Below are 144,179 nucleotides of genomic sequence, written 5' to 3' on the forward strand. Positions count from 1 at the left end.
TTCGAATGATGAGAAGTCAAAAACTATATTAGTGTAATGTCTAAGGGAAAAACAAAACAACGGAGCAATTAGACACTTCAATAAGAAATGGGATAAGTTAAGTTGTATCATGTAATAGTTTTGTGCAAGATCCAAGAAGTCAAATTTGTTGTCAATACCTAAGCTATCCTCATGTTCTACCCCTAAGCTACCTACTTAATTACTTACAACTAATTATCTAGTTGAACTAAATTGAACTAGACTAGGTTATATTATAATGAATAATAGTAAATAATAATATACATGCAAGAGGGTAATGAGAAATTTGGCAACTACAAAGCCAAATGTTACTCCAGTTTTGGTTAGTTTTCATTAAATGTGCATGACAATTTTGAGGAGTTGGGATGTCACATTATTACCATGTATTATGTAGGTGATAACTAGGCCACTAACAAAGCAGTGTAAGCATGTATGGTTGATGACCAAGTTATCAACTCTTAAATGTTCCCAATTCCTCTTGGATCACAACTAAAATTTTGATTGGATGTGATTAATCCTATCGTGGAGAAACTAGAATCAAATCAAAGAATTTAAGATAATGATTAAATGAAAAAAAGGTAGATATGTAAATGTAAGATCTAATAACTAAGATAATGTGCTCATATTTTAAAATTTTGTGGAATAATTATAATGAATAATAGTAAATAATAATATACATACAAGAGCGTGCTGAGAAATTGGGCAATTACAAAGCCAAATGTTATTCCACTAAGTTTTAGTTAGTTTTCATCAAATGTGTGACAATTTTGAGTTGGGATGTCGCATTATTACCAAGTATTGTGTAGGTGATCACTAGGCAACTAACAAAGCAATGTAAGCATGTATGGTTGATGATCAACTCTTAAATGTTCCCAAATCCTCTCTCAAAAACTTAGCCAAAGAAGCAGAGATTTTGATTGGATGTGATTAATCCTACTGTGGAGAAGCTAGAATCAAACCATAAGAATAAGATAAAGATTAAATGAAAAAGATATGAATATGTAAGCTCTTATGTACTCATATTTTAAAAATTTTTGTGAATGTCTTGTGTGGAGAATCTAGAATCAAACCATAAGAATAAGATAAAGATTAAATGAAAAAGATATGAATATGTAAGCTCTTATGTACTCATATTTTAAAAATTTGTGAATGTCTTTGTGCTTGGTTACTATTAGAAGCATTGAGAACATGAGCTACCAAACATTGCTAATAATTGGCTTGAGCATATAGCATGGTAAAGTAAAGATGTCTGTAAAGAGACAAAAATTCATCTTACAAAAAGAATTGAAGAGGTGATTGTAAGAACATAGATACTCAAGGATAATGTCAAGTTTCCAAAAAGCATTGATGAGGTGACCACGAGCTCGAAGATTGTTAAGGATAAAGTTGAGGTTAAAACCAAAAATTGAAAATATCATCATAGGTGAGAAACCAACCCCATTACAACTATTGAACTTAGATTCATTCTAATAACATAAAAATTATGTCACTAATGTTATTATTGTAGACGTTTTGATTCTATTAAACATTGCTTAAATTTGCATTAAGTAATCTAGAGAGCTAAAATATATTGTTGCTACAAGATTGCATTTTGCATTTTTATTAGTACTTTGAAATGGTGATTATTATAAATCTTATCACTTAATTTTGTTACTGGTCTAAACTTAATGTTGTATAGAATTAAAAAACATAAAATTAAACAATGTAACTAGAATAAAATATACATATACATATCAGATTTTTTAATCTTACATCTATATAACTTTTCAAATATTTTTGAATTGAGGGTAACATTAGAAGTTATTTAGCTAATTTCCTCTTCAATTTTCCAAATAGTGTGATTCTAGGAGAGAAAATTATTGAAATCATGTTATACTTCCCCCACTATTATTCGTTTTATTTATATTTTAGAATTATAAAAGTGCAAATTACTTCTTTTTACAAATATCCTTTATGATATCCGATCCATAGAGGCGAACAAGTTATAGGCACATGGCATGTCTTCAAAGAAAGGAAAAGAAATTTAGAATGGAGGGTCTGGATTTGGCTCTGAACATTCAAACAAAGAACTGCGACCATAAAATTCTAAACATTAAAGTTGTACTCTTTCAGGTGCTGTTATTTGTTTTTACAGCTCCAAGTTTTAAGTTTTATGTAACATGGAAAAGGAAAATTATGGATCAGCTTCAACAAATTAAAGAACATTTACAATCTGATAACAATGTTTGTCAATGTAAAGTTGCTCAATATATAAAATGAATTTTTCTCTCCCGCTTTGTACTCATGATCAGACAATGTTTAATTTCCTATAACTACCAAACATCCATTCTTTATAATCTGCTTTGATTCAATATAAAAAAAAATACCTTATTCTTCACAGAATTCCAGGGAACCTTTCTTTTATTTTAATTGATTAGTATGCAATGCATATTACACAATTGGATAGAGATGAGAAATTCTTATCGTACAAGCTCTACAGCCATTCGAACTGGAGAGACATAAAAGATTTGAACAAAAAAGCTAAAATAGTGAATTGTAAGTGGAGACAGTTGCATAAAGCGAAAGAACTCCAACGATCAGTGTAGGAAGTAGTGTTACGTTGAGAAGTAGACCCCGCCCTAGATATCCTGCCAATGTAATCGTGACATCTGCCACCACGCGAGCCAATGTTCCAGCTTCTGTCGATAGCAATCCACCATTATATGTTCCCCGCGCAAGCCTTGAAGACATGACCTTAGATAACAATGAGAGGTTTACACCTGGAAATATCCAAACATTATAGGAGTTTAGGCATTATTTAAAATACCACTGAGAAATCCATAGAAATAATGAAAACCCCAAACATTCTACCAGAAATTATTAAGTATCCAAATTTGACAGAGAAAAATAATATTCTTTCCGAAAAGAACACATTTGGGCATGAACAACAGAGTAAATCAATTGACATGTAATTCAGTGACGGGTGGATTTCCCCACAAACAAGTGACTGAGACCCCAAAACAAGGAAAAGTTTATAATCACAACTAAAGAACAGTGACTGTTTCTACTAGCACGTTAGTCCTGCGCCACTCAACTCTTGCTACAGGAAAGGTGGATATTTAACAAATATTTAGAACAAACCAAATTAACTAATCCAAAAAATTGCAGTGTATTAATTATTAACAACATTCGTTGAGGCCAAGCCATGACGGGTTTATCCTTTTTAGAAACAACCACGCACATGACCTAGGAAACAAGATGAAAGAGTAATATTCAATACTCTTCAAGCCGTAAAAGGGCATACTAGTATAAGAGAGGTCATTCTGATTACAAAAGACAAATTGTATAACAATGCCAGATTCAATTGCATGTTCATTTTTGTAGCATCGTAAATGTGTCCAATTTCATAGCACCTATTTTAGTATTCCATCTTTATTGTAATTAATTAATATTTAATTCAATATTATGGGTCTTATTCCACTTTATTACATCATCACTCTTATTTAGGCTCTTAATTTTAGGTGTACATTTTATCATTTTATCTTGATTTGTCCTTAATCCTACCTCAATTTCAACTCTCACAGCAGATTTCACATATTTACACATCTTGGTTTGAGCCACCAAGCTGGATTTAACATTAGTATCACAATAGCTCGCATCCCTAGAAAATCGATAAAAATTGATAAGACTAGGTCGTTGGGTTACCTAGTCTCGAACTTTTTTCCCCAAATTTTGGGAGGATAATTGGGCAGTCTTATCCTATTCATATCTAGCTCTATGGGAAAATATATCAATTCTAAGTTGGCCTAAAGGTGATTTCAATTATAAAAATCCTATATAAGACATCTTTCTCAACACATTTTCACCCAAAGCAATCAATTATCTATCCCCATCATTTGTGCATCTGTAAAGCATTCATTATCAAGCACTTTCAGAGATCTTCAAGGCTACATATTCATCATCAAGCATTGTGGAGCAAAGTCATGTCAATTCTCATGCAAGCATTTGTGTGTGATTAGGGTTTTGTCATGTTCATGCCATTTCATACAACATTTTGTCATTACATTCAAAGAGAAAAGCATCATGCAAATCTGAGGTGCATCTATCTAGCATTTTATTTTAGTATTTGCATTATTTCATTCAAGCTTAATTCTTAAACTTGGGTTTGACTTAGACAAACCCCTATCCCCAACAATTAGTTGTGTTTGGGAGGGTTGATAGGATTCACAGAGATGAATTGGTTCACCTTTTGACGACGAGAAATTCGGAGGACCAAGGCAAAGAGCAACACGGTCCCAAAAAATCAAGTCAAACTTTTGGGAACCGATCTGAATCATCTTCTTCTACTTAGATCTAGGTTGGTGTCTCCATACGACGACTATACCTCGTTGTTTATGCTCGACTTCTTCAATAGTCACCTATTTTACCCTAATTTCAGCATTTTCACAATTCAACTTGGAAAGAGGGAACCAAACCCTAACTAGTGAATCTAATAAAAAATCTCAACCCTTTCCTTAGTTGGATTGAGGCTGGATATATTGGATTCACCCCTCTTTCAATGTATTAGCTAATTTGGTTAATTGGTGGTCTTATCCTACTTGGTGAAACCCTAGTTCCAAATTACACCTTACATTTTGGTGAACCCGACTTCTTTCATGCATAAAAACCTTAATTTAGTTTCCTAAGATTGACTTGTGGGTTGCATAATTGTTCAATTGTGTTTTTAAATCTAGTTCATTCTTCCATTGCATCTTCTAATTTGCATGTTTCAAAATAGTAAAAATACAAAAAAAAGTATAGTTCTTTCATGCATTGTTGCATGAGTTTAGATTAGTCCTTTTATGCTTTATTTCATTACATTTGCTTCTTTCATTGCAAGTTTCCTTTTTCTTAAATTAGAAAACTGTCAAATTTGTTTTTGCACGAGGATGCTCTTAAGTCAAGCAAGGATTTAAGATATATGAAAATCCCCTTTATGAGCCTTTCAATGATTCCTATCCCAAGTTTTCTCTCCCTAAAGAGGACATATTGATGCAAGACCATTGGAGAATGGTGTGGATTATTCTCTTAATATGTTCCTCCTCCATGAGGGAGGATGATATTATGGTAAAAGAAGGTGATATGAGTGAGAATTCCTTTAATAGCACCTCACCTTGTATTCATTTCAATAATCTTTCCCTTATATAAGCATAAATGAGACATGATTGTCCCTGTCCTAAGGTTTGTCATGAAGATACTTTAGAACAAGAGGATAATGCCATTTCCCATCATGTTTTCAATGCTCTCTCTCCTAAAGATGAAGAACCTAACCAAGATCAAATCAATACCATTCATGTTGTTGAGAAGCCTAAGGGTGGAGTGAATCATCAATCTGATTATCATGCAGTTTCTTACACATAATAATGAAGTACAATATACTTTGTTAGTTCCTACAATCATTTCTCCAATTTGGACAAATACACAATCTCCTACTAAAGATGTTCCTAAAGAAGAACTCATGGAGGATGATTGGGGGTCATTAGATTTTACACCTTTTTGTTGAAAATCTAAGATGCCTAAATTTGATACTCAAAATCTTTATCCTAACACATGTCTAGAAATTGATCGGACCTCTTTAAACTTCAATCCTCCAATTCCACCTAAGAGAAAACCCTCTCTTGATCCTACACATGGATACAATGGACAAGTTTTAGGATGTGTGCAACAAAGTCTTGAAAGTAATGAGAAATCACACTTTTCTAATGAAAAGCAAGATTTCCAACCTCTTCCTTTGTCAACATCCCCTCCATTGTCTGGTGAATTTACATCTTCTCATTTCCATATGGCATTACAACAAGATAGTGTTTTGTCCCACCCTCTTTATGTCAACTTGATTTCTCTTCTCTACCCTAAACAAAGACATAAACTTCAACTCAGTACCCAGGGACTAGGGCGTCCAACGCCCCTGTCCCAAGACCAAGGCACCCAACACCCTAGTCCTACTCTTCTCTACCCTAAACAAAGACATAAACTTCAGCCTGGTACCCAGGAACCAAGGCACCCAGTGCCCCTGTCCTAGGACCAAAGTGCCCCTGTCCTAGGACCAAGGTGCCCAAGGCCCTGGTTCTCCCAATGTAGATCCAAATTTTAAGGTTCCTGTCTAGACTATTTCAAAGTCCATATTTCCAATTTGCAGCTCCAAAGACCATAAAAATAACATAAAATAATAGTTAACGATAGATGGCATATTTTTCATAAACATTTCAAATAACATTCAAGCTCCTATTATGTTGCTCCTCACCCTATGGCACTATTTCCTTTTTGGGTTGCATTCTTCATAACTTGATGTCCTTTCTTGCATGAAATGGTGCGTCTCTTATTAATAACCTCTCCTTAAGGGGGATGTGATCCTTCATCTTAATATTTCCTTCTTTGAAGATTACCTCTTCTTTAGAGTTGCATTTAGCATATCTTGATGTATTTTCTTGCATTGAATATTATTTCATTTGAGTCATTGTGCATTTGCTTACGACTAATCTCTCCTTAGAGGTTGTGTGTGTAATTCTTCTCATTGTCCCTACGCTTGGGGGGCATTGATCTTTCTTATCCTTTCTAAGGATCTACTTTTCCTTTGTTGAGTGGTGTTTGCTTATGATTTGATGTCATTCCTTGTGTGAAGTTGTTTTCTCAAGGATTCTCTCTCATGCAAGAGGTGTGTATCCTTGACTACATCTTTTACACTTGGCAATGTATAACTATTATAAAGAAATCCCTCACTTTAGGTCAAAAGTGTGTCATCCTTCATCAAGAATCCCCTTTACCTAGTAATAGGTGGAAGGTAGGCATTCTTGTTCCCCTTCCTTTTCTTTTGGTAGAAAATGTTATGTTTGTTCAAGAAACTCCTCTTTGAGGTAGATGTCTTTTGAGAAAAGATCTCTTCTCCTCCAAGGATTCCCTTTACACTTGTCTTATCCTTGCTTATAAGAGTATTGCTTCTTTAGCTTCGATTTATGAACATTGTTGCCTAAAAGGATATCTCCTTGGTGTTGAAGGTGGGTATCCTTGTTTCTAGCTTCCTTAAGACACTATATTGTAACAATTTTTCAATTTCTTAAATGGGGTGTTCATTCTCGAAACCAAAGCAAACAAACTCTTACACAAGATTCTTCATGCTTGAAACTAGACACAACATTTATGTTTTAAACGACGTTACACATTCTCAAAATCAGAGAAAACAAACTCTTACATGAGATGTTCCCAATACTAGACACACATTTGCATTTTCATTTCATGTCTTACATGGATTGTTGCATGCTCAAAACCAGAGAAAACAAACTCTTATATGATATACTTAACACCTGAAACAAAATAGTTGCATACACAACCAGATGAGTGGAACTAGCAAAACACAGCTAGACTATTCCTACTCTCCTCCCCAACATGGATCACCTAGAAAAACACAACTAGAATGTGTATCCATGCCTCACTCTTTTCTTTTCATCATGAGCTCATAGCTTTGCTATTTATAGTTCATGGTTGATGCGTGCTCTTTCTCTTTTTATGTGATCACGTGCATTCTTATTAGTGGTTCAAACATTTTGATTATCGAGGTCTTTACGACTAGTTGACTTGAGGTCCGTTTTTGTGGTTTTTAGCTTTTGTGTTGTGTGTCCTTGCATGTGATTGTGTGAGTTAAGATCCTAAGATTGGGAGCTTGGTTCCTCGAAATTAGTGATGTCTTATACTCCATGTGATCTCACTCCTAATTGCTCCTCTCTCTCATCTTTTTACTTTACTGAGAGTATGACCATAAGTTCATACTCTGCTAAAGTGGAGGCTAAATGTAGCGTCGTAAATTGTACGCTTTTATTAGTGTGTCCAGTTTCACACTCTCCTAGCACTTATTTTAGTATTTCCTTTTCCTCTATGCATTATAAGACCTTTATTGTAATTAATTAATATTTAATTCAATATTATGGATCATATTCCACATTATTACATCATCACACTCTCATTTGGGCCCTTAATAATTTTATCTTCATTTATCCTTAATCCTACCTTAATTTTAACTCTCAAAGCATATTTTGTATATCTACACATATTGGTTTGAGACATCGAGCTAGATTTAGCATTAGAGTTAAGATAGCTCGCATAACTAGAAAATAAGAAAAAGTTGATAGGACTAGCTCACTATGCTACTTGGGCCTAAAAAAATTTCCCCCAATTTTGGGAGGATAATTGGACAATCTTATCCTATTCAAATCTAGCTCTGTGCGAAAATATATCAATTCTAAGTTGGCCTAGAGGTGATTTTGATTATAAAAATCCTATATAAGGCATCATTCTCAACTCATTTTCACCTATAGCAATCAATTATCTGTCCCTATCATTTGTACATTCGTGAAGCATTCATTATTAAGCATTTTCAAAGATCTTCAAGGTTGCATATTCTTGTGGAGCAAATTTATGTCAATTCTCATGCAAGGATGTGTGTGTGATTAGGGTTTTGTCATGTTCATGCCATTTCATACAACATTTGTCATTACATTCAAAGAGCAAAGCATCATCGTCATCAACAAGTGTAGATTTGAGGTATATCTATCTAGCATTTATTCTAGTATTTGCATTATTTCATTCAAGGTCAATTCCTAAACCGGGGTTTGACTTAGGCAAACCCCTATTCCCAACAATTTCACCCTTCTCTGTGTGTGCAGGAAACAGGTATAGAGCTACGTTTGGGAGGGTTGACAAGATTCGTAAAGACGAGTTGGTTCACCTTTTGATGACAAGAAATCGGAGGACTAGGGCGAGGAGCAGCACAATCCCGAAAAATCAAGTCAAACTTCTAGGAATAGATCAAAATCTTCTACTCAAAACCAGGTTGGTGTCTTCGTACGACTGTAGCTCACTGTTTATGCTCGACCTCTTCAATAATCACCTATTTTACCCTAAGTTTAGCATTCTCACAATTCAATTTGGAAAGAGGGAACCAAACCCTAACCAGTGAATCTAATAAAAAATCTCAACCCTTTCCTTAGTTGGATTTAATACAAGAGTATTTGGTGAAAAATTGATTCAATTAATGAATGATCAAAAGATCATTATATAGATTACAAAGGGATCAATGTTTCTATTAAGAAACAACCGATAATAAACACTAAATTAGAAACTCCTAATATTTACAGTATATTACAAAATTGACCATTAAATAACTAAATAGAGATATTATTCTAATACCCTCCCTTAATGGTCAATGTGTCTACGACACCAAGTTGCCGCCTGAACTTTAACAAACTTTTTCAGATGTAGGGGACTTGGTGAAGATATCTACAGTCTTGTCCTTAATAGGAACATACTTCAAATCCACGGATCCATCTTCAACCAACTTGCAGATGAAGTGAAAATGAAACTCAACATGCTTGGTCCGCTCATGGAAGACTATATTTTTGACGAGTTTCAACATCCCTTGATTGTCACAGAAGAGAGGTGTAGGACTGGCTTGAGACAACTGGACGTTTGAAAGCATCCATTGAAGCCAGACTGCCTCACAAGCTGCTTTGACTGTTCCTCAATATTCAGCTTCCGTCGAGAAAAGAGTTGCGGCTTGTTGCTTCAAACTGGTCCAAGTGACAACACTTGTGCCCAAACTGAAGACATACCCAAATGTGGACTTTATGTTATCAATAAAGCCTGCCCAATCCGAATTTGTAAAACTGACGAATCTGGGATCTTTGGTCCATCCATAAAGGATACCAAAGTCCAAAGTGCCCTTGACATAGCGCAGGATCTACCTTGCTGCAACCCAATGTTCTAATGTAGGAGTTGTCATGAAGCGAGATATGTAACTCACTGCATGGCTCAGATTGGGTCTAGTGGAGGTGAGATAGATTAGACTACCCACTAGTTGCTTGGAATCAGATTCATTCTCAACTGGAGAACCAGATTTGGCCGACATCTTCAAGCCTCTCTCTATAGGTGTAGATGCGGGTTTTCTATCCTGCATTCGGAACTTGTCTACCATAGACCTGGCATATGTGGATAGAGAGATGAAGATGCCATGAGACTATTGCCAAACCTCAACACCTAGGCAGTAGTGCAGAAGCCCAAGGTCGGTCGTGTCAAAAGACTAGCTTAAATTCTACTTTATTCTGTGAATGAAAGATGTTGAGTTGCCAATGATGATCTGATCAACATAAATAACCAAAATGATGATATCACTGCCAGTAGTCTTGACATACAAATTTGAGTCAGAAGGACTCCTCTAGAAACCCTGATCTATGAGGTACTTATCAAATTTTATGTACCATGCCTGAGGAGCCTATTTGAGGCCATAGAGTGCTTTCACCAGTTTGAGTACTTGGTGTTCTTTTTCGGCAACCTTGAATCGAGAAGGTTGCATCATGTGGACCTCTTCCTGTAACTCACCATTCAGGAAGGAACTCTTGACATCCATCTGATGAACCTTCCAGCCACAATGGGTTGCCATGGCTAGGACTAATCTAATGGTGCTCATCTTTGCTATCGGAGCAAAGGTCTCCTCGTAATCAATTCCTTCACGTTGAGAGAAGCCTTTGGCAATGACACAAACCTTGTACTTATCCAAAGTACCATCAACCTTGTATTTTACCTTATAGACCCATTTGCATCCAATGGGTTTCTTCCCTCGAGGAAGATTGGTCAGAACCCAAGTGTTATTTTTCAGCAAGCTCTGGAGCTCAGTTGCCATAGCCTTTTCGCACTCAGGTATCCATTTCGCCTCTATGTATGTTTGTGGTTCATACACATTGTGAATGTTAGCCATGAGAGAAAAATTGACATAATCACGATGCTTGCTCTTCTTCCAAGCAGTTCTACCCTCGATGAGCTCATCATCATGAAGATCAACAATTGCCTTAGCCTACCGTTTAGGCCAAAGAGAAGTGCCAAAATTAGATGCAGGAGGTGCAACAAGACTAGGTTCATCAAAGAGAAGATTAGAGGAATCCTAAGGAAAGTCAAGTGGAGCAGCTGCGTGTCTAGGTGATCCTGAAAGAGAAGGAACCAGTGTAGGTGCGGGAGTTGGAGCAACTGGAACCCTCCCATCAGGTGGACCTAATGGAAGACAGACACCCAAGTCTGAAGCCTTCAAAGGCTAATCCTCTGAATCCACAATTGGACGAGAGAGTTGAAATGGCCCTCGTTCCTCATCAAAAACCACATCACGACTGAAGATGATACAATTTGTCTCAATGTCAACCAATCGGTAGGCTTTGTGCGTATCATTGTAGCCCGTTAGGATGAGTTTTTGGCTCTTGGCATCCAACTTGGTGCGTTTGGCATCAAGCATCCAGACAAAAGCAATGGAGCCAAAAACCTTCAGGTGACTAATTCTGGGCTTGCAACCTGACTAGGCCTCTTCCGAAGTCTTCTTCTTCACAACCATAGTAGGAGATCGATTCAGAAGAGAGACTAACCCAAAATTTCTTTGGAACACTCATGTTCAAGCATAAACCGAGCCATTTCGGTAATCGTGTGGTTACCCTACTCAACGACACTGTTTTGCTGAGTGTAAGGTGTAGTAAGTTGGCACTTGATGCCATGTTGTTCACAAAAATGGGAGAAGGCAGAAGAGTAACAATTGGTTGACCAGACTCTTTTTCAACTAATGCTTTGAACTTTTGAAACACCGCAAACATCTATGATTTCTCATTAAGAAAATACACCCACATTTTTCTATTAAAATCATCAACAAAAAGTAGAAGATATTCTAATACCCTCCCTTAATGGTCAATATGTCTCCGACACCAAGTTGCCCTCTGAACTTAATAAACTTTTCCAGATGTAAGGATTTGGTGAGGTTTTTACTGTTTTTTTCCAAAAAAACGATGTTTTGTAAACTTCAATTTCAGGGTTTGTTGATTTTTCCTCAAAATCGTGGTTTCATTTTCATCTTCATCTCGATGTCTCTAGCTACATGGAGTGATACCTTTGTTACCCAACATCAAGTTGGATGATTTGTGGTGATATCCAGAAGTTCTGCAAATTCTGGTAAGGTCAGTGGCAAGGTCTTGTCGCGGAGCCTTCTAAGAAGAAGGGGGCAGCCTTCTCTATTTTTCTCTTGGTAGTTAGCATGATGACCATTAAGGGAAGGTGTTAGAATAATGTATTGTTTCTTTAATGGTCATCTAGTTATCTAGATTGCTTAGATAGTTTCTATTTCTAGTTTCAATTCATGATTGTTTCTTTTAAAAACATCGTTTGTGTAAATCTAATTAAGGATTCATCGTCTCCATTGTTTAATACATCATTGAATATTGTAATAGGATTGAGGCTAGATCTATTGGATTCACCCCTCTTTCAATTTATTGGCTAATTTCGTTAATTGGTGGTCTTATCCTACTTTGGCAAAACCCTAGTTCCAAATTACACCTCTACATCTTTAAATTCTGCTTCAATTTTTTTTGTTGTAAAACCAACGAGCATTTATTATGTTCGCTTTGATTTCTCTCGAGCTTGGAAAATGTTTCCATAAGAACAGACACTGATTGTGGTATTCCATTGTAGCTAAGTTGTTGGTGCTGGTATGGGAATGGGATTTGTGTGATATTTACTAAGTCTCAAAATGTCATTACACAATAAAAATTCAAATTACAATCAGCATTTAATATTCATATTCTTCTTCATCAAAAGGATCATACATTGTCCTAGGAACTTCATATTTTGCTTCTAAATATTTAAAGGCTTCATATTGAGATTCGCTTGGTATATTCATATAGACATTTGATGAAAAAATTATTTTATATTTATTTCATATGCATGCACATATTTTGGCATTTTCGCTTGGGTACACCCTGTTGTGTTAAAACACACATGTCCCATTGCAAATGGGAACCCCGACATTTTTCTCTTGTTAGGTTAGTCGTTTCGCTTAGTTTTAGTTAGCTTGGCAGTAGTTTTAGTCCTTGTTTGTGAAAGGTATCAATGTCTTGTCAGTTTGAAAAAGTGTATTGATCAATCCTTGAGAGGGTGTGATCAAGTCAGGAATTCAAGGTCCAGGTCCAGAATCCATGAATGAGCTTTGATGTTGTCTCAGTTATAAAATGTTGTCACAGTTATAAAATGTTGTCAAAGTTGTCAAAAATGCAAAAATATTGCAAAATGTCGTCAAGACAAGTTGTCAAGAAAATTGAAATTTTAAAAATATTGTGTAAAAAATGAAAAAAAAAACCCAAGAATGTGAATTCCTTGTCAAGGTCGGATTCTCTAACCTTGACAAAAAAGGAAAATTGAGAAAATTTGTCCTTGACATGTGAAGGGATTGAAAATGAAAAGATGAAGAGTTTGAGCAAGGGGGTAAGGTTAAATTCCAAGATAAAGTTGTTCAAAACTGTGAGAGGTGGTTGATAGCTGTAAGTAATTTCCACCCCAAAGTTCTTTCACAATCCATTTTTCCACCAAGGGTAGGGTTCTTAAGTTCTTACATAAGTGAAAAATTCGCTCAACCAATGGGTGTGTTGTTCCTTCACAACCTAATTTTCCGCCAAGGGGAAGGGTCCCTGAGTTCTTTCACAATCCATTTTTCCACCAAGGATTCGGCTCTTAAGTTCCTTCACAAGTTCAAATTCCCTCCTAGAGTTCATTCACACTCCCAATTTCTGATGAAGAATGCTTGATGGCTTGGGTGTTGAGTTCACTCAAAACATAAAATTCTGCTTGGGAAAGTTCTTGACTACCTAAAATTTTGATTCAAAGTCCCTCAATGCCTTCAATTTCTGATAAGAAACTGCTTAATTTGAAATTCTTATGCAAAATGAATGAACTCAAAGTTTTGATGCAAAAAATGAAGAAAATTCAGTTCCTAACTACTCAAACATTCTGAAAATTAATGACTAAATGAAGGACAAAATGTAAAAGTTTTGTTCCAAACCACCCAAAATCTCCGAAATGGAATGTGAAAGTGCAATTTATGACAAGGTAAAATCTCTAAAAGTTCTCGTATATATAGAATCCCTGCCCAAGGAAAGGAGGAAGCCGACTTGGGGCAAAAATAAAATCACAACAATCCAAAATTCAAATGCAAAACTATGGAGCAAGCAACCAACTTGAAAGGTAGATTGAAATTGGAAATAAAAAACAAGGTGAAAACAATATAGAACATGAACAAGCCGACCTCCTTGCTAGATGAGGAAATGAAGTGCATACATAAGCAAGATCCAAGGAGTCATTATCACATCATTCCAAGCGAAATTCAAGAGAAGAAGTCAACAACCAAGGAGCATATTGCAGCGAATTATAAGAAACTTCTTGGACCCCATGCACACACTAAGACTCAGATATGCAAAAATTGGAAACTCATATTTGAGGTGAAATTCACAATTACAAACATTTGATTTTTCAGACCTAAAGAGGCAAAGAGTAAGGTTTATTCTTCATTCCATGTCTAATATGTAAGCCAATTATAGCGAAAGCTTTCAGATTTACATTTTGAAAATTCTTTAACTATTGAAAGGTTTCTAGAAGGGTTTTATGACAGGTTTGCATACATGATTAGAGAATTCCAAGTGATATATCAAATAGAACAGACCATGGTCTTCACTTATTTCATAAAGTGCTTAAGAGTAAATTGTATTTCAAGTGAATTCCTTAAATTTTCGCATGCATTTGGGAGTCCTAATTTAATCTAGGGTTTCATTCGCTATTATGATTCAAGTTGTTTACTTATTCAGGAATGATTTCATGGAAAGGAACTCAACAAGAGGAAGGACATCACAACCTCAACAATGCAAGAGAGAGGAATTCAAGAAGATAACATGGAAGTGGATGGAAAGAACTCAATAGTGTGAGGAAGGATCAAGAGGATGACAAAGAGGGAGCTTTTAAAGAACATTACTTTATGAATAAAGATTCTACACCAGCCTTGGATTTTCCTTGGAAATCCAAGATCAAGGTGAAGGACTCAAAAAGATCAATGCAGGACGACATCAAGATGCACAAGCACATGACATTACAAGATGAAGAGCATTACAATGTGGAGGATTGCTCAACTATGACAAGAAGATCAAGGCAAAATTTACACTTCAAGATGACATTCAAAGAGATCATGGTCAAGGGTATCAATGAAGAAGAACTTGAGATGAAGATGAAGAGGAAGTGCACAATGAAGCCCAAGGACAAGGAAATTGGAGGGAAGATAGTTCTAGAAGAGTCAATCAAAGTTAGAAACTCATCCAAAGAAGATGATGCAATTTGAGAACATGAACCATCACAATCAGTCAAAACACCAGATGATGTTGAGTATCAAAAGATATTGCTACAAAAGGGTAAGGAGATAAAAGTTTACAATAAATGCAAGTTGAGGTGGCATCTACTTACCAACAACCAATCAAATAAATCAAGTCAACATGTCTGGATTCATTGAACCTGACTCATCAACAAGTGGACATGTGGATGCATTGAATGAAGTGTCATTATCCACTCCTTGAAAATTGTGCCATTGAGGAAATGTTGATTTTCATTAGTCCTTTTCCTCAAAAGGACTTGCACAAAAGAGATTGTAATTTTCTCATTGGTAGATATTAAATGTAAGGAGGTGTTAGTTATAACTCCTCACTTCACGGTTTCCTTGAATTATCTTGGCCATTGATTTAGAATCGATTTGGGCCCCTTCATTTGTAATTGTGAAGTCTATAAAGGCTTGGCCTTTTCATTTGGAAGGGTTAATAATTAGAAGTATCAGTAGGAGGAGCAGATCTGAGATTGTTTCCAACACTACTGGAATTAATACATGATTTTCATTGAAGATATGGTGGATCTATGTGTGTTGTTTCAACATTTTTCATGGTTTCTACTTCTCAAGTTTTAGTTGAATTTCATTTATTGTAATGGAGAAATGTGATGATATTCAATGGAATTCTGGTTTATACCATTTGTAGTATGTTGATTACAGATTGCAGTGTATAGTTAATCTGAACCTAATTTAGCACTAGTTCAATTGTGGATATTCATTTGGATTGCACCGATATTGGGTATTTGGATGAATGTTTACAATACAAAAATCCTTTGTTACCTTTGGAGATTGCATTAGTTTTGTGTAGTTGTTTCCTCATGGCAAAGCAAAGTTTGATTTGTGGGATCCATCTATCTAACCACTGTCTATTATCATCATTGTCCTTAGGCTCTTAGATTAGATTTCTCTAACCTTATCCCTTTTTGTCTTTTATTTTGAAGTTCAAGTTAGTTTAGTATTCAAATTCCAGCTCCAGCAAAGTGTAAATCCCTTTGTGATATTAGCAATCACATCATTCACTGAGCCTATCAATCATAAAGTCGCATTGTTTGCATTGTAAACCTTGGAGTTGCCTTATTTGATCACATTGTTTAGCATTTGAGGTTTCCTTGTTCAAGAGAGGATCGAATACTTGGTGTTTTATTATGTTGGCGAGTGTCACTAAACACACATCAACACAGCCCTAGAGTACTTCCTGGGTATCTGGGTTCGTTGTGGATCCTTCACAGCGAACCTGAATTCCCAGGAAATACCCAAGCCATACTTGAAAAATTGATTGCTCAAAATAATCAGATTAATTATTCAACGATATACAACCATATATAAAGAGTTTACAAGACGACGTTCTAAATTAAGAACTAGTCGTCTAAGTGAACTCTTCATTCTTTGCATTCGGTTTCTCTCTTCATTCCCAGCTTTTAGAGAATGACCCCTCACATTAATATTTGATGGATGTTCGTACCTTGTTTTGATTCCCATTTTGCCATGAGTAGGCAAGATGCTCCTACATCACCTACTTATTTGAAGAGCTTTCTCATCTAAATTTCTTAGTTATGAACAAATTATCATGTGCTTATTCCTATTTCTACATATATTTATGTTTCTTCCCTCATTTTTGACATAGAATTTGGGCTAGTATTGTCAATCACCCTTGATGTTTGATTTATTAGGAACTCAGAGAAGATATAATCTTGAGCATGATCTAGGAGACTTTGACAAGCAAAGAATCCAAAGCATCTCAGACAAACTAATAAAGAGAAGATTTGTTGATCAACTTATAGAACTCCTTTAGAAATTGTTCTAGTGAGATTTTATATTGATTAAAAAATCCCAAGAAACCCAGGTTCCTCCAACCAAATTGAGGATCATGTTGCATCATACAAGCATGTGGACAAATTATTCACTAAATTTCCTAGATTCTTATTCTGTCATTACTTGTTGAGGACATCACTCTTATAATGGCCTAGGAAGACAACTTGATGTTCTTTCTAAGTTTTGTGATCTTTTTCAACTTGTGGTCAACTTTAGTAAAACTAAGGATATTGTCTTCAACACCACCAAGGATCCTCTTCCTAGGATCGATTTCTTTTATAAGGGGGACCTAGTGGAGATCACCACTTCTTATAATTAGTTAAGGGTTCAATTCATTAGCCCTTTTCTCTCTTTGCATATTGGCCTCTTAGTATTATTTTTGCAAGGGATACACCTCACTCTCTATTCTAGAGCACTAACTTTCAGGTAAATTTCCAAGATATCCCTTCAAAGATGTATCTCTTTAGCACAATGATTAAGCCCACAATGCTATATGATACATTTCCAAGATATCCCTTCAAAGATGTACTCTCTATTCTAGAGCACTAAATTTTAGGTACATTTCCAAGATATCCCTTCAATGGTGTACCTCTTCAACACAATGGTTAAGCCAACAATGCTGTATGGTTCAAATTTTTGGCGCCCTAGCTCAAGGTCTAGCAATTGGGCTTGAGTTGAGAGGGTTCAAATAATTATGCCTAATGTATGATATAGTGCTAACAAGAAATCCTCAGTGTATTGTCCTTGTTGATTTCACCCCAAGAGTATCTTCACACACTCGGTTTATACACAGGCTTGATCCATGGATGATTCAACTTCATACTTTGGAAGGTATCCATTTTTGGCACTTTATTCCTTAGAGAGGATTTCTTATGTGAACAATCAAACCCATTTGAAACATTATTAATTGAGGGTGGAAAAATCAACTCCACCTCCTCATTAGTTCTAAAATATACTACCTCAACCCCAATTTTTTCTACATATGCAACTTTAGGGCTGATGGAGAGGTTATGGATGGCCTAATAAAATGCATTGAGAGGATGACACTTAAGGAATAGGTCAATGATCTAATTGTTAGAGATTTGCTAAGATACAAACATTCAAAGCATTGTTAGCAATCTGAGTAAGTCACTAGAAACTTGCCAAAAATATTTGACAAGTTTTTCTAGAGCTATCTCACTGAGTTTTTTAGCAATTAAATGACGATTTTTTGTGGATTTTTCAGCGAGTACTCAATGAGTTTGAGCCCTTGACTCACATTGTGTGTCAAGAATGTCGATATAACACTCCAAAAACATCATTTCGGCTTTATAAGCATTGTGTTTTGCCTTTTAAAAAATTATGAAAAAAAGTGTACCCCTTAACCTTGCTAGGGGCACTACCCCTTGACCCTACTAGGGCCACTGCCACCAGACCCCCTCGCCCCCCTAAACTCATTTGATACATTTTGTAACTGCATTTTACATGTAATTTGTGTTTTTCAACGGAAACAAAAATTAAAAAATTTAAGTGTTTTTTAATTTGTCAAGTTATCACAGAGTCCAAGTTTGTGAACTATGATTCAAAGAGTATGCTCCCTTCACCACTAGCTATCTAAGAGAGAACCAACCAAGCATCTAGAAACAAAAATCTCAGTCTTCATTTCACTTCAAATCTTTAATTTGTATAATTATTGCTTGCATACAAAATTGTGAACCATAGTTGCAAAACTCTATGATATCTCACCAAACTCACAAGCGTTTCTTTGGCTAGTGAGTTACTCACATAGGACTCTAGGGTTGAGTCCTAGAGGATAACTTGCAAGTTTTTCATTAAAGGAAAACTACAAAAGGGATTTTAATTTTTTTTTTCATTTTTCATCTTTAAATTATGAGAAATTATAATCAAATGGACTTAATGTATTCTCTAAATTCATTCTCTATGCTTCTCATAAATTAATTTCTTTTTTGTGTGTGTAATTATGTTATTTGTGCTAAGGATTTGTTGAGTACCAAGTCCAAATGACTATTGAATCTCATTTTCAGCATGTTGTGAATGTCTTCATTGCAACTGCTTGAGATGGGAAAATTGGAGTACATAAACCCCAAATCCTCAAAAGCTAGCCGTCCAAATTTTGCCCCAACCTTATAGGACCTCTAGATGTGAGAATAATTTGAGTCTATTCAATGCCATTAACATGAACAAGTGCAAAAAATTGACACAAAATAATCTCTGTCTCCATGAATACAACTTTGGCCTTCAGTCAAAAATGGTGGAGGGCTCAAATAGTCACGAGGCAATTGACTTGGATAAAATTGATCTATATAGAGAATAAATAGTCTCGGATGAGAACCCCATGTTCACAAGAGATGAAATTCCTAATTTTTAGAGAAAAACAAAAGAGGAGGCATTGGATTGGATGACATCGTAGTTGAGGATGATGGCCATCCTAAGGAAGAGTCATTGTCTTCTACTTTCAACATGGAGTTGCAATCAATTGCGAAGTGCAAGACCCCCAAATTTCAAACAGGATGTATACAATAAAGAGGAAATTATAAATTGTAATAACTTGCATTTTTCATGAGATTAGTATCATGTTGTTGGTTTTTGTAATCACATGTTCCATTATTGTCTCCTTTTTTATTCAAATCTATCATGAGATTAGTGGTCATATTATTGGTTTTTGTATTCAAATGTTATAATATTGTCTCCATTTTTATTCAAATCTAATGGAAGACACTTCCCCAATGTTCTATAGACTCATTTCATATGTTTGTTTTGTGACTCTATTTTGCAAGAAATTTATGCTTTTTAATTAATTCAAGTTTGTTTTTTATTTGTCAAATCTTGCAAGTCACAAATTTTATATCTATGCACGCTTGTATTATTTCTTGTAAGGATATAATAAAATGTAGCAGGTTTCTCAAAAGGGTTTCTATGGGGAAAACAGGGTGGGAACAAGAGGCTGCCCTTGTAACCTGGGAAATTTGCACCTGCCAAAAGAAAAGAAGGGACCTCAAATAAATAATTAATTACAGCTCAAGGAAAGGTTCCATGGAAGACATTGGTAAGGCATCGGATTCAAATTTCTGGTATTGCTTGAGATTGCTAGCATCAAACGTCCAATTTAACTGAGTAATACCATCAAGGAAGGCCTCTCTATTACAGACTCAGAATTCTTCAATTCTTGAAAAAAATTGGCATGCATGAGAGATTATCTAAGAAGAATCATACTGGAAGATTGCAAGACTCCATTTTGGTGGGATTTGGCTTCTATTGATATGATCCTTAATAGTGAAACTGTGTGCAAAGTGCATGGCAACATCTTTTTCTTCAGCAGCATAGCTGAAGAGTAGTCTCTCAGAGTGATATTTCTATTATTTAAAATGGACGTAGCTCACTAAATGTTCTCAAAATGGACTTATTTATGAAAGGGCTCTAATTGCATGTATGTTGGAGTCAAAGTAAATGTTAGCTACATGTATCCATCGGAATCCTCTCAGAGTGATATTTCTATTATTTAAATTGGACGTAGCTCACTAAATGTTCTCAGAATGGACTTATTTATGAAAGGGCTCTAATTGCATGTATGTTGGAGTCAAAGTAAATGTTAGCTACATGTATCCATCGGTATCCACACACCACTGCCTTTACTGTTTAATGATGTGATTGATATAAGATGATTGCTTTGAGGGAAAGAAATAAAGGAAACATACCTTCAAGAACTTCTGCAGATACAAAGGTGATAAATGCTCCACAAACATACTGTGCAACTGAGTAGGGGAAAATCACATTAAAGCTTATAAATACACCCAAGCATGTAAATATCTCAGCTACAAATAAAATTTGCCTGCAGGAGGAATAGAATGTCAAAGATGGGAACAAAACACAAGTAAATAAATAAATCCATATTATGTTTGAAATTACACCACTAGTATGCAACTACCTAAGAAATTTTTTAAAAAAACACATACGTTGCCCAAAAACTATTCCTTCTAATGCAATTGGGAATATAAATCTAGGCCACGAATGTTATTAAAAGTAATTCACGCTGGAATGGTATAACAGAGAAAAAAACATTAAATAATATTTTTTTATATAGTGAATCTTCAGAATATAGAAAGCAACTTTACTAACGAAGCTCACTACTAGTTTGCAACAATTTCCCAAAGACTAATTTAAGGTATTTTAATTGAATTCTCAAAAAATTCATATGTGACGAAACACTCTGCATATGGTTCTGCTTAACTTAATCATAAACTGAAAAACTTCAATATCTGACATTGAACAAACAAAGAACTCTATTATGAGAAAAAACTAAATGAGATTAACAGACAATCCATATTACAGTTTAGAGTCTTGGACTATCTTTGTTAGATTTTTAATGTTTCAACATGCATCAATTAAGTTGAGATATAGTATTTGCCTTTAGGACTAGCAATAAACATCAAATATTGATAAGTTAATGAAAATAAATTGTCATACTTTTGTAAGACTTGGCAATTGCGAAGCTCCTTAACTTCCAATCAATGGACCTTTGAAAAATATATGAATATAAAGAAAGATACAAACCTGTCCTCAAACATGTTGCTGATATAGTTGCCAACAACAACATTCACTGGTAGAACTGTTAATCCAAGCAGGGCAAGAAAAATTGCAACAGAGCTAGTACCCCAATTAAAGTAATATGCAGTAACAACACTTGATTCAGAAAGCAGTATCTCCATTGCATATTTTAGCATAAAATAAATCAAAAGCTGCACCTGCACAAGCACATAAAGAATACATTAAGATACTTTCCTTTCTCCTATACTAAATTCAGTCTTGAATACTAGAAACTGCATGAAAACTAGAGTTATTCGAAAAGATTTTTTCTTCACTTTTATTCGATCCAAAATTGTCATAAGCGTCTACTCTATCATGTATTAATTTAATCTCATATTTACATATAGAAACTCACAAAACATGCTCCATTTCATTTATGATCAATTCTTTAAAGACAGTATGTGCAGAACAAATAAGCAATAAAAAAGGTAACCAATATTTTCAAAAAAAATTAAAAAAAAATTAGAGATTTCGGTGTTCATAACAATAATCCAGCCAAAGTACTTGATGTAATCACTAGTATCAAAGTTTCTTTACAATGAGTTGGAAGAAAATCTCTACTGAGAGGGAGTCGGCAAATTATCATTAATGTTGTGAAACTGGTATAATTAATGCTTGGAGGTCAAATGAGTTAGATTATGGGGCTAGGTGGCTTGCAAAATAATTTGAAAAGTTAGTTTTTCCTACATTCATAGAGGCTACCAATCTCAATGTTGGCTACAAAGTAGCCTTCGAAAGATTTCACAATCTTCAAAAGAGAACTTTCACAATAATATTCAGAAACTACTCATCTGGAATGCCTCTAGCATTGCATAATTTTTCTTAAAAAACTATTGTAATGAATGAAAGATGTGTATTGAGTGTTTACACATGTTTTGCATCCTTACAAAAACCATATTGAAAAAAAAGGTTCTGAAAAGAGGGATTTAAGGGGAAAAGTTACAATTGAAGGGATTTCAGAGCATGATTTTATGTATTGGAAGCAAAGTAATATCGCATTTTGAGTCACAATCTCATGCCACTCTTGGCCAGCTATCATCCCTGTGCACTTCCCTTGATCACTATCACATTCTTATCAGTATGTAAGACTGTTTGTTAGATAAACCTTTCACTGGCAAGCTCTTCAATGCATCTTCTGAAATATACCCCTCAATTTTTTTCAATTTTTTTCCAATTACATGCACCAAAAGCACCCTTTAGGATTAGAAAATGATAATCAAAAACACCGCTGAAAGCAGCCCTTCCACTTTCTGATGACCAAGAGCCCAATGTGGGAAGGTGAGAGCATACGGTGATAAGGGGATCGTTAGCTCAATGATCTGCTGGAAAATTCAATGCAAAGTACAATACCGGGCGGCAAGCCAGCCCCTTCCGCTTATCCAACGGGTGATAGAACTTCCACAATACTTTGGCGGTGCAACCAACCAATTACAAGATTACAAGGAACTGAAAATAGCAACAATCACTCAACCACTTATCCAGTGGGGGGACTGAAAATAGAATTGCAATCTACTCAACCGCTTATTCAGTAGGAGGACAGTGTCACAATAATAAAGAAAGACGGTAAGCCAGCCTCTTCCTCTTATTCAGTGGGTCAGATTAGATAGTTCTTAGTACTACTAATCAGCTTTACAATGCATAATATAGATTTTCTGATTATGAGATATCCTTGTCCAAAGATAGGCGAAAAAGCTAGCCTCTTCCACTTATGAAGTAGGACTAAGAGTAATCAAGAAACTTGTTGTTAGTACTACTAACCAGCATTACAAAATGAATAAGAATGGCAAATCAAGTGTTGATAACAAGTCCAATAGCTGCAAATAATAAGATATTCACTCCCAAAACCAACATAGACCAACCACACCAAGAATGCACTCCACACTAACAACTTCACACTCTGAAAAAGCAAACCACACTAGAAAAACGCAGACCAACAACCTAAAAACTCACCAAAAAACTCATAACTTTGCCCACACTCAACGGAATGACCCAAAAATAGTTGCAACTGAAAGATATGAGACAAGCGATTAAGCTAGACCCAACAAACTGCATCAAATACCCCCAAATGAATTCTTGCACGCATTCTTAGGCAGCCCAACATGGTACAGCTAGGGCAGAAGTACGACTTGCATTTAAAAAATGAATACACCAAATTAAGCTCTATCAACTTACAAGAATGATCGCCTAGGACATAGGAAGAGAATGAGCCACTATCGAGAATGAGCTAACACCCGAACACATGCTATGGCCACACCAAAACCAGCAACTTGAAAATCCACACACAGCACTCCAGAGTCAGAAAACTCAAACACACACTAGCAATGAATCCATCCATTCTTCTGAGTGAAGAACAGTCCCCAAACTCAACTAGTCGCTATCTTTCAAGTGAGAAGCTAAGCAAATAGTCTAGGAGGTAAGCATTCCTCCAAGCATTCCAACACCATTTCGACAGCACTTCGTTATAAAATTCTTGGATACCCAAAATGAGAACCCAAGGCCTTTACTTATAATCTTCTCTCCAAATCGAACCTCCTTTCCCTCCAATAAGGGATTAAACACTAACACTCAAATTTCTTTTAATTTGCCTTTCATTTCATTTCATTCCATCTCCTTCCCTCATCACCCAAGTGCATAGATGAGTCACTTTATTAAAACTACCAATAATATAATAAGTGAGCACTCAACATAAACTTAGGGAAATGACTTTTAAATATTTTATTTAGCAACAAGGTATTTCTCCCTTAAACAAATATCAAATATATTGTAAAGTCATAATCCATTTTAATGAAAAATACCTTCATGGGCGTCCAGACTTAGGCTATAAGTTGATAAATTAAATATCAAATTGACCCCCTTTATGTCATACACCATTTACGCCTAGGCCAAGGGGATAAAAATAAAGTATTAAAAAATACTTTAATTGTCATATACCGAATACTGCTCAAAATAATCTGAAGGCTAGAATCCTGAAAAACTACAATGTATGCCATAACTTCTGAACTGGACCACAACAACCTACCAAAAATAGTACTTACTATAAATAGCACATTGCTAAAAATAGAGAGTGTTTCCAAAGTGATTTTTACCACATTCTGAGTAGTCGTCGCAACTTACTAAAAATAGTAAGTCCAGAAAAGTCTTCAGATTCATTTGCATGTTACACCATCGCGAAGTTCTCTGAAAACCTAGAGAAATAAACTGCTCTCGCCTCCACTTACTAAAAATAGTAAGTTTGTCAAACTTTGTTGCTTTCTATGCATGTACCATGATTGCAAAGCTTTCCAAAACTCAAAAGGAATCCAAAACCCAAACTGACAAACTCCAACATGCAGGCCACCAAAATGTCGAAACATCCTCCTAGAAAATAGGAAACTCTAATTTTGCCAACTGACCAACGAGTCTCAGAATTGGCCAACAAACCCAAAAACAAACTAGAGCGGAAAAGGGGACATTACATCTTCAAAATTCATGGCTTCCTCTCTGCACAAGGGCAAGGAATCCAATTCAGGTCGTAACCTGGAAGCTTGGGTTAGCAATGACAAGAATAGAAGGGTGTCTCCTTAGATGCAGATAGTGAGGAAGTGAATTTCATCTCCTTCATTGATGTGGAAATCAAGAACCCTTACGTATGTAGCTTCAAAGGGTAATTGGTATGGCCAAGAGTTCAGATGATTTGAAACAGGAAAATATTCAAAAGGCTCTCAAGGATCTCACGCTCAACCCAAGCCCCTCAATGGGAAGAAATGTTTTTTATGCTTCACAAAGTCTCAATTGTGCATCCATGCTCTCCATTGCTGCCAGCTGTTATCTCATTCATGAAAACATTGGAGATGTTGGTTTGATTCAAGCTTTTGCCTCAGTGGACTTCTCTTGCATCTGCACTGCTAAAGACGATAAATGGGAGTGGGGGATGATCAAGTTATCATCTGAGAGAAGGGAGAAAAAGGGAAAGTGAAAAAACACTTTAATTATCATCTGGTATTTCTTTTTTTCTAAGCAAAATCTTGGAAATGTATATATTTTGGCTTGGATTGGAAAGGCTTCAATAATTTGTGCTCCCTTTGCCCATAAAGTCCTCATTTGATTAAATGTATCCTACAAGAAAAATCTATAAAGCTTGATGGAATCAATCATCTACCTATAGCTTTGTTCTCTTATGGGTTTTCTCTTTTTTGCTTTCATGAAAGGCATCTTAGGAGATTTATTCTATAGTATTGTTGACGTGTTTTTTAGGCACCTCGAACACAGAATAAAATACCAAAGTATTTTTACCCTCTCTTAAACAAAACCACCTCAGATACTAAATATTTGATCAACTAAGACGATTCCAAGGTTTCTAACATCGGTTCTTGACATGTGGGTAACTCAATGGTGAATGTGATTTTGCTATATGCACAAAGGGACTTACGTAATTGTTCTTGAAGACTCAAACTTATCATGAATGGCTTGCCAATGATTTCAAATGACTTGGGATTTTGCAATATGAGCTCTTGATCTATTTCTAACAAAGATTTTCAAATAAAATGCAAAAGAGGAAGGGTTTAGGAGTTTTGTTCTAATCCTATCTTAAACCTAGAATGCAAGAGATAGTGAATGATTCAATGAAATTCAACTAGGCTAGGTATTATCATCAAAGAACAACTCTATGCAAGCTTAGTGCAATCATCTAAGGTTATTAATAGATGTTCAAATTCATACTAACAACACTAACACCATCAATGCGATGCATATCAATGAGAAAGCACAAATTGAAGTTAAGTTCAAATTTGATTCCAGTTGACCAAATAAGACAAACTTACAATCAACAAGAAGGTAGTGGTATGGATAAAATGAATTTCATACGAATGCACTCAACAATTTCTTTCATTAACCTAAAAAAATACTTGAAACAAATTCTAATATAAATTTGGAGGTATGAGAATCACACAATGCTTCAAATCTCAATAAAATCACCAAAATTCAATGATTGAATTCAATTTAGCAGCATATAGGCGACAATTCTCAAAAATCCCTCTCTTACAAATGAGAGGAATGGGGTTTATATATAGTCTCCAACTGAAATGAGTGGCCAAGATTCATTTAGAATCAAGGGCCAAGATCATGACAACATTGCCCTAATTAGGATTTACATAACAAAGTGGAATAAAAAGCATTTGTCCATATGGGACAGGAGGTTTCATCTATCCAATACAGGATAGGCATCTACCCAAACAGGGTAAGCATCTATCCAGCTTGGGATAGGAGGTGCTCTGGTCAAAAACTTAGACTCATCGGGACCATCCAGGACCAAAGTCACTCTCTAAGAACAACACTCCTCTAAAATGAGTGCACCAAGGTCGTCGTCCTTGGGAGTAAATAAAATAACATAATGCAAGCTTGAATTCTGCCTCAGAATTTGGCCTAAAGCCTCGGGAAGTCAAGCGAATCTATACGGGATTCTTTCTGAGTATGCGTTGGATTATCCCTTAAACTTTCAATTAGTAAATGTATCCCCTTTGATTGGGAGTCCGAGAAACTTCGCAATCCATCTACTTGCCTTAACCAAAAGCCTAGACCCCATCCCCGAATGCCTAAGTACTAGGGACAACTTCGTCCCTAGACTGCCTACATACCCGTTTCGACACAGGATCAAGGCGTAAAGTATGTAGTTCTATTTTCTAGTCTATGGTTTAGTGTAAACTGTTTTGGTGGGTCCGCAACCCTTTCTAGGGTCAATGTCCCAGACAGTTTCTTTGAGGTCCAATGGGATGACGCCTAGCCATCAAGTAAGGAATCTTCTAGAAGATTTCGGCCTACATCCCTCCCTCTAGCTACATACTCAACAAATCTAGCCAAGACTGAGTTGTGTTCCTCCATCAAAACATTTGCTAGACCTTTCTGCTGCAAATCGATCACATCCAAGGCATCTGAGAAAGCATCGAAAATACTTTCCCAATCCAACATAAGCTTCTGCAAGTTGTTGATGCAAATCATGAGAGAAACCAAGTCATCTAGCTTATTATTCGTTATGGATTCCAACTATTTGAAGTAAATAAACTTCATCTTTTCCTTCAACTCTTCCAAATTCGAAGTGTAGATATCTTGTCCCAATAACTCTTCAATAGATGTGAGGATCTTAGATTGTATCTCTTGGATTGATCCTTCCATCTCCATGCACTCTTTATTTGCATGGTCAAACACTGACTTCCGTATGGCCAAAGAACAATACCATCCATGGAAATCATACACACATCGCCTTATTGTAAATGGGGACCCCTACTTTTTGCTTTCTGGGGATTGCTTTTCTAGGTCTTTTAGGGTTTTGTCTATTAGCCTTTGCATGTTGAGTGTTGCCAGAGGGATCACTAAGATAGCAGGCTCTGTTTTAGCTAAAGGTGAGTCAGTGGATGCTCTAGGTTAGGGTCATCTTTGAAAGTCTTCCTTAGGACAAAGTTTTGCTCTTATTGCTAATTGTGTCTTGTTTGAGTTTGAGGAGGTCAATGAAGCTTGGTGAGTGAATATCATCTTTGAAGGTCTGAGTTAGGTCAAATTGGTGAGTGAATATCATCTTTGAAGGTCTGAGTTAGGTCAAATTGGTGAGTGATGAAGTTTGGAATGTCATCCTGATCTTCAGTTGTCCTGAAATTTGGCTAAGTCTGAAAAATTGAAGAATCCTCCAAAAACTAGATTTTGCATTATAACTCCTAGAGGTCCAAAACCACTCTCAAATATCCTGATAGTATATATGGAATATAACTTAAAGTATAAGAACTTATACTTAAATGTTATATTCCATATATGAATCCTGACGGAGAGACCAAAATGTTAAATTTCGTTCCTGACCCTTCCAGAGGGTCCAAAGCGAATTTCAATTTCGCTCCTGACCCTTCCAAAGGGTCCAAAGCGAATTCCTCTATAGGACATTCTACTTTGATCCAAACTTAGAACTAACTCATTTCTAGGCATTATTGAGGGCAAAACACTTATTTGGAGTGAAGAAATATGAAAATGAAGTCAGGATTTGAGCATAAGGAGGAATTTCGCTCCTGACCCTTCCAAAGGGTCCAAAGCGAAATTCATATGAGACCTTTTTTCTTCACAAAACCTTGAAGTGAATGCTAACTTGGACTGGAGGATGATCAGGAGACGCCTAATAAGTTATATCCAAGCCAAAGAAGGGAGGAAAAAGGTGAAAATGAGCCTAAAATGAGAATTTCGCTCCTGACCCTTCCAAAGAGTCCAAAGCGAAATTCACTTTTCCTCTATTTTTCTCTTTGATATGGCCAAGTTTTGGATTTTTGAGTCATGGTTGAGGAGGCTTTGATGCATATTTGCCTTTGAGAAGAGGTTTGAGGCGATGAAGTGGTAGAAATCAACCCAAAAGGAGAATTTCGCTTCTAACCCTTCCAAAGGGTCCAGAGCGAAATTCCCTATAGGTCCTGTCCTTGGCCTAGGTCTAGAGCGAAATCCTCAGTTTGACCCCCTATCTTGCCTAAAATGATGAAAACGACCTTGTTTTGAGCTAAAAGGATGGCAGATGGATTTGATTATTGTGAGGAGAAGTGAGTTTGATCAAGCTTGAAGGCAAAGAGAAGCAATGGAGTGTGAAATCAACCTTAGTCAAGAAGTTCGCTCCTGATCCTTCCAAAGGGTCCAGAGTGAAATTCCAAGAACACACCCATTTCTTCCTTGTTTGGACCAAGATCTTAGTTCCTTGGGAGTATTTGGAAGTAAATCAACATGTTTTGCCTTAGGAAGTGAATGAGGGCGAAGGGAATGAAGAATCAAGCCTCAATCTTGAATTTCGCTCCTGGCCCTTCCAAAGGGTCCAGAGCGAAATTTCTAAAATCTACCTTTTCCTCTCAATTTTATGTCTAGCCAAGTGTGGATCAAGATTGAAGATGTCCTTAGGCATGGCTTTGAGTTGCTTATGATCACCAAACGTGAAGGAATTGAGCTGAGACTAGAATTTCGCTCCTGACCCTACCAAAGGGTCCAGAGCGAAATTCTTGAAGGACACCTATTTTCCCTTGGAGATGGTCAAATCCTTGGTTTTTATGGCATGGATAGGTGTGGAGTGACGTGTCCTTGCCTTTTTAAGGTGGGTTGGAGTTGAAAGAATGAATAAATGTGCTCAAAACTAGAATTTCACTCCTGACCCTTCCAAAGGGTCCAGAGCGGAACTCCCAAAATCCCTCTTTTCCTTCCATTTTTGTGTCCAGCTAAGTGTGGATCAAGTAGATTGAGCTTGGAAGGACCCCTAGGCATGCCTTTGAATTGATTGTGGCCACCAATGATCAAGATTTTGAGCTTAAACTAGGATTTCGCTCCTGACCCTTCCAAAGGGTCCAGAGCGAAATCTTAAATAGGTCTTGTCCTTGGCCATGATTTTTAGCGAAATTCTCCTTTCTAGCCATTTTGAGGGTCAAGTGTTGCATGCATGGGAGAGGGATCCAAAGATGAGAGTCCAAGTAGAGAGAGTGAAAAGGATAGACCTTGGTGAAGGAAAACAAGCAAGTCAAGAATTTCGCTCCTGACCCTTCCAAAGGGTCCAGAGAGAAATTCTCAATTTCACCTAATTTGCTCATGATGAAGGTCAAGTGGTGGATTCCTAGGCTTTGGTGGAGAGAAGGCTAGCATATGCTTGTCTTCGAGGCATTTTGGAGTGAAGAAATGATAGAATTTGAGCCTGATTCAGGAATTTCGCTCCTAACCCTTCCAAAGGGTCCAGAGCGAAATCCTTAAAAACTCCATTTTGCTCCAATTTTGCATCAAGCTTGGTATTGGTTGAGATTGAGGGCATCCTTAGACATGCATCTGAATGAGTATGATCACACAATGTGGAGATTTTGTCCTAGAATGTGAATTTCGCTCCTAATCCTTCCAAAGGGTCCAGAGCGAAATTCCCTATAGGTCCTGTCCTTGACCTAGGTCCAGAGCGAAATCCTCTTTTTGGGGGTCAAATCAATGATGTCTTCAGGAGAAAGCGATTCAAAGGTCAAGAGAAGTTCAAGGCAAGGAGATGAATTTGAACCAAGAAGGCAAATTTCGCTCCTGACCCTTCCAAAGGGTCCAGAGCGAAATTCTAATAGAGCTTGTCCCTAGAGAGGATCTTGAATGAATTTCACTCTAATGCCTTCTTGTTGATGACTTAAGGTAGGAAATGCTATGTTGGAATGAATTTATTATGTGTCCTTAATCACCTTGTGGTTTGTTTTGCAAATGGAAGAAGATCAAGACAAGGACGACCTATTCCAGTCCATCATCATGTCCTGACCTATTCCAGTCCATCATCATCAAGGACATTCTGAGGGCATGGAGGAGGACTCAAGGTGATTCTAGAGCATTGGAAGACTTCAAGTGTTCCAGGCTATCCTCAAAAGACTCCATTCTACCACACAAAAGACCCACATAATGGCAGAGAAGAATGACCTTACCAACACTTCAAGGCGAGGTATGCTACCGAAGAAAGAAGAACTTGACAGTAAGGAAGCCTCAGCAAGCACATAGAGAATCAAGGAGTGCATCATTCATCGCATCAAGGACAAAGGAGGATCAACCAAGATACAAACGTCAGACAAGGTGGCATCCCAGTCACTTTTCCTCCAGTCGGATTGGTCCACCTCAGCATGTCCAGATTCAATGTACCTAATTTATCAAGGATGGCACAAACTTCGATGTACCTACCCCTACTTCCTATTGGTCCACACTCATTGAATGTAATTTTCTCATTGGCTAAGGAAGTTTATTATAACAAACCCTAATTAGGGTTTCTATCCTTTAATCCTAGCCATTGATTATAAGTCAATCAAAGCCGTCAATTTGTAAAGGGCTCTCTATATAAAGCCTTGGCTCCTCATTTGTAAGTGTTAATAGTCAAAGAATAGTTAGGAGTTAGCAAAAGAGAGATATTCAATAATTAGTAGCTAAATAGTAGATAGCATTTTAGAGTAAAGTAGAAAGAGAAGGCAAAGATTGTAAACTTCATTGAGGGAATGGTGAATTCTATGTGTCGATTCTACAATTTGCATGGTCTCTATACTTCTCAAACTTAATTTCACGTTATTAGATGAATGGAAGAAATTTGTATGATCAATGGTGAAATTTGTATATCCATACTACTAGCGGTTTGTTGATTGCAAACTTGCCTTGCGTAGTCAAGTGGAATCATTTAGCTTAAGCTTAACTTCAATTATCGCTTCTTCATTGATATGCATCAACTTGATGGTGTTTGTGCTTGTAGCAGTGATCTGAACATCATAAAGCACTAACCTTGTGGAGATGATCCTAGCATGTCAAAGCAAGACTTAGTTAAAGTTTCATCAAAGGTCATCCATTGCTCCTACATTCTTAGTGTTAGAATTAGATCCTTCTCCAACCCATATCCTTTTCCTTTTCTTAAAAATCAAGGATCAGTAAAGACCCACGTTCCAGTGATATCCAAAGCAAATCAAACGCTCAGGTCATCGAGTGTAAGTCCCCTTGTGATTCAAGCAAAATCGCATCATACCGCGAGAAGCTTATCCACACGTAGAGACCCTACATATCAGAACCTTGGAGTTACTCCGATTGATCCTTTGGCAAGATCTTCAGCAGTCGGGAAACTTTGTTCAAGAGAGGATAAGGTACCTTGGTATTTTATTCTGTGTTCGCATGTGCATGAAAAACACATCAACACTTGCACTGGTTGAAAATCTTCCCACACTCCCTCCAAGTATTGCATCTTGAATATGAGCATCGTAGTCTTATCATATGCTTGGATGAACTGAGCTAGAAAAACATCCGCTTGTTTTGAAATAGGTGATCCATGAGCAATAGCAATAGGTGATCCATGAGCAATAGCAATAGCAATAGGTGAGACAAAGGTAGGATCCTCACACCTTAGGGAATTCATGTCTTCAATATACTCCTTGAGCCTCCTGTTCTCAATTTCAAGCATCTCTTTCTTTTCTATAGCCTTGACAGTATCATTTAACTCTTGAAACTCTTGTTTCTTCATAGTCAGTCCAAGGTTAATTGTGGTAACCTGATAATCCATAGGAGTGATCATATCTCTAGTCTTATCACCTATCGGGACAGCCACTTGTGCAATGCGTTCTCCTATATCATCTCTAGTAATCCTAGAGAACATCTTTGCCTTCTTCTTCTCTTTCTCCTTACCAATCTTGGCTAGGAAATCAATATCTTCAGCGGGCTGCACCTCTATCACTTTCTTCTTCTCCATGTTGCTCAACAACCAATCGGGAATTGTAGAGAATTTTATCCCATCTTCGAGTTGTTGATCTTCATCAAGTCCTCTCAAGGCTGAAATAACCTCATCATCTGCTTTCTCCTTAGTCAAATCCACCATGTCATTGACCAAATAAACCTCAAGCTGAATTGTGGGAGATCCTAGCTGCTCTTCATCATCATCATGTTGTTAGCCTTATGTTATATGTTGTCATTGATGTCAACTCCTGTGGTCCGAATTATGTCCGGATGTGGATTATTGAGCAATAGTGGAAGATAAGTATGTATGTAATGTTGATGGTCGTTTGGGGATTTCTCGAAAGACTTGGCTTCTCAGAAGGTGTGTTGTTGATGTTTCTCGATGCTATTTTTGGATCCGGATTGATCCAGAAGTCAAGGATCTTGGTCCGGATGTCGAGGTTGTGTAATGGCAGTTGTATAGCGTATGGATTATGTTTTGAGTCCGGCATTGGTGATGTATGTAACATGTTGTTGTGTTCCATGAAGAGCATTATGATATGGTCCACTTCCCATTCCTTCCAACCACCGAGATGTTTAGTGGTGACCTATTTTAGATCTATGTTTTGGCCGACTTAGAGGATTATGTTTTTCTGGAGACAGTATATGTATGTGTATGAGTTTGTGTGGCAAATGTATGAATGGCTAATTGTGTTGAAGATATGCGAGATTGAAAGAGTCCAATTGATGAGTGAAGTTGTGTTGCGGATTGTTACCAGAAGTAGTTTTGGTTGTGCAAATTGTGTTTCAGTGGTGGATTTTCTTTTCTATCTTTCTTTCTTCGGTAGTGAGCCTTTCTAGGCAATGAGCCCTCCAGCAATGAGCATTCTTGGCAATGAGCCATCCTTGTAAAAAATCACCTTAACCGATGTCACCTTAACCGGTGTTTTCATATTGAGGATCAGTGTTCTCCGTGGTGTTTCCCTTCTTGGGTTTTCCACGTAAATTTTGGTGTCTAATATGTCATGTGAACATGCTTTCATGTTTTATTTGTCTTGATTAATTCTGCTAATTATTCTGGATCTGCGAATTAAGTTTAAAAAGGATTTTAATTGTCAACTGATTCACCCCCCCCTCAGTTGCCCGGATATTCAACACATGTGGTGTCGATTATGTTGATGCATGCACATCCTGATCATTCTCCAGTAGGATTTCCATGTCAGAAACCCCCTGTGCAAACTCATTGTCCTTCTCTTTCATATCATTCTCCTTCACGGAAGAGGAACTCATGGTAGATTGAGGAGTGTTAGACTTATGTTTCTTGTGCCTTGATTCTTGGCTAACAATCTCCTTGCCTTTTGTTTGTGATCCTTCAGGCATGCCTTTTCTCCTTTCAGGAGCCTGACTCTCCTCATCATTATGTGTTCTAACATTGCTTATTGTCCTTTCATCATCATTGATAGAGTACTCCTCATATCTCATCTTCTCATAGGTTAGAGTGACCTTTTGTTTTCTCAACTCATTAATCTGCTTGTCCACCCACTCTAGAGCAATCACATATGTCTCTCATCAAAATACTCAAATCTACCAACTCCAGTTGTGACCAACTAGGCAATGTGATAGGCTTATCTTTCTCCTTTACATATTGCGGATGGATATGATCCCCATCATCTTTCACCTGATCTAGAATAGAGAAGTTACACTTCCTCATGAAGTTCACTGACATCCGAGACCACATTTTCCTTTCAACTATGAGCTCATCCATAAGATTAGAGCAATAATCCTTGATGTCAATCTTGTGTGTAAACTTCCCTCCCTTAGTCATCACAATTCTCTGAAATGGATCAAATCAATACCTAGCTCTATAAATTCCAAGATGAAAGAACTCAAGTTCTTCATTACCTGTCTCTACTACTACTGCGGTGGGGCATACCTCCATCTTCCCAAGTGTGATAGGAAAGGTAACACTTTGCCTATGCTTTGCCTTTTGGATGAAATCAAGCTCTGAGAGCTGCCTCACTACCTCAAGTAACACCATCTTATTTGTCGGATACCTAGGAAACTTGTATGGTTCGGAAGTGAATCCCTGAATCCTTAGGTATGTGAAGGTAGGAAACTAAATATGCCATGATCTGTACTTCTCAATGAGTGTCATTGCCTTCTTGGACAATTGTTTATGTATTCTGCCTTGTAGCAACCCCATGATGTACATGGTGAATGCGTCGTTCACCCGTCTATATTGATCAATCTCATGCAAGTGGAGTTGTGGATAGCACTCATACACCCTGTATTGTTCAAGTCCATTTCCAACGTCACCCTTGCATATCAATCCTTTGTAAACTATTTGCCTTGCTATCATGTAGAAAATCCTCATCCTTTACAAACTCCTCAACTGGATATCTAGGTTGTCACTTATAATTTTTGCCCAATTGATCATCACTGTTCCTTCTGCTATCTCTTCAATAAAATAATACATCCATCTCTCAAATAGCGCCCCTTGAGGTGCTCCCATGATTCGGTTGAGTAGAAATATCAAATCGTTGTACTCCTTGGAGTCTGAACATAAGAGCCTCTTGGGTAACTTAGAGTGGTGATGCCTTGTCTCAAGGACCCACTCGTTATTGATAATTCTCAAACATGACTCTGATCTCTTTTCAAATTTAGCTTGGGTGTCCTCCTTGGTTCTCTCTTGCATGTTTGTATGTCTAGGAATTCCAAATGCCTCCCCAATTGACTCCTCAACTAGGTATGCAAGCACCAACCCCTTAGGTGTTTTGATCATTCGGGTTTGTGGATCATAGTGCCTTGCACACTCAACCATGAGCTCATTACACTGAATAGATGGTGGAAAACCAGCTGCATGGTAAATTCCACTCTTCATGATATTGACCGCCAAAGGAGATGGTAGATGATGTTTCGTTCCAAACATTCTCGGCTTCATCCTCTTCCTATCCAAGTACTCTATGTTTGTATCTCCAATTCTCTTCCATTGGGAAGATATCTACGACTCCGGATAGTAATCTTCTTGCACATTCTTCAATTGAGTAATCTTCTTGCACATTCTTCAATTGAGTCTTTTTCGCAGCTATCCCCACTTTAGACATAGCACCTATATAAAATAACTCTAATAATTCATTTTCAGAATTACCTTAAGCTCTGATTTTTAACAATTTTCATGTTTAAAATCAGAAATTTAGCATTCTATAACACAAATTCTGAAAATAATGGAAACAAAGACCATAATGTGGGCATTTCGCCCTCTAAAAACTTGAGTTTCAGACAAAAATTAAGTCTGATTGCAGTGCTTAAGTCTGAAAACTCCTCTCAATACTCAGAAAATGAGGAATTTTGATGACAAAATGTTGTCTCAGCTTTATTTTTCTAAGTATAATGTCTGAAAACACCTCTACAAATTAACTTTCAATGGCTAGGAACCCTCATGTTTATGGTGCAACTCATACACTTGATGCGATTTTGCCCAATCAGCTGAAAATCACCACGTATTTGTCTAAATGGATGGCTGGAAGTAATGTCTTGGTCTGCAAATGAGAGGCTGGAAACAATACCGTGCAAGTGAATGGTGTCTGGAAATGTGCTTCAGATCTTCAATCAGCCATGCAACCTCCTTTCTCAACCCTAGCGACCTTCAATGGAGAGGCAATGGATGCCTCAAAAAAAATCGCACCCTTCGCTTGACAATGGCGCACTCCAAATCAGCTCTTCCAGCTCTCCAACTATCAAATCAGTCACTTAATAATAATATATTAGTCACTGGACTGTCTCTTATTCACATTTTTACCAGGAAAAGTCACCACACAGCCAATGTGGAATAAAAATTTGCACTTACCAGCACATAGGAAAATCGATATGCATTGGGATGTGAACACTTATCATTAATTTCACCTTGATTATCCACCAAATGCATATGATGGAAAATTGATATCAATTGGGACACACTTATCCCAAAAAAAAAATTCACTTAAATCCGATTTCCAGCCCCTTGGGGAAAATCATGGGTCATTGAGACACATTATTTTCAATTAAATTCATCCCACTTTGATAACTATAACTTGAGGGGAAAATCGACCCCTATCTAGACATTAAAATCTCATCATTTAACTCACTTTCTTCACAAATCCTCTCCAATTGGAAAATCAACTTTCATCTAGACTTTAAAATTTGATCAATTCCATGTAAAATCCCCCTAGGTGGACATTCATCCTTCATCGGGACTTAATTTCCCATCAAAATCTTATCAAATTCCATCATAATTCTCTCCAAGGGAAAATCTAACCCCATTAGGACACATAAATCTTGTCATTCCTTCACATTTTGTCCCTAGTGGAGAATCGACCTCCATTAGGACACACAAATTCATCCTCATTTCACTTCATTTCAATCATTTTCCCTTTAAGTGGAAAATCGAACCTCATCAAGACAAGGGGTTTGCACTTAAACTTCTTCATTTACCCCTAAGTAGAAAAACGTGGGTCATTGGGACACACATCCTTCATGCATTTTGCTCTTGTAGGCCTAGTGAAGAAACAACCTCCATCGAGACACTCTCTTTACCTTGGGTGGAGATTCCTGATTCATCGGGACTTTCCACAAAATAACTTGTAAATTCAATCTAGGAGTGGAAAAACTCACCTCATCGGGACTGAGTCCATTTTCATCATTAAATCAACTCTTGGAAATTCATGCTCCATCGGAACTTTCATCATTTTCAGCTCTATAACTGAGTGCAGAAACGCCTCCCATTGGGACTTTTACCTTTAAGCCTTAATTTCATGGGGGCGGAACGTTTTCCATTAGGACTTTGATGATTCTCACACTTCAAAAGCCCAAACTTATCAGATTTTATCATTTCATGCAATGGAAATTCTATTTCCATCAGGACTTTTAACATTTCGTCAAGATTTGAGGGGTGGAAAATAGGAGTCAATTGGGACTTTGTGCATTTTTACCTTATTTCACCTCCTAAGAGTGGAAAAAACGACTCCTAAAGGGTCTTTTGACACTTGTGCACAAAAATCACACCAATTTGCAACACTTTAGACACTTTCTGCTCACATTTTAAAGCAAGTTGCAACCTCAAAACTTGGAAAAACTTAGGATCACTTTGACATTTTGACATTTTTTAAACAATTTGATCCTATTGACTTCAAAACTTAAAATTTAACATTACTAGCACATTGAAGACCTCTAGGCATGACCATATCAAAAATGGGACTCATGCATTAAAGCTCAAAATTGCCACCTGACTGCCAAAAACCCTAAACTAACGAAAGCGGAAAGCAAGAAAGAGGGGGTCCCGTTGCAATGAGGCGATGTGTAAAAAGGTCACAACAAGTATTTATGTAGTTGAGAAGAAGCAATTTATTTCTTTTCTATTACCTTTTGTGTGACCAAGTGAAAATGAATTGTAGAAAACTTGCCTTGTTCCTACTTCCCTTGCAATTTTGACATTTACTAGTGCCTAAATAATGCGCCTTTTATCCTCACTAAAGTCTCTAACAATTTCCTTTAAAGACTACAACTTCTTTATTAGACGACTTTAGAAGACAAATCAGGAGAAAGAAGTTTTTTTAATATATACATATATATATATAGAGAGAGAGAGAGAAGGGGGAGGGGGGTAGGGGGTAGGGGTTATAATTGAAGAGAGAAAGGCAGTGGACAGAAACAGAGGAGAGGTTTTGTGCCTTATTTTTTCTTTCATGAAAGGCATCTTAGGAAATTTATTCTACAGTATTTCTGTAAGTTGAGAAGAAACAATTTATTTCTTTTCTATTACCTTTTTTGTGACCAAATGAATGAATTGTGGAAAACTTGCTTTGCTCCTTCTTCCATGGCAATTTTGACATTTACTGGCAATTTAATAATTTATGCTCTCTCTGGTTAAAATCTGGGCTGATATGATGCTCACTGAGGATTAAAGAATAAAAGCTCAAACTCTTTTCTGTTTCCTCACCCCCAGACCGTTTTCTAGTGTGATAATACATTTCTCTTGGTTGTGCCAAATACACTTTATGGCTATAGGTGGCTGTGCTTCAGAGAACTTTTTTGTGGATTTATGGTCCTTAACCCTGTGTGTCCTTAAATCTATGCGAACATAGATTTGGTATATGGGTAATCACTTCACAGAATAATTAAGCCTTGAAAATTTGAAATTGAAGATGTTATTTGTCCCATTAAATTCTAGGAGCAAGGATTTTTGCCCATCAATTGCGGGTGTAGGTAATTTTCCTTTTGTTAACAGTGAAGACAGCGCTCAACTCCTAATAAGCACTTTGGTTGAGGATCTTGCTTTTGAGATTTTAGAAGTCCAGGACATCTATGGAGGTTCTTCTGAGAGGGACGCAAGTGCAGGTCGAAAGAGAAACAGCTCACTTTTCTATCTAGAAGCTGTACAATCTAGCATAAATGGAAGAAGCAATTTGCATTTGTGATAAAAAAAATTGGAAAACCTATATATAAACATAAAGAGGATTTAAATAAAAGAGCATCCACATGCAAGTTTCTAGATGCCTATCTATTGGCAAAGACCATAAGGAAAATGATTCTAAAATCCCATAGGCTCATCTCAGTCTCACAACCTCACATGAATGAAAGAAGGAAAGTTAAAGTCAACTATCTTCTGATAACATGGTCAGGATCCTGGGAATTATGGGATTCAGCCTTCAAACACTGAAAGATTAAGACCAAGTTCAAGTTCATAACATTGCATTGCGTTTCCTTCTAGTCCCTACCTGTTTTTAGCACTCCTATTGCCTAAATTTTCATACAAGGAACCTATTAAAATTCATTCAAACATATTCAAGTTTTCTGCTGACTAAACAAAACAAAACAAAACAAAACAAAAATGTTTACTTGATATAAAAATAATATACAATCGCATTAACTATATCATTGTATAGTTGTAATTCAAAAAGCCAAATGTTATTGTTCATAAAAGAGATAAATAAAAAAATTATAATTGCAAAATATTGTAAGGGGGGTAACTTTCGGAGGTTAGTTCTATTGATTAGCACTTAAGGTTCAACAATTAAGGATAGTTCAATAAATTATAACAGAGCCATTAAATATGCATTTTCCATTTTTACAAAATAAGTACACAATGCCAAAAAACTTGCAATGCCAATCATGCAAAAGTAATAGCATCTGACCTTTACAGGTTTAGTTAGTAATTTGTATGCCTCAATAAATGAACTTGCAGGTTTTCGTGAGTCATCTGCAGATTCTTCACTACCATCAATTTCCTGGTCACCTTCCTCATCCAGTTCTTGCTCTATAGGCTGTGAAGTTAACAAAAGAGGCTGGGTCAAGCCATCTTCAATTGTAGACTCTTGTGTTGATCCTGTGCAGATAATAGTAAATGTATGAGTAAGAAACAAATAGGAGCAATAATTTTACAAAGTAAAATAATCATGCTCCACAATGGAATGATTCATCTGTACTATGTAGGCAAAATACATAATAGGATGCAAAATGAAAGAAAACATCAGCACATACTAGCAGAGTATAAATCGACCAAATAGAATATTATCAATAATGTGTTGTCTAATTATCCTTCTGTGTCTACTCTTTAACAATCAGAGTGAATATATTTTGTTTGTGTATATAAATAGCAGTTTGTAATCAATTTAATAGTAACAAGGTACATTTTAATAAGAAAAAAGCTTTGTAATCAGGAAAAAAGAAAGAAAGAAAATCTAAGCTTCGTGTTTTAATCAATTTGACTCAAAGAACTGATGGTAGACCTAGACCAAGAGCATATCCCAAATGTATCTCATCCATATGATCCCATGGTTGTTGGAAGTAAATTATACTAGTAATGCTCCTCCACAGAATGTACCATCTTGTAAACCTCTATATATAAGTTGTATATTCGTAAATATAATCATCCAATTATTTTTCATGGTATCAGAGCATGGAAATTAAAATCTTTGAGATTTTTGTTATTCTAGAAATTTTCAAAAGGATTTTTTTAGTGGAAAACTTTCAAAGGTTTTTTTTAAGTTTTCTTTTCAAGATTTCTGGAGGGCAGTTCGTGGGACAATGATTGACCTAAATCGCGTTGTTTGGCTGGCATTCTTATCTAATCGAGGGTTTAGTAGATTTTTTTTCCAGAAAAATTACCTTTTTTTTAAACACGTTTTACTGTGTCATTTTTTATTCTCTAGTGTCTGTGGATCCTGAGTTTGCGGCAGAGGATTTGTTTCGGCCTGGGTTTTTCCTTCACGATCTTTTCTGGACGGCAATTTTTTTCTGCCTGCGTTTTCGCGATTTTTCAATGTGAAATGTTTATTTCGCACGATGCGATTTTCGGCAACACAAAATATTTCGCATTTTCTCTAGAATTTTTGGCGGGTTAGCAGCGACGACAGATATTTTCTACACACTTCTGCGATTTTTTTTCTGTGGATTTTGTTTTCTCTGTGCAACGCCTGTGTTCTAGCCGCGATTTTGTGTAGCAAATAGCAGCTAGGGCACTTTTTTTCTGCTCATAACCTAGGGTTTCAAAAATCGTTTGATAATTGGTCTACAAATTTATTTTTCTGATTTTTTTCTGAAAAATTATAGGTTTCAAATTTGCAGGAAATTTTATTTTCTGGGTTTTCCAAAAATTTTACACCTTGGGTTCCATGCCCAAATTTATGCTAGCTGTTTTTGTTCTGATTCTTAATCAGATTCTTTTGTCTCATTTTCTGTACCTTCACCAAGTTGACTTGTTCAACCTCGATTATCATGATGGCATTTTTGAACAACATCATGTTGGAGCACAGTTAGAAGTTCAACAGCCGCAACTAAAACACTTGGGAACAGCACATGATGATGATTTTTGAGTATCGTTGCCTTGATCAGATTGTTCTAGGTGCGGCTTCTCGTCTTGCAACAGTAGGTACAGACCAAGACAAACATGACGAGCGAAATCAAGAGGCTTTCATGCTCATCAAGTTATTCATCACAGATTATCAACTCCCTCAGGTGCCTTCAGGTAAAATAGCTAAAGAGATCTGAGAACTCTTGAAGGGCCTACATGAAACATCCAACAAGAGCCGAGCTTTCTTTTTGAAGAATATGCTATTTTCTATCATGATGGATGAGAAGATATCTATCCAAGAACATCTTACGAAGATCAATGACATCCGTGACCAGTTGGAGGCTATTGGCCAAACCATGGAGGAAGAGGATATGGTAGTGATCACGCTAAAAAGCCTACCCCAATCCTATGAGCATTTCATTGATATGCTCAATATCTCTTCTACTAGTATTGATCTAAAGTTTCCTGATCTCTGCAACAGCTTCTACAGCAAGATCGATGGAAGCAACAGTTTGGTAGCAACTCTAGTTCATCCACTAAACAGGGCTTCACAGCCAAAGCTTCAGATGAAAACAAGGGTAAAGCTCAATCCTTCCAACAGAAGGGGCATGGTCAATTTCAACAGTCTTCGAAGAAGAAAAGTGTACAATGTAACTATTGTCACCAGTTTGGCCATATGAAGAAAGATTGCATGAAATTGTTGGCATCCGTGCAATCTAACCAAGGAGGGTCTCAGGAGCAGGAGCAGGCTCATGTTGAAGAACAGTGTTCTAAAGAGGAGTCAACCTTCTATGCTTTTTGATAAGCAAATTTCCTATTTTCTGGGTTTTCACAATTTTTTCATCAAAAATTGTTTGTGGGTTTCACAATTTTTTCCTCAAAAGTTGTCTTGATTTTTTATTTTTTTTTGTCCTCAAAAATCATGTGTAATTCAAAACATTCGCATGGGATTTGGGTTTTACGATTTTCACCTCAAAAATCATGAATTCTCTTTTGGAGGGTTCCAGTTTTGAAGGTTTGATAGTTTTTTCCACAAAAATCGTGGTATGTTGTAGTCAATTTTGGGTCACACCTAGAGTTGTTGGGGCGAACACTTGCAACCATGGTATCTTGTAGTTTGTTTTGGATTTGCTGGAGCAAACCGTGCTTAGTACTCTTCTACAAAAGTCTTTTGCGGTTTTTGCTAAAATCGTGTTTGTTGCTCTTTGGAGGGTTAGCCGATTTTTCCTCAAAATCGTGGTTTCAAGTTTTTTCACTTTGTAATTAGCGTGCGACGGTTACATAAGTTGGGTGGAATCAACTATCTTGGTCATTAACAGTTTGCAGATCCTGGGAGGGTCTCTGCAGCAACAGAGTGTTCTTGTGTTTGTGATCAAAAGACCTATAGTGTCTTCTGTAGGGTAGTTAGTTAATTATTTTTAGTTAGTTACCTTTAGTTGTTCTATTAATGGTCATTTAATTCTTAGTTTGTTTAATTAAGTTTAACTACTAATTTTATTAAAACACAGAGTTAGCTTTTTAGTTATTTTGCTTTTTAGTTTTTAGCTTTTTAGTTATTTTGCTTTTTAGTTTTTAGCTTTTTAATTATTTTGCTTTTTAGTTTTTAGCTTTTTAGTTTCTTAGAACACTGTCTTGTAAACCTCTATATATACGTTGTATATTCATAAATATAATCATCCAATTATTTTTCATAAACTTCAGCCTACTGTCCATTATGTCCACTTAAATTTGAATCCCATCAACACCAAATCACCTTTCTTCGAAATTCCATTTCCATTTATTCCCACGAGTTCATTCCCAAAATCCCAAAAGCCATTGCCAATATCTGTGAGAACTGCCACAGAAAACCTCTATTCTCAGCAGATTTATGTGTGTAAATTGATAAAGCATGGTGTACACATTGTGGGAATTAGAACTCCAAGACCAAGAGATCAAGCTATAAAACACAATAAGGTTCCTTGAAAATGTACAAGTGTTTCAAGAAAAATCTACCAGAAATGTGTCTTTTAAGGTCAGCCCAATGGAAACCAGTTCTCTAAGGACTGATTATATTATGTTGATTGTAATTAGGTAGGAGGGGCGGATTCCAATTGCCTTAGGCAACATTGGAATCCGCCCAAAGGGCTGGCCCCTTTCTCCCATAAGGTAAGGTGTAGGGCTGGGCCCTTTCTCACGTCTAGCACAAGGGTGGCGTGCTCTAGGGCCTGCCCTATAATTCAACACACCACTCACACTATAAGTTTTAAACAATAAAAGGGCACCAATTCAAATTCAAGAAAGCCAACCTAATTAGAGGCTAAAGTGCATATAAATAAAGGTATGAATGAAGCATTCAAATAACAAGAATACATATCAAGAGTGAATTCTGTCTGCAAGTAAGATGTGCGAAATTCATGCAAATATTAAGACGAATATCTTCAGCAAAGCGCGAACTCCATCAGCTTCTCTCCATTGTTATCTCTACTGTTAGGAGAGTGCTCCTCATCATGCAAACTGACAGTTGAAGGACCTGCTGTTCTGAAGTTGGTCACAGTCATCAGCTGAAGACATATATTTCATCCATCTGCTATTCAAGGACAAATCTTTGGTTGCTATGTATACCTACTGGTTGGTGCAATAAAAGGCAGATCTGAAACTTGTTAAGAGGCAGTTCTGAGACCACTGGAAGGTTGAAGATGCTATCAGCCCTAAGGGTGAACTGAGATAAGTATCGTAATCAGAATATTATTCATAATCCATAATCAGATCTGAAGATCTTTTCTGGTTGGGTTTTTCCTCCTAGGAGGTTTTCCCAGGGTAATAAGTGTCTTATTCAACTTTGGTTATGTTTTTGTTTGTTCCTAAATCTGAAACTTCCTAAATCTAACAGCAAACTATCTAAGTTAAAGGTTAATTCTGTTTTCTGAGTTTTCTTTATTAATCTGTAAGTGTAAAATTAACATATTACACCCATAGAAATACGCATTGTATCTATGTGTAATATATCTCATAATGGCAGACATGTTTGTGCACAAATTGGCAAAACTTATCTATGAATATTTTTCTTGCATTAATTTATTTACCTTCATGCAGTTCTGTATGCTAAATTAACATTATGAGAACACCAGTACTTTTATGTTGATTTAGTTATGGTGGTTTATAGATTGTGCTACTAATTCTATGAGATTTTCGTAGTTGATTATTCTTGTGCTTGATCATGGTAGATCATATTCAATTATGATGAATATCATCTTTTTCATTGTACTTGTGCTTGGGGCTGTTTTACCAAATTGTATACATCATATTTCTAAAATGAGTGAATAATGTGTGGCATTTTGTGTGCTGTCTATATGTTTCCAAGAATGTATTATATGTGGGATCAAGTGTGCAATTTTAAGTTTCGATCAATCAAGAAATGAGTGGGTGTTAGCATGTGCCAAACCACACAAATCACAGAACCATATGTTGGCCTTGTAAAATTGGCACCACCTAGTTCTAGCCATGTGAAAAAGGGTTCAGCAGGATAGAAACATACACATCTGGTATACTGTATGGTAGAATTACACTCCAAATACACACAACTAATCCAAGTAATTGTGACCCGTCACATTTGCTGTGCTGTTTCCCAAGTTCTTCAAAAAGTGTTTATGAAATGTTTTTATGTGAACATATCATTTTTTGGGCTCATTTTTCCATTTAGGGGCAGAAAAAGTAAAACATGTGAAGGCTGGAAAATTTTAGTTTAGGCTAAAAGGCTTCAGCATTTAAATTATATTGTTTACTTGTAGATTTGTTCTAAATTTTAAACATTAATGAGGATTTTTCTTTTGATTGTACTCTAGTGTGGGTTTTTTCTTCTAGTGTATACCCAAATGAGGGTTTAGGTAAAAAGCATGAGGCTTCCACCAAAGGCAGTGCTCCATAATGGTACCACTTACTAGTTTAGGACTAGCCTTTTATTTTTTCTTAATAAACCCTCTTAGGAGGAAGTAAAGTATTTGATTTGAAAAACCATACTTTTTTTTATAACTGGAAATTATTTTAATTTACCATCTTTATTTCCAATCTCTACACACTTTATTTTCACATGAAATGACAAAGTCAATACTTTCTCTATTTTTATGAATATATCAATTTTTAGACCTTCACAGTTTTTGCCAAGTTTTTTCCCATTTTCAAACCAAGAAATTGAATCCCATTATAGTTTTACTTATGCTACATCATGTCAATGCCATTAAATGGAATTCTGCTAGTCATATACATTCACAATGCTGAATTTTCCACTACGACCATATTAATGTGTTGCAAACAAAGATTGGTACGCAGCTTTAATAAATGTCTATTTGTAAAATATTCTTTTCCAGAAAAGTTATTATTCTATAGATCAGATTTAGTAACAGATCAGCTAAACACTGAAAAAATAAAATATGAATACAAATATTGGATACGATTGTGTTCAAAATTGAAACCATGCATAACTCCACTCTGCCTTCCCTAGGGTAAGAAGGAAATAGTAAAGTTAAAATTCAAAAAAAAATGCATATCCAAAACCTTTATATCTTAATAAGTGTACAACCGTTGAAAAAACTATCTGGGCTTGAACAAGCACGTACCTTTGTTACTAGCCTCATCAGCTTGGCATTCATCCTCACGTGCTGGTTCTTTAAATGATACCCAGAGCCACAAAAGATAGAAAAACCAGGCAATCACCATGACCCAGCCAGGTAGTGTATTTTGATTAAGAGTGACTCCTAATAAGGTTTTATTCATTTGGAGGAGTCCAGCAAGAGCAGGTCCTGCTGCCATTCCTAGTGCACTGGCACTTACAAATGCTGCAGAAGCCTGTAACCGTATTTTAAGTGGTACACAATCACTAATGTACCGCCGATTGACAGCTCTTGCAGAACCTAGACTGAAGGAGGAAATGTTTTATTACATCATGAAGAGATCAAAACTTACAAATGAAATGCCTTCAAACATTGTAAAGATGAGTGTATGGTGCATAATTTACATTGGCTGCTAATAAAAGATATTGATAACTTTTCTGCTGGATCCTTTAACAATGATATTGTGTGCATGATCTCTTAAAAAGTTCATGAGAAAAACCTAACCATTTCATCTCTCTAAAATTGTCATCATCTCTATTAAAATATCATTCCCTACCTATTCAACAAGACCGTAAGCATAAAACTCTTAAAACCCTGATTTTAGACACCAAACAAAGAAGGAACTTGCCATACAAATTCAACCAGTATAGTTATACCTTATTTAATAACATCGTCACACAAATCCTGTTTAGGTGTCAGAAATATGAGCCAATAATTAAAAAATTCAAGACATACATGTGATAGCTTCAATTTAGTTATTCTACTAAGCATCATACAACAGTTAAAAAGATACTTTACTATCCACTATATGAGCTATTGGATTGTACAGTATTTATAACTGTAGTTGCAAGAAAGGATACCTCAATGCATGGATTTGGATTTCTTGTACTCAAAACTTACCATTTACAGCACAGGCGAAGTTTCCTTTGCAAATAATTTATCATTCTATGAATTTTTCAACTTAATTGCTAATTGCAATCTAAATCATTATTTGGATTGTTGAGACCAATACTACGTTTGATTCTTTGAGCCATTAGCAATGTGCATGTTTCATATCTCTGAAAAAATTGTAAATGTGATGTGTAAATATAGCTTCCTTGATTAGATACTATGACATATGAACAAAAACTAAGATCGGTGGTTCTCTATAATATTTGGCATCCTCTTGTTTATTCTTAGGATGGACAATGATATCTTCATCCTTGAGAAAGATAGCATGAAAGATATGTACTTATATTTTTCTAAACCTATAAAAGGTATCTACCATCCAAGCTAAGCATAGGTGATTCTGCCACCAAAAATGACAGTAAAGGGATGGAAACATTTGAAAACCTCTTGGCAACATTTTTGAATGGATCTATTTTAAAGAAAGAAAAGCCTAAATCTGTGTTCTACGAGTTCCTATTGGTAAGTATGGGGAAACACGGGAACACAAAAACAAGAAACATATAAGTACCCAAAAAATCTCAGAAATGATATTTAAACAAGAAAATAGTATGATAGTGGAAAAGGGCCCATGGAACATAAGCCTACAGGTGCAAGGCAACATAAAAAATCAAAAATATCAAAAAAAGCACATATAACAGACAGAAAGTCTTTGGCCAACTAATATGTAAAACATTTAACTGTGTACTCAAGAAAAGTACATTGAAAAACTGAATATTGACTGGTCATTATGAACAAATAATTAAACGTATGAAATGCATAACCTAGAACAACATAGAAAATTGAGCATCAAGTCACAAAGAGCGCTAAGACAGTTATAAAGTTAGTTTACCTGTTTCATCTGTATGTTCTATAGAGTAAACTTTAAAAAGCAACCTTACATCACTTCACTCATATTAGACCCAGTCAGCCTATTTAAACATGAATATTATTGATTCTTCTTCTAAAATCTGTCTGTTAGTAAGTATTCAGTCACATTTTAAAAACATAGCTACTACAAGAAATTTTGTTCTAAACAGTAAAGTTATTAGAAGTGATTGTGTTGCAGTAACTTCAAATTTTGTTAGTTTTCAGTATATTGTAAGCAACCACTTTAGCCCTTAGTCCAAAGATCCTGATATGGATTATGAAACATACCTTTAAGTTATCTTATCGAAATTAATTGTTTGTATTATTGTAAGAGGAATAACTAATTTTTGAAGATTCTATATGGGAGTTGCATACCCAAGGACTACATATTATTACATTTTGTGGAAAGGGATGTATAATGCTTTGTCCAAGAAAAATGTGAGATTTGCACAAAGAGTACTCTACAAACCTTTCTATGCGTGCATTTTAGCCTCAAAACTAAAAAGATACCAAAGCAAGAAATTCTAGAATTGGATATCGAATGCAATGATAGAAAAAGAAAAACAAGGCAGCTTCTGCATTAAATTTCTAGACTCAATATGATTGATTATTATCCTCCTAATTGTTTGTTCAAGACTACTACTGAATATCACCACCAATAATATGTGATGTTTATACTCCACTGTTAATCCCGCAAATATGATCCATCATTGTAGAGTCAATTTAAGCTGTAGCATCTGAATAATTGGAAATTTATATTAACAATTAAATGGAAGAAAGAAGACGTCCAAATATCCATGTCAAAAGTACTGTTCTACATTTGCATCTTCAAAAAGGTTTGACATGTCATACTACTGACTGTGTATTTAAGCCATAAGAGAAAGGTAGTTAAAATAAACCATTAATTATCTTCCAGATATAGAAACAAGGATGTTATAAAGAAACTAGATTTTTAAGAATGTATACTAACATACAAAAGTATACCATCCATTGGGCAAATTGAATACAAGACAAATAGAATGTACACAACTTACCCACAAAGGATACGGCCAATTATTAGAACATATAGTGAATTTGCATCATATGCAATTGCATACAACAAATTTCCCAGGAGTAGAATGATGCTGCTGAAAATAAGCGGCCTGAAATATGACCTGTTTGACCATGCACTGAAGTAAATTGAAGAAATTAACTGTGCAAAGGCCATTGATCCAATAACAACTCCACAAAGTGTTGCTGCAGCTCCTAGACTAATGGAATAGTCATCTGCTGTTGGGACAATTATATATGTATTTACCATATAAAGGAAAGTGTTCACTAAGTTCAATAGAAGAGAAACAAAATGATATCTCTGATCCTCAATATACTCTTCTGAAGGCCTTGGTAAATCTTCTTGAATAATAAGGGCATGCTGCCCAAGAAACCGCAGAAAGTTTGTTGAGTGTGTAAGCCTTTCGACTGCATTTTTTATCTCATCAATAACAGGATCCTGTAATAATCATAATCAAACAGCTATGCTAAAAATGTATGGAACAGTTCTTTCAAGGTAACAGATAACTGCCGCAAAGTTGCATGCGTACAGAAGAAACAATTGATCCCCTTCAAATGTATTTATAACATTGAGCACACTAACCTGAAGCGCTAGTGCTGATACAGGTTGATCATAAATCGACAAGTAGCTACCCTTGTGATTTTGAAGCTCAGCAAGATTGCGAGACAATGCCCCAACAACAGCTCCTATGCCCTGTTAATTCCAATAGATTCATTTATTGTTTTTTGAAAATACTCGATTATGATCATGCATTTTAGCCTTAGTTTTGTATCCTCTTTTAATATTTTGATTAGTACCCTTGATATGAAAAGTACAAAATCATTTTCATGGTAAATAATAAAATATTATTCCTGTTCTCCCTACAGTCTTTCAAAGCATACATTTTCTAGCAAGAGGCTAAATTTTAGTACATATAACTTCGAAATGATCAGCACTGTCAATATGGATCAGCTCAATTAAAATACTTACCACATGCTTGAAGACTTGCTGAAGTTGTGAGTAAGGATGATTTGAACGGGTTGTTACATAGTAGTCTGTAATCTTGTAACCAGAACGTTTGTCAAATTTTTTTAAAATTTTACGCAATCCAGTGGCATTTATCTCGACAAAGTGTAGAAGCTTCAAAAGATCCTGACCCACAAGCCTGTATGCTTCCCGCAGTGCATGCAATGCAGAAATGTCAGTTAGATGCATTAGCGTTTCCCGTTCTTCTCCTAGAGCTTCTATTCTGCTAGCAAGATGCCCTTGCTCCTCTAGCACAAAGAGGACAGTCTTTTCAATCTGAAATAAAAAGAACTCACTTCAGACAAGGAATAAGCTTCAAACAAAGCATTTGATTCTTTTGTAAAGTTATATCTACATCCTTCATTCAAATAGGTCAGATTCAACCAGTACCAATGCCCACCTCTGGTCATTACCCCTGCACACTCTGCTCAACACTATATCCAGTTTCCTCTTTTAACAGATGCACAATTTGAAAGCCAGAGATTGATATTAATCTATAGAAAGGTTCAAAAACTTATTGGAGTTGGAGATGTACTGGTTGGGAACAAAGCAATAAATTTATTACTTTACTGACAAAGCGAGTAGTATAAATATGGTAGGAAACTAAGAGCTCAAAATATATTAGCTTCTGTATGGCATCCTATGACAATTCCTTCTTGTGATTTACCTCTGAAACAATTGGTACTTTAAAAGATGAGGAACCCTCTTTACAGTCAACATACAAGAGTGCCGCTTTTAGACATCTGCCAACAGGCTCGAAATATATCAGGCAGTGAGAAAACAAAAAATATATTCTCTATCATAAAAACATGAGTTTTAAAAAATATAACAAAGAGAACAGTTTGGGAAGGAATAACCCTGGAAGTGTTTCCCAGAAATCAGCTCTTACAAGCCAATTGAAGCTCAAGAATAATGACACATTTAAGTCCACAAGAGTAAATGATCTAGGGGAAGACAAGAACATAAAAACGTCTCCTAAAACAGTACCAATGATCCAAAAGGAGCATAGGTTTGTGACTGAACAGGAAACTTTTGAGATCGCCAAATTTAGATCAATTCTATCAAAATATGGTTTATAATGTGCAGGCCATGTAAAGATTCAGCAGGGACAGAAATAGGCACAGCTGCAGTGTCTAGCAGGAAAGGGAGTAACAATTCTTCAAAAGGATACAAGGGCACCCTATTCGATGGATCATCTTGCACTTTGGAAGAGGATAATTATTTTGAAATTTAGTACGCTAATCTGTCTAGGTTTGGAAGGAATGATATGCTTCTAACAAAACAAAAAAAAAGTTGGGGATTATTTCTAGCAGGACAGTCATTTCTGCTTTGAGCCTCCCAATTCAGGACAAAAGAAAATAATCTCTCCTTCATCCAACTATTTGTAAATGAAATTTCATTGGTCCTCTGAACTACTAAAATCATTGCACTTGGATAAAAATAATATATTTCAGGTAAAAGATACTGGCAGTGAACTTCAGATTGTTGACTTCCAAGGGAGTTGACAATTTGTTCAGTCACCCCACTCAAAAAATTCTAGATTATCTGCTTCAGCAGGTGAAGTCAGGCGTACATTTGAAGCAATATAGATTGGATCTTCTAGCAAAGAAAGGTCTCAGCTTTTGTCAAGTGATTATGTTCTTTATCAACTGTCTCAGCGACGAGAAATTTGGCATCCTTGACAAAAAAGACAAGTGGGATACCAGAAGATGGTATCAAGATTTCAGAAAGAATAGAAAATATATAGGTAGAGGAACTGCCCAAAGAATTAGGAGATAAATTGAATAATATTCAGACACAAAGATGGTGATACTATTGCAGATAAGGAACAAGCAAATGGGATTGATCTTGATAATACAGATCTTAACTATGAGCCCTCTGCAAATGTAAATTATGACCATGCAACAGTAAAATGATGTTCTGCTACAGCAGGTCATGATGAATATAGGAGTGAAAATTTGTTGATAACAAAGATGGTGATACTATTGCAGATAAGGAATAAGCAAATGGGATTGATCTTAATAATACAGATCTTAACTATGAGCCCTCTGCAAATGTCAATTATGACCGTGCAACAGTAAAATGATGTACTGCTACAGCAGGTCACGATTGAAAAATTAAAAAAAACCTTCAAAAAGCCTTCAAAAAAAGCAAAGTCATTTTTTTATAAAAAAACAATTAAAAAAAATCTGGAAAATATTCCAGAAAGAAGGCCATGAATTTTTATTAAAAAATTTGCCAAACTTTAAAGAATCCCATCGACCTGCTCTGATACCATGAAAAATAAATTGAATGAATGATTCAATAATCGGATGATTACATTGAACGATATACACACGTATATATAGAGGTTACAAGATGATGCTCTATAATTAGAACATAATGTTAAAGTAAAAGATTAAAGAGCTAAAAGCTAAATTAAGCTTAAAAGCTAATTAACTAAAAAGAAAAAGCTAAAAGCTAAATGCTAAATAAAGCTTAAAAGCTAATTAACTAAAAAGCTAAATGACCATTAAACAAGGAACTAAATATAGGTGACTAAAATATAATCAAATATTCTAATAACGATGACTATGGGAGTGAACCCTCATTTGTTGAAGCTTTTGATGATTATAAGTTATAACAGTGAAGGGGTATGCCAGAAAGGACTGACTCATAAGATCAAGTTTTGTATGTAACAGAAAGTACAAATAAAGATTATGCAGATAAGATAGATGTTGATAATCAATAAGATGCATGCCCAAAAATCAGGGTAGCCGGATACTCCTTTGTCCCTCCGTAGACACACGTATCCCCTTATCCGAAATGGATAAGTATCCGATACAGCCCAGGATATATGTTGGATAATATACCCACACGTGCCCAAAAAACCTTGATTTTCCAACCATGCTGAATACTATGTGATTTAATTTTTAAAAAATTTGACGTACATCTTCCTAAATTTAATTTTAAAAAGCTTCATTCATGCAATTTTAAAAAAAAAATAGTATAAACAAAACCTACAACAAATGAGAAAGACATATGAAATGTTTTTCTATTTCAGCAATAAATCAACTTATAATTACTTATGTAGCAATTATGTGTCTATATTGCTTTTGAAGTAATTAAAATCTCCCTAATAACTTAGGAAATTGTATTAAATATATGTGTATGTGTTTTTTATGAATGTCCTATCCAGCCATATCCATATTGGGGGTCTTAAAAAATGGTTGTATCCGTATCCGATACCATATCCATATCTGTGTCCATGCAACTTTGCAAAAAAATTGGAAATAGAGAACAAAGCTAGTAATGCACATTAGTGTACAAAGACGAGCAAGTGCTTTTTGAACAAAATGGCAAGGAATCAAAAACTTTGGATCACACACAAAATTAAGGAAATCATATTTCATTTTTCTTTGTGAAAGGTGGTGATCAACTTAGGGAAATATGAAACTCAGATGCAAATAATACATGTGGCTCAAGTCCAATCAATGGGCTTGTCTGCACAAATATATAGGGTTCCTGATTCAAATGCTTCAATATCTCAATTATGGTACAGCAGCAAGTGAAGTTAGGGTCGACCTCCTTTTAACAATAACTACAATACTTCAAATAGATATCATTTATGACTGTGGAAGAAATTTGAACCTCGGAAAAATTGAAGGTGCTTTTGTACAAGGAGTTGGGCTCTTCATGATGGAGGAAAATGTTGCTAACAAAATGGAAAACTTGTATTGGTCCTAAATGCCATTATTGACAACCAAGAGAAGAGATTGAGGAACAAGACCATTTAAAGCCTAACCACAAAGGCTGCTACTTGGGAGTGACCAAAGATACTTGAACATCCAATATTGCATTTCTTGTGGGCAAGCAATTCCGGGAGGGGCAGACTTTTAATGTCCTTTTTTCATTAAGTCAACATGTGTGGAATAAACCCATTCCTACACTTCCCAATGGGAAAGGGATGTTTCCTAAAGAAGTATATACTAGTGAGGATTGGTTTTGTTCATTTGTCCTTAGTGTTTTTACAAGTTTCGGACCATTTCCTATATTTTAGGGTTGTTTCCTAAATTTTACGAGGTTGGTTGGAGGTAGGACCCTCACCATTAGTCTCCTAATGGGATTAGCCTATGAAGAACTCTTTACTATTGACTTTGTTTGTGGCCTTGGGAGATTTTTATGTGTGCATGTCCATTAGAAATGGCCAAGGGAAAACTTCTTAGGGGCTTTTGGAGAGCTACTGAGGTCAAGGCCATGTCATGCAACTTATCATTAGATTTCGGTATGATTCAATTTTTCATAATGCTAAATCTTAGGTCTTTCTAGTGAGTGATTTTCAAGCTATGGTTGATTTACTGATGAGAGGTCAGAGTTTATTGGCAACTTGGGCAATTTGATGTTATTACATTAGTGCCATGTCAAGTGATACTTCATTAATAAATGATATTAGTATCATATCAAATAAAAAATATTTTTTATTATGACACTAAGGCTAGGCGCATAGGATTTGCCACTCAGATTTCGAGCATTCCTATAAATAAACACAGGCCACCTTGTTGGTGTTTTCCAGATGATTTTCCTAAAACCCTCTAAAGGTTACCCATTTCTTATTTTCAAGGTATTTTAAGTTAGTGGCCAACAAAAAAGGTTTAACCCTAAGGCTAATACCTTCTACACTCTTTGTTCTATAAGACCATGGGGGTTAACCCTACTACAATACCTTCTATTCCTATTACTTGAAATGGTATTGCTTTAGTAGAAATATCCTCTTTGTTTTAACCAAGAATTTGTTATGTAATCCATGATTTGGCTATGTTCTTGGATTATCAACCTTTTAGAATGAGAGAATATTGAAACCCTAACTACATACAAACATAAAGTAAATTTGTTGTTTTTTATTTTAAAAGTTTAAACACTAATCATAAAAATTCATTTTGGACCAATGCCTTATAGAGCAACAAAGTCATATCAATAATCTAACATCCACACTTGCTTAGCAAATACACCTCAAAACCCTTGGGCTAATGAAATCAATACGTTACACCAATCTCCCCATTATAAATTTTGTTATAGGTCTTAAGATCCTTGATATCACATTCAAAATCCCTATTTCCTGGTCAAAGCAATTTAATCTTTCCCCTAGAAAGAAACACAAATCAGAACATACACCATGAAAATTTACAAAGATGAAACATAAGAAACTTGTTCATTACATCCCAAAAGATTTGAACACAATGCCATAGAGACGACTACACAAAACAGATTTGAAACTTCATTATATTATTGGCTTTAGAATTTGCTATACAATTGCAAAATACTACATTTTGTCTTTTTGCTATATGCTCCTAGCTATGACACAATACAAAAATATTCTCCAAAATTCAGAGGCTAAAGAAGAAGGTACAATGGCTCTAATTTCCCTTTTATAAGAACAAGGGAGCGAACAAGCTTCAAGCCAATTGTACAAGTGTCATATTTTCATTTGACAATCATTCCTTGCAAATTATCCCAAAAGATAGGATATCATAAATTAGCAGAGAAATAAAATAGAAGGAAGAGAGAAAAAACAACTGCTGCAAAGCTGAGTAAATCTGACTTGCTCATTTTAGAAAAATGACAAGTTTGTTGCAAAGCCAAAAATGTTGGAATGTTCATCGCTGCAAGGATATTCTCAAAATCTAGTCATCTGCAAGATTAGTGTTTTCTGACTGAAATCCTTTTACCGTTGAAAACAACACACACACTATTTAGTCTTCATCATACCTTGTCTCCCAAGCTTCAAATGTTCTATTATCAGGCCACTAATAATCTCAAATCTTGACAATATTTTCATTGAATTCTGCATTTGAATCCAAAACTATCCTTGAATCCTCTTAATAACATTCACAAATTACTTCAAAAGTATGCATCTCATCAAGCAAATGATTTAACTGACTCATATTCAACTCGCCATCTTTATACACTAGAGTAATAACCTTTGAAATTGAAAAACTGAGTTCTAATTTCCATTGACCAAGTGTTTTTGCTTTACCTTATTCATCTTTGATACTTGGTAGCACTTTACATTCCATCTGATCAATAATATTCAATTTTTGTTCAAGCTACTTATCAAGTTTCATCATGTGAAACAATCTTTTCAATCAATAGAACATTTTCAAACACTGTCTGAAGTTTAGATGGCTTCTCATCATCAAATTTGGCATTTTTTAATCATATCTCTCAAACCTTGAGTCTTAGGGAGCCACCTTTGTCTTATTGGCTTTAAATTCTCTGCATCATGCTCATATTTGATCCTTACTTGTGGCCTGCATTTTGGGTTCCTTCTATTTTTCAAGTTGATCTTTCAAATCCCTTATTTCATTCAACAATGCATCTCTGTCAAATGTGAACTCTGGAGCTGAAGTAGAAGGTGCTGATAAAACAAGAACTAGAGCACTCTTCAAGATCTCAAATTGTGTTTCCAATTCATTGTTCTTTACCACTTGTTGCATATGCTTTTCTTTCAAGGCTTCATGATCTTCTTACAATTTGTCAGCAGTACCCATGCTAAACATTGCAGTGTTCACAACTAAATCTGCAGCTTTTGGTACAGGAGAGTCTGATACTCTTTTAACTAAGGCACTTACTTTCAAATCTTCAATATTTTGTACCATATCTGGTTTATCGGTATTTGGGGCTAAGGATCACATTGCAAAAATTTCATCCTCAAGGCTAAATACTGATCCAGAGAAATCCTTTTCATCCTCCTCCTTTAAAGCATACACTTGCTTTTTTGGCTTTCTAACTGTATTGAAAGCCAAACTAGTGCAAATGTCCCAATGTGGCAACAAGAGAATTCTAGCTTCCTTCACCATTTGCCTACCCTCATCTGGTTTGATATTATCAACTCTAAAATTAAATTCATTCAAGATATATTTTCCAATCTTCTCCCGCTTTGAGGTTAGAGGCTTTATTTCTCTCTTCTACTACCCTCTTCTGATGCTCATCTCTCTTTCTTGATAGAGAAAGATCTTTAAATTCTTTTGACTGCACAAAATTGTCATCATCAAGAAATTGATTACATGCCAATGCCCTAATGTCATCAGTATGATTTTCTGCAATTTTCAAATTCTCCAAATTTCTTCTATGTGGCATTGTGGGAACAATCATCCTTGATGTGGAACAAAGTGGAGAAGAATGAGGTGAAGGAGTATAGGGAATAAGAGGAGACAATGGGGGTTCTTGTACATCAAGTTCAACCACTTGAGCCTCCTCATCTAAATCAATGATTTGAACTCCTTTTCCTTTTTCTTGTTCTGCAATGGCCACTTTCACTTTCTTTTTCAATGGCTCCTCTTGTTTTATTTCTTCTCCACTAGCAATTTCAAGTAGTTTACCTTTCTTAAAAATTTGCCATTTAAGAAATGCTTATGCACTCTCCAATATCTCTTATTCTTGCAAAAGTGTTTTGCTCATCACTGGAAAGTTTGGATCAATTTGTCTTCTTATTTCTTCGGCCTTCATTGCCATATTCCATCTTCTTTTCTCATAAAGCCCTTCTATTGTAGCACAAATTCTAATCACATCTTATTCATAGAACATAACATGAGTAAACTCAATTCTCTCCTTAAGCTCTTATATATGACATAAATCCTTCCAGATTAAAGTCCCTTTCTTTTTCATACCTCATCCTATATGTTTGAAATATAGAATAAATTCTCTCAAGACCATCTTTATTTGCAGTAGTGAAACCTGCAAATTTGATTGAAGTTGGAAACATTGAACCTTTCTTATGGTTCAATGAGATGTATTTTATCCGCCTCATTCAATTGCCATATTATTTCCAAGTATGCAATTCTCCTTGGCACACACTTTGGAAGCACATGGGGCTACACAAATGTACCATAAACTCTAATAGCAATAGTGTTTGTATTGAGATACCACTCTCCCCAATTATGTGAAATCCCAAGATCCTTCCTCCTCCTTTCAGCTGGTCTGAGGAAGTCCATCACTTCCCTAGGAATTCTTACCTCAGGTTCACCAAAATAGCTCAAAACCTTTTGAACAAAGTATTGCTCAAATATGACAAAGTCAACATTTTCACAATTCATGTCCCAAATATATGTCCAACATTGGACTAGGAGCATATTTCCATTATCATCCTTCAATTTGACTTGCAACTTATCATCCCACAACCCCTTTCCTCTCCCAAAAAACATATGACAAAGTAGAGAATGCCACTTGAAATCAAACCTCTTGGGGTGTGCTTTCGCTATTATTACACTTTCATGCATCCTTTCTACCAAGAATGTTACAAAGTCATACTTTGTATTTACCATTGCATCTTGAATATCTGCAGCCATACACATAAAAGGGATTGGCATCCATGGCATAGCATCACGACCTAAGATTTGGCACAAAGTGTAAAAGGTTCTTCACAAAGTAATCTTCAAAGATGTTCAAAGAAAAAGGCTCTTTCTCAAGCTTTGAAATTGGAATTATTGATCTCTTAGGACCCTTAATCCTGAACCTTGGGATTACTACACTTCTATATGGATAAATGTGTATTTTATGAAAAAAAATCAAATTTCTTAAGAATTATAGGTTTTGATGCCGCTTTGCTCAAATAAAAAGCCTCAACAATTACTAACTTTGATAAGTTTATCTTTCTTAGCCAGTAGCTGTTAATAGACTTCTTTTTCCAACAACATACCTTTGTACTACAGCCCTAATAAAATCTGCATCAACAAACACATTTGGAACTGCTAGATTGCCTATATATAAAATCCATGCATTCCTCATGGGGAATTTGCAATTCCTCTTGTGGTAGTAGTGTTCAAACAAACTCCATCCAGTTTCTAGTAACTTAGCATCTCAGACCCCAGCCAAATCGTCCAAAAGCTTGTCCTCTGGTCCCCTTGAGACCACTCAATTGTAATGTTACCCTTTTAACCTTCCAATTGTCTCAACAAATCATCATCAATCCTTCGGGAGGATCCTGAAGAAAATGTCTTCTTACTCATTTTTCCTTTCTCTATGAACTAGGGTTTTGAACTCTGTATCTAGGGTTTCTCTTCAACTAGCTAGAACTCAATTTGACTTAAAACTTACTGCTTGAAATTCTAAACTCAAAACTGAGAGAGATTTGGGAATTGACTTAAATTACAATTTAGGGTAAGTGTTCTTCAATCTTCATCTGCAAACCCTAGTTTCTAATACAATTAGTTCCGGAGCTCAAATTGGCAAATGAAAACATATGCAATGAATTGTGGCATGCATAATGATCTAATCTGTATATTTATTTGCCAACAATGGTCCAAAATTCGACCAACTCCAGTCATTTCGCCATTACTGCATTTCCTATTTGAGCTGCAACAATGACTTAGCAATTTCGCAGGTTTAAATGGCAAACATCCATTTGGAGGATCACGAGCACCTAGCAAATCAGCACTTACTTTTCTACGAAGACCCACGTGTTGCAATATCGCATCCTCATGGAGCTAAGTAGGTCCTAACAAATCTAACACCACATAGTTGTGCAATAGGCTTTTCTCTATGTAAGTGGAGAGTGGGTCTAGCTAAGTGTCACCACCACACAATGACACAAGGTTGACTCAACTTTGATAGTTCTGACACCGCATAGGCATGATCCAATGCGAAACAAGCTAAGTGCTCACCTTTTGAAAAAGTCGACCAAGCCCCATATTCAATCAGACAGACCGCATGACACTGCAAACCTAACATCTCTGAATTTTGCAAGCACGCACTGACTGTTACTCTAGCGGTCAAAAGACAAAAAAAATGGCTAAGGAAACATTAGCTGCTAGACTTAGGAAAATGGAATTAACTGAGGTAGTTGGTTGTTGGGAAGGAAGGGTCTGTAGAACATGATTTCAACCCCCTCAAGTTGTAACTTAAAAAACCAATGATTGGCAACAAGAAGTCAATGTTAAAACATGAGTAGGGTTTAGAGATTTAGAAAGGATAAAGACTCTTAAGGTTTAACACTTAGGAATTTGAAACTTGAAAGGCTCTACCCAGGGACTTAAAAAGGCTTACCAGCTGAAAATTTTGAAGGTTCTACCACACCCAACATTGAGGGATTATTCTATGCTCATTTCACATATTTGCAAACCTAGAGTGAGCAGCTACAAGAAGCAGAGCGTATCTATTGATTCAAGAATAAAACCCTTCAATCCAAAATTAAAGAATGAAACCTTTTAGTTTCTTGTGGGCAATCTCATCTGAGGATTGCGCTGAACCAAGGGCAATTTCTTTCCTATTGTTGAACTGATTTGTGGGGCGGATAGATGTCATGCCCCCTAATCTGACATTGAGTAAACAATAAATCAATAAAATGAAATTATCTTACAAGTTGTAAGACTTCACATTTTCAAGAATCAAACAGTCTGCACAACTGCAACAGGCCATGGAGAATAGAAGTTATTATAAAATGAATTGTTTCCCCCTCTCCAAATGTCAGCGATCTCACACTTATTAACCGGTGACATGTTAAGAATAGGTAATATCATTAAGAGGTGGTTTGGTTTACATATGTAATATTATTAAGGAACAATTCATTAAGAAATAGTGCTACCATTGGAAAGATCATGTCTACCCAGCATCAATCAAAGGGTATAAAGGACCATTCCAACATTCCAGAGCAAGGCATCGAAGGAAGACAGAATTAGATTGAATATTAATAATTAATATACAGAAATTCGAACATACTTATGGTTTGGTATGAGTTCTATATATATGGCATGATGCATCGAAGGAAGACAATTAGATTGGATATTAATAATTAATATATAGCAATTCAAACATACTTATGGTTTGGTATGAGTTCTATATATATGGCACGGTGAATGTTATTTATATTTTCTCATTGATGATTAATAATATGTTGTTGTTTATGACTGATTAAAATGTTTGTGTGTGCATGTGCGTGTGTCGAATACATGCATAATACTAGTTTCCTTATATGTTTTTCTTTAGCATCAAAATCAGCCATGATAGAGGCAATGAGGGATTACAAGTAAGGGAAATAGCGATGGGGTCCTCTTCTAGGTGTGCCACCTCATGGTAGTAGACCAAAGAGTCCCATGAGGCCAAGGGGGTACAAGGGGTACTGCATTTGGGCTTAGAAGGGATGGACTTCCAAGGCACCCTATTGTGAATACACCTCAACCCTCTATCATGGTGGGTTGATACACTACGAAGTCCAATCATTGGAAGTGGGAGATGGATGGCAAGATGAAGGGGAACGGTTATAGGACACCTCACTAGGTATACCACCCCATATGGATGGCACGAGCCACATGGGACTAAGAGGGATGGTATACCCGCTCTTGAGCCTAGGTTAGAGGATCTCTAGAGCACCCACCTATGGTTGAGCTTTCTCAAATAGATTTAAGATTTCTTGTGATTAAATTTATATTTCTAATATATGATTTTGATGATTCCTAACTAAGAGATCTATTATATGGATTATGGTTATAAATGGTTTCTAACCTATTTGCAAGGTCTCAATCAGGTGAAAGATATCTCTAACCCTACTCTTGTTTCACTCAAAATTTGGATTAGGGCAAAATTAGGGCTTTTATAAATGGGGACATTACAATTGGTATCAGAGCATGATCCTACCAGCTTACAGGGTAAAGATGAATTAATGAATGCATTATAGTCAATGAGAAGGGATATAACAATACATGTATTTGTGTGTATGCTTCATGTATGCTTCATGTTTGGTTCATACCTAATGTATTTTCAGCATGTTTGCTCCATGCTTAATAATTTTGAAAAATACCAAATCATTCTAGACTCTATAAGAGCTTTGAACGCTACCCTAAAACTTGATAGATGCCCTTGGACTAATATTTGTGGTCTTTTACAAAAGCCTCCACTTAAGACATCACAATAATGTTCTATGTTTACATCTTGGGAAAAGAGACAAACAAATTGATATCATGGCAAAATCTCTAGTTTGATAGGGTTTGTGGTAGGTTATAATTCGGTCGCCTAAGAATGATTGTACAGATTTTATAGTCTTATATGATGGAATCCAACACAAAGCTTCAAATTTTGATAACAGATAGTGAGGTAACTCGGTTACTGATTGACTAGATAATATCCCTAACCCTGCCAACTATTATTGCAAACTAGTCATCCCTTCACAAGGCCTCCATACATTCTATTTAGGATCAAATTGCTCAATTATTCAGGCCATTTCTATCAAGCTATGACTTAATGTTATTACCCTTAATTCCATAAGAAATCATGGTCCATTATCACTGGATAGAAAATTTAATTCTCCAACCTTGTAGAAATGAATAACATTTGGTTTGCATGAAGAACTAACCCATAACTAACCCCTGAGATTGACTAGGAAAATAATATAAAATATTCCATTTGGGAGATTTTAATCATTCATAATTACAAGAATCAATTTTCCCTTGGTCATAATAATACAATACAACTGTGTAGTGTTGTTATAGAAGACCTGAACAGTTATCTTAGACTAAGAAACCAGCTATGGCATACTACTCGAAGGGATAAGTGTGATTAACTCAATAATTTCCACATTATTCCAATGTTGGAATATTGTGATTGATGTCCAAACAGTGATGTCATTGATGCCAAAGAATACAAGGTGTAAATCCCTTAAATATAGAATTGGAAACTGTCATTAATGTCAAGATCGAATCTTCCTTAATAGCATCTACATTGAAGAAATTTGTTGAAGGATAGAAGCAATGATAGGTTGACCACTTTCTAGAATTAGTTTTAAAGACTTTAAACAAAAGAAGCCAATCTCCATCAAAACCCACTCCTCCATGGGCGATCATATTGAAGTTAAATTAAACTTTTAACTTATTTGTTTAGGCCGACTTACCTTAAATACCAAGAAATTAAGTTAAATAAACAATGGTTTATAAGGCCGACTAATATAGAAAGGATAGAAACGTCTCAATTTAAGAGACATGTATGGAGGCGTGGAAGTTGAAAAAAAAAAAAAGATGTTTCCCTTGGCAAGAGATGCATACTTTCATAAATCACTAAAGATATAAAAAACATTTGACAAGTGAAAAACAACGGTAAGAGAAAAGTATCATATCTATAGATCTGCATATGAAAGTGTTGACGTGTCTGAAATCGCATTGCTGCAAACTCCATACGGCCAACGCAGAATAGAATAAACTCACTGAGTATCCTACCCTCTCTTGGAATAAGGGAATCCCTAATGCTATTTTCTACGTTTTGATCAAAGGGGATAACCTCAAGGTTTCTTTTGTCAGGTCTTGACTGCGGGATCTCTCAGTGGCTTGATGTGTTTATGCTGGAAACACAAGGGGACTTACGTTTAATTGGCAATTCTATGTATAAATTCCCGGGGACCTTTTACGGTTTTCCTTCAGGTGATGTTGGTTAATTTGAAGCTGATTTAGCAGGACTGCAGATTTCTAAAAAAAGATAAAATAGGGAGAAAAGAAAGGAAGGATAGGGAGAGAGATGAACTGAAAATTCTAACTAGGACAGCAGATTCAATCAAGCAGACAGACACCTCCAGGGAACTAAATTAGGCATCAATAGTCATTCAGACGCAATGTTTGCATAAACTTAGTGCAATCTTCAAAGGAGAAACCAGATTTTCACATTACCAAATGCGATATTAGAACTTCTACATTCATGATATATATATTTGATAATCGAACTGAATCATAAAATAGTCCAGATTAACCATGCGGAAAGGAAAAACAATCAGCTATCCTCTAATGGTATGGACTGTGAAGGCTCTATCAGATGCTTGATTAAAAAACTGTTGTGCAAAATGAATAGACATAATTAAAAAAGCTTTCAAAATTAAGTGAAGAAGGAGACCATGCACTCACAAGGAGACTTGAAAATAGTTTTAATCCATTGTATTAATTCCTGCAAATTCCTTCAGAGCTTTCGCAACAATCCAAGAACTTCTTACAAAATGAGGGAAAACTAGTCCCTTAAATAGGCCTCAAAAAAAAGATGAATGGCCTGGATTAAATCTTCATAAGTGGCCCAGATTCATCTATAAAGCAGGGCTGCCCATACCCATAAATGGGAGGCAAATATCAACAACCACCCCCAAAGGGAGTAATAACTACCAAAAAAGGATAATTACAACAATTGGAATAATCCAAAAAAAAGGTGTATAAAAGTTTTACAATTTGTTGACCAGAAGTCAACTGTCACCTTTTTGGGACAAAAGTGCACTTTTAAGATTTGGAGGGAAAAAGGCACTTTTGAGAAACTACTTTCTCTATTTTGGTTTCACATTCTTTCTTTAGAAACTGGTCCTCGTCATGCAGGTATTCCTGCCATAAATCACGACCTGCTGCTCGTTCCTTGCGAACATATTCCTGAAACTTGATACATAACTGGAAGAGGAGGCTAAAAGGTGGCATGGGAGGGTGGCGAATTTTGTACTGCATGCCCTCAAGATACTGGTCCACGTGCCCTAAACCGTCCTTCCAGCTGGAGCGATTACGCTCGAAGCACAATATGTCTGAATGGAACTGACCAGCAAAACTCAAGTCTTCAACGGAATAAGAAACCTTATCTACTCCCAACCTTTCTTCCCAATCCGGCCGGATTACACTGTCGGATAGGTCATTTATCCACCCCGAAACCATTGATCGGAGGATGGTCTTGCCTAGTTCTTGCATGTTCCCCAGAATTGCCTCACATGCGTCATTTTCTTTGTCAATAATTTCCTGGGCGTTGTTCTTCATGGTGACGGTCCAGTACCATTCCTTGAGAACACTGATGCCATGGGGATCTAGGATGTCAGGCAATGTGGGAATCTGTGTATGCGTCCAGAAAAGAGCTCTTATGAGGGGAAGGGTAGAGGCCGCTACCTCGTGCATGTGAAGGGATTCCCTCTTTACCTCCAATAGCCTGACTAGAGTGAGCTCTCGATGGAGAGCCATTTCCTTTACTTCTCTAAGGATTTGTTCTCCCTTTTTCTTGATGTCCTGCATCCATTCCTTGACGGCCTTTGCGGTATCCCGAATTCCTTCAAATTCAGTGGTGGTCCTTTGTGCCAATGCTATTGGGGGAATATGGGATTCAGAGGGGTTGTGTAATGGCCGTAGGAGCTTATCGATGTATCCCTCGGCTTGTTCAGCACGGGCCCAATACATATCCTTTTCAGCAGTGATTTCCTCGAGCTGTCTGAGTATGTTCTGCACTGAGTCCTTAAATTCCTCCTTTTCTTGCTCTTTTGTAGCTCGTCCGATGGGGACAGTTGTAATGCTATAATCTGCCAGTGTTATTTGATCTGCTGGCTTGTCCACGGGCGGGGTGGCAATATGAAGAGTGCGGTTCCTTTGCTCATCCCTGGTTACCTTAGAGTATGCTCTTGGTTTCTTCTTCCCTTTAGCTTTTGCTTGATCCATTCGTGAGAAGATGTCCTCTAGATCGATGGGTGCCTTGGCGGCGGCCCTGCGCTGAGCTCTGGCGATCAGCCACTCTTGAGGCACCGTCTGGGTTGAGGATAGGGTTAAGTTAGCACCCTGTTCTCCTATGCTCTCAACTGGCTGATCACAAATTAGCAGCTGCCCCGCCATCTGAGGGGTGAAAGAAGGAGGAAGCTCCTTGCTTGCATCTGAGTTCTCCCCTATTTCACTGAACAATTGTCTAACATCCTCCTGTGAAGGTTGCTCCTCAGTTCTCTCGAGCTCATGAATCTCGTCTGTTCTTTGTTCCCCTTCGACGGTCGAGTCGTCCTTGGCTGTATTGAGGAGTAGCAATTCGTGACGGCTCTGCTGGGTAGGTTCATGCACTTCGATCCCCTGGGTGGATGGGATTTCTCCTTCCTTTATTTGGTCACCCAGCTTGGCCGACCTGGGGCCCTTTGGCTCGGTGTCCGGTATATCAGGTGCAGGAGGATCATTGGCCTCAAATGCATCGATGTCGCTCTGGGAAGGCGGAGCAGGTACGCAATCCAATTCTATGGCATCGTCGAACGAACTGGGGTCCTTTGAAGATGAAGTGGCCTCTGGCCTCCTTATGGGAATCTTCTCCCTTGTTCTTTTGGACGTCCAAGTCCCTCTACAGGCCTTAGCTTTCTTTCTTTTTTCTGGTTTCTCAACTGATGTCCTTTCGTCTTCGGAAGACTGAGAGTCGAGACTGCCCATCAAATGGTAAGTAAACTGGACCCCCTCATGGACTAGCCTCTCGATCTGGTGATGTAACCATTGATCTGTATATCTCGCTGGGGCGGCCATAACTGCTTCGAAATCCGTGATTGGGTCTTGAGACCAATCAATTCCTGGTAAGAGGTGCCTTACTACCTTGAATTCTCAGACTTGGAGGCAGTTCCCCGAGTCCGTGAGCTGATCTGGGACCTGACGGTATTCAAAGAGTCGCATTTGCTGCACACTCAACCTAGAATATTCCCGTCGCCTGACTTCGTAGTCATCGGAGCAATTTTTCCAATAGTCTTCAATTGACTCCTTTGCTCTGTAGCGCCTTCCGTAGGCTCTCTTCGCCAAATTGTCATGATCAAAACATTTCCTTGGGAAATGTTCCTATAGGCCATAAGAGGCTAGCTCCGTAAGAGACTCCTCTGCTAGGGTGGGGGTTCTCAATTGGACATCATGGCTGCCTATGATCATAGGAAATGTGAATCCAGCCTGCTTGCTCTCCCGTAGTAATATGCCGGCGGGGCGTGATTGCCTTGCCACCTCCATGAGGATTGCTTTATCGGTTGGGTATCGCGGAAGTCGAAGGGGGGCACCATCGAAGCCAGCTATTCGGATGTAGGAGAACCTTGGGAACTGAATGAACCAGGCCCCATACCTCTGCACTAAGGTGGTAGCTTGCTCCAAGAGCCTTATGTGTAACCCTCCCTGCATTAGTCTGACCAGGCACATTGTGAAGGCGTCGTTGACGCGTTCGTACTGACCAACCGCGTACACCGGGCTGTTCTTTTCCCTTTGAGCTATATCCTGGTAATGCAGCTGCGGGTAGCAATCATAGACCTTCACCTGACCAGGCCCATTCCCGATCTCACCTTTCATTATTAACCCTGGCAGTGGCTGGTTCTTTGCGAACATATAGACCAAATAGGAGGTCATGGTGAAGTACTTCTTCGTTTCGAGCTCAATCAGCTGAGCGTGGATGTTATCACTTATGATCTGGGCCCAGTCAAACTTAGACTTTCCGGCAAAGACCTGCTCTGTAAAATAGAACATCCACTCTTCAAAGTAGCTGGACCTAGGAAGTCCCATGACTCGGCTGAGTAAGGTGACCATGTCCCCATGTTCATTATGAAAATCACTTCTGGGGGTCTTTTTCACAATCCTGGTGTTCGGAGGCCTTTTCTCCTTGAACCATTCTTCGTTAATCAATGCCCTGCATCGGGCCGGATTCATATCATATGCCCCTTGTGCTTCGTCCATTGTTGTAGCTATGGGATTATTTGGAAAGGGGATATCAAATGCATCACCGATAGCCTCAGGGGAGAAGTCGGTGATAGTCATATTTTCCAGAAGCACTAATCTGGACTTTGGTTCGTAATGCCGAGCAGCCTCCACTACTAATTCATAGTTCTGGATTGCTGGAGGAAAACCTGCTGCTTGGGCGATGCCACTTTCCACCATTTGCCTAGGCCTGCCATATGCGTTGGGTGAGAAGACCCGATTCCTGAAGTCCTGAATATCAATGTGGCCAAGGTCGGTGTCACCAATGTTGTCCCAGACGCTCTGAACCTTCGACTCTCTTAATCCTCCCCTCTGATATTGATACTTCATTCTTTCAACTTTCCGCGGGATGTCTGATTTGGATGCTCATGAAGTTTCGGCTGCAGCGGGTGTTTTTGATGATTCTGCCGCCGATTTAGGCATTTATCCTGCACAGCCAGACGCGGATTACAAGGTGATACAAGAACGATAATGCGGGTTAGATAACAACAGAAGTGTTTCAGCAGGCCGGGATTAGCTTAAATATCATTTTAGCTAACAACTTGATTAACTTTAACAGCATCATATTCCTGAAGATTTACGACTACGCATTATCACTTTCGGATTTTGGATTAATTTTCAACAGAGGCAAAACATGAGAAATTTGAATTTGAAAAGAGATGCAGTTTCTGGCTAAACCTCGGGAGTGAATTCTAAATTTCGAATGTTTGAATAACGCTTTACAAAAAAGAGATGTAGACCTCAAGAATTCAGGCATTTGCCTATTTGATTTACACATTTCAAATGACCATATGCGTTAAAGCGTACTTACCTGATGGGAGCGGATGGCGAGAGATTACCCGACCTCGTCGCGTGAAGTGAGTGGACGATCCTGCAAAGTTTGAATCCCAACGGTTATCCTTTTGATTTAAATTTTCGCGGCTTGGCGGATGAAAGGGAATTTATCAATTTTACATGGTTCTATCCTTGGCAATCTGAATTTAAATGGTTGACGGGGAGGGTGATGCGGCGTCTTACCTCCTTGTTTTCGGATTTGAGAACTCTTTCAAATTTTGAATTGCATTCTCTCTTCAACTTTGGATTTTGATGAATTTGGAGGCTTCGGAATTTAACCTGGCTTCACTCGGCCTGCACGAAATTCGGAGCTTGGACGCTATTTTCAACCATGGAGATCTCAACCTGCTGGCGAATTTCGGAAGTCTCTGGGGTTTAGGCGGGCTGGAGACACTTTCGAAGCTGGGAACGTCTTTTGAAGCTCTTCAGAAAAACTCAGACCTGAGCGCTCACCTTGCGTGCCTTGGCAACTTTGGAATTTCGGAGCTGGGAGCGCTTTTTGAACCTCGGCAAACCTTGGAGATCCCAGAGCCCGTTCAAGCCTTGGCGAATTTGGAAGACTCGGAGGACTCACCGTCTATGCTGAATGCCCGTCCAAACTTCGGGGTTTTGTTTTTAAAAACTTTTCGCACTTCCTCTTCGCGACTTCGGACCTGGGTTTAACTTTGGCTTCGCGATGCAAACTTTGGCTCTGGGGTTTAAAACTTCGGCTCTTCCGTTATAAACTTCGGCTTCGCGTTTTAAGCTTTTGCTCTCCGTTATAAACTTCGGCTTCGCGTTTTAAGTTCGGACCTGGGGTCCGAAAAGGAGCCTCGCGTTATAAACTTTAGCTTTCCTAAAGGATCCAAAATTCGGACTCCAACGCGTTTTAACTTTGCTTTGCGCTTTAAACTTTTAGTTTGCATTAAAACTTCGGACCTCAACGCGTTTTAACTTACTTCGCAACCTCGGACCTAAGGTCGAAAATGAGCTCCTTGCGTTTTACGAACTTCGGACCTGGGGTCCGAAAGTGAGCGCCTTAAGTGACTTCGGGTGTTTCTAAAAGACGTCGCGCTAACTTCGAACTTGGGGTCCGAGAATTGGGAACTAAACGCTTTTTCGGGCTTTCGGACCCTAAGCACCCCTTTTTGTTTTTCGCCCTCTATTAAAACTTTCTTCGGGGGGGCCGAAAATAAAGGTTTGCTTTTTAAACTTCGGACCTGGGGTCCGTTTTAAACGTTTCGCGATATAAACTTCGGGGTCCAAAAATGGGCTTAAGTGACTTTCGGAGCAAAGCACCATTTTGTTTCAAAATATTGCATGATTTAAACTTCGGACCTGGGGTCCGAAAATGGTTTTATGTGTCTTTCGGACTTTTGGACCTAATGCATCCTTTTCAGAACATTCCGCCTTCATTAAAAACTTCGGACCTGAGGAGGTCCGAAAATCGTTTTTTTTGTGATCTTGGGGGGGGGCGGAATCTGCTCTTTAGAGAATTTTGGAAACTTGCACAGAATGTTGGACCTCCCACCAGCTTCGCCAGACTCCACAAATCTGGCCTTGGGAGGCATCAAAATACCGAGGGACTCGGCCGAGCAATTTGATCCTTTAGGAGGCGAAAATCATCTCTTGCCCAAACCTTGCAAGGGTCGGGTAGCAAACTTTATGCAATCGGCCTTATAGCTCTGGCTTGGCGGGGTTCGTTAGTTCTTACCAACTTACGCCTATCCAAGGCAATCTTCAAAATTTTGGAACAAAGCCCTTGGCATTCACGCCCGAGGGCTGGACCAGTCAGGAGGACTCACTGGTCCATTACTCCAACGTCAATCAGTTTACGGATTGGTCACGAACTCGCTCGAAGAGACACGAGAAACTCTGCTTGGATCCTCAGGACAACGATCGAAAACTCAAAACAGGAAAAGGGGACCCTGTCGGCGACAGGGAGCGTGTGCAACGCACAACAGAAAGGTATAAATATAGAATTAGTAGAAGAGTTTATAGTAGTTAATCAGAAATTGAAGGAGGGTTGTAATATAGGGTTTCAGTCAACTCTTGAAAACAATTACATAAAATAACCAAGCTACTGAAAAACATAAACACAATTAACTATATTCAATAGTATATGAACTAGAGATTAGGCGAACCTTCTAAGCTTGCCTTCAGCATTAAGGATTGCTGAAAACAACAAAAGACAAAACAGCCTCAAGAAAAGCTGAATGGAAATAATTTTTGACAAAGCAGATGTGCCAATCAAATATTCTTCATTCATATTTAATAACAACCCAATTAATAGGTAACAACCCAGTTAAGGTCATAGATGTGTGGCATGCTTCTAATCCTCATCTTAATATATAAAAACCTTGCTTCAAAGAGATATCCATGACATCATGCAAACATAAGGCCAATCAAATCAGTTTCTTGCAAATACCCTCGATGTTATCACAAGATGAGCTTGTTCCCTCTCTTAGAAAGATAGAGAAAACTTGTCTTAAATTTCTTCCAAATTTTCAAATGCCCTGGTTAAATAATTCAAGATTGGCAACTAGTGATAATACCTGAAGAGTGCAACGAAGGTGACTTGTGTGATAGATTTTCATAAAGAGAATGTTAGGAGTCTAAAGAAACTCACAGCCCTCTCGTAATAGGAGTCATCTTAATCACTCCTACGATATAATATTCCTTGAGGACAAGCAATTTTGGGAAAGGCGGACTGCCATGCCCCCTAATCTGACATTAAATGAACAATGAAATATTCCCTGCTTATAAATGACTGAATATGCAAGGAATATCGTCAAACAAATGACTGTCAAACTGCTACTCTAACTTACAGTCTGTATAACCTGCATGTTAGGCAGTTTGGACAGCTAATAACTTCCGTGTTATGCTGATTTGACTGTCAGAAAGTTTTCAGACTTGTTTTAACACCATTAATTTCAGTTTACCAACAAGGATGACTTGCAAGCAGCTACCAATCAATAGGACAACCTTCTAGGATGATAATGCAATCGTTATTTGTGTTTTTCTAATGCAATAGTATGAATCAAGATGCAAGAACATACACCTACAGCAGACTGTAATTTTAACAAACAGTTGGCATGCAACCATACAAACATATGTAAATGAAAAGCAATCTTATCACTCCTTTATTAGAAACCATAGGCTCATTACATTGACCAAACTTGTACCAAAACACTTGACTATTAACAGTGAATTTCAGAATGTCTGAAGACATATGACATCCATTGATACAATGCATATAGCTGAGAAATACTTGGAGATACTGATGCCAAATGAACCTGGTATGAATCGCCTAGGCCTGAGATTGAAGAAGCAAGTAATATTTCAATCTTTGGAGCCTCCTCTGTGCCAAGAAGAACTATCTCCCAAAATCGCTATTAGAATATTTAATTATATTTTAGTCACCTATATTTAGTTCCTTGTTTAATGGTCATTTAGCTTTTTAGTTAATTAGCTTTTAAGTTTTATTTAGCATTTAGCTTTTTCTTTTTAATTAATTAGCTTTTAAGCTTTATTTAGCATTTAGCTTTTTCTTTTTAGTTAATTAGCTTTTACGCTTAATTTAGCTTTTAGCTCTTTAATCTTTTACTATTTAACGTTATGTTCTAATTATAGAACATCGTCTTGTAACCTCTATATATACGTGTATATCGTTCAATGTAATCATCCGATTATTGAATCATTCATTCAATTTATTTTTCATAGTATCAGAGTGGGTCGATGGGATTCTTTAAAGTTTGGCGAATTTTTTAATAAAAATTCATGGCCTTCTTTCTGGAGTATTTTCCAGATTTTTTTTAATTGTTTTTTTATAAAAAAATGATTTTGCTTTTTTGAAGGCTTTTTGAGGGTTTCGAGGGTTTCTGGTACGTGGGCGAATTTCTTTGTGCTAGGCAGCAATTCATGTTTTTTTTAGAGTTCTAGAAATTTTCGGGCCTACAACCTGGAGGTTTTTTTTTTGCAGATTGAAAACTTTCCTAGGGTTTCTGCAATTCTCGACTAGGGTTTTGACCCTTCAGTTCAAATCGAAATTTTATTTTGCTTACAGATTCTTGGTGGGTTTTTCGAGAGCTTTTCTGGGTTGGTCTCAATCTTTTTTTGGGTGCCTCATTTTCCGTGCCTCGATTTTTGTGCCAGCAAATTTGCCTTGGAATTTAAAAACAGTTCACAATTTGTGCTATTTCTGTAGACATTGGGATGCAAAAAATTTTAATTTTGGGGTTTCTTCCAAACCTCGAAATTTGTGCCTTGGAATTTGTGCCAGAATTCTCCTATAGGGTTTCAGTTTTTTCAGCAGCTGTTTCTAATCTGAATTTTTTTTAAATCAAATTCTTCTGTCTCTTGCTTTCACTTAGTTGACCTCGATCAACCTCGATTTCCGTGATGGCATCATTAACCAACATCATGTTGGAACGTAGTCAGAAGTTCAACGGCCACAACTACAACACCTGGAAACAGCGTATGCTTACCATCTTTGAGTATCGTTGCCTTGATCAGCTTGTTTTGGGCAAGGAATCTCGTCCTACAACAACAAGTGATGATCAAGACAAACATGATGTGAACAAAAGAGAGGCTGTCATGCTTATCAAACTCTCTGTCACAGATGATCAACTCCCACAGGTGCTTTCAGGTAAAACAGCAAAAGAGATCTGGGATCTTTTGAAGGATCTTCGTGAAACGTCCGACAAGAGCCGAGCTTTCTTTCTGAAGAATATGTTGTTTTCTATCATGATGGATGAGAAGTCATCTATCCAGGCACATCTTACGAAGATCAAGGACATTCGTGATCAGTTAGAAGCTATAGGTCGAACCATGGTGGAAGAGGATATGGTAGTGATCACACTAAAAAGCCTTCCCAGATCGTACGAGCATTTCATTGATACGCTCAATATCTCCTCTACTAGTGTTGATTTGAAGTTTCCTGATCTTTGCAACAAGCTGCTACAACAAGATCGATGGAAGCATCAGTTTGGAAGCAGCGCTAGTTCATCCACTGAACAGGCTTTCACAGCCTCAGCTTCACATAAGTACAAGGGTAAAGCTCTGTCCTTCCAACAGAAAGGACAAGGTCAAGGTCAACCTCAGCAATCTTCCAAAAAGAAGAGCTTACAGTGTTCCTACTGTCATATATATGGTCATTTGGTGAAAGATTGCCGGAAATTGATAGCATCCCAGCAATCCAAACAAGGAGGGTCCAAGCAGAAAGCCAATTCTGCCATGCATCCTGATCATAAGGAATCTACCTTCTATGCATTCATGGCCCAAACCTCCTCTGATGATGTTCAATCATCAGCCTGGTACATTGACTCTGGAGCCTCTCGACATTTCACACATCATCGGGATTGGTTTACAGAGTACATGCCTTTCACTGATTCAGTGATCTTTGGTGGAGGTGAAGAGTGTACTGTTGTCGGCAAGGGCAACGTTAAAATTTCATCTGGTGGGAGGGATTTAATATTCCTCAATGTATACTTTGTACCTGGTATGAAGCTCAAACTAAAAGTAGCATAGGACTCCGTTTTTAGATGGAGATGCTTGGAGAGCATCCAAGGTCTTGCAACTCGTTCATGTAGACATTTGTGGTCCCATGAACACTCCATCAGTCACTGGATGCAGGTATTTTCTATTATTTGTTGATGATTTCAGCAGACGCATGTGGGTTTATTTTCTTAAGCAGAAATCAGAGGTGTTCACTATGTTTCAAACGTTTAAGGCCTTAGTGGAAAAAGAGTCTAGCTGTCAGATAGTCACTCTTCGGTCCGACAATGGAGGGGAATTTTGTTCTACAGAGTTCACCAACTTTTGTGCATCACATGGCATTAAGCATCAGCTTACCACACCTTACACCCCACAGCAGAACGGTGTTGTTGAGCGCAAGAACCGTATAGTCACTGAGATGGCTCGGTCTATGTTGGAGCATAGAAATGTTCCAAAGCACTTTTGGGCGGAAGCGATCTTCATTGCAATCTACCTTCTGAACCAGTCTCCCATAAAGGCCATTAAGAAGATGACTCCAGAGGAAGCTTGGTCTGGCAAGAAGCCCAAAATCAGTCATTTGAAAGTTTTTGGCTCTACAGCTTATGTTTGGATTCCAGATGCCACACGCACCAAACTGGATCCAAAGAGTCAGAAATTGATGTTCATCGGCTACAGTGACAACCACAAGGCATATCGGTTGGTTGATATAGACACTAATCACCTCATATTCAGTCGAGATGTAGTCTTTGATGAAGAAAGAGGGCCTTTTCAACCTTCCTCTCCTGATTTGAGCACTGAGGATCACCCTCCAAAGGCTGTAAGTATGGGTGTTCGTCTTCCCTTAGCTCCACTTGATGGGAGGGATTTAGTTGACTCTGAAGTTGCGGGGTTTCCCAGGCATGACATTGCACCCCCTGACTTTCCTCGGGATCTTCTCGATCCACATCCAAAGGAGCTTGCTCCAGATATTCCAGGCACTCTTCATCCTGCAGCAAATGTTGGTACTTCTACTCTCCGGCCTAAGTGGTGGGCCAAGACCATTGGTGATCTTCATGATGATGAGCTCATTGAGGGTAGATCAATTCGAGGTAAGAGCAAGCAACAAACAGTTAATTTTGCTCTTATGGCCAACATACACAGTATTTATGAGTCTCAAACATATACAGAGGCTAAAGGTGTACCTGAATGGGAAAAGGCTATGGCAGCAGAGCAACATAGTCTTCTGAAAAACAACACTTGGGTATTGTCCAATCTTCCTCCAAGAAAGAAGCCCATTGGTTGCAAATGGGTGTTTAAAGTCAAGTATAAAGTTGATGGGAGCCTTGATAAGTACAAGACTCGGTTGGTGGCAAAAGGGTTTTCACAGATGGAGGGCATCGACTATGAGGAGACACTTGCTCCCACAACCAAGATGAGTACCATTAGGCTTGTCCTCTCTCTCTCAGCTCAATTTGGATGGAAAGTCCATCAAATGGACGTCAAGAGTGCCTTTCTCAATGGTGATTTGAAGGAAGAAGTCTACATGACGTAGCCTCTAGGTTTCAAGGTTGCCGGTAAGGAACACTAGGTATGTAGACTAGTCAAAGCACTCTATGGCCTCAAACAGGCTCCTTGTGCATGGTACATCAAAATTGATAATTACTTGATTGATCAAGGCTTTCAGAGGAGTCCTTCATATCCCAATTTGTATGTCAAACATACTAGTGATGATATTCTATTTCTAGTAGTCTATGTTGATGATCTAATCATTACTGGCAATGCAGCACATCTGATCATGCAAGTCAAACAAAATTTGTGTCAGCATTTTGATATGGCAGATTTGGGACTTCTCCATTATTGTCTCGGTGTAGAAGTTTGGCAGGCTAATAGCCACATATTCATTTCTCAGTCAAAGTATGCCAAGAGCCTACTAGATAAGTTTTGAATGCAAGATTGTAAACTTGCATCTACACCTATGGAGATAGGGCTCAAATTATCAGCCAAATCAGATTCACCTATAGTGGATGAGTCTTCATTCAAGCAACTAGTGGGCAGCCTCATCTATCTCACCGCCACTAGACCTGACATCAGCTATGTTGTGAGCTATATTTCTCGCTTCATGTCAGCCCCAAAAGTTGAACATTGGGTTCCAGCGAAGCGTGTGCTTAGATATGTGAAGGGCACTCCTGATTTTGGCATTCTGTACAACAGAAGTAAAGATCCTAGGCTGGTAGGTTTTATAGACTCAGATTGGGCAGGTTGTGTTGATGACAGAAAGTCAACTTCTGGGTATGTTTTCAGCTTGGGTACAGGTGCAGTCACATGGACCAGCAAGAAGCAACGGGCAATAGCTCTTTCCTCGACCGAAGCAGAGTATCGGGGAACTGTTAAGGCAGCATGTGAGGCAATTTGGCTATGTAGGATGCTTGCAGACATGCAAATGTCTCAACCAAGACCTACTCCCTTGTTTTGTGATAATCAAGGGGTTCTAAAATTAGCCAAAAATCCAGTCTTCCATGAGCGGACAAAGCATGTGGAGCTTCATTGTCATTTCATCCGCCAGCATGTTGAAGATGGATCAGTGATACTGCAGTACATTCCTACAGAAGATCAGACTGCAGATATCCTCACCAAGTCCTTGAGCTCGACAAAGTTTCTCAAATTTAGAGGGCAGTTTGGTGTGATAGATAGCATGACCATTAAGGGAGGGTATTAGAATATTTAATTATATTTTAGTCACCTATATTTAGTTCCTTGTTTAATGGTCATTTAGCTTTTTAGTTAATTAGCTTTTAAGCTTTATTTAGCATTTAGCTTTTTCTTTTTAATTAATTAGCTTTTAAGCTTTATTTAGCATTTAGCTTTTTCTTTTTAGTTAATTAGATTTTAAGCTTAATTTAGCTTTTAGCTCTTTAATCTTTTACTTTAACGTTATGTTTTAATTATAGAACATCGTCTTGTAACCTCTATATATACGTGTGTATATCGTTCAATGTAATCATCTGATTATTGAATCATTCATTCAATTTATTTTTCAATCGCCCCTGCTGCTGGTCTGCAGATTATGAACAATTAATTAGCAGCAATTCGGTCACCCTTCAATCACTAAACCTCATTGTTGACCTTCCAAAATAATATCGCCCTCCTCCAATGGTGGGTTTGATGCTTGAACAAGGCAATATAAGCAAAAATCGTGGTATGGGTGGCTGTGGGTCGAATTGCTTCAGATCTGGTTTAACCCTTGCAATCTTCACTTATTCACCTCCAATGCATGCTAAAATAAATCACCTTATATCCTCAATGAAAGCGCTGTCCTCAAATGAAGGTTCTAATGCTTAGACAAGATGATGATAACAAAATCGTGGGAATGGAGGTTAGAACTCGATATGTTTCAGACCTGCAACACAACCGGCAACCTTCCACTTTCTCCTTCGATTTGTCTTCTAGGAAAATTCGCCTAACCCTTCCAATAGAAATCGGTGCACAAATATGATGAATATGGATGGTCTGAAAATACCATGAAATATCTACCATGAGATGCACAAGAAACTCATTAAGCACAATGTGAAGGACTGAAGTTATCCTCCACTCTCAGCTGGAACCCCTTGGAGGATCTCTCACCACCTCAGTTATGCAAATCATAGAGAGTTTTCGTTCCCAAATGATTAAGTCTGCAGAAACCCTTGGCATTGCATTGTCTACACAAGAGAAGATATCAAATAAACAATGATGAACAATGAACCAACCCCCTCTATTTATTTGTTTCTCCTCCAATCGATTGGTTCCTTCTAGAAGATTCTTCTCTAACAAACTCATATTCTCTTATTACACTTTATTAGTTTATTATACATTAATTAATTTTATTGCAATTTAAAATATTATTACATTATAATGAAGGTGCACACGTCACAACATACGTGTAATCTTCTTATCTCACCATAAGATCTTGTAGACATAAAATATGAAGCCACAAATATCTGCCAAGTCGACCCCCTAATCACTCCCCTTGGCCTACGAGGGTCAAATGATAGGCCAAACACTTCTGCAGACTGTTGTGACCATTTCACACATCGCCCCATTGCAAATGGGGACCCTTGCTTTTTTTTTGCTTTTTAGGGTTTGTTTTTTTGGTCTTTTAGGGTTTTGTTAGTTAGCCTTTGCATTTTGAGTGCTGTTGGGGAGATCAATAGGATAGCAAATTTGGCTAAGTCTGAATGTCCTGATCCTGAAATTTGGCTAAGTCTGGAATGTCCTGATCCTGAAATTTGACTAAGTCTGGAAACTGAAAAACCTCCAAAAACTAGATTTTGCAATATAACTCCTGGAGGCCTGAAACCACTCTCAAACATCCTGAAAGTATATATGGAATATAACTTAAAGTATAAGAAAGAAGAAACATAGAAGGAAATGTCACTTATATTCCATTAAAATTGTCCTGATAGAGAGTTCGAAAAGTCAAATTTCGCTCCTGACCTTCATTGAGGGTCCAGAGCGAAAAGCGCTCATGTCCCTCACCAAGGGACCAGGGCGAAAATACTTATTTGAGCCATTCCTGGCCTTGTTTGGTTAAATTGAGACATCAAAAGCATGGTGAAGGACGAAATGAGCATGATAGAGCATCCAGACTTGATCAAAAACGATGAAATGATGAAGTTTTTGCCTAGAAGGTCAAATTCGCTCCTGTCCCTCACCAAGGGACCAGAGCGATTTTATTCATATACACATTTTTAGACCTTGTTTGGACTCGAACTTTTATTCATGGCGTGTAAAGAGATGATATTTTCCTCAGCGAAGGAAATTTGAAGTGAAAAGTAAAAAGATTTGGCCCTGAGAGCAAAAATCGCTTCTGTCCCTCACTGAAGGACCGGAGCTTGAATTCCAATTTCGCATTATCCTTGCAAGATTTAAGTGGTTTCGCGATTTGAGGAGGTCAAGGGAAGTATGTTTTGCCCATTGAATATAACTTAAGTACGCCACAATGAAGAAAATCGGCCTAAGTAACAAGTTCGCCCCTGTCCCTCTCCAAGGGACCAAGGTGACTGGCTAGGGCGCTCCTGTCCCTCTCCAAGGGACCAGAGCGATTTTCCCTCAAGACAAGATTCGGGCAAGAGAAAAACAAGTTTTACGTTTGAGGTGGGTGAAGGAAGACGCAATCGATCCGTTGAAGATAATTTTCGAAGCTAGCAAAGGACGAATTGGCTTGTAATTGCAAAAGTGCTCCCGTCCCTCACTGAAGGACCGGAGCTTGAATTTCAAATTTGCACTGTTCTTGCAGGATCAAGACAATTTTATGATTTGAAGAGACCAAGGAAAACATGATTTATCCATTGAATATAATTTGGAAGGCTAACAAAGGACGGATAAGCTTGGATTTGCAAAATAGCTCCTGTCCCTCACCAAGGGACCAGGGCGAAAATGCTTTAAAGTGCACTCATTTCAAAGATCGAATAAATTGAACTCGAAATTCTAAGTAAAAATGCCATCTTGGATGTCAAAAATGAGGTCTTGGACGTAAAAAACAAAAAGTGTGAGGTCTAGAATGAGATCGCTCCTGTCCCTCACCAAGGGACCAGAGCGATCTTGTTAATAGCCATTATTTTTCATGATTGGGCGCCAAATATCCTTCAAATTACATTAAATGCCAGATTCGATAAAACCTTGAAATATTTTTGCATTTAATAAAAGCGCATGGTATTTAATAATTAATTTTGAGCCTAAAAAAATCGAATTTTTTAATTATAAAGGCATTTAAAATTAATTATTATTATTTTTAAAAAATAAAATAAAATTGGAGCGCTTGGGGTATTATTTAATGTTTTTATCAAGTCGGCCTCTTCTTTTATTATTTTTTATTTATCTTTTGGCCTATTTTTCCAAGTCGGCCCATGGAAATAAAATGGTGAGCACTCTATATATTTGAGGCATGTTTTTTATTCAAATCATTCACTCATCATTTCAAGAGCAATTTGAAGGAGTGAATTTCTACCAGGAGTGGAGACTAAGAAGGGCGAAATTCACATTGAAGGCTATGGGAGAGGCGAATTTCTTGCTACATTTGAAGGCGAATTTCCAGATCTTGAAGAAGCTAGCTAATGGAGGCGCAATTTTATCCAAGGGAGAGCTTTGATCTACATTTTGCCTAGCAAAATTCATCTATTTTTACATCATTTTTAGAATTAATTCCCAAGTGGAGGTATGGCGTAATCACCTTGGCACCATTTTTGAAGATTTAAATTTTGCTTTGAAAATCCTAAATTAGGAAATGATAACTCAAGATTTATCATGAAGTTTCCTAATTAAAATCTTGAATCTTCCTTTTAAAGTTTAATTTTTAGATTTCAAGATATATTACTAATTTTGAAATGTTGTGTAGGCATCAAATGGAGATCCCGAAGTTGGAAAATCAAGCCAGATCAAGGACGATCAAGCAAGGACAAGGACGACCTTCTTCGATCCAGCCTAGCACCGACAAGGACGACATTCTTTGGACTAACGTCATCAAGGGCGACTTCTCCAATCCAGTATTCCAAGGCAAGGTACATCAATCGTCCTGCAGATCAAGGACAAAAGGAATTAGAACAAGAGTTAATTAAAGATAGCCTCTCAACGACATCAAATTGAGTATCTAGCAAGCTACAAGTGTCAGATGAGGTGGCATCCCAGTCATCACTCCTCCAGTCAGTGTGGTCCACCTCAGCACGTCCAGATTCAATGTACCTAACTCATGGAAGGTGGCACAAACTCCGATGTACCTACCCCAGCTATCCATTGGTGGAATTTTCTAAAGAGGACATGTGTCCAAGCAATACAATTTTATCATTGGTCAAGCATTAAATGTTATGTAATGGTTGTAACAAACCCTAATTAGGGTTTTCATTGTAAAATCTTGGCCATTGATCTCGAATTGATCTAAGCCATCGAATTGTATTGAGGGCACTATATAAGCCCTGACATTTCATTTTGTAAAGGCAATTAGCAATAATTAGCAATAGTTAGAGAGTTGAAAATAGTTAGAAGATAGAAATAGAATAGTAACTAGAGTAGAGTAGAGAGAGAAGGCAAAGATTGTTGCCAAGATGTTGTTGTAAAGGACTTGTAACTTCATTAAAGAAATGATGAAATTTATGGGTCGATTCGACAATTTGCATGGTCTTTATACTTCTCGTATTTGATTTCATGTTATTAGATGAGTGGAAGAAATGTGCTTGATTGATGGTGGAATTCGTACATCCATACTACTAGCAGTTTGTTGATTGCAGACTTGCCTTGCGTAGTCAACTGGAATCATTCAGCTTAAGCCTAACTTCAATTGTCGCTTCTTCATTGATATGCATCAACCTGATGGTGTCTATGCCTGCAGTGATGATTTGAACATCATAAAGCTTCCCTTCGAAGATCGCACTAGCCTTGTGGAGATGGTCCTGCGATGTCAAAACAAGACCTAGTTAGAGTTTCATCAAAGATCAATCATTGCTCCTACATTCTTAGTATTAGGATTAGATCCTCTCTTCACCCTCATCTTTTTTCCTTTTTTTCAAGTCAAAGCCAGTAAGAGCCTATGTTCCAGCAATATTCAAAGCAAATCAGAAGATCAATCATCAAATGTAAGTCCCCTTGTGATTCCAGCAAATCACATCATACCACAGAGAGCTTATCCACACGTAGAGACCCTACATACAAGAACCTTGGAGTTATCCTGATTGATCCTTTTTCGCGATATCTTCAGCAATCAGAGGCTTTATTCAAGAGAGGATAAGGTACCCTTCGGTATTTTATTCTGTGTTTGATTGTGTACAAAATACATGTCAACATAGACCGATCCTCATGAAAAATGGGGACGTTACAATCAATAAAATGAAATTGTCTTACAAGTTGTAAGACTTCACAATTTCAAGAATCAAAGAGTCTGCACAACTGCAACAGGCCGTGGAGAATGGAAGATGTTATAATGAATCGTAAAACGACTCTCCAAATGTCAGCAATCTCACACTTAGTGACCAGCGACTTGTTAAGCATAAGTAATATAATTAAGAGGTGGTTCGGTTAAGATATGGAATATCATTAAGGAACAATTCATTAAATATAAAGAAAGCAATTAAAAGTTAGTAATTAATTATGGGAAAGGTAGCGAATGAATAAGGAAAAGACACTTATAATGAATTGTAAAACCACTCTCCAAATGTCAGCAATCTCACACTTAGTGACCAGTGACTTGTTAAGCATAAGTAATATCATTAAGAGGTGGTTTGGTTAAGATATGGAATATTATTAAGGAACAATTCATTAAATATAAACAAAGCAATTAAAAGTTAGTAATTAATTATGGGAAAGGTAGCGAATGAATAAGGAAAAGACACTTCTCCTGCAAACAGTGCAACCGTTGGCAAGATCATGACTGCCCAACATCAATCAAATGATATAAAGCAGTGTTTTAGGACTCGTGGACTCGCCAAGAACACGCGAGTCCATGGGAGCCACGAGTTGACTCGCCGAGGCGAGTCCTTGCGAGTCTCGCGAGTCTTTTGCACGGACTCGCGCGAGTCGCAAAAACGTCATGCAAGCTTTAAAAGTGAGTTTTTTTTATTTTTTTGCCCTCATTTGGCATTCTTTCTTGGTTATGACAGGTTTGTTCTAGCTACCACTTACAGCTCAAGGCCTGAAAGCCTGAAAAATTGAGCTATATTAGGAGAAATACAAAGAGGAAGATGTAGTCTTCTCCTTAGTTTGTTCATTGTTGTTTTTCACATTTGGAGTTGGACATATCATTATATGTAATTTTGTAAACATTTATAAACTTATGCTGCTATTATACATTTTAGAGTTGAAACTATCAGTATGAATGATGAAATTTCAAATATTGCATGTTTGTAGATCATATGACATGTGTAATGTTTCAATTATGGCTCTTATGTTCTCTAAATGCATTAATTTCTTTATGTTTTTTTTGTAAAACTACGGTTAGTCCCAGTTTTAAAACTTTGATATAAAGGACCATTCCACATTCCACTTTCCAGAACAAGGTATATATGGCATGATGATTGTTATTAATATTTGCTCATTGATGATTAATAATATGTTGTTCTTTATGACTGATTAATATATATATCATATATGTGTGTGTGTGTAGAATGCATGCATAATACTGGTTTCTTTATATGTTCTGCTTAATTATTAAAATCAGCCATGATAGGGGCAATGAGGGGAAACGGTGATGGGGTCCTCTTCTAGGTATGCCACCTCATGGTAGTAGACCAAGGAGTCCCATGAGGCCAACAAGTACTTACTTTGGGCTTAAAAGGGATGGACTTCCGGGGCACCCTATTGCGAATACACCTCAACCCTCTATCATGGTGGGCTAATACACTAAGAAGTCCAATCATAAGAAGTGGGAGATGGATGGCAAGATGAAGGGGAACGGTTATAGGACACCTCACTAGGTACACCACCCCATATGAATGGCACGGGTCACATGGGACCAAGAGGGATGATATATCCACTCTTGGGCCTAGGGTAGAGGATCTCTAGGGCACCCTATTGAGTCATCTTATCCTAGCTCTCCTATGGTTGAGCTTTCTCAAATAGATTTAAAATACCTTGTGATTAAATTTATATTTCTAATATGTGCTTTTGATGATTCCTAACAAAGAGATCTATTTTATAGATTATGGTTATAATTGGTTTCTACCCTGTTTGCAAGGTCTCAATCAAGTAAAAGATATCTCTAACCCTACTCTTGTTTCAGTCAAAAATTGTGATTAGGGCAAAATTAGGGCTTTTATAAAAGGGGGCATTACAATAAAGCAGCACCAATTCTGATTTGGGGAAGGATATTCCACCAGGTGCTTGATTTCTAATCAGTTCTACAGTATTATTATTTTTTTGATGTATTCAAGCAAATATTAATTATATTACTACTATTCTATTATGTATTCCAAGAGGCTTTATCAATAAAATACAGCTCTAATGTTATTGTTACGATTTACTTTTTTTATGCAATGCATTGTTCTTTTCTTGCTTTGCATCATTTTGATTTTATTTTTTATATTTAGATAGAGGGCATCACAATTAATCTTGTCAAAGCCTTCTAATGGCACATGGCATTGTGAATTATGCACAAAGGATAATGTAAATAAAGTTTCAATAAATAATCCTCTTCGACGACAACATAAAAAAAATAATAGTATAAAACATACATTTGACTAACCTGATAATCTAGCATTCTTGAGAATTCTTTGAGAATACTACGCCGATCCTCTGCTCCTGCCTGTATTCGTTGTGCATATTGCCTCACCTTTTTCTTCATTAATTTGTAGTTGATGTAATATCTGTTACAAATAAAATAGAATCAGTGTCTGGACCATTTCGTTTTACATTGTATTCAATTCACCATCAAAATTTATTATTTCAAGAAAAACTACAATGTGTTGTGACTCATGAGTAGCATGTGAAAAAATATTGCAGTATTTAAGAGTCTTTAGATATTATCTAATTACAATTCAAAAAAAAGGTGTAATATTCTCAAAGAAAAGAATATTTAAAATCACGAGGCCACATTGCTTCTAATTCATTTGACAATAAAAATAAAAATCTGAAAAGCAATAACTACACCTTTTTTTCTCAAGAAATGCAAATTACAAATAAACAAGTATATTCAGGATAATTTGACACTACGTTCCACCACACAAACGTTGAAAAGTCAACAAACTAATAGAATTATAAGGTTGAACTGCAGAGTTCCCAGATACTTTCCCTCCCTTGCCTAGATACATGTATCTCTGTATGAGACACCAAATACAGATATAGAGCTCCTAAACAGGGCATAAAAATCTTATCCAAACAAATCCATATACGAGCCCATATTTGGGCCATATCTAATATGTATGGATATGGTACCAAACCATCCATACCATTTTTAGTTTAGAACTTTAGGGTTATGAAAACATTCAAAATTGTAAAAGAAAAAGCTTAAACACAAATATAAATTGTAAACACACATATAAATTAAGTCACAAATATTAAATAACAAAATAAAATTAAAAGAAAAAATATATGAACTCCAAAATTTATATATAATTATTATTAGTATCATGTTTTATACCTTAAGGTCTATAAATAATTGAATATATGAGTATTTTTATAATTGTCAATCCATCTTTATTCGTATCAAGGGATCTTGAAAAAAATTCATACTTTGTAATGTCCCCTTTTTGAAGTAAGATTTAATAATAGAATAATAATGAAATTAAAATATAAATAATAAAAATAAAATATAATATGATCATAATTTAATTTAGGTTAATGAATGGTCAAAAGGCATGAAATGAAAAGTTGTGGCTCCCTCAAAAATGAGATATAAAAGGGAGAAGAGTTCATTTGGAAGGGGATATGGAGGACGCAAGAAAGAAGAAAGAATGGAGCATGTGAATCAAGGAAGGATTAATGGAAGAAGAAAGGAATGGGAAGAAAATAGGGAAGTGACTCTTTCAAAGGGCAGAAATTATGAAAGGTTGTACTCTTTCAAAGGGTGGTAATTGTTAAAGGTTGTGACTCTTTCAAAGAGTGGTAATTATGAAGGGCTATACTCTTTCAAAGGGTGGTAATTGTGAAAGGTTGTGACTCTAACAAAGGGTAGACATGATGAACAGGTGTTGTTAGGACTAAGGTGCCATCTACCTTGTAAATCCTATGACATGGTTCCAACGTCCTTGGAAATAAGGCACTTAGGATGTATTGGGAAAATAATTTGCAATATTTAACTCACCATTGTTTGTAATACATTCATAAGGTGTGATGGGTTACACTAGCAACTGCATAAAAGAGTTGTGAGCACAATTATTTAATATTGTTTTCCCCACTTATGGACATCTAGAATAAAATATTTAATGACTTAAAAAGTGGCAAAGTGGGAGCATGGAAGAGGCAACAGATGTCTCTTGGTTTCTGGTCATTTATTATATTTAATGTAATGTTTATCTTGCAAGTATAGGTGTCTATGTTGGTGGGAAGGTATTGAAAGCTAAACCAATGTCTTTTCGAGTTTCGAAGAGGCATTCCAAAGGCTATGGTCATTAGAAATGAAGAGTCTCCTTTAGGAACCTTTATTGGTAGTTTTGGAGCTCTTGCCATTCTATATATACAGCCTTTTGGGTGTAGAATTACGCATAGGGAGGTTGTTCAAATGTACATAGGTGTTGCTATGGTGGAAGCAAAAAAAGGAATGGAAGTGATTGTACTATAAGCACTTTTTATTGCTGTTAATACAAGCTTGTCCTCTCTTCTTGGTGGAGCTTTTTCCCACAAGGGTTTCTCCACGTAAATCCTGTGTTATGTGTGGATGTTATATTGTTGATTTATGCCTTATTGCTGCTATCTTATGCTGATGTTAATCATTATTTATTGTTGTTATAAGCTCATATGAGATAGATTTATTAAGCATGATTAACAGACCGATTTTTGGCATCATAAAAAAGGATCTAATCATGGGTTTTTGATGTTGATGTAATATCGGCGGGAGATGTCTTTCCCCACCAATTCTCTAAAACAATAAATAATATTTATATTGCCGACTAGAGATGTGATATCTCATAAATAATAATTTGTTATTTATTGTTAAGCTGACTAAATAAAGGTCACCACCCTTGTGTAAAGTTGTCTCACTTTGTATGAGACAGACTCTTCATGAAGAGTCACTTCGTCATGTATAAATAACAAGTCATCTTATTTGACAAGTAATTGATTTCATCCAAGAAGAGAAGTTCACACATTAAGGAGTACTTTCATCTACAGCAAATTTGATATTCATCAAGAAAAATTTGTGTGACATCAAAGCAAGATTGTGCGACCTCAAGACAAGTTTGTGACTTCAAAGGGATCGATCATCTTCAGAATAGTATCATTTTTCTTCAGATCAATTCATTTCAAGGAGATATTATATCATTTGTGTATTCGCACCTAGGAGAGGTGCCTTCACTCATTCATTAAATTGGCCTTGTGATTGGCCAAGTTGTATAGCAGATTTTCTGCCTTGTTCAATATATATAAGAGATATAATTGTTGTTGGGTTTTTCTCCCTCGAGGGTTTTCCTAGGGTATTGACTATGTCTTATTGTTCATTATTGTTTTATCTCTGCTTAACTGAATTCTGACCGTAAAACAACATTCGACAATTAAGGCAACTTAATTTTCAGATTTGTATGAGTTTTAGATTTTCATGTTGTTGTTATCCAAGCCTGGAATCTCGTCCTTTGATTAATTTATTGGATAGAGATTGATCTTCACAATCTTTGGTATTGAACTTGTTTATTTCCCAACATTTGGTATTAGACCTGAAGGTTACGGGTTCTGGCTATTCCTCTATTTTTGGTTTCTTAGCATGGAAAGCTTGTGGGAATCATTGAAAAAATTAAAAGTTGTTTGAAGGCTTTTGGGGCTGCAATGAATGTTCTATGAGTTGACTCTGTTTTGCAGATTTGTGAGATTGGAAACCATGCATATTATCAATGTGATCTATATTGGGCATTTGAAGCTCATGTTTGTGGATCTTCATGGAGTTGATTATGTATGTATCCTCTTGTTTGTTGGTTTTGTTCCTTTAACTTGTCGTCATGTGCAATGAGAAGGTGTTCATGTTCACATGGAGATACATCAATTGTTTGGACTACGAAATGGAGTGCTTATATTGGGTTCATGGTTTTAGCCCATGGTTACATGAAAGAATTGAAAGATAAGCCACTAACCTCTTTCTGAGTTGTGGCACTGATATGTTTCATATGGTTTAAGCTCCTGGACTACTTTCCTTTCCTTTCTTGGGTTGCAGTGATCTCTTATTTTCAACTGTTGCGTTTTGTGGATTTATCGTTTTTCCATTGTTCAAATGACATGTATAATGTGAATGTTAGATGTTTAAATGGATTTCAAATTTACATAGATGAGATTGCAAGTTTTACATATTAACCAAAATCTATGGTATGTAGATCTTTGGTAAGACTAGATTTAGGGTGTTCTGGATTGACAAAGTATATGTAGTTTCTAATTTGTATTTATTATAAAGATACTAAAACATATATCTAGAACCTTAAGAGTACCACGACTAGTATATAGTTGGGGCAGCTTATACACAAACATGAATATTTGAAATTTTCCTATATTTTTATATATATAGCCATCCCCTTTGTCATCCCCAAAAATGGCCTCAAAAATCTTGCCCTCGAAAAACATCCCCCCATCCTCGCATCCCAGAAACTTGGTGGAACATAGTTTTACTACTTTAGTGCAAATATTGAAATATTATCAACCACCTTAAAAAAAGCTTGCCAACAAAAATGGAAATCAATCATGCTAGAACATAACTAATGCAAAAGGATGATTATTGGGGGGCAAAATGAGCACTAACTATAAATAGCAATATCTCCAAGAACTAAGGAGAACAAACCCATAAACACCCAAAATGACTGGTGCTGAAATGAACACATACAATAAATAGCAATGTTCTCCAAGGAGTAAGGAGAATAAACCCAAAAAACACAAAAAGATTTGCTGCCGAAATAAGAACTTACTATAAATAGAAATGTTCTCCAAGGGCTAAGGAGAACAAACCCAGAAAACCCCATAATGCTACAAAGAGCGTTGTCACCAACTAGAACACCAGCTGAACTCCAAACCATCATTATATGCCACAAAATCTTTGAAACTAAGACAATGCTCACAAAACAAGGCGGCGTAAATATGGGGACATTACATAACCTTTACCCATGTATATGTTAAGGCAAAGTTGTTTATATGATGTAATATGGGTCATGTTGGATTATATCTAGGATAAAATTGGGAAGCTACAACGTGGAATAATTTTTCTTGGCTAGCACATGATAGGATACGAAGATTGTTGTCCAATTTTGCCTCACATCAAACAAAAACATGTTGATACTACAAAGTAAGAGATGCAAGGTTAACCCTTTCAATGGGGAAAGATCTAAACTCACAACGATGGTCAAAGTAAAGTAAAAAGGAAAACTCCTAGGAAGGCCCAATGGAGATGTCCTTGGTAAACTTCAAGGGCACCTTGAGTATTCTTGGGAACGGAGCAGTAATATATTTTGTTTGAAAATGTAAGGAGAGGTTCATGTTCTTATGCCACAGATTTGAAAAAGTTGGCAGTGTTCACAATCTTCATATCACTTCATATGGAAAATAACTCCAAGGTCATCATAAATGTGTGGTGTGCTTGAGAAGGGAATTGAACTGAAAAAGAAGTTCAATCCATAAGCTTCAAATTTTATTACAATGATGGGTATACAGAAACTATCTAGGCTCTATTTAGCCAATTACGGTATTCATTCTATACTTTGGAAAGCCATTTACAATATTGCTCAATATGAGAAAGATTTTGAAGCCTTCCAAAGATTTTAGATTTGATCGTAAAGGACAAGACCCCAAGTCCAAGAGCATTAGCCAAGCCTGATTAATGGGTAGAGATGTCATAAAATCATTATCTTCATCCATGATGGCTCTCATCATTCCATTCTTGATAAGCTTCATGCTGATGCTGAAGGGCATGTCAGTTCGAATGTCTCTAAATTCTATCTGCTTTGTCTATCTGTTCCTCTAACAATTTTCCATCTGTTAACAGCTTCCATAGACAACAGATTCCAAATTGTTTGTCAAAAGGTGGTGGTATATGAGGAGGCGCTGTGCCACTAGGGCACAACCTGCATCAAAGGAAGGTGATGCATCCATCTAACAGTCAAGTCAATTACTGTAAAGGCCTCAAAGATAAAGCAATTTCCAATAATAAAGATCCTGCAAATAGTAAGAAGTCTACAAGTCTGAATCAGACTGATAAAAGTCAGAATGTGAGCCTAAATTGTGACGAGAAGTATGAAATTATGAATAGTACGAGTGTTGCATGAAAGGTGACAAGATAATAGAAAGGCGAGATGAGAAAAGGAAGTCAAGGGAGATGACATCTCTAGACAAATAGTATACAGCAGACTATCCAGTCATAGCCAAATTACACTTCAGTATCTTCAACATGGCATCCTCTATTGTCTTCAGTTTCCACAAATATACTATTGAAATATTTTACAGCACTGAAAAATTGTGCCAACATAACGGATGGTTTGAAGAAGATTATCAAGTGTCAAGACAACATAAGCAGAAGCAATTTGCTTGACTCGGTTACAAACTTACAGAAGCAGTGGTATAAGTATACTTTTTCCATCCTCAAAAATATTTCATAAAGACTCTCACTCTGGTAAGGAAATGGATAAGACCAGTTTTATTTAGAAAGCTCTTAAATTTTATTTCTCTTGGTAAGTTTCTGTTTACTTTCAAGTAACTAATATTTTAATTTTATCTTGAAGGCTATCACTCTGGTAAGGAAATGGATAAGACCAGTTTTATTTAGAACTCTCTTAAATTATATTTCTCTTGATAAGTCTGTTTACTTTCAAGTAACTAATATTTGTTATTTTATCTTGAAGGCTTCTGTTTAAACTCTGTGAGTACTGATTATGCTGGATATTTCTACATGCAAGCTTTTTGGCAAAGTTTTAGAAATTCGGAATATTTCATGGATTTCAATTTTCAGTAGGTTGACAGATATTCAAACAGGCTTGATATTAGGCCTGGATTTTGCAACTTGTTGTGACCATTTCACACATCGCCCCATTAGAATGGGGACCCCCTCTTTTTTGCTTTGTTTTTTGCTTCTCTTTGCTTGTTCTTCTCTCTGTTTTTGGGGTTTTGAGTGAGTGAGTTGTCTGTCTGGACTAGGGCTAAACCTTAGGGGTTCTTTTGGGCATCATTTAGGCTAAGTCCAGTCAAATTTTTGAAGAATTGTTAAGTGTCCTCCCTAAGAATTGAGATGATTGAAATTAGGTAAGTCTTTCAGGAGAGTCAAATAGGTCTCAGGTTAAGTCTAATAAAGGTTTTTTAGGGTAAAATTCAATTTTGACTAAGTGTTAGCATTTTTGAAGGTGAAATTGTGCGTTCTTGCCTAGGTGAGTTTTGATCAAATTTTTGAAGCAAGATGATGCCTGAAACAGACAAATCGCTCCTGACCCTCAGAGAGGGCCCAGGGCGAAATTTATCCTGAGTGCAATTTCTTGTTTTTGATGGACTTGCTAACTGGTTCCTGGCCTTCGAAATGACCTGACTTTGCCTTGTGAAGCAGTTTGAGACTTAAATTTGAAGCAGTTTGGCCAAAAAGGGTAAAATCGCTCCTGACCCTCAATGAAGGTCCAGGGCGAAAATGTTGTTTAAGTCATGTTTGTCACTGACTTTTCTAAATTGCTTTGTGCAGGGTCTCCTGGAAGGATGATTGAACGTGACTTGATGCTTTGGACGGTTTGGAGACGTGAAAGATGGTGAATTTTGGAAACTAAGGGAAAAATTGCTCCTGACCCTCAAAGAGGGCCCACGGCGAGATTTTGATTTCCTTCATTTTGCAATGGAAAGAGACCAAGTTTTGATCATAAATGGAAAATAAAGGACTTTCTCCATCCGCCTAAAGAGGTTTTGACCTGAAATGATGAAGGACCTTGTGGAAATTACAAAAATCGCTCCTGACCCTCAGAGAGGGCCCACAGCGAGAAATCTTATAGGGGTCATTGCTAGCCTTATTTGGTCGACTTAAGATGTCAAAGGCATGGGGATGGATGAAATGAGCACAATGAAGTATCTAGACTTGATCAAAGATGATGAATTGAAGGAGTTTTGCCCAGGAAAGGTAAAATCGCTCCTGACCCTCAAAGAGGGCCCACAGCGATTTTCTTTGTGTGCACATTTTTTTGACCTTTCTTGGACATGAATTTTTATTCATAGCAAAAAACAAGATGACATCTTCCTTGGCAAAGTGATTTTTAGGTGAAAAGTGAAGCATTTTGGTCCAGGTAGCAAAAATCGCTCCTGACCCTCAGTGAAGGTCCAGAGCGAGATTTTCAAATATGCATTATTCTTACAAGATCAAAGTATGTTTTATGATTGGAAGGGATAAAGGAAAGCATGCTCTATCCGTTGAATATAATTTGGAGGATCAACACAAGATGAAATCAACCCAAAATCAAAAAATCGCTCTTGACCCTCAGAGAGGGCCCACAGCGAGAAACCTAATATGGGAACTTTTCATCCAATTTTGAGGAAAGCTAAGGTTAGGCATGGGTTTGAAATGATGTTTGAAAAGCCTTGAAGTGAAAAGAAATCGTTGAGAATCAAAATTTTGAAGGCAATTACAAAAATCGCTCCGGACCCTCAGAGAGGGCCCATAGCGATTTTCTAGGATTCTCTCCTTAGTTTGAAGAATTGAGATAAAATCTTGCTTGGACAGGAGGAGAACGTGATGTGTTATGCCTTGGAGGTGATTTGAAGATTAAAAGATAAAGGAATTTGCCTAAAACCAAAAAGTCGCTCCTGACCCCCACTGAAGGTCCAGAGCGAGATTTTCAAAAAATGCATGTTTTCTTCAAAATGGTGCTAAGGCAAGGTTAGGATAAGGAGAAGAGACCTCCAAAAACATGATGAATATTGTTTTGCCTTTGAAACTTGATGATTTTGGTCAGAAAATGAAAAATCGCTCCTGACCCTCAGAGAGGGCCCACAGCAAAAAATCGCTCCTGACCCTCAGAGAGGGCCCACAGCGAAATTATTGAAAATCCTCATTTTACCTTGCAGAGAGAGTTTGGATGAGATGGATGAAGGAAGAACATTGCCAAGTGATGAATGAAGTTTCAATGAAAAATGGTGGATAATCAAGCTCAAAATCAAAAAGTTGCTCCTGACCCTCAGGGAGGGTCCAGAGCGAAATTGCCTTCAAGGACATTATTTCCTTCAAAATTATTGATGAATTAACTTTATAGTGCAAGGAAATGGATTTTGGAAGTGACATTGTGAGTTTAACAAGCAAGTTGAGGTGGATTCCAGCTAGAAAATGAAAAATCGCTCCTGACCCTTAGTGAAGGTCTAGGGCGAAATTTACATTTTCACCTATCTTTCCTCATAAAAAATGTCAGTTTAGAAGTGCAATGCATTAACTAGATATCAATCTACCCTCCAGGAGATTTTCAAGTCAAAATGTAAAATATTCAAGGCTAAAATTCAAAAATCGCTCCTGACCCTCAGAGAGGGTCCAGGGCGAAATCATCATGGAGTCTAATCAAGCCTTGTTTTAAAAATTAATATTCTCCAAATTTGCATTAGATCGCCAAAATTGCTAATTTTGAGGCATTTGGAAAATTAAGATTAAATTGACATTAAATTAAAACATTTTGGCATTTAATAAATTAATTTTAAGCCTTAAAAAATTGAACTTCTATCTTGGAGGCATTTAAAATTAATTTTTATTAAATTAAAATTACATATAAAGCGCTCAAGGCCTTATTTTGATTTATTTTGCCAAGTTGGCCCCCTTTTTTGGAATTTTATTTATTTTTTAACCTCTTTTTGCCAAGTCGGCCTAGAGGGAGCAAAAGGGTGAGCGCTCTATATATTGGAGGAGTTTTTTTCACATTTCAAATCATGCAATCATTGCCTTAAGTGCGAATCTGGGGAGCTAGAAGAAGGTGCGAAATCTGGTGTACTTGGAGCGAATTTCTTTCAAGTGTTGAAGACTAGAAGGAGGTGGAGTTTTATCTTTTCAAAAGCTAGAAGAGGCACAATTCATTCAAGAGAAGGCTTTGATCTACATTTTGCCTAGCGAAATTCATCTATTTTTGCATCATTTCTTAGAGTTTAATACTCAAGAGGAGGTATGGCGAAATCATCTTGACACCCTTATTGAAGATTTGATTTTTGAACATTTGTTTTGGAAAAATCTAAGTATCGCATGGTTAATTAGGAAATGATAACTCAAGATTTATCATGAAGTTTCCTAATTAAAATCTTATATCTTCCTTTTAAGTTTAATTTCTACACTTCAAGATTTATTGCTAATTGTGAAATGTTGTGTAGGTGTCAAGATGGCGACTCCAAAGGCAGGAGCATCCACTAGTCGTCCAGCTCTCATCAAAGAAGATCAGAAGAACGACAAATTGAAGACCAGGATCATGTCCAAATGGGGCAATATCGGAGATACCAACTTGGGAAACTTTAGTGTGAAGAAGTTTCGAGAGGTCCCCTACATTGGCAAGCCATCACCTGTCGCGAAGAGAATAATTGAAAGTGGCATCATCAAGGCGGCAGGATTCCCTCCAGCAGTCCAATGTCATGAGCTGATGATCGAGTGTGCACTCCATTATGACTCACAATCGAGATCCATTGTATCCAAGGAAGGGAACACCTTAGCTTATCTTTCAGAGGAGGCTATAAGTGAGGCTCTTCATCTTCCAGAGCATAAAGATATGATTTACAAAAGTTTAGAAGGAGCCAGGTCAATGTATGAAGATGATCCCGACACCTGTTTGAACCTCATCAACAAGAATTGGTTGCTCAAAAGTCGTCCTCATCTGAACAAGATTCCTAACACACCACATAGGATTGATTTCCAGGAGGAGTACAGAGATTTGATAACTTTGCTCAATCGAGTTACAGGGGCTCCTCAAGCCTTCTACTTCGAGAAGTGGATGTTCTTCTCCATTCAAGTGATAGTCCAAGGAAAAGGAACGCTTCATTGGGCCAGAATTATTAGCAATAGCCTGGATGTGCAGTTGAGAAGACTAAGGCCCACCAAGTCGTTCCACATGAGCTCATATGTCATATATGCCTTGATCAGGAGTTTCGAGTATGCAGGGCTACCTCACAGAGGTGTGATCGGAAGAGGACCCGAAGAGGTGAGAGTTTGTGACTCTTATGTTCATCTGCATCATCCACCTGGAAGTGACTACAAGTTAGTCAATGATACCTTCACAATGAACATCACTAGGATATTGCAAGGCGGGATTCACAATCAACTATCTCTGGATGCACAAGAGCTTGTGAAGAGGTATGGTGCATGGTTCATCCAGTTTCAAAAGTTTACATACATCAGAGTTCAGGGATGTCCTTCACCTCCCTACATGTTGCCAAGATATCCGACAGACAGAATAGTTTTACTTGAGGTAACCAAACAATTGGTAGCTTGTGCAAAGGTATCCAGACACAAACATGGAAATGGAGTTCCCGTACCTATCATATTGGGGAATTCAGTTGAGGTATGTCCTAATACTCAAGCTTCAGAGGATGCAGAGAAGGAATTAGCCTTGTATTCATTCACCTTCTTTGCCCCACGGGAGAATTTTGATCCTTATGGTTATATGGAGGAGACAGTTGCTAGGAAGTACGGACATGAGTTTCAGGTGGAAGACTTTTGGATGAATCTCTCAAATGATTTAGAAGTTAAAAGGAAGATGCATTCCAGATTGCCTTTAGATTTCATCAGAAAATGTAAGGTTTACAGAGTAGCCGATCAAGCCCAGGACAACGGCAGATACCTCCAGTCATCCTATGACAAAGAAGATAAGAGAGTGAAGATAGATTGGAACGAGCCTGAGATTTTAGACTTGAGAGCTTTGATGGCTCCAGTTTTATCATGTACTCGCAGATGGGTGGATGTACAACATCAGAAGTTAAGAGAGCAGAACGTACCAATGACTTTTACTTTGGAGGAAAGACCAGAAGGAGGAGGAGCAGGCGTAAGTGAAGACACTTCTCATCCTAGAGGCGCAAAGAGGAAAGAAAGACCTGAGAAAAGAGAATCCTCCAAGAAGAAGCAAGAGGCCAATCGAGATCGCCCATCAGGCACATCTTCTCGACATGGAAAGAAGGCAAGTCAAGCTGAAGGTCAAGAGAAGATGGTACCTAAGATTGATGAATCTATGGAATCCATGGTACAGAATGATAAGCCAGAGAAGGGACAAACACCTCAACATTCATCAAGTCAACCTCTACAAATTGATGAGCTACACGAAGATCAAGGAAATGATGATGAAGCGACATCTCCTCTCCGAGAAGATGAACCACTACTCAAGGAAATACAGGTTAGAGAGACTAGATCCGCCATCCCAGATTGGCTGAAGGAGAGACTGACAAGGGTGATTGTGATCGAGGAGGAAGAAAATGTGATTGATTTGGAGAGCCTTATAGGAAATTCTCAAGAAGTAACGGAAAAGAAGGCCACCAAGATGTCCAAGATGATCAGAGATGAGGCAGGATCCAGGAAATTGCAAATAGCTACACCAGTAGTGGACAAGTATGAAGACGAAATTCTTGCAGATGAGTATGATGTGGAAACATTTGAGCTTGGTCCACTCACTACTGAACAGGCAATGGATGAGGCAACCAATTCATTTGAGGCACTTAAGTACAAACTCAAGGAAGAAGTGGAAAAGAATAAGAGGCTTGAGAGAGAGAGAGGTGCTTGGAGAGGCTACTTTAGTCATCTCAATCAGCCCTTGAGACGTCAGGATCCAGCAGTATCTCCTATGCAAGCACTTCCTCTTGAATCAGTTGGAGAAGCAGAAAGGGTCAAAAGCTTGGTTCAGCTTATGAGTTCTTGGATTAATAAATCCCACACGGTAGCCGTCGAGTTTGTGACAAGGATGATGAAGACAATCCATCGAGCTATCCAGGTCCTTGAGATTATTCATAATTTATTGATTACTGTAGCCGCTTTTGCTCATACTAGAGATGTTATCATTCCTGTCCTGCAAGTAATAAGGCAAACACCAAGACGGAACCTGACACAGGAAAAGATAATGGATGGAGGATCTCATAACCTATTACAGTGGTCAGTTCTGCTCCAGATAAAAGAGGTCCTTTTTGAAGACATCGGCTCAAAATGCAGTCAAGTTGAAGGTGTCATCCATCCAATTCAGGATAAAGTGTTTGAAGTATTGTGTACCATCCTTGGCCGACGAATCGAGATTGAGACAGAAGTGGACATCCAAGAGTTGGAGGATAAAATCAAGGTCATCTTTTGCAAAGAGGAAAATGTCATCACAGATGAGCAACGGGACCTTATGTTCGCTACCATGCTCCTGATTGAGAAGATCAAAGAACTCGAACCTGGATGGGAAGTGGCTCTCCTCACTGCCTTCGATCAGGTTATTCACTTGGAGGAACGAATGAAGAATCTTCCTGAGATTCCCATTGCTGAGATTGAAGGAATTGTGTCCAGATTCGTTGGATATGCTAAGAAAGAGCATAGGAAAGGGAACAAGGTTCTAGAAGAAAGGTTGTTATAGGATGATGTGGCATCTTAATTATCATTGGTCTATGTTTCCTCGACTTTTGTGCCAATTAAATATTTGGCTATGCATTTAATAATGTTCATCTAAAAGGGAAACTTTTTGTAATAAACCCTAATTAGGGTTTAGGTGTCAGAATCTCAGCCATTGATCTTCTTTCAATCTGGGCCGTTCATTGTAATTGAGGATGCTATATATACCCTCACTCATTTTCATTTTGTCATTAGATTAGAAGATTAGAAATTAGATGAGATTAGATTTTAGAGAAAGAGATCAGAGATCTTAGAGAGAAAGTTATTGTGTAGCAAGATTGAGTAGTGAAGAAAGAATTTTGAACAATTGTTGTCCATTTGGCTTTGAGATCAATAAAATATTGAAGTTATGGTGTTTTATTGCAATACTTGTGGCTATCTTCATGGTTGTTTATCTTCTTGAATCATTCTCAGTCGAAGTAGTATTTAAGTTTGAAGGACTAAGTGTTATGCTTGATCTTTGGTGAGATTCGTATCCATACCACTAGCTTCTTACTGATTGTAAGGACGCCTTGTGTGGTCAACTGGAAATATTGGAATTGCTTGAACATTCAATTATCATTGAAATATTGGCATGTATCTTTATGATAGTGTCTATAATCCTTGATGATTTGAAAACCACTAATCACCTTAGAAGATCGCACCAATTCCAGTAAGGTTGTAATCCCTTGGCAATACTGAAATTGGTAGAATCTTACCAAGTCTAGCCTACATTGAGTCATTCTTAGGATTAGAGTAGAATTCATCTCTTGAAAACCCTATCTTTTGATCTTTTTTAAGAATTTGTTAGTATTAGGAAAAATCCTGTTCCTGCAGTCGAGTGAGAGCAACACAGACCAGCTTTCAAAGTGCGTAAGACCCCTTGAAGAAACAGCATTCACAACGACCACTGGTGCTTATCCACACGTAGAGATCCTACAGCGAAGAACCTTGAAGTCACCTTGATTGATCCTTTTTGCAATATCTTCAGCATTCAGAGGCTTTACTCAAGAGAGGATAAGGTACCCTTGGGTATTTTATTTTGTGTTTGATAGTGTACAAAATACACGTCAACACAACTATGCCTTTGAAATCTGTGTTTTGATGCCTATGGTTTTGGAATTCTTAGTTGTGTATATGTTTTGGGAATCTCCTTCTTTGATTTAATAGAACATACATTATGCCTTCTCTGGAAAAGGGAAAACCAAGATGTAGCAATAGTTCCACTGGGGTAGAATGAAAAGTTACATCTCTAAAAAGAAGAACAGCTTCATAATGTTCCACTCATAAAGAGGTTGTTTCCTAGACCAAACATGTAAGAGTTCTTATTTAGTGAGTAGAAATTCACATCATCCAAAGTGGTCAAAGTCGTGTGGATTTTCTTTCAGAATCGATGATTATAGAAGAATTCAGTATCTCAGAAATGACATAACAAAAAAACAAAACAACATTACTGTCATTCAAGTCCCATGAAGAAATAACGTCTTGCATTCAGTGAATCACAATATGGCCAGCAGACAATTATTAGTAATAATCGTGATGTTTCATCAGATATACAAAGAGGACAAATAGAGCATTGATCTTAAGGTATTTCAAAAGGCACAATAGGCAGGCATAAACAAAGAGAATGCACAATATTCAAAAACAGTTATGTGTTGGTAAAACAATTAGTGATATTTCGATAAACAACAAGCGTATAGTGATGTTAACATAATGAATATAAATCAAACAATAAGCCTGACAAGCAACCAGCTAAAACATAAAAACAAGCAGTAAACAAAAGCCCAGATTGTTTGATAATTCCGAACTCAAATGTATCAGAAAACCAATACCACTTTAAGGTGTCATTATGGATTAATAAATGGCAAGGAACAAGACAATGAGCAACTGTTTCCATGTCATGTTATAACGTATAAAAGAATTAACTGTTAACAATGGCTAAAGAACTTTGAGAAACATAAAGAACAAAAGAACAGAGAAGAAGTCGCATTGCAAGAAATGGCACTCATTGCTTAAAATAGAACATACCGTTGCCATTCTGGGAACTGTCGCTCCTTCAACTTCTTCCCAAAATTAACCATATTGTCCTGTACAGTGCAACATAAAATGCAAGAAAACAAAATATGGCACCATTAGCTCAACAATTAATTAAAAAAAAATACGAAGGTCGATGAAACATTAAGACCATTAAAAAGTGAAGAAACCACAGATACAAGGGTAAATGAAGCCAGATAATACAACTTTATGTGCTCAAAACAAAGTGAAAACAAGAATCTAATTTAGAGAATAATTGTATATTGCAACATACAAAAATGAAGCAAATACCAGAATTATCTTCGAGAATCATTTCATAATAAATAGACAATCCCTATATCTTTATGGAGTGTCTGGCTATTAGGCTATACTTAAGTATTCCTTTTGGTTCAGCTTCTTAGGTCTACTGGATAAGCCCCAGCTATATGGGTTTGGGTACTGTTTAATTCTACAGTATACTTCTTAATTTTGTTACCAGGTTCAGAAGAACCCTCACTGAACGCAAACCAGTCCAAACCAAGTACAGAATCTGGGCCAGATTCATTCAAGGTCCTGCCCCAGGCCTGTGGATTAGGCTTGATTTCAGCCAAACTGTCATTTTTTTAAAAATAATAGAAATTAAAAACCCTAACAAACAGCTTTCCATAGTCTCATTCAAGCATGAGGGGCATGAAACTCCTGCACAGAAAATGAACCGTACAGCTAGTAGAAGTTGTATGGTGTGGCTTTTGATTCTAAGTTTCTAACTTATAATGTTAAAAAATATTAAAAACCCTAACAAACAGCTTTCCATAGTCTCAATCAAGAATGAGGGGCATGATATTGTTACACAGGAATTGCATGGTACAGCTAGTGAGAGTTGTACTGGCACCGCTTTTGGTTCTAAGTTTCCAACTTCTAATGTTTAAAAAAAAAAACCCTAACAAACAGCTTTTTATAGTCTCAATCAAGAATGAGGAGCATGAAACTGCTATACAGGAATTGCATTAAACAGCTTGTGGAAGTTAAAATAAAGGTGCTTTTGGTTCAAGTTTCTAACTTCTAATGTAACAGACACGACATTGATGCTCTCAAAGTTGAACAGTATGACGATTTGTATAAATTTTCCATATGCAGCTACTAATATAAACCATTTTGACAATTGGCATTGAACTATCAATTATCAGCTGTGTTATATATATATAAACACCAGCTGTAACAAACCCAGGAGAAAAATGGGAAAACTGCTGAACCAGAACCCCAAACCCAAACCAGCGATGTAGATTTATAATGAAAATCCACAATTTGGCTAATAAAAGAATGCCCTCTGTCCCAATCCGTCAATAACAGTTACAGACACAGTAAAGCAATCAGAACATGTAATTAATATCAGACACATTCAATACTAGCATATTTCAAAAACTGCAGCTAATAATAAGGAATAACAAATCACAAAGATCACTTCATTAAGTTCATTCTAAATGGAATAGCAACATAAGGAGACAAACTCAGAAATATAATGGATCTGATAAATGTGTTATGATTAACACAAATGCAAGCTCCTCTTTTCCATTACATTGCAGAAATGGCTTACAGATTGGAAAGCATGATATGATTGTTAACTGTAATATGTACTCACACCAAAAATTGCTAATCCACAGATTCTAATTCACCCTTGTGGATAAGTATCAAAGAAAATCAAAAATTGTTTCCAAAGATCTGTTGCTGACAACCTTTATGAAGCAGCCCCTTTGCTTGACGAAACTAAATAAATAAAGAGGACGTCAGGCATACTCTATAACAACTTATAATGAGCTTCATTGTTAAATGGAACTCTTTGTACTGTATAGACAGACAAGCTTTGCTCAATACGAAATAAGCTAAAGCTAGTCCAGGCATATGCTTTTCTTCGATTCATCCTATGCGTGAATAAAAATAATTATGATCTCTAGTCATTTCCTTATGTAAGATAAGGCCCACAACATATTCCTCTCTCTTTATGATAGAAGTAAGTTTCTGCACAAAAGATGCTATTGAATGTTCTCTTAGATCCAAAGCCATTGACTTACCCTTTTCTCATATCAATCTTTTAGAAGAACTTTTGATCCTTGTTATCCGTAATGCTTACTGCTATAAGCAACCTTCATGTGCGATCTTTCTGTCAGTCTGTGATCAATATTCAAATTTAAATCTGTTTCTACATCCCAGAAGATCTAGCGCAGTCGTGCATACCTATGGCATTGTACCAAGTTATGAGCTATAAGGGCTCAATTGATACCCTTCTCTAAATTGTCTCCTATTTGTATGGAAATTGGAAAGTTGTTCTACCTCATGTCCAATTTTGCTATAGGAAATTGTAAAGTTCTTCCATCTAAAGTGCAATTTAATCTATGAAATTGGGAAAACAAAAAATCACAAACATAATCTCCTAAAATTTCCAGTTTACAGAACTTAGGGGAAACGAGAACATTGTAATTCACAATTTAGACCAGTCATATATACTACATAACCATTCTAGATGTTGTAATTCTCAATTTAGGGAAGTAATATACATCATTGTTAGTAGCATATACCAGTCTCTGAGCTTAAAGGACTTTATTTTTATTCTTCTAATTAGCTTATTTATTTGTGAGAAAATTGCTTATTTTCTTCTCTTGCAGTTGTAGACATGATTTCCGCAGTCCATAACATTATTGTGCATGCTTCTGGTAACAGCTGTGTGAGTTATTTCCTTGACATTTCAGATCAAACTGCATGATCCATCATCAGGAAGAAGAAAGCAAGACAGGATAGCAGAAAGTATATCTAGTTGCTTATAGATTTGATCCATAATTCGCTTGCGGTTCTTTATTGTACAAAAATTCAATGTACAATTTAACACTGAATTGCTTCTTTCATGAATCACAAAGAAGAAAAGATATGATAAACTAAAACAATTAGCCACCTTCAAAATTGTAAACACAGGTAATGCTTGCATTGAAATTTTGGAAGGCTCTATAGAAATGCTCAAACACTGGTTACGACGACAATATTATCGAAAATTTGAAATCAGACAACAATTGATTATGTTCCTCCACTACCATCCAAAATCCTTAATGACACAAATCAAACATCTGGACGGTGCAATCTCCAATCCTTATCTGTAGCGATGGGAAGTCAAGAACATAGTATCTCATGATCTAGAAAACCTCCAGAAAATCAAATCAAGAATATTCATGGTAATTCCAAGCAAGTATGCGAACTATTTGAGTGGCAGTTCTAAATGGTCTAAGTTGATTTCAGATGATTTACACTTCGAACGAAGTGAGTACACTACAAGCTTTGTAGTGCCAAGTGTAACCAGTGGAAGGACAATATTAATGTGAAATGAAACCTCATCATAGGGCTACGGGTAATCTGAATACAAGCCCTCTCTCTATGTTAGATCACGAACATTTGGAACAAAAGTACACTACACGCTGCAACAGCACCAACTACTGGTGTAAGAACAATTAATGTAAAAGTGAAATCTTTTCATAGGGCTAAAACTGATCTGAATAAAAGTCCTCTTTCCCTTTGAAGCGATCCCAAACTTTGATCTTCACTAGGTTAGGACATCCATCATCGCAGCATTCATTCAGTACAAAACTCCTGCTCAATAGCAGGCAAACACAATACAGAAAGAAAGAAATTTTACCAATGTCCACAAATGAGTCAATGACCCTTATATGCCAATGTGGCTGTTAAACTACCGCTAGCTTATAATAGACAAAGCAGGGCTCAACAATTCCGCAAAGATCTAGAAGAGAGTAGAAACAAATATAGATATGCATCTTGAAATTTTCCTCTACTTCAAACAAGTGAGTTCTTTGATTCACCTGCTGCCTAACCTAAATCTACGCTTCACCAAATTGCCTGTCTAGCCACGCTCATAAACTGAAGTAGGAGCATTTTGCATGTACATATAAACACACACCAAAAGACCAAAATCCGATCTTCAGTGAGGCACTTAATTATAGTTTAATTTTATTGTAAACTGAAGTGGGATCGTTTTACTAGTAATGCTAATCCAGACGAAAAAACAAAATCCGGATCTTCCGTGCATACTTAGCTTCAATTTGATTTTATTGTAACCTCACTCAAAACAAGGTTTAACCTTTTTTCTGACATAGATCCTGTCACCATGGGGAAACTTGTAATGGTAAATATTTGAAACCAAAAACATTAGAAGCTCTGAGTAACAAGATTTATTTGGTTAATTTAAGGTAGTTTAATTCAGGGGATTATTTCAAAATTTTGCACTGGGAAAATTTCAAAGCTAATGGGAACAGAGTACCACAGATATTAAAGCAACTTGAGGAAAAGACAAGACATTTGTCAGAGGCATACCTGATTGTTATTTTATGGGTTTTTTTACCCACCACTACTTTTTGGCACCGCGCTTTGTCTCGAATTCTCCGCTTGATAAAAAACTTTTAAAGATTCTCCCGTGAGTCGAACTTTGATCTACCACAAAATACACTTTCATTCAACAGGTTCAAGTAATCCGATGACTATTCGATTCGTACCTCGCTACGCCTGTTCATCCACATTACAAAAGTAAAACGCATTCAGTCGATCATTCACTACCTCGCGAAAAATTGTTTTACTGTTTCACATGAATGTATAACAATCTTACGACGATTTAGGGCGTGAGATGTCAAAAGCAAATGATTTTATTTTGCAATTGAAATACATTAAGCCAACACGAAACTTGATTACAAACCAGAAAAGAAAAATCCAAGGAAAGCTGCCCCAAATAAAATATTTTTGCTGCTGTAAATGGCCGAAAATTTTGCTGTAACTCAAACGCATTCTCTTACTAAATTGGAGAATCTTCTAAGGCATTCGGCAAAATAAGGGTACCTACAAATTTGGTCAATGACTGAAAAAAAATCGGACTCCTAACGATGCGAAAAATAAGGATAAAATTAAACCGTGGGACTCGAACAATACACGTGGTTTGGTTAATAGATTAGTTGTCGCAGATTGTAATACACTTAACGCCAGAAAAGATCTCTTATAAACAGAATGTAGAGTTCACTACAAGTTAGACAACAAGTTTGCGTGGTAATGCAGAGCCAAGCCCAGAATTTAAGAGCAACCCCAAACCGGTCGACGGAATCTTGAGCACGGTTACATGCTTTGTGTGCGCGAGTTTCATGTTCTGGATAAACTTATCACGGCCACTAATTTTATCTTTTGATCTCTTCTCTGTCTGAAAATGACTTTCAAGCTTTAAAAATGAAGCTCAGAATATCTCAACTTAAAAAACCAGCACAGCTCATAAAAATTTGTTTATACTGCTGCGCATATAAATTTCTCTGTTTTAAACCTGCAGGAAAGAGATAAATGGCAGAATCTACAGCCAAATAACAAAATCATTTTCATCTCACCATCACATGAGTGATCTCAATATGAGAAAGCCCGCCAATGTTCTTTATGCGAACTGCAAACATTTCAAAGCTATTATCACTAAGGAAAGAGATAAATGGCAGAATCTACAGCCAAATAACAAAATCATTTTCATCTCACCATCACATGAGTCATCTCAATATGAGAAAGCCCGCCAATGTTCTTTATGCGAACTGCAAACATTACAAAGCTATTATCACTACTAAAATTTATTTCAATGTGACAGAGGCCGCCATTGTTTCTTTAAACGAACTGCAAACATTACAAAGCTATCACAACTAAATTTTAATATTTCAAGAAAAAACAAAGCGTACAGAACTATTACAAAGAAAAAAGAAAAAAATTACGCTTGTCATACAAAGCATCTCCAAAAAATATTGATTACAGCACAAAATAGTGAAAATCAAATCTTATGAAACCCCAAGAAACCATAAAATCTCAAATATGAGGCCTAACCGCAAGATTAAAAGCCTTTGAAGTTTCAGCCATATGCAATCCTGCTACAAAAATAATCAGACAGCAAGACTATATTTATAGACATGACAGAGCATTTTGCACACCAACTCATATTCTAACCAAGAACTGTTGATTCTTAATGACGAGGCCAAATGAAAACAACTGATCAAAATTAACAACACAATAACCATTTTCCTTCGCCAAACAACGCCAAATTCGAATTCCGTACCATGTCCCTATAAAAACATTTTTATTTCAATTCAAAATCTCTGTACAAAATCCTGATTTGCCCTGATCAAGTAAACAATATGTGAAAGACATGTGCCTCCCGCATTCGAACTCCACGCACTTGAAAAAAAACTGTAGACATCATTTAATAGTCATAATAAAATTGTAGGCATTATAAAAAAAATTAAAAAGTCGGAAGCAAATCAGATTGACGACCTTATTGCGCATGTTGGTTCTTCGAAAGCAAATAAATACAACGAATGCGAGTGTTTGACAACAATGGCAAGTCTGTAAATCAAAGGGGAGAAAACTTTCCGTCATTTGCCGATCCGCATAGCAAATTTGAGTTTAAAAATAGAGAATGTCTCATTGACTCTTATTTTTCTCGCACGTGGCCGCTTAGGGATCGTCTATATGGCCGACACGTGGGGTATACTTAGGTGTCAGTTCCATCTGTTAAAGCCTGCTACGGACCTTCAATCCGACGATCCTTTGACGCCCGTTCACTGCCATGCCTGCCTGAACTTGCAGTTTTAATATATTATTTTATTTTTTTCAATATAATCAAGCAGAATAGATTGACATCAAAGCTCCGCTCTTACCTCAACTAATAATTATTAGGTTGTGGTCTTATAGGAGCGTTTTAAAATATTTCAGTAGGTATTACGTAGCCTTTATAAGTAGGGTGTGAATGATTTTGTAATAATAGGTCAGCTAAAGTTGATGGTCTCATGATACTTTTTATAACAAATAGGGGAAAGGACCCAGTAGTCGTGCACCCTAACTTCACGCTTCTCAAAATCCTACTTGAAAATTTCGAATCACTCTGATTTTTTTACAGCAGCTTACTTGGCAAGTCCCCTGCTTATAACTAAGGTTTCAGGGCCACATCATCAAATATGATGCCACATCAGCATGCTTTTTGCCAAGGTGTCCAAAACAGCCCCAAAAAAAAGTGAGACCAATAGGCGTGCAAAAGAGACCCCAATAGTTGTGCAGCCGATGTGGCATCACCTGATTGGTTACTTTTTACAATATTAGTACATTTCTTAACAACTATTGGTACATTTCCTAACAACTGTTGGTACATTTCCTAACAAAAATTGATATTTTTTGTTTCAAACAATAGGTTTTATTTGTTCAATTTTTGGAACAAAAGGTATCAACAACCCTCACAACAATTGGAACATGCTCAACTACTGGGTCCTTTCCCCTATGGTAAATTCATAATTATATTCTTAAATCTAAAAAATTATTGAGCCTAACATTTTCAATTAAAAATTTAAGAAGTAGAGGTTCATATTGTCTTTCAAGATTCTTGTAGCCCCGCCTCAAAGACACCTTGTTTCAAACATCTAAGAAGTTGAGACTCTAAATCAAAAATTTAAGAAGTAGAGGTTCATATTGTCTTTCATAAGATTCTTGTAGCCCCACCCCAAAGACACCTTGTTTCAAACATCTAAGAAGTTGAGACTCTAAATCAAAAATTTAAGAAGTAGAGGTTCATATTGTCGTTCACAAGATTCTTGTAGCCCCACCCCAAAGACGCCTTGTTTCAAACATCTAAGAAGTTGAGGCTCCTATTGTCTTCCACAAGATTCCAAATTATCGTGTAGAAAACAGAAATCATTCTCATGGGTGGCCTCTCAATCCACAAAAGTAGTTCTTATAGGGACCCCATTGGAACCCTTCCTTAAACCCCTTGCTATGCAAAATCTTATATTATAAAATATTCATTCTCCAACAAAATATGTACTTTAAAAATGTAATTTTTAGTATAATTAAAATATTATTTTAATTGCAAGTTGACCATGTAGTGTGATGGTGAATTCGTGGTATTCTTAATATTGCCACAAAGGTTCAAACCCCATGGAGGATAGAGAGAGGAGGAAGAAGAAATGGAGGACATGAACAAGGATGTTGAAGGAGGAGGTGGACATGTGTTAATGTCGAGGATGAGGTCCCCTGTGTTTTACCTATCAAAAAAATATATAATTTGTTTTATTTAAAAACTCTCTACATCATTGTGGACAAAACAATTTATGAATATTGTTGATATCTATTATGGGAGGGAAATATTTTTCAAGTATAGTTCCTTGAGAAGTTGAGGATCAAGCTTTGAAATAGGATTGAAGATTAACCTTTCTAAAATGATGTTAAAATAGCCAAATCCTCATCATTTGATCATATTTTGCATCATCTCTTGGACCAATACATCAATTATATTTAAACAAATGGAACCATCATATCAATATATATCAAGGCACAAGGGCAAAGATCAGCGAAATTTCTACAAAGCTTTGTTACCTACATTTGGAATTATCATCTTCACTCAATCTTTATGTATCAAGGGTCTAAAAAGATTATAGGAAAAAATACAAAAAAAGAAAGTATTGATTCAAAGAAAAAGAAGCAACTAGCAACCTTCTTATTGGTTGCACCTCTTCTTAGACACCTCTCCACTCCAAACGATGCATCTTCATCTAGGCTTTAATGCTAATACAATAGTAGTGGCTCTAAACTTGTCAACTTCTAATACTATTTTTTTTGTTGCCTCTTGCTCTTTCAATAGTGAAATGCCTTTGGCACTCCCATCAAACCCCAATACCACACCTATTCCTACTCATTTATCCTCTTCATTATATTTTGAATTGACGTAGTCCTTTATTACCTCCTCTCATTCTTATAACATACACCAGCTAACAAATTACACATTAACCCATCAACCAATAACAAATCTCACTCTTTATATATTCATGTTGAACTCTTTAGGTTCAATCAACAAGCTCCTTTAATGTAAACAACAATCTTTAAATCCCCTTATGTTAATTTATAGCAACTAGTATGTCTCAAAAAAAAAATTGATCTATTTGTTGCTACTTTTTTTACTATTTTGAATGGTTCTTACAACACTTCTTTATCTAAATTGCATAATCCTTTTAATCAGATTCATTCTATATTGACACTAAGAAATAATTGTAAACTTCAATTTGCCCTCCTTTGTTGCTTACTAATGTTCCTAACCACTCCCCTCATATCTCAGATGCTCTCAATGTTGACTGGATGTTTTAAACCATGAAACACTCACCTCCAATGGAATTCATTGCATCACCTATCTTAAGCTATCACCAACCTTACTCATCCTAACTCTAGGCACTAACAGTTGCTTATGTTCCTCAACCCCCTCAAATCTCATATTTAAACACCCTCTTTGATTATTTTCATCCTCTCAATTTTCATCGAATCACAATAACCATCCACTTCAAATATTATGGACAAATTTGATTCTATGTAATATTTTTACAACTCCCACTCCTAACAAGATTGAGGATTAGGAAAATAAAATAGTCATTAATATGTCAAACCTAAACCTTGACTTACATTCTCTTTTTAAAAGGTGGGAGGGACTAGGGTTTTCTATGAACTTAAATACTATACCTAAAACCTCATGGTTGAAATTGGAAATGTTGTTAAACATATAGACCTATGAATGTAGCTAAAGAGATTCAACTAGAATGAGTCAATGCCTTGTGACACTCCGAAACCCCATAGGCATGGCACTCCTAAAGTTGAATTGTTTTCAAAAATTGTTGAGTAATAAGGATATTGTAATTACCAAAGTAAATAAAGGGGGTGCTATCGTGATCATGAATAAACATGACTATATTTCCAAAATGTTTGACCACTTGAATAATAGTAGAAATTACACATCTTTGGACTGCAACCCCATATCCAAAATCATTAGAAACATAAAAGAAGTCATTGATCAATATTCCCCTGATGACAACAATAAAAAGGTCACATTCCTAAGATAAAGATCACCTAGGTAGAGTTTATGGTGCACACAACATCCATATGGATGGCATTCCTTTGAGGCTCATTGTTAACACTACCAATTCCCCTACTTATAAACTAGTGGACTTCCTCACCAAAAACTCAACCCCCTCTTAAGCAAGACTAGCTCTTTCACTAATGACTCCAAAAACATTTTTGAGTTCACCAAGGAAAAATAATAATGAGGAATATATCTTGGTTAGATTTAATGTCATTTTCTCTTCACAAAAGTCCTTGTTGATAAAACTATTTAATTTATGAGGAATAAGTTATGTAGACACCTAAAAATATCTCATTGATCATGTACTAATTATTCCTCTAATTGATTAAATAATTATTTAATTAAATTAATTAATCTTATTCTTCTATTTATTCATATTTCCTCATCATATTACTAATTATTCTATTTTTAATTCTATCATCATTTAATCATTTAAACCATTTTCTAATGTTAATGAAATCTTTATTATTTAATTAATTATGATTTTAATCCTTCAATTTAAACAATCTTTAATATTTAAATAAATCCATTTTCAATTTCTATCTCTATTTCCAATCAGTTAATCATTTAACCCTTTTCTAAATATTAATTAAATATGTATTATTTAATTAATTGTGATTTAATTCCTTTAATTTAAATAATCTTTATTATTTAATTAAATTCAATTTCTAAATTATAATTAAATAGTTTCTTTAAATTATTTAATGAACTAGTTTATTCTTCTAATTCTAATTCCAAATCTCCAAATTCTATTTTCGTTTAATTTCATATTTCTTCTAATTTCATTAATTCTCCAAATTCAAATTCAAATTCTTCATATTTCTTCTAATTTAAAATACATGTCCATGATTTCAAAAATCAAATTGATAATCAAAGTCAAGTTCTAAATATATTCAGATAACAAATTGAATTTAAAATAAATTGAATATTTGAATTAAATACCATGCAAAGATTAAATTGAAAATCAAAGTCAAAGTGCAAGCACATGCTAAATTAATTAATTAAAATCATTATCTTTCCAATCTCTATTTCTATCTTCCACTTTGTTTTTTTCCAAAAAGCTTTCAACCGGTTAACTATTTCAGTTTCTTTAATTCTCTCCAAACATTCTTTTTCTATCTTCTAGTTAGCTTTTTCTAAATAAAGTTTTCTTTGTCATCAATTAATTATCCTCTAATCATTCTTTTTCATCTTTCAATCATCTTTTTTCCCAATCAGTTAACTCATTTAATCTATTCAATCTATTTAGTTCCACCTCCAAATCAGCAGTTCAACTATTAATCAGCATGTGAGCTCACCCGAGTTCCACCTCTTAATCAATTTGTTCCATTCAATCTCACCCAAAAATTTATAAATTTAGCATTCAATCTCCATTTTCAACAATCACGAACTTTGAATCTTTGTGTCATTTGCAAGTTGCCAACACAATATCTAAGAGTCATCATACCACAAAGAGGAGAAGAAAAATGGAAGCTACATGCAGTCATGGAATAGGGAGTTTTTATTGAATATTTTACATTCATATTTGCTTGATTATGTTATTTCATTGGTTTTGTTTAGGATTCTTTCATTAGATAGGGATTCATGATTTCCCTTTGATTCTAGTTGAATTTAATGATGAATTTTAGCATAGACATTTTGGTGAACACGACGTGAAGCAACAACTAATTAACCCTTTGTGTTTTCTGTGTGATTTTTGCAAATCGTACAGATTTTCAGATTTCTCACAGGTTTTGTACGGATTTGAAAGGCGGATCTCATCATCATGCAATTGCGCATACATAATCACACAATCACATAAACAGACTCACGCATTCGTGTAGACACCAATACGCATTCATAGTTTTTAGTTTATGGTTTGAGTTTGTGTTTTTGTGGGATTTTTCATTATCTGTCACACAATCGCCATCATATTTTTACGCATTCGCCAATATTTTTACGCATTCGCCATAAGTGTCACGCATTCACCTTAAGTGTCACGCATTCGTTGTAAGTGTCATGCATTGGTCTTGATAGTATCACACAATTGTCTTGTCATTGTCACACATTTATGCTAACAGATTACACATTCGTTGTTATTTTCACGCATTTGCTATGTCAGTTTACCACAAATGACCTCTCAGAATTACGTAATCGTGTAGATCCCATCACACATTTGCACAAGTATAATAACGCATTCGTTTAATAAAGAGCTTGGTTTTCTATTTTTTGTGTGTTTTCTTGGGTTACTGATTCTCTGTTTGCAGCATGTGGCGAAATCATAGAGAAGGCCAGATCATTACTGAATAGTTTTAGAAATCACTAACATGCATGCTTTCACACTTCAATTTGGGGCTTAAAATAAATCTGGTTAAAATGAACATGCATGATTTCACACTTCAATTTGGGGCTTAAAATAAATCTAGTTAAAATGAACATGCATAATTTCACACTTCAATTTGGGGCTTAAAATGAATCTGGTTAAAATGGACATGCATGCTTTCACACTACAGTTTGGGGCTTAAAATAGATCTGGTTAAAATGGACATGCATGCTTTCACACTACAATTAAAGGCTTAAAATAAATCTGGTTAAAATTGACATGCATGCTTTCACACTTCAGTTTGGTGTTCTAAAATTGTGTATCTCACACCTAAGTGTGGATTTTTAAAATGAACGTGAATCAAGCTTATCAATAGAATAAATGACACTTTGCTCTTTTAAAGGGAAAGAACTTTTTATTGTGTTTGGGGTGGACTTAATGTTGCATTAACTACCTTTCCACCCGCCTTCGAGGTCTTGGGAGAAAGGGAAAGGTGATAACGACACCCACTTTTTCATTTTAGTAGTGAGGGGTATCTTTGATCGGGGATTTCATCACCCCACAAAGGTACTTCGATTGGGATGCGTTGGGGATATCATCTCTCCCAGCGTACTCTTGAGCAAGTTTTTTGAGCCACTATATAAATATACTGGTCAGGCAGCTAGAGTGTTGAGTGAATTTGACGTATGTGGGGTCCTTCCCTGCACCGATAAGCTTAACTAAAGTCTTAAGTGGCTTTCTTTGAGAATTCGTCGTTGGATCGGGACCCCTCAAAAATTACATTAAGAACCAACTTAGTAGCACAAATCCCACGTTTATTGGTTCCAGGTGTGTGGATCGTACCCCATAGATAACTTCCATGTACCTTTCATGATGAGACAAAAAATCCTCGGTGATAAGATCTTTAGATCTTCGGGTTAAGAGAGAATGGCATACCCGAGAAGTGTGTGTCATGGAGTGGAGCCAGCATTGCCAGACTCTCTATCTGTTCATCTTGTTTTGGTATTTTGTTGTGAGGGGGGCCATTAAATGTTTTCCACTTGCCAGCCTAAGATTGTCTTTTGTGCTTTTATATGTATCGTTGTACCAGACTAGTATTGAGTTAGTATGTGGGCTATTTTAGGCCTTATCTTTGCATATCTTTGAATTCTCGCAGTTGGTCAAAACACGGTTCAGTCAGCTATACTTATCTCCAAACAACTGTTCTCTGATTTGAAATACAACAAACTTGTCCTATAAACAGAATTACTTGAAACAAAATCTACCTTGAAACATCAAATAGTCCTACAAACTCCAAAATTTTACATACTTGTGACCATAGGCATCCTTGCATAGTCCTCATATACATCCTTAGAACAAGTCCTTGCATAGTCTTCATTTACATCCTTATTATTGACTTCATTTACATCCTTATTATCGACTTCATTTACGTCCTTATTATCGACTTTGTTTACATCCTTATTATCATCCTCATTTACGTCCTCATTATCATCCTTATTTACATCCTTAGAATATGCATAACTCCTTGCATATAATCGTCATAAACTTCACATAACCCCTTGCATAGTCATCATAATCTTCACATATAGTCTGTGCACAATCGTCATAATCTTTGCATATAGTCCTTGCACAATCGTCATAATCTGTCGCATATAGTCCTTGCACAGTCGTCATAATCTTCACATAACTTCTTGCATAGTTATCATAATCTTCGCATATAGTCCTTGCACAGTCATCATAGTCCTCACATAAGTCCTTGCATAGTCGTCATAATCTTTACATATAGTCCTTGTACACTCGTCATAATCCTCACATAAGTCCTTGCATAGTTGTCATAATCTTTGCATAAGTCCTTGCATACTCGTCATAATCCCAGTTTTAGTCCTTGCATAGTCTTCATCCTCATAAGACATAGGGTCAAATCATTATCTCCAATTTGTGTTATCTTCAAAATTAGGTTGTTCCTTAGTCCAAGTCCATACGTTGCATTGTTTTTCTTTAGGATTTCATCTTGTCATTCCTTAATCCAATTTGTCAAAAAATTCAAAAAAACATAGGTTGCATTTGTCATCCTTAGTTGCATTTATCCATTTTTCAAAATTCTCAAAATCCAAAATCTAAAAAAAAAAGTTGCACTTTCATCCCTTAGTTGCATTGCATTTCATCCCTAAACTTCAAAAATCCAAAAAAAAAATGGCATAGAGTGCAATGGTTGAAACAAACTCTCAAACTTCTAGGAGACAACATTACCCTTATCAAACTTCCAACTTTTGTGGGACCATGTCATTGCAACCAAACAATCAATCATCTCAATCCAACATATACATGTCCCAAAATATGCATCAAACTTATCAAGAACAAACAAGTGTCATACTATTTATCCACCACTTGAAGAGAAACTATCTCAAGAAATAGAGATATTGGAACAAAATGTTAAAAAAATTGAAGAGAGTAGATCCTAGATGTTCAAACTATTTCAAAAATTTGAACGTCCCAATATGAACTTAGAGCCAGTTGATGTGCGAGCTCTTATTATGAAATCAAACATACCGGATATTCTCACACAAATAAACATGAGAAACTGATATCAACAACAAACATATCCAATAATGCAAGTCCAACAACCAATGCAACAAACAACACAACTCTCAGCACCATAAATTGTGTAAGCAAGTCAACCACTACCAAAGTCACACACAATCAACTTTGCCTTCAGTCACAACACATGTCTGTGAAGATCCTCCTATGTCTTCAAATACACCACCAAGGTGTCCCAAATGAATTCAAGTGTATTTACAAACATGTCACCTTTTGGACATCAATCAAACATGGTCAATGTGTCACCTATCATGCAACAAGGTCATTTGCCCATCTCTAGCAATGGCTCTTCCCATCAAGACTTTGCACCTCAAGTACCCTCCATATCTTCCACCATATCCTCATATCCTAAAGTCACACAAGAGAAGTCCACACCATCTGTATCCAATAACGCAACCTCCCAAGGGCTATCCATAATACAAATCCAATCTAATCCAAGTCATGATGCTAGTCCTTTCCATGCTTCAGAAATTTAAGATCCAATGCCATCATATATTTCATTCCAAGAAAACCCACTTCAAAGAGTCTCATTCAAAATCATTTCTCATCAAGCCAATGTGTTGAAACCTTCCAAGAATCTCCCATACATATCCAAACTCCTTCCCTGCATCAAGACAATGATCCAAAATCGAAAGAAATGAGTCCTGGAACAAATAAAGATCAAGGACAAACCCTTCCATCCTACCCAGTTTTTGATCAAGATCCCACTGACCAGGAATCTTATAATGATCCCTCGCTCTTTCTATTTCATTCATAATGATACCCTTTCATCTCAAGAACAAAGTGTCCTTTCAAGTCCCATCCAACATCCACCTCCTAAACAAGATCAGGACATCCCTTCCATCCTTCCTAATAATCCCTTTCCAAGTCAAGATCAAAGTATTCCTTTACCTTCATATCCTAAGCAAGATCCCATTATTTCTCCAGATCCTAATCAAGATCCCTCCATCCCTTCATCTCTATGTCGCAATCCTCCATGTTCCTCACAAGATTCCCTCTCAAGTGAACTTACCATTTTGCCTAGTCCCCCTCATGATCCCAACCCCTCTACACAAGTTTTTCATGAACTTCTTATCAATGATGTCACCAATCCTGATCATATTGCAGAGAACAATTTATCAATGATTGTATGTGTGCCATTTTCACATGCCAATGTGGTCACAACTTTGGAACCAGAATCTATTTTCTTCATACACCCACACTTGATATATTGGGGGCATGAGGATCTACCACAATTGGATTTCTTTGAAAATGATAAGGCTATAGCTGAATTCAGGGGTTCCATAGCTAGATTTCCCTCTGATGATCCACAAAATCCAAAAACTAAGGAAATCAACATTGGAGATATTGAACATGTACACTTAGTTGAGTCCTTATATCCTATTGGAAAAGACATCTTTATCTGACTCTTCAAACAAATACCAATGAACTACCTACACAAAACTCTTTGACCCTATGAACAACATGCACCTTAAAAGATACTATATATAAGGGATAGGTTAGTTTAGGATTTTCTTTCCACATTGCATCTCATTTTATTCAAAGCACTGCATCACATATAGTTTCTTTTTCAAAACTATCACATTCATAAAAAATTTGCATTTGCATATAGCAACATCAATAAAACAAGGCAACTGTCCAAGTTTATCATTTGTTTGCATTCAAGAGAAACAAGGGTCATCCCACTTCTTAAATATTCAGACATGAAGTCTTTCAGGTCCTAAGGTCATTCATTTTCAACATTACCCTATGATGACGCTTTACTTATGGTTGGGTAGTGATTTCACTGTTTTAGACTTGTTAACCCAAAATCTATCAATTGCTATATCTCAAACACATTAACAAAATCTCTAATTCATTCGAGACACCTAGTTGATCATATGACTAGTGAAAAATCTAAAATTCAACTTCAGTGCCACTGTAATTGTCACACCCAAGTAGGTTTCATTACTTACAAGTCAAGGCATGAAAATAAAAAAGAAAAAGTGTTATGCCAAATATTCATCTCAAGGCAAAAGAGCAATGATATATAACTGAAATATCACACATACAAAGTGCAACAAAAATCTTGACTATGGGAACATGCGAGTAACTTCATCGGGGCTATGAACGCCTATTGGCAATGGAGCAATATTTGAGAAATTATAGTTTATAACCTCGTTGGAGCTCTAAAAGCTTTTTGGTAGCGAGGCTCTATTCGAGATTCTTTTGAAGTTAGAATAATCCATGTAGCTATTCATATAGGATGCTAAGGATCTTTAGTGAACACAAGAGTGGGAATTAACTCATTTGCACACACATGGGCAAAAGAAGATTAAAGTTTCAAGAACTAATGGGGAAGTTTTTCGTGTCTCCATTTGTAAATCCTAGTCACTATGTGTGTTAATTTGGATGTTCCAAGGGACCTTAAGGATCAATTGACCGCTTATCTATGAAATGTTTTGTACCTCCAATTCAATTTGTGTATTATAAAATGCTAAACAAACACAGTCATCCTTGTTCGAATAGGAAATGCTTATTCATCATGCATATTGCATTAACATAGGTCATGTCAAATATTCATTGTCTCCCATACATTCTGCAGATCATCATGTCATATAGGTTTGCACACTGGGGGCATAACTGAAAAAATCCTTAAAATGGTAACAAGTCCTGAAAAAATCATAAAAATCATAAAAAGTCCTAAAAAAATCCTAAAAGTCGTAAAAAGTCCCGAAAAAATCCTTAAAATCATTAAAAAGTCCTGAAAAAATCCTAAAAATCGTAAAAAGTCTTGAAAAAAATCCTAAAAATAAAAAAAAGTCCCCAAAAAATCCTAAGAATCATAAAAGTCATGAAAATATTCAAAAACAGTAAAAAACACAAAAAACCCTAAAAATCAAATAGGATCTTGAAAAAAAATCAATCAGAAACATCCATATAATGTCTTGAAAAAATCAGCCAAAAACATTCAAATATCGATCCACAAAAATCAATCCAAAAACAATCAAAAAATCGATCAAAAAACTTGCAATAAAATGTCTTGCAAGAATCAAACACCCTACCAAATATCCAGCAAACACTTCGCACGAAGTTAGCAAAGGATACGACTATCTAGTCAAACATCTACAATCAACTGATCAAGTTGTCTTATCAATCGTATCGTATCCATATCAAGCTTACACAAAAGAGGGTACACTCAAAATCAGAAAGGTCAGTCTTAAACGGGGTCCGCAACTTTCTGATATCAGACATTATCAATCATCACGTCAAACAACTAAGAACGAAGGCACATATCAATATGGCTGCTGAATTTTGTCCTAGTTAGTCTTTATCTTTTATCATTTGGCGACATATTATGTTCCTATGCTACTCAAGGATGTCCATAAGGGACTAGAGGAGTCATGATGGGCATTATCTTTTTCTTTGTTTGTTGTTTGTGGTGTGAACCAATGAAGATCTAGGGAAATAACTCTAGTGGGTGTTTGTGATAGGGGCATTCAGCTTGTGAATGTCGCACATACCTTGACCCCTAGTGTATTTCCCAGAATGGAGGGTTTCACTCCTTGTCTACTACGTGTTTGTTTCTTCAATGAGATATCTTTACATCTTGGTTCCTTATACCCTGATGTGCAAAGCTCCATTGTCACATAATAAGGCTCAATGATGAATATATATTGTGCAATAAATAAAGACATAGGTTCGTGAATCAATCATTCTCATTTCATCTCATTTGCTTATTGCTAGTTTGTTGATTCTTTTCTCATCCTCTCTTTCTAAATCATTTTCTATCATCTAACATTATTCTATTTCATTCTAAGGTTCATTCTCTCATATTCTATCTCAATACCATCTTCACATTATCTATCTTTTTCTCTAATCAACTAACTATTCTTCTATCTTTCATCTCACATTCTTTTTTTTTTTAGAGATCATTCATGTCTTTAATGCACAAACAATCTCTCGAGGGGGCATTACACCCTAAGTGTCGTCGGGGCATACAAGGATAGAATTTTTTTAATTTTCTTTGAAACAACAATATTGTCTCAAAGAGGGGCAAATGTAGACACCTAAAAATGTCTCATTAATCATGTACTAATTATTCCTATAATTGATTAAATAATTATTTAATTATTTAATTAAATTAATTAATCTTATTCTTCTATTTATTCATATTTCCTCATCATCTTACTAATTATTCTATTTTTAATTCTATCATCATTTAATCATTTAAACCATTTTCTAATGTTAATTAAATATTTGTTATTTAATTAATTATGATTTTAATCCTTCAATTTAAATAATCTTTATTATTTAAATAAATTCATTTTCAATTTTTATGTCTACTTCCAGTCAATTAATCATTTCACCCTTTTCTAAATATTAATTAAATATTTATTATTTAATTAATTTTTATTTAATTCCTTTAATTTAAATAATCTATATTATTTAATTAAATTCAATTTCTAAATAATTAAATAGTTTCTTTAAATTGTTTAATTAACCAATTTATTCTTCTAATTCTAATTCCAAATCCCCAAATTCTAATTTCGTTTAATTTCATATTTCTTCTAATTTCATTTAATTTCATTAATTCTTCATATTTCTTCTAATTTAAAATACATGTGTGTAGTGTCATAAAATTGCGACCCTAGCAATTTTCGACTACATTAGGGTCCTCACGCACACGAGTTCGAATCCTCTAGCCTGATCAGAGACCGAAGATTGCTCAGCCCTCAGAAACACCTTCTTCCTTGGCCTCTACATCACCCCGTTTGCACTTTGCCCTAGAGAAAGGGGTAGGATAGGGGCGTGGCGCCACTGTCCCCCCTTGGATAGGGGTGTGGCGCCCCTGTCCCTGCCCTATTTTGGGGTAGGACCCTTCCTAGGGTTGCATTGTTGGTTGTGCATTGGGCGAGAAAACTCCCCCGATGTCGGCCCATGACAAAAATGAAATCCACTAACATGTATTTAAGGGGCATTCATTCTCTCATTTGCATAAGTTGGAGAGGTCGAAGTTGGACAAATTCAAGTTGCATGAGCATTCAAGCATTCTTTTCTAGCATTGAGCATTCTCAAGTCTCCCTTCAAGGCTAGGTGTTGCATTCAAGTCAAGGATTCAACCATTGAAGAGGAGATTGATTCCAACATTCAATTCCACACAATCATTTCTATCAACATTGCGATCACAACCTCCCTTGAGGTGATTTACAATTCAATCTTGCATTTACATCTACTTACAAGTACTTTCTTTCATTACTTGGCTAATTCCAAAACTGGGGTTTGACCTAAAGGCAAACCCCCAATCCCAACCCATTTTCCTCTCTTTTATGTGTGTAGGTTGCAGGTGTGCAACTGTACTTTCAGATTTGGGCTCCATTTGCAGAGGCAGAAAAACCCTTTTCGTTTCATGGATTTCTCGGAGGACTGTGTACATTCGCGCCACGGTTCTGGCAACTTTTCCTCAAATTTGCAAGGCGATTTCATCTCAACATATTACTGCTAGAGCCAGGTGCACAACTTCATCCCATATTCAGATCCAAGTTATAATCAGTTCTTTGTCACTTTTGCATTACACAATTCAATCAATTCCTTTCCATCTCAAACAAGGAAGAGGGGATCAACTTATCATTCCCATTTCATTTAGAATTCAATCTACCATCTTCGTGTGGAGAGATTGAATCTAGTGAATTATCCTCTCCTCTTCCAAATGTAACACGGTGAAAAGTGTTTGAAGGGTAATCAATAGTGAAACTCTCATCTCTCTTTGAGGGAAAGGGTAGTTTTCCTCTTGATCTATCATTCACCATTTTTCCACCATTATATTTTGGTGAACCCGACATCTTGAATGCTTTCCCTTGAACAAAATTGCATATTTTTCATTTACAAGTTTCAAATTTCTACAAACTTAGTGTTAAATCATTAAAAACCCTAGTTTTTAATTAACATTGAACTTGTGATTTGTAAAAATTGCTTGTGGTTATCTTAGATCTGACAATTGTTTTGTTTGTCAAATTCAATTTCCTCCTTGTCTTGTTCAATTTGCAAATAAAATTTACAAAATTAAGAGGTTACTTGTTAAAACCTTAATTTTCAAAAATCATATTGAACTTGTGCAAAAATTGGATTTCAATTTAATTTTCAGATTTCTAATTGTTCTCAAATTTGTCTTCAATCCTACAATTCAAAATTTCAATTTCCCCCCTTTTTCCCAAAATTCAAATTTTAAAATTAAGTGGTTAGGTCATAAATCCCTAATTTTTGAAATTAATTGGATTTTGTGCATATTTCAAATCAATTTCATTTCAATTTAGATTTCTAAACATTTTCCAAGGTGTCCCTATCCATTAGGTTTGAACTTTTTCAAAATTGCAATTCAATTCCTTTTTTTCTTCAAAACCCTAATAGGGTCCTATCTTTACATTTCCATCTTCATTTCACCCATCTAGAGATCGTAAAATTTGCCAATTTTGGGGGGTTACCTTTAAAATCATCGTAATATCCATCCTTGAAAAATTTCGAAAAAAGTTGGTCGGACCATGTGTATTCCCACCATGGTCCTTGGCTTTTTTCCTAAAATTTTGGGAGACTGTTATGACTGTATTTACTAGCCTAAATCCAGAAGATTGGCCAATTTTATTGATTTTTGATACCTCTAGAATTGAAAATACCTTCAAAATTCAACATTTCAAATTTCCAGAAATTTTTTAAAATTAAGAGGTTAATTACAATCTGTCCTGAATTTAAAAATTCTGATTTTAAAATTAAGTGGCCTTCCCTTGGCCCTAATTTTAAAATTTCAATTTTCTTTCATTTTTGGAAATTGTGTCATCCCCTTCTTCCAACAAAGTTCAAATTGTGTAATCATTATTTTCTTAGATTTTGCCTTAGTTAATTTTCTAAGCTTTGTTCGATAATTCAAAATTCAAATTTTCCCTCTAGTGCATGAGTTTTACCACTATTAGTCCTACCTATCCTATCCCCGTTAGACGAAGCATTAGAATTAAGGCTTCCCAAGGTTTAATTATTGAGGAGATGGAGCCTAATTTGGGTGACTTCTTTAATGAGGATCATGCTAATTGTTCTCATCCTAATCATATGCCTATTCACCCCATTAATGAATCCCATGATGAAAAAGAAGCTTTAACTAGGGTTTCTCTAGATTAACTTTCCACATTGGACAATCAATTTGATAACTTTCAACATTGGATGTCCCAAGAATACCCTAATAGTGAAGCTCTTCCATTAATTGAAGGCCTTAGGCGGATGATTCAAAGTGATAAGAATGAAATTAATATATTGTGTGGCATTGCACATATTGTTGATTCTAATGTCATGCCTATCAAGAGTTGTGTTGAAACCCTAGGTTATTCACAATCTCCAACACAAGTCAATCCTTCAATTCCTTTGACTACTCCTGTGACTAGTATTCCTACTTTCACATCCAACATCATGGCTACTTAAACTCAAAATTTCATTCCTACAACCATGGGTCATGGGGGCAATACCTCTTCTTCATTTAATCCTCCATCGTTACCTATGTCTTCCATGAATATTCCTATTATTCCTCAACCAATTAGTATGACACAAGGGGGCAATTCCTTCAACAAATTTATTCCTCCTTTGAGTGTGCCTTTTCCTACCCAATCATCACCTATGCCTACCTATCATAATGTCCCACCACCTTATTCTCAATCCATGCCTTCTTTCAATAACATCACACCACCTTCCCAATCACCTTAATCTAACAGCAATTCTTCTACCGAAGCAACAATTAACAATCTTGCTGAAACCGTGTCTTCCTTACAACAACAAATTACTTCTATGAGTCAATCCAAGTTTAGTGTGCCCACCTTTGATGTTGCGAGCCCACTTTCTCTTGATATTGTTAAATTCATGCCACCTAAACATGTTGAGATCCCTCAATTGGAACTCTATAATGGAGAAGGTGATCCTCTTATGCATGTCAAAACATTTCAAACCTTGTGTACTGATTTTGCTTATGATCAAAGATTGCTTGCAAAATTGTTTACAAGAACACTAAGAGATAAGGATTTACAATGGTATTTCTCTTTGCCTTCTTATTCTATCACTTCCTTTCAACAATTGGCAAATGCTTTCATTCAACAATTTCAACAAAATATCAGTCCTAAAATCATGTTGACTGATTTAATGCATAGTAAACAAGGTGTTAAAGAAAAAGTGATTGATTTCATTGGTAGATATAAGCATTTGTGTGTTCAAATTTCTTTTCATGTCCTGATAATGATATTCAAAGAATTTTCATTTCTAATTTACAAAAAGATATCAAGGAAAAGCTTCTTTTGTCTGAGTTTACTTCCTTTCTGCAGTTGTGCGCAACACTCCACAATTATCAACTGGCCATGAGTCAAATGGAGCAATCCACTCCTATGGCTCCGAGTGATAAGGGGGAGAGTGGTCAACAACCATTTGTGAAGTTCAAACCAACAAAAAGTTTCATCAAGTTCAATGATCCAATCAACAACAACCATGTGAATGCTACAATAGGTGTGCCTTCTATTTCTAAATTTTTCCAAAGAGAAAGACAATTTACTTCTTTGAATGAATCTCTACATAGTATTATGTCTCAGTTGTTGCACATAAATTTTATCAAACTTCCTCCTATAAAAAAAATTGATCCTTCTAAACTTACATCCCCTTATTTTGATAACAATTATTTTTGCCAATTTCATCGTCAACCTGGTCATGATGCTAACAAATGTTTTGCATTAAAGAATAAAATTCAAGACTTGATTGATAATAATACTATATATGTGGCGGGTGTGAATGATAAAAGGGAATAAATCATTATCTCCTCCTAGTCAAAATCTTAAGATTTTCATTGATCCCTTGCCATCTCATACCTCTAACGTTATTGAGATTGTGCATAATTCTCTCTCTTCTGAAGAATTCACCTCTATGGCTCCAAACTTGGTTAATATGGTAGAAGCACAAGATTTGCCTAAAGATCCTTGTATTTCATTTCACCCTAATGAGACCATTAGAGCACCCGATGGCCCTTTATACATAGTTGTGAAGGTTAAGGATATCACTTGTCATAGTGCCCTGATTGATCCCTCTTGCATGGTTAATGTCATAACTGAAGAGTATCTTTTCACTTTACGATTGCATAAACGAATATATGAGGATTCTAACGTGGTTGTGAAGTTATTTGATGGCTTCTCTTGTCCTACCATTGGCTCTATCACTCTTCCTATTGGAGTTCATACTAAAGACATGGATGTTGACTTTGTTATCATACCTTCTTTTGAGAAATTTCGTGTGAAGTTGGGCTATCCTTGGCTATCTTCCATGAAGGCTATTGCTTCTCCAATCCACAAGTGTCTTAAATTTCCTCACAATGGAGAAATCATAACCATGAACCATAGCTTATTTCGTCCATCCGAAAGAAGCCTTGGTGTTCCTATCGATCTCTTTTGGCCTAAACAATTTTCATCTCTTCCATCAAGGAGCGATGCTCTTTTTCAATCTTATAAAAAATGGAAGAACAATATGATTTTATCCATAAGTCAATCTAGATCTCCAACACTTGACATTCCTATTATTCTTCAAGATAAGGTTCTTCCCCTCACAGATAGAGCTAATCTCCCTCCTAAGGAAGATCGTCCACCTATACCCATGGATGTGACTTTACCTTCTCTTAAGGAGAACAACAATATTTTTCCTAAGGTTAGACCTATACCTCCTCCTCATGATGGACTTGGTCTCCTTCCTACATCTAATATTCCTCCTTTATAATGCACAGTTCCACCTCCTTCCTCTTATTGAGAGAAGAAGTCTTCTTCTCCTCTTGTTCAACCTAAAAGACCTCAACCTAAACCTTCAACTATCAAGGAGAGACACATTCCTACTTGTTCAAATGTTCCTCCTCCTTCTCAACCTTCCACAAAGGCTCGACGGAATCGTTGTGCGAGAGAACGCCAATGAAGACGTCATGTTTTAGATCGTGAAGCTATCCCTCAAAATACTTAGTTTCCTCAAACTCCAACAATTGAAATGATTCCCTTTTCTCCCAAGCAAGATGTTCAACCTACATCTCCAAATCATAAGTTGCATCAAACATGTGATGGTTTTACTCCTATTCGTTTTCTTGCTCCTCTTTCTCTAAACTTTGATGAAGAAATTAGTGAAAATGTTATTCATAATGGCAATACAACTCCTAATGCTTCTAATAGTGAGCATGAGTATGTTGATGTGTACAAGCATTTATTAGATGAGTTTTCACAAACCCTCATCCTAGCTCCTAGAATCGAACAAAGTGACTTACAACATGAGCATAGTCCTTGTTTGGATGTTGTGATAGCTCAATCTGATGTCGATGTCACTCCTCTGGCATATTTCTTGCCTTCCCGAAATAGTGATCAACAAGATTGGGAGGCGGATGTCATGCTAGATTAGCAATATTAGCACTGCAGATCTTTCTCCCTCTCCTTTCTTTCTCTTTTGTGACCATTCTTCTATGTGTATCCTTGTTCTTCTATTGTTCCCTTAATGTCTACTTGGGGACGATACAAAGCATTAAGATATTTTCTTGGTCTCTTTCATGTTGAATCAAAAGACATCCTCTCTTCCCTTTCTTCTAAGGTAGTGTCCTTCTTTGGGGAATGAAGATTATTATATGCATATACATATATTATATACATGAGTTATCATACAACATACTGACCCCGAGGAAAGCGACACTACCTCATGTTTTATGTCCATTACCCTTGGGTTTATACCTCGTTTGGGGGCTAAATCCTTGCGATAACGTGCTCCCTTTCTTCTCTCTCTCTTGGGTGTATCCTACCTTAAAGCAATCACTCTCGATAAGGTGCACACGATCGCTTTAACCTGGGGGCATATACTTTGCTCACATTTTCCTTCTTTGATACTTAGAATTACTTAGTGAACTTTGTTTTGCTTTGTAATCATTGGTTCCTTGCTTTCATGACTCATAGTGAAGTTAACTTTGCTACTTGCAGTCATGGTTCTCCCCTTCTCGATCATCCCTTTTACTTTGTCAATCAAAGTCGTAACATCCTAAGTCCACTGGGGGCTTGGTGCATCTTGCTTCCTTGACGTGGTAAAAGTCTTTCAATCTTGTTTCCTTGTACTTTACCAGCAGTATTGGCATACGCTTATACTGCCGCTAAAGTGGGGGCTAAATGTAGTGTCATAAAATTGTGACCCTAGAAATTTTTGACTGCATTAGGGTCCTCACGCACACGATTTTGAATCCTCTAGCCTGGTCAGAGACTAGAGATTGCTTAGCCCTCAGAAATAACTTCTTCCTTGGCCTCTACATCACCTCCGTCTGCACTCTGCCCTAGAGAAAGGGGTAGGACAAGGGTGTGGCACCATTATCCCCCCTTGGATAGGGGCGTGGCACCCTTGTCCTCCCAGGATAGGGACGTGGGGCCCCTGTCCCTACCCTATTTTGGGGCAGGACCCTTCCTAGGGCTGCATTGTTGGTTGTGCATTGGGTGGGAAAACTCCCTTGATGTCGGCCTGTGACAAAAAATCAAATCCAATAACATGTATTTAAGGGACATTCGTCCTCTCATTTGCATAAGTTGGAGAGGTCGAAGTTGGACAAATTCAAGTTGCATGAGCATTCAAGCATTCTTTTCCAGCATTGAGCATTCTTAAGTCTCCCTTCAAGGCTAGGTGTTGCATTCATGTCAAGGATTCAACCATTGAAGAGGAGATTGATTCCAACATTCAATTCCACACAAGCATTTCTATCAACATTGCTATCACAACCTCCCTTGAGGTGATTTACAATTCAGTCTTTCGTTTACATCTACTTGCAAGTACCTTCATTACTTGGTTAATTCCAAAACTGGGGTTTGACCTAAAGGCAAACCCCCAATCCAAACCCATTTTCCTCTCTTTTCTGTGTGTAGGTTGCAGATGCGCAGTTATACTTTCAAATTCGGGCTCCATTTGCAGAGGTGGAAAAACTCTTTTCGTTTCACGAATTTTTTGGAGGACCGTGTACATTCCTGCCACACTCCAGGCAACTTTTCCTCAAATTTGCAGGGCGACTTCATCTCGACTTATTACTACCAAATCCAGGTGCACAACTTCATCCCATATTCCGATCTCAAGTTATAATCAGTTCTTTGTCACTTTTGCATTAAACAATTCAATCAATTCCTTTCCATCTCAAACAAGGAAGAGGGGATCAACTTATCATTCCCATTTCATTCAGAAACCAATCTACTATCTTTGTGTGGAGAGATTGAATCTAGTGAATTATATTCTCCTCTTCCAAATGTAACATGGTGAAAAGTGTTTGAAAGGTAATCAATAGTGAGACTCTCATCTCTCTTTGAGGGAAAGGGTAGTTTTCCTCTTGATCTATCATTCACCATTTTTCCACCATTACAATGTGCATGGTTTCAAAAATCAAATTGATAATCAAAGTCAAGTTCTAAATATATTCAGATAACAAATTGAATTTACAATAAATTCAATATTTGAATTAAATCTCATACAAAGATTAAATTGAAAATCAAAGTCAAAGTGCAAGTACATGCTAAATTAATTAATTCAATTAATTAATTAATTAAAATCATTATCTTTCCAATCTCTATTTCTATCTTCCACTTTTTTTTTTTTCAAAAAGCTTTCAATCAGTTATTTAATTCAGTTTCTTTAATTCTCTCCAATCATTCTTTTTCTATCTTCTAGTTAGCTTTTTCTAAATAAAGTTTTCTTTGTCATCAATTATTTATCCTCCAATCATTCTTTTTCATCTTTCAATTAATTTTTTTCTCAATCAGTTAACTCATTTGATCTATTCAATTTATTCAGTTCCACCTCCAAATCAGCAGTTCAACTATCAATCAGCATGTGAGCTCACCTGAGTTCCACCTCTTAATCAATGTGTTCCACCTCTCATTCAATCTCACCCAAAAATCTATAAATTTAGCATTCAATCTCCATTTTCAACAATCACGAACTTTGAATCTTTGTGTCATTTGCAGGTTGCCAGCGCAATATCTAAGAGCCATCATACCACAAAGAGGAGAAGAACAATGGAAGCTACATTCAGTCATGGAATAAGGAGTTTTTATTGAATATTTTACATTCCTATTTGCTTGATTGTGTTATTTCATTGGTTTTATTTAGGATTATTTGATTAGATAGGGATTCGTGATTTCCCTTTGATTCTAGTTGAATTTAATGATGAATTTTAGCATAGACAAGTTGTATGTTGAGATGGATTCCTTAATGGAACTACGTTTGAAGTCCACATTATCCATTTTCCAAGGAATCATCTATGAGCAATATTATGGCATTCTTATGAGATCCCCCCATTTTATTATATTATTATTTATGAGGGGTAAAACTAGTTTTTAAAGGACCCAAAACCTTTTTACAAAAATCAAAATGTTGTCATAAAGTTACTCATAGCCAACAGGTAGCTAACAACCAACAAAAGCTCATAAACACAAAAGATGGAAAGACACCAACACGCAATAGAAAAACATAGGAAGCAAACCCACAAGACACTAATGGAGGTTTTTGACAACTTGTGCAACCTCAACTTCCAACTGATCAATATTTTAAGCCAGATTCTTCATATCACTTAGATCGATCTTAGCCTGCTTCATGGTCTTCTTAAGCACGGGGGCTTCACTGACTAGGCAATATTATATCACGTTAATTCATATTGGGGGGTTTAATATCCCCCCCCGAAAGGGTGCAATATATTGCCTATCATTGAAAATGGGGGGGTTTTTAATTCCGACTATGAAAAAATACAATATTTGGTGAAAATAGGGGGCTTTTAATTTGGACTGTGTATTGGGAGGGGGTGACAAAAAAGGAGTTTACTGCAATAGTTTTTGAAAATAGGGGGATTCTTTAGTATGCCATGAATGCAGGTGCTATAACCCAGGCTCGCTAAGTAAAGCCCTTGTGTTCTTAAGGTTGCCCTAGGTTCAAGTACACAGATCCTTCTCACCAATAACTTGGTTTACCCTTATCAACATTATCCAGATCAATGTAAGTATTATTAGAAGGCTTAGAAGCTCGTATCTTCTAACATTTATCCACCAAGATCTTTATGTTGTTAGCACTACTGTGAATTGTTCTATAACTCATATTGACTAGATTAATCAATTTATCATTGATATTTTTCATCTCTCCTCGATCATTCCAATGTGCCCTTCATAATCAATTTTTAAGACATTAACATTCTTGGCAACATTTTCTAGAATCATTATCATTTTCTTCTCTTCCTTCTCAAAACATGGAACTACCATCTCTTTTTCAAGGGCTTCAATTTTTCTCTTCATGGAATGAATGTTAACATTGATATGGTTCCTTTAAAAAAAAACCACTCAGACATTCTAAATTGGTCCACAATCGCATCCCTAGTGACACTAAGAAGGTCGTCTGGGTCCTCTCTTTCAAAGTTCAATAATGGGGAATCCTTTTGTAGGTGTCTAGGAAAAGGAGGACGGGGAGTACTATCCTCGCCACCTCGAGGAGAAGAGTGTGCCCCCAAGTTTCCTTTACTAGTATCATCATGACTTTCCCCCAAACAACCTTACTAGATTTGTCGTGGCCCTCCACACCAGGGTTGTAATCCTCCTCATCCCCTAGGGTTTGCTTGCCAGCAAAAATCTCAACCCTTGAAACTAGGCCTTTAAAAATCGACTCAGACATTAAACCTCTTTTTTTTCTTGCTCTTACCCTTTACAATTTGAGGGGTGGAGGCTTCCTTCTCCCAAGAAGAAGAAACACTCACCTCAGTACTCCATTCCTCTTCTTTCAATTCTCTATACTTTGTTTCCATGTTCATTTCCTCCCTAGTCTCAGACCCCAACTCCTTATTATCAGTTGGAGGAGGAGAGACATTCTTCCGACCTTTCACCCTCAAAGGAGATGGAAGGGTCTTAACATGCCCAATGATTAATATGATTAAACCCTCATCTAGAATTGGAATTTCTATCATTTTTTCTATGTTCCTTTATCCCTAACTCTAGAGATGATAACAAATAAAAAGGGAAAGAAACCTTTTGTTTGTCTTTGAAATGACTTAACAAAGTAAAATGGGAACAAAAAACAATCATATATCTCCCTTCAAGCCTGAAATGTTACATAATTACCTTAACCAGAGAAGCCCAAACAGGCTTGAGCGACTTCACCTGGTATCCACCATTCAGCTCCTTCACCATCTTGTTTCCCTCCTTTCCTTTGAGAAAATTTTAGAAGGCCACTTTTGAGGACTTCCTATCTATGAAGATTTTTCTACCCTCCATGGGAAGCCCAATAATATCAAAAATAAATTCCTATGTAATCTCTACACTCTTGCCATAAACTATAAGAGTGAGATCATTCCAACCATGGAAGAATATTTATGTTTCTTTTTTATGCAGGAGCATCCCTGATTCATAGCAATCTTGCATCAACCAAAAAAACATTTTCCTTTCTATTTTGCTTTATGTTTGCAGTTTCAGCATTTCTTTCTGTGTCTCTCTGTTTTGGCTCACCTAATCCTGTAGAGTTAGATTCTACTTGAAGACTTGATCATCTTTCTTATTTCTAGACTGCATCATATTTGGATCATTTTCCTGTGAGTTATCGCTATCCGTTTCCTTGACAATTTCCTGTTACCGGTTGACAGTTTCTTGTTACCGATTGCCTAGACCTATTTTGGTGATCTACCAGAACCCCCTTCCGAAGCTTGCGGAGCCTTGGGCGTTGATTGCGATATTCCTTGGCGTGTGGCCGACCTTTTTCCCATGATCTACACTTAATCCTTTGGATTTTTCGAAGGAATCTCTTGGCAGAGGCCAACCTTGTTGGTTTTATATGTTAGGTCTTGTTCTTCGGGTTTTGATCCCTTTTTGGGTCGACTAGATCCCCTTGGATCATATAAATCATTGTATTGAGCATTAAAATGTAACAATCGAAGAATCAAGTAGCTAGAATGAGCGTAGAAGATAGATCTTAAGATTGAAGGTCCCTATTGTGACCTATTCTATACTTTGAGCATGTTTTAGGAGGCCTGTGAGCTGGTTTCTGTAACCCGGTTGTTACCGATTGGTTGTAATCAATTTTCATGAAATAAATCAATTTGTTCTGCATTGCCTCCATCATATCTTTGTGTTTCCATTGTGTTTACTCTTGCTGACTCGTCTGGATTGATATCTTTGAGGTCCCTCCTAACCGATGACTGCTTCACTTCTAGATCTGAGCCTTAGAGATGATCCAAGTATGGAATTTCATCCCATCTTTCTTCAAAAATTTCCACACCTCACCATTCCTCCTAACACCATTGCAAGTTATAGGCTCAAACCTATTCCTCTCACCACCCATTATGAGAAAAAGCCAAAGAGTCATAGTCAGGAACCTACCCTACATAATTACAGTTGTTTGCCCTTTGAAAACCACTTTCCAACTTGTCTTCAAGGAGAGCCAAGCACAAATAACACCCATAATTTTTTTGACCATCATGAAGTGGTAAAGATAATATTTACAATCATTAATGAGGTTTGCCACCCAAACTCCAATAAAGGCTTTCGACAAGGCAAGGTAATCAAAAAACAAAACATTGTCGATCATGAATCAAATCATAATTAATAATATCTCCCACATTAGGGTGAAGGGAGTACCCCTTTGCCAAATAAAATCATCTCTCCTAAGAACCCCTATATTGGAAAATGAGTCTACCAAGGTATTACCTTCCCTAAAGATACGAGAAATGAAAACATTATCAAGTGAACTAATGAGAAGCAATGAGTCATTAATCAAGGTCTCAATAGATCAACTAGGCTTTTGAATCCTCTTCAAACACTGGATGATGTTGAGGGAATCACCTTCAACCCAAAAATTCTTAAACCCTTGAGAGAGAGAAAGTTTAATCGAGTGATATGCAGTAGCTGCTTCAACAAGGTGATTGGTCTATTGTTTCCAACCTTTTCATGGAGTTTAAAAAAAAAAAAATCTGACCTCCCCATTAGGCCTAAATGGTGGAAACAATATGTAGATAACACAAACCTTTGTTGGAAACATAGCCTTAATAAACTAGAATAATTGTATGCTCACTTAAATATGTGTGTAGAGTATAGAATTAAGTTCACCAAAAAAAAATGAACATGACAACAAACTTACCTTCCTTGAAACTATTCATCCTAGAAAACAAAATGCTTCCCTTTCCCATAAAGTTTATAAAAAAATTGTCCATATTAAATTTTATTTGCATAAATCTTCCCACCATCACCTGTCATAGAAGGAGAGCACATTGAAAGCTCTTACCACCACAACTTCTTAAATTTGTGACGAGGGATGTATTTCTCAAGAAACCACTCAACTTACCAAAGTTTTATATCTTAATGAGAACAAGTTCAAACACATTTCAAAATCTTTTAACCAAGTTAAAACCCATAGTACCACTCCCAAGAGGAATATTTTCAATTTAGATATCTCGAATGTTATTCACTTATATGTGGAAGGCATCTCTAGTTCAAAATATCCAAAGTTCTTCAAAGAAGGTAGAAGGTGTTTCTTCAAACTACTTACCATGATGAGAAGTCCCATCCCTTCCACCAAATATTATCATGGAATTCTTCATAACTTGCAACCTAGTAAGATTGAATTCTCATTTGAAACCCCATATAATGGTGAAACCATTTGCCAGATTAGCACGAAAATTAAAGAAAATAGAGGTAGCTCATTAAACATGAGTGAATTAGAAAAAAATGTTTGTTAAACAATCTTTTAACGATGTGGGGACACTCAAGTCTTGGCTAAAGAGAAAATCTTATTTATAAGAAAGTTGAAGGACATAGTTGAAACTAATAAGCACTTGCTCAACCTCAATCAAGATGTTGGTAGGAGTCTAAGCCCCTCATATAGCATTTAATTCTAACCTCTCTCCATAATAATTATTCAAACATGACATGACTTTCTCTCCCTCTCTCGACCTCTTAACCTCTTTCTCTTCCTTCATCCCTTTTTTATCTCTTCTCCTTTCAACCTATGGCTTTTACGACTCTTATTTTTAAGCCTTTTCTTTTTCTTTTGTAGTTCCCCCTTCTTCTCTCCTACCCCTTCCTCCTTAATTGTTTTAGATATGCTTCCACTTCCTTTTGGATTTCAATTGTCTCCTCCTACTTCTTGTTCTCTTTTATTTTTTTTGCCTGCATCTTGTTAAACTTACCTCCTTTATTTAATCTTGCCTTCTCTTGTATTCTATTTTTTGCATAAACAATTAGTCGGTCGCGGCTTAAGACTTTTCTATTAATTTTTTTTATCATTTGCATTTTGATTCATCTACTAATTCTCATTCTTAATTCCCTTTCTTGCTACTTTAATTCTTAAACACTATAAATTGTTCCTAGTATTTATTTTATACTATCTATTATTTACTTATTATTATGTATTAAAGTTATGTTATTTTATTATTTTATATTTTAATTTAACTTTTTACCAATACATTGTTTTTAATATTAGGTTTATATTTAAGAAAAATTTATTTTGCCTAGGATAAGAGCACCAATTGGCGTTCATGTTCCAATAACTATTCACTCCTTGTAGACTCAACCCTTTAATCACCAACTTTTAAAAACCAAAAAATAAATAGCTAAAAGTTCGTTAATAAAGTTCACATGTACCAATAGCCGCTCATTTTTTAGCATTTTTGGACCATAATTGGCACATTTGAGCACCTTTATTGGTACCAATAGCACACAACTACTAAGGCATTTGTGCATAAGCATTAGCAATTTTAAGTGCACGGTTATTGGAGCATCTTTAGGCAAGATCGGATGACACTTTGAAATGTGTGCTTTTTGACACTTGCACGTATAATGGTCCCACAACGTGCATCGTTACTACCTAGAAGCCAAAACAATAGTTATAAGCAGTTAAGTCACATGCTGAGACAACCAAAAAAATTTATCAAAATCTGTTATACCATTTAAAATTTGTGGATGTGTGAAGTAAGCTATAACAACTATTGATACACTGCCCCTAATTCAATAATCAATTAAGAAAAATTTGAAATTAAAGATGATGCCTTTTATAGCTCCCATTCCATTAGGGCTTCTAGGGGAGAGGACCCAATAGTTGAGCGCGTTTCAATTGTTGTGATAGAAGTTGTTGATTTAATACCCCCATACTTGTTGATTTAATGTCTAATTTTTGTACAACATTGCACCAATAGTTGTGACTTAAATTGTTATTGCTGATAATGAGTACCAATAATTGAATGAAATATACCCTTTGTTGTGAAAAGCAACCAATCATGCGATGCCACATCAGTTGCACAAGTATTGGGGCATCTTTTGCACGTCTATTGGTCTCACCTTTTTTTGGGCTGTTTTGGACACCTTGACAAAAAACATGCTGATGTGGCATCATATTTGATGATGTGGCCCTGAAACCTTAGTTATAAACAGGGGACTTGCCAAATAAATTGTTGTAAAGATTTTGAGAAACTTGAAATTGAATGCACAACTATTGAATCCTCTCCCTTATGTATTTTTTATTATTTTAGATGGCCACCTTCTACCGTAGGTAAAGCTAGTGAAAAAGCATGATTTCATTATCCTACTGAGTTAGGATCTAGAGGGATATTAAGGATACTCTAGGGGTTTCAAGTTTAGTGACCATTTCTATTTCTCGTTTTCATATACTAATGAATAGTTCCTTGGTCAGACGTGGCCACTCCAAGAATAATTAGCAGTCAAATTTTGACGGCCACTTTAAAGGCAGATTTTTTGTACAACGAATCTTGCAATCATGTTTACGTATGCATGTAGGGCCATTTTAAGTAGGCTACATGTGTTCTTTGTTTTCTTTACATAAAATAAAAACTCCCGCAACGTGCTCTTATTTGTATTAGATTTGAGAATTTAGTTTAAATTCCAAAAGTAAGTCCGTATTTCCTCAAATAGGAATTGAATGACGTTTTCATTGGGTGTTGAGCTTTCCAGTTTTGATGAGTCACTCTAATCGGGCACTGGCTATCCAGGGGAAAATTTGCACCGTCTGGATAGCCGTGCTTCCTCGATCCGTGCCCCTCTAAGCATTGACCCTCTTCGGTGGCTAGTGTGGGCCCCTCTCGTCCGTTCCGTTCGCCGTTTGCACTCACTGTTCCCGTTAGCTGTGAATCCCGCTCAAATTTTAAATTTTTTTAAACTGTTTCTATATTGTCTCCGTATACATCAAAAGGTTTCCAACGCGAACATTTTTCACGAAGACTCCAGTCCTCGATCGAAATGGGAACTTTGGAACAAGGTATGGACGTCCACCATTACTGCTGGAAATGCGCTGGTAGACATGAATGAAGATTTTGGAAGCATAGACAACGCACCTGAACTGTTTTACAGGATAGCTCGAAGAAATGTGATCTCGTTAAATGCAACAGTTGCAGGACATCCGAGCTACAAAATGCGCCTGTTGATAAGGATTTCTAAACTTCCAATGAATGTAATTGGCTGTTGTAAAGCCATACTCTGCAAGTTTTGGCAGCATCCTCCTGCCTGTGACAAAAAGGGAGCTTTGGAACGGGGTATGGACGTCCGTCACAAAGAGGAATTTTTTCGCATATTGAAGTTGGAACTGACCTCCTAGATAGGTATGCAAAATGTGGAAGCATGCGCAACGCACCTGAACTGTTTGATAGGGTGCCCCAGAGAAATGTGGTCTCATGAAATGCCATGATTGCAGGATACACACAATAGATATTTTCAACTTTCAACCAAATGCAATTAGCCGGTCTAGAGCCAGACTCTCCAACCTTAATGGAAAGGGGCTTTTTGTCAGATATTACCATTGGATATGCTCTAGTAGACGGATATGGAAAGTGTGGAAGCATAAACAAGCCATGTAAACTGTTTGACAAAATGCCTCAAAGAAATGTGCTCTCAGGGAACGCAATGTTTGTGGGATATGCACAAAATGGATTTTTCAAGGATTCTCTTGAAATATTTGAATTAATGAAGCACTTTTAGAACATATTCTGAAACTATAAACTTTGTTTGGGTTATACGTGTATGGCTTTAGTGAATGTGAGTTGTACAAATTTCAATCACATGGGTAATCTTTACTGCATTATTTCTACAACTGATCATTATGTGTGTGCTTGGCCGACTTACTCATGCTAGCTGTTTTGAGGACACCCTTAACTTTATCATCAAGATATGAGTTAAACCTGGGGTGGATGTGTGGATATGTTTACTTGCAGTCTGTGAATCACATATGATATAGGCTTAGGATTATTTCAACAATTTTATTTTTTTATTTGAATCTTAAAAAAGATGTGATCAATCTTCTCTCAAAAATCTATGCATAAGTGGGCAGCAAATGGTAAGGAGATTGATGAAAGATAATGAATTTGAAAACTCCCAAGATGTAGTTAGATTGAAGGCTTTTAAATGGTATGTGTTTCTTGTGTAGGAGATAGATGACATTCACAATTACAATAAATCTATATAATGTTGGAGAAATTGGCTTGTGAGATGAAGACAACAAGTTTTTTTTGAGATGGAAGACACTCGGTGATGTTAAAAAAGAGGGAAAAATGTTATTTCTCTGCCATCATAGAGATAAGTTGTATGCCCTTTAGAAAAACTGTTACATTTGTTAAGAACCTCTGAGTATGTGTTAATTATCACATTGCAATAAAAACTTATTTTCAAGATTTTTGCAATTCCTATTTCTATTTATTAGTTTAGTTGATTTAATGAAGAGGGAATTCAGTCGCATACAATTTTTTCCATGGATTAGTTTGAGGCCTTGTTCATTAATGAAGATTAATTTCTTGTTGAAGTTATTTTAAAATGCTTTAATTATTATAAAATTGCGAAGATCTGTCACCTCCGTTAAAGAAGAGATGTTCTTTAAGACGTTGAAACTCCATCTAACTGACAAGTTGCGACAAAGCACGATATACATCAACACAGAATACATGTCTGTACATAATTCCTTGATCAACACGCCATACATATTGGGACAAAAGGGTGACTCAATTGTTTAGATTGTTTTGTCACAATCAAAAAGTCGCATAAGTTTTTACAGATAATTTATGGTTTTTGATCTGATGATGAGCGGTATTGATTATCACACTTATGATTATTGTATGAAGATAATTTCAAGTGATTTTGTTGCATTGATGTAATGGTTTTTCTCTAGGGAATGAGAAAGTATATTGCATATAATGAAAAGCGTGTGATGAGTTACTAAGTTCGATGAAGCGATGATCAAGGAGCGATCGAGGTTTTCTTGGTTGATGTGCAGAGATTGCTATGTAATCTAATGGTCATATTTGAACCGACTTGTTTGTAATCTCTATGAGAATAAGAATTTTGTTGTGTTGCCAACCTAATTGATTTGTTTATAAGGTTGATGAAGTTGTTTAGTTTAGCGTTGGTAAAGAGTTGGAGAAGATCAGTTGAGTGTGTGGTTGTCGAACCAGATGATGTATCTGTAGTTTGAGTAAAGGCAGATAGGAGCATTGAAATGATCTGAACAAGCAAGTGTAGTTCTATTCAAACAGATCAGCAAACTCGTGTTTTTTTCTAACAATTATAGCAGAATTGAAATCCCCTAACCGGGTAAGCTCTAACAAGCTTGGTACTATTCAAAATCCTCTAACAAGGTGATCCATTACCTTGGATTTTCAAAACCTCTATCGAGGTTACTTTGTATAGGGTATTGCTTCTAACAAGGCATTGTAGTCAATCCCTTAACCGGGTGGTCCCTAACAGGATTTGTTCTTAATAGGAATTTTGTAAAGCTTTAACACGCTAGGCTCCTAACAGGGAAAACTTTAGAAGAGTTCAAATAGTTATCTTATGAGTCTCATCTCACTGTGGTTTTTCCCATTTGGGTTTCCACGTCAAAAATATTTGTGTCCAATGGTGAATATTTTTGTGGTTATGTTCTTATGGTTGATTTACTTAACTACTTAACTACTTTAATAAGTCACGATAACTAGAAGCATTGAGAAATGAAGTCTCCTGACATAAGAAAAAGCATTTGGATGTTTATGAGTTTGAAGTTGTTTACTGTTAATTTGTTGTAACAGTCAATCAGTTTATCTTATGAGTTTTTATCTTGACAGTGGTATTACATTGATAGTTTACTTTTTGAGATTGGTGAAGTTTTTATCAGTTTTTCTATCTACTGATTCAACCCCCCCTTCTTAGTAGTTGATCGGATACTTATTCTTTCATCATACCATCAGGGATATTAGGAGGAGGATGAGGAGGTAGAGGGTGGATAGGAGGAGGAGGAGGATGAGAAGTAGGAGGGGGATGAGGATGATGATGAGGACAAGGAGGATTCTGCTGATCTTGAGACCATTTCCCTAGATCACCCAACAATAGAGGAGAGAGAGGAGGATGTAGTGAGAGATGAGGAGGAGATAGACCTATAGAGACCGAGCTCAAGACTATGTCGATCATCTCAAAAAGAGAAACATCCTAATATAAAGAAACACTACAAGCATGGAGAGGGCAACTTCTCTATGCCATAGACAAGTATAGCACAAGCCCCTATCATAGTTGATCCACAATAGTAGGACAAAGACCCAAGTAAAGGCCTATTGAAATTGTTTTAAGTTTATGTATTTGGTTTTAAGTTTATGATTGATTTAATTATGAAATGCATCCTATCTATGCATGATTCTACAAATGCAATAAACTAGATTATAAGATGACAAGGTTAGTAGCAATACTATCCTAACATGATATACTAGTTTATGATTTAAGCTAATGATAAAGGAAATAGTCTAAAATGCTTATTAGATTAATTCGTATTACAAAGAGAAGCTAGATGTATTAATAAATTTGAGCATAAATCAAATACTAAAAGCTTGCATGGATACTTAAAATGGAGGAATGAGAGCTCTATTTATAGGGAAAATAGGGCAATGGATGGTCAAGATTGGATGAGTTAATCAAGGGTTACGATTGAAAGCTATCAATCCATGTTTACAATTCTCACCAATGAAATGGTGACAATTGTCAACATAAGACTGCTTGAGAGGAGATGTAAGAAGCATTAAATGCTTGAGAAGACCTCATGGTTACCTTAGGAGGTAAGGGTTAAGGTTAGGTTAGGGTTATCCAATGGATAAAGCTTTTACCCAAAGGATAAACTCTTGTGCAAAGGTTAGGAGAATAACCATGGTCAAAGCATTAAATTCTTGATGAGACCCTTGGGTTAGATGAGGGTTGAGTTAGGCAAAAAGTCTCTAACCATGCCACTAAGGGTTAGTTAACCATTAATGGTTTGAAGACTTTAGGGAAAAATTTGTAAGAGTCCTTCCAAATTTGGGGGTATTCAACAAGCTAGCTTGTTGAAGCTATAAAAGCTTTAATGCCTTTTGAAGACTTTACTCCAAATTTGAGAAGTGATCTCCTCAAATTTAGGGAAAGGGGATAATCAATGGGTTTGGGTTAATTGATTAGGATTAGATGGATTCTAGAAGAAATTAGGAATAGGGTTTAGGGTGCAAGTGGGAGATGTAGGAAAATGTAAGTGGGTGAGGGATAATAGGTTTTAATTTAAATTAAATTGCTTTATTTTAATTTGTTTACAAGCTAGGCAATTAAACAAATTAGATTTATTTAATTTGGAGTGAACTATTTAATTAAAAGTAGAGAGAAGGGATTTAATTAAATAAAATGATTTATTCAATTAAATGATGGAAAGGGGTTAAGTGGATTTAAATAAATAAATTGAATAATTTACTTAATTAAATAGAAGAATGTGGATGATTTAGTTAAATTTGATTTAACTAAATAGAGGAATGAGAATAAAATGAACATTAAATATTCATTTATGAATATGGCATTTTTATATGTCTACATTTTGCCCCTCTTTGAAGTGACATGTGTGCACATGTTGATTCAAAGAAAATGATGCGTCGTCCGATTTTTTGATTATGATCAATGTGATGTTTGTGTCAAGATATTCTAGTCATGCCTCAGATTCGATAAATGATGCCCCATTTTTGATAAATGATGTTGATAATGCCCCCTCGAGAGATGAATCAAAATTTTTGAATATTTGATCTGATTTGGATAAATTTGATAAATTTCATTGCATTGTAAAGTTTTGTCTATGTTGAATGCGGTTAGTTTATTCATCTCTCGATAATGATGTTTGGTAGGGTTGTATGAGACGCCACGAGCAACTTACACATTCCTCCACGTAACCCTAGTTTTGATTTACCCTATAAAAGGAAAAAAGTGATTTCTTTTTATCTCATTTGTGCTTGTTGACCTTGGAGAAAGTGACACTTGGAGAAAAGACAAAATGCTGATTCCTTATGCCTCTCATCGAATCAAGCGCGTGTGGAGGTATTGGAGGCCTGTTGTGTATGGACCACCTATAAGTCAACTTCTTTGACCCCTTTTGGATTTTTTATTTTGTCATTTTTTATCAAGATTTCAATTTTGTCATGCAGATTTGTCAGTTTAGAGCATTAGGGTCAAAGCGTAGCACATACGATAGGTTTCGTAGCGCATAGGGTTCAAGAAAATAAGGTAGCATCCGAAAAAATTAGGGTAGTGCATCTACAGGTTAGGATAGCGCTTAGGATTAGGTTAGCGCACCAGGATCACAGGGTAGCACAGAGGGCAAAATGGGTAGCGCATAAGAGAAACCTAGCGCATAGGGTTTCTAGAGGGTCGCATGGGTAGGCCTAGGTAGTGTGTAGGTATGACCTAGCACAACAGGGAAGGGTTATAGCACAAGAACCAAGTAGGATAGCGCATGGGGTAGTTTAGCGCTTGGGGTAGGTTAGGTGGCACTTTGGAGAAAAGGGGTAGCGCGTAGGTTCTGGCTAGCGCATAGGGTGGATTGAGTAGCGCTTTCAGAGAACAAGGTAGTGCATATTAAGCAGTTTAGTGCTTAGACAAGTTTGTTTAGCGCATAGGGGAAAATTTTTGGTAAAGTCTGATTTTTGGATGAAGAAAATTGGTAGGTTGATGCTAGTTTTTGCCCGGATGGGTGCGAATTGTCAGTCTGCGTGTCTACTATCATTGGTTTGATAAATTGTCTAATAAGAGTTCCGATATAACTTGATTTTATTTGCCATGTTTCAAGTTGATATTGATTTGATATTGATTTGATATGATGTGGTGTTTGATATGGATGTTTTTGATACGAACTTGATTTGATTTGCATTGTTTCAAGTTGATATATGTGGTATTTGAGTTATTTTACAAGCTACATTGATTATGGAACTTGAGTTGTGTTGCAAGTTGATATGAATGTGAAACTTGAGTTGTGTTACAAGTTGATTTGATGTGAAACTTGAGTTGTGTTACAAGTTAATTTGATTATGGAACTTGAGTTATGTTACAAGATGATATGATTTGATATGAGAATCGATTGATATGATGTGGAACTTGATTAAATTTACAAAGTTTCAAGTTTTGATATGAATTTGATTTTGATATGACTATTTTGATGAGGAAACTGATATTGGACTCGTTTCGCTTTGTGACAAGAGCGCCTTGGAGTGGTTCAGTGGCGAGAGCGGTTCTCGAGACTGTGGTCATTGATACCACGATTGACACATGCTGACAGGGATATCATTGAGAGGTGTGGCCTATCCTCTTTGTTAGAAATGCATCGATTTATCGTTAACCGGGGTTTGTTGGCAACGTTGGCTGAGAGGTGGCATAGAGATACGAACACTTTTCATTTGGCGACAGGCGAGATCACAATGATGCTTGAGGATTGCCACCGGATTCTACGAATTCTTGTGGTAGGTGCACTACTACCCTATGAGAAGACAGAGGAGGGTGGCACAGAGGCTCTTCGTTGGATTTTTCATGATGACGTGATTTGCGGGTATGAGATCCTGTGGCAAGAGTTCATTGATTTGGATTACGCTCCTCTACCATTAGTGCTGGCAGGTTTTATAGGTGGTTTCTTATGTCCCATTCATAGGTCGAAGGGACTGGCAGTTGGTTGGGGATTGGCGTTGGAGGACATGGTGAAATAGGGTCACCACTTTGCATGGGGGTCAGCTATGTTGGCCCACTTATACAGGGATTTGCTTCAGGTGGTGTACTTGGGTTATAGCAGTTTATCAGCTGGAGTGACACTACTACAGGTATGGGCGTGGGAGCATATTCCCGTAGCTAGGCCACTAGCGGACAAAGATAGGCCTGTTGGGTGTTCTTATGCATACAGATATCGAGGGATAGTTGTCCAGCATAACCTAGGCAAACTAGAGCACTGGAGGAGAGTTTTGGATGATATTGATATGGTCGGCTGGCGACCATATATAGGTTGTGAGGTATGGGTAGAGGATGGGATGGAGATGCCCTATGTATATATATCCAGGTATTTGATAGGGCGGACGCCCTTTGTTATAAAGAGGTTCTTGTACAGCTGGGTGTTGCGGCAGTATGGTCGATAGTACGGGATACCACAGGGAGCATGTTTATATGCTTGACGGAGACAAGATGTTTTAGAGTGGGGACCCACCATTGATAGCGTGGCGACAGTTGAGGAGTTATTTCACTTAGCTGGCCAAATATGGGATTATGCCCCTAAGATAGTGGATGCAAAATTGTTGATCTTCTATCTAAAATTATTTATGGCTTATTTCATTTTAGATAGAAGATCAACAATTTTGCTTGGAATTTGATCACTTGTGTCATGAGTTGTAGTTATAAGGGTACTATTTCATACTATCCTCCAACAATTTTTTTTTATGGCCAAGCTTTACCAACACATTCTAAATGTTGACCTCTAAAGTTGCTAATGTGGGGCCTAGTTAACTTGTCTCACTTATTATTTGTCATTTTTGCTCATCATTCATAGTGAAATTGTTCCTACATAGTTTCATTCATTCATTACCTAGAACAAAATAGGCTTCCAACTTGATCATTTTTTATTTAGTGCACGCCAAGTCTATGAAAAAATGAGAGCTTTGTAATAGGGTATGGATATCCATCAAAGCATAATGGAATGGCGATTATTTAGATATTACTTATGGAAATACCTTAGTATAAATGTATGTATTTAATTTGGATACATATATAGGCACATGAACTATGTTATAAGATGCCATAAAGAAATATGATAGATTATAGAATACCATGATTGCAGGATATACACAAAAGGGATTTATTGAAAAGGCTTGAAAATTTTTCAATAAAATGCAATTGGTAGGTGTAAAGAGTCAAGACACAATACACAACATTTGTCAACATCCTCCCTATTTTATTTTATTTTTATTCATACATTAGGTGAATGAAAATGGGTTAGGGATTGTTAATGTGGTGTGTCCAATGCTAGAAGAAACACTAGAAAGGGAAATAAAGTGGAAAACTTTAAAGGTTTAGAGATTGGTTTTGCCACAAACCTTATACCTTTTGTGTATGATCGTATTAGTAATCCTACAAGTATGGCTTCCATGAGAGGAATTGATATGGGAAGTGGGTTGAGGAAAATGAGTAGGAAAAATATTAAAAGCCAATAGGAAAATTGAATACCCAAATTAGAAATTAAGGATGGTGAATACTCAATGCTAAAGGAGAAAAAGCATGGAAAATTGTAAATGGAGAATAATTGAGGTTCAAGGATTAGTCTTATAGTGTAAATGGTATGTGATTACATGGAGACCTAAAATCATAGGAGCATAGACAAAGTAGTGAGTGGAAGCATATTAAATCCATGATAAAGTACATAGTAATGAGAAGTCTAAAAGACTAAAATAGTCAAAATGTCTCAACCAAAAATGTAAATATTGGGTTTGAAAAGAATGGAGGGAAATAATATTGGCAAGAGAAAACCTATAAGCCCAATAAAGGATACAAATAGACACAATCAACCTAACACTTAGAAATTTCTATAGGCTAAGATATTTAGGCATGTAACAAGTATAATTAAAGACAAATCACTATAACAAAAATATTTTTTGATAAAGGGGTCTATTGAATGATTTATTAGATCAGTTATAGATAGTGGCCAAAACATGGTTCTACTAGAAAAGAAAGAACTCAACTTAGATAAAATTGCACTTACTAATATTTGCGCCAACATCACCATGAAAGAGATAAGACAAAGACATCAATACAACTATAGGGACAAAAACATATTTTTTTCATCAAATGTCAATGAGGGGTTCTCTAGGCAAAAAATTCAAACTAAAAGAAATTAGAAGCACACGAGTCCTTTTAGTAAGAATGATATGCAAGGTAAATGTTCAAAAAGAAAAACATCAGCAAAATGTTCCTTGATTTTATCTAAAATTATAGATGGTGTTGCAAGGCATAAAGAAGTGGAAACTTTATTAGAGAATATTCATAAACATTCTAGGATAAAGAAACCAACATATGAACCATTATATTGAGATTTATAATAATTAAAGCATTTTAAAATAACTTCAACAAGAAATTAATCTTCATTAATGAACAAGGCCTCAAACTAATCCATGGAAAAAATTGTATGCGACTAAATTCCCTCTTCATTAAATCAACTAAACTAATAAATAGAAATAGGAATTGCAAAAATCTTGAAAATAAGTTTTTATTGCAATGTGATAATTAACACATACTCAGAGGTTCTTAACAAATGTAACAGTTTTTCTAAAGGGCATACAACTTATCTCTATGATGGCAGAGAAATAACATTTTTCCCTCAATTTTAACATCACCGAGTGTCTTCCATCTCAAAAAAAACTTGTTGTCTTCATCTCACAAGCCAATTTCTCCAACATTATATAGATTTATTGTAATTGTGAATGTCATTTATCTCCTACACAAGAAACACATACCATTTAAAAGCCTTCAATCTAACTACATCTTGAGAGTTTTCAAATTCATTATCTTTCATCAATCTCCTTACCATTTGCTGTCCACTTATGCATAGATTTTTGAGAGAAGATTGATCACATCTTTTTTAAGATTCAAATAAAAAAATAAAATTGTTGAAATAATCCTAAGCCTATATCATATGTGATTCACAGACTGCAAGTAAACATATCCACACATCCACCCCAGGTTTAACTCATATCTTGATGATAAAGTTAAGGGTGTCCTCAAAACAGCTAGCATGAGTAAGTCGGCCAAGCACACACATAATGATCAGTTGTAGAAATAATGCAGTAAAGATTACCCATGTGATTGAAATTTGTACAACTCACATTCACTAAAGCCATACACGTATAACCCAAACAAAGTTTATAGTTTCAGAATATGTTCTAAAAGTGCTTCATTAATTCAAATATTTCAAGAGAATCCTTGAAAAATCCATTTTGTGCATATCCCACAAACATTGCGTTCCCTGAGAGCACATTTCTTTGAGGCATTTTGTCAAACAGTTTACATGGCTTGTTTATGCTTCCACACTTTCCATATCCGTCTACTAGAGC

At 36.5% G+C, this 144,179-nt stretch overlaps 1 protein-coding gene across 9 annotated transcripts; it reads right to left on the reverse strand.

Annotated features, from left to right (window-relative positions):
* Positions 1-2,180: 2,180 nt before the first annotated feature.
* Positions 2,181-105,418, reverse strand: LOC131061325 (SPX domain-containing membrane protein At4g22990). Of its 9 annotated transcripts, none has more exons than XM_057994963.2 (15): positions 105,288-105,418; positions 105,073-105,203; positions 104,508-104,560; positions 104,369-104,421; positions 103,323-103,511; positions 98,970-99,028; positions 83,982-84,102; positions 50,031-50,342; positions 49,644-49,754; positions 49,045-49,499; positions 46,223-46,521; positions 39,973-40,163; positions 21,605-21,795; positions 20,749-20,882; positions 2,181-2,777 (listed from the first exon to the last, which is right to left on the reverse strand). In XM_057994963.2, the coding sequence occupies exons 6-15, from the start codon at positions 99,020-99,022 to the stop codon at positions 2,539-2,541; spliced, it is 2,106 nt and encodes a 701-aa protein (XP_057850946.2). In that variant the 5' UTR covers positions 99,023-99,028; positions 103,323-103,511; positions 104,369-104,421; positions 104,508-104,560; positions 105,073-105,203; positions 105,288-105,418; the 3' UTR covers positions 2,181-2,538. The 9 variants fall into 9 exon arrangements, with proteins under 9 accessions (XP_057850946.2, XP_057850940.2, XP_059069770.1 ...); XM_057994957.2 differs by having other exon boundaries at positions 104,844-105,203; XM_059213787.1 differs by lacking the exon at positions 104,508-104,560 and having other exon boundaries at positions 104,844-105,203.
* Between the last annotated feature and the right edge of the window lie 38,761 nt (positions 105,419-144,179).

This window comes from Cryptomeria japonica, chromosome 11 (genome assembly GCF_030272615.1).
Source record: "Cryptomeria japonica chromosome 11, Sugi_1.0, whole genome shotgun sequence".
Lineage (NCBI taxonomy): Eukaryota > Viridiplantae > Streptophyta > Pinopsida > Cupressales > Cupressaceae > Cryptomeria > Cryptomeria japonica.

Bases quoted from the DNA above. Each gene is read 5' to 3' on its own strand.
- LOC131061325 (XM_057994963.2), bottom strand. From the start codon at position 99,022: ATGGTTAATTTTGGGAAGAAGTTGAAGGAGCGACAGTTCCCAGAATGG. The intron at 21,796-39,972 runs GTCAGATGCTAT...GTGCTTGTGCAG, and splicing joins TACTAACTAAACCTGTAAAG to GTGCAGCTTTTGATTTATTT. The intron at 20,883-21,604 runs GTTTGTATCTTT...TTCCTCCTGCAG, and splicing joins AGCAACATGTTTGAGGACAG to GCAAATTTTATTTGTAGCTG.